Raw genomic sequence first — 116,398 nt, forward strand, 5'->3', positions numbered from 1 at the left:
CCCTATTTCCGCAGCTGTATAATCTATTATTTTGACAGACCTGTAGTCTGCTTAAATCTGCAAACAGACGGATGCCATGGCTCAACACCTTCATAGTGCTACTGCTTTGGCATTTTTTAAAAGAGGCCTTCCCCTTACAAGTAAAGTAAAGGTATACTGTGTGGAGGGATGGTTAAGTGAAATAGGACATGTTGGACAGTTAGGAGGCAATGGGCTAGTGAAGTACCGTACTCAACTCACATGAGTCTGAACACGTACGCAGCTGGCTGAGAGCCAATCAGGCTCAAGGACACGATGCCCTTGAGCGATTGGGAAAGTCCCTAAGGCGGGACGGTAGCTAAAAGAAGGAGGAACTAACTGAAAAGAGCGGGAAGTGTTAGCCAATCCTGAGCTTAGTTTTTGCAATATGTATGAGTTGATTATGTTCGAACTAGATAAAAGGCGACTGAGCTATCCATTAAAGTTGAAGTTCACTGTTCACTCATATTGAGCGTCTGTGTCTTCCTTCCGTCGACAACAATACTGTACCAAGCCACAGAACTACTGGGCTCCTGCAAATACTAGAAACTGAAATCACAGCTACGAAAAGTGATTCCTACAAAAAACAGGTCATGCAAAGATGAAAAGTTAATGTTACAGAATGGATTACCCACCATGTAATCACAAGCAAGAAAAGCCTGCAATATCTCAGGGACATCTCATACAGTCCAGATTTTCATCCTGCAAGGTATCATTTGGATTTTCTCTGTTGCTTTAGGCTTCCCCGTTTGTAATCTCATGATAGAGTTTGGTTTCCCAAACTTCCTTGGGAAGAGTTTTCTTCCCAAATACTAGGTCAAACTATTGCTTAAGAGATTTGTTTGTTTGCTTTCTGCTGTATTGGTAATTGACATGTTAATTGTTTGCTATATCTTTTTTTTTTTTTTTAAAAATTATAGCTTTGTTCTTACAGAGCTGCTAAAATAAACAGCATTGCCTAACTGCTATTCTGACGGTTTCTTCTGTGTGCCTGCAAGGTGTCCACTCAAATACAACAGTGATTACCTAAAATGCACAAGATTTTTCCTGATTTGCTTTCAGTTTTGTTGACCTCATTTTGCTGGGTGCCAACATAAATTCTTGTTGGCAATAGCAGTAGACGAGAGATTGCAAGAATTCTTTGTAGAAGGGCTCAGGTCAGCATGAAATCAGATACACAGGACTCCCAGAGAATTGATTGAGGGTCTTGACCCTTAACCATGGGTATTAAAGATAGATGAAAAAGAGAAAAACAGCTTGATTACTCCACTCAAGTCCTAGCCCCAGCAGAAGCAGCACGAAGGGGATCTTGCTGTGTGGGCATGGTGCCACTCTAGTATGAACTAATCATGTTCTCCAAGAATATGGAAATATAAATACCCATATACCACTAGACATACAATGCACCCACTTCAAGTATCAACTGCTGCATGGTACTATGAACCTCCTAAGTTGTTACCACACACAAGGACGTTAGTATGTAAGAAAAAGATGATGAGGTCCTTAAGGTACCTTTCTAAATAAAAGACAGTTTCATTCCAGTGCTTTAAGGTCAGCTGAACCCAGCATAATATACATATTTTCATGGTGCATTTCCAGAATTATCCAACTCACTAACCACAAAATTAACCAAATGACTCTTCATTTTCTTTTTTTTTCTTTTTCTTTTTTTTTTTTTAAATCTATATGTATCATTCTGAGTGATCACTTTCTTTGCCTTATACTGAATGAATGTTTAGCAAGGTGTAAATAAGAAAAAAAATCTGAGCTAGATTAATCCAGAAGCATGGAAATCCCGTTATATTAGCACTGGGACTGTTGTGCATACACCAGTTCTGTCCTTATTAACCACTAACACCAGTCTCCATACTAAACATTCTCCCCTAGTCGATTTTTTAAAAAAGAGATACTAGTTTCATTTTGAGGCTCAGATACCATGCCTTCCTTCTACAGGGATTTTAGACTATGAACAAACTGTTAATAATTCCACTTACACATCTCCAACACATTCCACAGTTGCCACTGCAGATTATATATATTTATACACAGTGTGCAAATGTGTCCCTATAAGTCTAGAAAGAAAAGTGGAAAGTGAAATGTAAAATCTTTGATAGTGTTCCATCAAATCACTGGAGATCAGAAAGGTTTTTGATTTAGCTAAATATACTGATAGCTTTACATGGCCCTCTCTAGTCATAATGCTATACCTTTTTAAACTACTATTTGTAGTTAAAAGCAATTCAAAACTACAAGAGGAGAAAGTTACTTTGCAGTCATGGAAAACTTGTAAACATTTTGCTAAAAGACAAAGTTTCATATAGCTTTTTTGGAAACTTTTTATTCTTCTTCTTCATTCCAGAAAGTCAGAATTGTTAAAAGCAATTTTATTTTATTTATGTATTTATTTTTGAATCAAGGCTTTTTTTGGAAACAACAAATAACCTTAAGATGACATGGCACTAATATCCACTTAGGGATAGTTAGATTCATAGTGACAGAAAAAAATGTGCAAATGAGAAAAGTAAAATAAATAAATAAATAAAAATAACTACTTAATAGTAACAGCAATTACAACAATAGCACAAAGAATTTTTGATGTCATTTCATAGTGCTAGTCCATCAAATTAGCCTCTAAAATTCGCTGAAAGCAAATCACTGATCAAGGACTCTTGAGACTGGTTGATATTGGTTCAGACAAAGGTATTGCAGAAAAAAATGGCACCAGGCCCTTTTCACTTTTCATTCTCTATGTAGTTATGATCAGGAATAAATAGATCAGGCCATAAAGTCATAGCCACTAGGTTTCTACTAGGAGCTATAAGGAATGCATAAAACAGGGCTTTCTGTCCCACATTTCCAGCATGAAGGTCCTCTACTGAACATGGAAATGTTCATATAAATGTTCATAAAATGGTCATATTGATCTATCATTCCTAAAGCCGTGTTAACATTTCAGAGAATAGTAACTTTTGACCTAATCTAAAAATTGAACATATGTGCTTTATAATTTTCCATGTTATTAAAAAAAAATACATTTTGTCTTCACTACAACAATGTTCTTGCATCCATCCAGGCAAATCTTAGTAGCAGCACGTTCAGTTTTACAAGAAAATTTAATTTCAAGGCCTAATGAACACGATGAAGTCTCAGGCAATAAAATATATCAGCTTGAATGTGGCATTCTTCTCTTTCAACATTTAAAAAGATGTTTGCTCCTCAGATATCAGAAACATGAATCCCCATGGGCTAGATGAACCAGTTACTGTCTTTAGCCATTTATCCTATTAAAGAAATTCTGAAATGTGGGAAAGAGTTTTTTTCAAAGTTAACAGCATGATGAAAGACCACATATTGGGAGAGTGGAATCAGTGTTGGGATGCTGGAGTTGAAAGACATAGCCAGGCTTGGGAAAAGTGTTAGATCCTTAAATGTTTTCTGTTTAGTATTAGAGGCAGAAATGGAACTTTTGATGTAGAAATCAGTACTTACCACCAAAGTAGGAAGCTATTATTATCTTGCTTTCCATTTTTAATTCAGTCCTTTTGACTGAGTATTCTTAAAGTAAAGTAACAACACATTATATCTGAACAACTAGTGAAAGACATGATTATCTGCTTTTGAGTTTAATTTCTGGTTAATGTTCATTAATTATTTTCACATTTAAAAGGATTTTTTTCTTCCCCATGTAATGCTAAAGCTTAATTCCCAGATAAACCGTAGCTCCCAAAAAAAGAAACTTGGCATATCAGTTTTGCTGTCTTAATGTTTATGCTTAATGTTGGTACATAGGAGAAACCCTCAGCTGGTGTACATTGATACAAACCAACTGATTATACAGAAGATGGGCAACTTGTACTGGAGGCCTGACACTTCATTATGAGAATCTGCAAAATCCTGTTGCAAGATTTCAGCCGAGTTTTTAGTTTGGAATGGAGTATTGGCTACTTCTAGATGCCTTGCTCCAGGGTGTATATTGATTACCAAACTAGTCATTCAAACTGCTTATTTCAAAATCAATCCTGCCTTTTGAGTCTTTTGTCTAACCTTGTATCAGTCTCAGCCTCCCACTGAGATTCTCACTGAAAGTGAGGCAGTGCTCAGAAATATCTCAGGAGGAAAAAAATAAATAAATAAATAATATACATACATGTATATATATATATATCTTTGACAGAAGTCTGCTCTATTTGGTTGCAACTGCTACATTTCACCTACAATAATCAAGCCACACAGCTCTTAACAGAGCTTATTAAGGGCATACTTTCTCACCATTCTCACATAATAATGCTATCTACCATTATTCATAATTTTAAGCACATGTAAAGTATCTCTTACATTCAACCGGTCTTTGAGTTGACCTGTGTTAGCATACAAAAACACCAGGAACAGCACTTTGAGATGGTAATCATCACTGAATTATGTCTATGTACCGCAAGGCTTCCTTGAGGTCTTATGCAAGACCTCTATTTGATCTTGTTCTAGCATGGAATTAGGAGATATGCTTTGTATGTCAACATCATATGTTTTCCAGTTTTCACTGTCTGCCCCTGAGGACTTATATATGCTCTGAATCATTTTCAAAAAAAACCACTGCAGTAGACTAAAACATACTGAGCATTTTCTTCTACCGTTGCTGTCACTTTATGCGCTTACACAGATCCAGTCACAGTGGCTGGGCTCTAACGTTACATTTCTGTTTCGGTTTTTAAACAAGTATCAAACAACCTATGCAGCAATATTGATGCTTTGTTAGTTTAAAATACAAAATATAGCTCAGAGATAAATTTTGCAACCTTCTTAACTCATGCTTTATTTTGATATTGTTTTCCACCATCTCATTAAATTTGGAACTTCCTGTAACATGCATTTAATTAAAAAACGTCTTAATTCACCCACTAGATTTTCACCTATTATCAGGTTACATAAAATGCACACTATCTATCTATATATATATATAGAGAGAGAGAGAGAGAGAAAGAAGAAAAAAAAGAAAAAAAAAAAAAAAGAATTGTGGAATAAATTAATAGTTGGTTGATTGCTGCTGGGGGGAGTTGTTTACAGTTTCAAATTAATTTATACAAACTACAAAATTTGGTTTACATTTGTTTAATAGTAAAAATCCTTTTATTAGTGTAATTAGATAATTCAGGCTGGAACTATGGGTTTCTTGTGCTAAGTGCTTCCAGTATTTTCTGCAAACTATTATCCCGGAAAGGATCTCTGGATATCCAGTAATCACTGGTAATAGCTCAATTTTTTTCTGAGATTCTTTTGTTCATTTCCTTACTAAGTTCAGGGTGTGGAAGTGGAGAAAATAATTATCCAAAGTTCTATATGTTGCATATTCACTTACATGAATAATATGGAACCTTAACAAATAACTCAATCATTTTACAGAGTATAAATAAAATTCTGTCTCTAATAACTTTTAGATAAATATATATATATTTATTTTTAATGATATTGTGAGGGTTTTTGTTGTTATTGTTGTTTTTAATGCTATATTTTTGTTTGAGCTCTGTTCTGTTTTTTTTTTGAAGTCAGTTCTTTCATACAAAGCTTTCTGAAGGAGACTGAATACATGCATGCATGTCTAGCTAGTGATAGCTAGGTACAAAATGCAATGGGCCTGCATGGTGAATAAAACTACAGCTGGAAGGAACTCCCCCAACATCACAGGTTTTGATCCTGATTATTAGAAAAGAGTGAGATCTCAGAACGACTGAGACTGCAAGAGCAGAAGGGGAAAATAGATACTGTTTTTAAAAGGGCAAGGAAGTACCTGAGAATCACAGATCACACAGTCTTATCTGACACCCAGGAAGATTCTAGGAGAGTTGCGGAGAGTAGTGATAACTAAGTAAAATAATCCCCTTCATGAAGTATGGATCTACCAAAACATCTTACTGTGGCAACCATTCTAGCTGGCTCAATGAACAAGGTTAAGCAACAGATATGACACACTTTGGCTCTAGTGAGGCGTTTGATACTATAATATAATAAATTGGAAGCATTTACAGAACCACAAGCAAAAATTCAAAAATTAATAATTTATCATTTAGCAGACTAAAGCATTTGAAGTGATATCTTCCAGAAGTCTGTCCTGAGATTGTTCATTGTTTTTTTGTTGGTGGTGGTTTTGTTTTTGTTTTTGTTTTTTCCCTTAAACTCTTTAAGTCATAATATCAATGCAAATTATTTGACTGGTGAAATAAACAGAAAAAGAGTGTATGGCATCACACTGTGAAAATTAACACGCATTTTTGAGGAGAAGAATAGAATTTGAAATGATTCTGCTAAGTGTGAGACATGGTATAAATTCAGTAAGATCAATTCATTTAAGACCAGTGCATAGCATTGTCCATAGGAAGGGGAAATAAATAGCATAAATAAAAGAAGGGAAACAAACAAACAGATTATGCCAGGAAACAGTCTGGTAGTCAAGATTAAACCTGAGTAAGAGTCACCCATACAGGACAATTATTCAGAACTGTACTAACAGGAATATTCTAAATCAGAAATAGAGCAAATTGATTTGCTTTGCATATTCCTGGTGAGAGCTCAGCCAGAACATTAACTGTAGGTTGGCCAGTCTGCTTAAAGCAGGCAAAAGCAAACTGCAGAGTCCTAAAGAGAACATTAAGAGTAATAATATTTTTTTAAAAGTCTAGAAAAGAGAAATCCTACAAGGTAACATGAGAACAGGTCTCTAATGTGAAAGTAGGTAAAAATGCTCTTGTGATAAACTATTCTCTGGTCTCACTGGAAGGGAAAAGGGAAACAAACTTTGGTTGACTCAGAGATTCCAGAGAGATATTGAGGAAAACAGAATTCTAATTCAGAGGTTTTCTATTTATTGTTAGTGACCAGGGAAGTTCTGTTATGGCACAGACAATGAAGAATAAACAGTAGTTATTAAACCTATCTCACTGAAAGAAGATGAACTAGATAAAGAGGTCTCTTTCTAATGTTACAATTCTAATATTTGTATGAAGTTTTATCTCTTTTAGGGAAAAAAAAAAATCTGAAAAATATTGGTATCTGTGGTTTTTCAGTCAACATATATTAAGCAGCTTTTTCTCCATCTAAAAAAAAAAAAAAAAAAAAAAAAAAAAAAACAGCAAAAAAGCAGAGATGGTCCTTGGAGTGCCTAAATCATATTCATCACCCCCTTTCTCCATGGAGTCTGTTTTTTTTTGCTTGTTTGTTTGTTGTTTTGTTTTGTTTTTTAACCCTTAACGGCAAACACCATACACATTCATGCAGCTTTACAGGAAAAAGATAGGTAACAGTAATAATTGACTGGGTAATGTATATGTCACTACTGAGCAGAAATTCTGCCCATTAGAAGCTTGATTGCCTTTTTGTCATTGTTATGTAGCTTTTTTCTTTGTCACTCTAAGAGTTTGAGTAACAGCTCAGCCAGCTGCTGCCATTTGAAACAAATAGTTTAAATCTGTGTGGTGTTTTGTAGGTGTTTTTTTTTTTTTGGTAGGTGAAAGAAAAAAACACAAAGTAGTCATGTTCCTTTGCAAAACCCTAATTAACAATGTATATTTATATTGTTTGTTTGAAACCCATGGAATCAAGTGCTGATGATTGTTTGTCCCTATTTAGTTATTTGTAGTATAACAAAAAAAAATTAAATGTTGATTTCTCATGGAAATGTTGATATTGTATAATTTGTTTATAATGATATTTGGGGAGAACAGTGCAATTTTCTCAATTAGTAAATGTGATTAATAAGACTATGTTATTCAAACCATCATGTCTGTAATTTAGCCTTGGCAGTGCTGTGGTCTATTACAAAGACAAATTTTCAAAATTTAGGATTGTTTTGCATTCTCACTGTCCCTCTAACTACTCACTTAGGATATGCAAATAACCACACAGACATACCTGACTTCTCCTTATCACATGATGAAGCTATTACAATAAAAGTCAGATGCCCTTCCTTCTTCCTCCACTGAAAACCATCCTCCAAGTCCCTTGATTTACTTAACTGCCCCAGTCTTTCTCAATTAGGACTCTTGCTCAAAGTTGTGGGAGAAGGAGAACACACCAGGAAATAAACAAACACACAAACAACAAACCTATTTCTGTTTTATTCATCTACTGTTGATAGCCCAGCTAGAAGGCTACAAGCTAGATTTGGAAGGTGAGTTCATGACATAAATCCAGTTTCTCTGAATATGGAAGTGAAGAAATGAAAGAGAGGAACAGAGGAAAAAGCTTTTATTCCAAATTGTCAGAAGTCTGGTAATTATTAAAGCAGCATTTTGATACAGGTGAATGAAATTCAAGTTCTTGTATTAATGCAGTTCTCAGTGGTTTTCATGGAGGTGACTATTTTCAATAGTCATTAGAATTGTGAACCTTTTTTCTCTTTCAATTTTTTAATTAATCTTTCAAATAGTGAAATGAATCTGCACTATCAAAATAAAAAACATATGTTTAGTCCATCATGAACTAAAAGAAATAGTTTTCCTGGGAAGACTTAGCCAAAGACCTTGAAAACTTACACAGTTGAAAGGACACCTCTTTGCAATGACAATGTAGGAGAGAAGAAGAAGGAGCAGCAAGTAACTATTTAGAATGGAAAAGAACTTTAGCATGACTCCTGGATGAATTACCACCTCATGATTTGATAGCAGGGATTGATCTTCTTTCTTCACTTCATCTCAGTCTATAATTCTCCCTAACTGGCACCAAAGTTTTCCATGGCATTCCCAGACCAATGGGAGACAGAACGAGGAGGGGTGCTAATTTTGCATTTGCCAACAGAGATACGAATGGAGTGCTGCAAAATGGCACTCATCATCCCTCTCACCTGGGTTCCACAACCAGTTGAGGCCAAGTTGTTTTGTTTTGTTTTGTTTTTAAATCTATTTGATTACGTTGGCCTACACCATCATATCTGTGTGCCATATTTACATACATTAAAAGTATCCTTAAAAATTGAGGCTTTCAATTGAGCATTCTTACTGATATACATATTTTGGACCTTAATTTCCCTTAGAAGCTCTAATCAAGAACTGTTGAAAAGCATTTCATCAAATAACAAGGAAATAAAGATTGTTCAAAAATTATTATTATTATTGTTCAAAATCATTAGATTTTGGGTTCCTCCATTTTTGCCTTGATTTCTTTGAAAGGATTTGTTCTGCAAAGCACTTGCAAATAAATTAACAACAACAACAACTTACAAAATGTAACTAACAAAACAATACAATGCAAAACCACTTATCACATTTGAAAAGTTGGGCTGTAGTACATTCCCAGCCGAGACTGCTTTTGAAATAGGCACCTAGATACAAATATATGAACTGCAGAATGTTGTCTGCCAAGATCAGCCCTGCCTGTTCTTATATTTCTTGGAAAAGATCATAACCATTCTAGCTCATAAACGGCTGCTGTGTCTACAAAACAAGTCAATTTTTCTACTATTGTCTTGCGTTCATTTCAAACACAGAACACCACATGCATGCCAAAGCACCAATACTATTAAAATATTTATTTTAAAGGAATGTACTGTCTACTTGTCTTCCTAGTAGAAGGGTAATAAGAAAATGAATTCACTGACATTTCAGTACTTGGGCCTTTAACAGTGACAGTGACACACCAACTGAGAAGGATTCTGTGCCTGTTCCAGCTTTAGCATATCTGAAACATTTTCAGTCATCTGTCTGCCAAGCCCTGAAAGGGGTTAAACTGAGAATGTCCAAACAAAAAAAAGAATGCAGCCTACCTGGCTTTATGTCTGTCAAAACTACTTTCATTATTTATTAATGAGTTCTTCTCACTTGTCAAATTTTGACAGAATACTGCAGCAAGTGGGGAGTGGGAGAGTGGGGGGGAAGAGGGACTTATCCCCATCTTATAAGACAAAAGATTCTAATTCTGTATATATTTATATATTATAAAAAAAAAAATGGCCAGCTGCAAGCGGTCTTGGATGCTATAGCCACTGAAAGATCTCCTATTTTACCACAAACAAGAGGGGAAAAGATTGATCTGTCAGCCTGGTTCAATAAAATTCTGTTTTAAAAGATATGGCAGCTAACCAAAGTACCGGGATTGCGCGAGCAGGACAATCCCAATTCAACGTGCATGAATAAATACTATACACAAATGTTTCTCAGAAGGAGGCTAAAGCATACCAGAAATACAGTAACAGAGATTTGAGAATAATTATCACTGTTGAATTATGCAAGTTGAACAAAACCAAGTAGCATGCTGATGCACATTAAAAGAGGAAGTGAAAGTAAAATGGATCAACTCTGGCAAGATCTCTTTCTTCATTCTATCTTTGTAGACTTTTAGCCTATCAGGAGTTTCCTGGTTCCAGCACTAAGCACCAAAAATAATGAACTAGGCTTAATAATTTGCACAGTGTCAGAGCTAAGTTAATATATACTCACTTGGTTCAGGGTTTATTAGTTTGACTCAGCACTGTACTCACTGGCTTCAGGTCTCTGAGCACAGGATGAATACATCCACATCTGCTTGCAGCATGAATATGCAGAGCAAAAGAGGTCACTTGTTTCCATGTGAATAAGACTGTTTAGTTTATATTCCTATTTTCATATTCTGTACATAAGGTGCAAAAGTTATATGAGCTGAACTTCAGGTGGAGTCAGTTCTTCAAAGCCCTTCTTTTTACATGTTTTAATAAGGTTCTCTCTTCTTTGTGCAGTGCCTACCTTATCACAAACTTGATGTACTATTTGCAAAATAATAAAATTCCCTCTCAGCAAAACAAATAATTGGCACTTAGCGTTTTGTATTAAATTATTTAGTGCTTGGCTAGAATTTGTTCCATCATTAACATATTGCTGTGGTGGACATCCACAGCTTGATGCTGTCCATCAAACCCTCCTTTGACTTCCATCTCCAGTCCACAGCCAAACACATTCTTCTGCAGGTTGTGGAAACTTTTTCCACAGCAAGGCACTGTTATAGTTTCTCCAGTATATTAAGTCCTTCTCTGCAGCACACAAAACACTTCAGGTCTGTGCTAGTTGAGTGCTGGTGTCCTGAATAGGGCTGAATTTTTATGTTTAAAAATTTCTTTTTACCTTATAGTTAAGAGCATTTTTTTGTTATTAACTTATTGGGGAGTTGTGACCATCACCTAATCTTAGAGCCCCATTTTTACATTATTTTTCCTTTCAAAAACATCTTTATTTGAAGCCTGAATGATACTGGAAGAATGTTTGTCAGCAGTAATATCTAAGGTAGAGCAGATACATTTTACAAGATCATTTCCATTGTTATCATTCTGGGGAAAAAAAAAAAAAAAAAAGATAAACAGATCCACTTATCTCTTGGTAAACTTAGTTTTTCATGAGTTACAAGCACTCCTAACATTTCACATATGATTGACTGGCTAGCAGCTGACAGTCGGATACCTAGACTTGCCCTTGTGAGTCATTTGTTCAAGGACAGCTCAGTTCAGGCTGATGGCTTATAGCAGTTAATGTAAGATGAGCTGTCTTACATTAATGGGATTCCCAGTAGAGAGCTATCTAATCCCCAATCAAAAAAACTCTGCAGATAAGTCAAAAACAGACTCAAATTCATCCTCCTAGCCTTAAAATCTACAGAAACAAGATGAACTGTATAGGAACATGCTGCTGAAAGCCCAGCTCTGCAGATAAAGAATCTCGCACTCTTCCATCCAACACCAATGCCCATCACCTTGTTCATTTTTTGTCTACTACATCACCGTGTTTTCTCTGCGTGTATAAGATTTTCACTATATTTTTTTCACTGACTCTACTTTTCATATGAACCTAACTCTCCACCAATGCAGTCAATGGGAATTTTAAAGTATACTTATATGGAAAAAATAGTGACTTTAGTCCTATTGCATTATGATTTCCAACAAATAACTTTAGAATGCTGTTTCTTTTACTTCATACAAAATAGAGTTTCAAGGAGTTTTAATAGAGTTTTAACATAATCATGTTTTAAGAAACATGTGTAAGTTAAAAAAGGTAACTAAACACAAGTCAGAGACCCAAAACTTCAAAAAGATTAATTTAGTGACATTCAAGCCAGTATTCAGACCTATGAAACAGTTTCATAACCAATGACATACTCTTATCAAGAAAATAAACGGTGTCTGACCAGGTAATAAAGGATTTTATATTTCTCATGATGATGAAAGATGGGGAATTAAAAACATCCTTAAACAGTTTAATTTAAAACACTATTAAAATCGAAGTCACATGTCCAACAGGAGTTTCTAAAACCTTTACTCAAGTTCATTAGGAATGAAACAAACAAACAGACGACAACAAAAGATCCCTCTTGCATTAAACTGTATTTTACTTGGTGTTGGGGGTGTTGCAAGAAGCCAAGAGGTTTGTGAGGATATGCATTTGAAAGTATTACAAATGGCTTCTTAGTGAATATCAATGCCATTTTATTGATAATGAGGGATTTGCTGACTATTTACAGCTGACATTTTGAGAATTTCTGTAATCCAAAATGATCTCCTACAGTACAGCATTCATTTTTAAGCTAGGATCCAGAGGGAAAAAAAGTAGGTATTCTGCACAAAATGACATTTTGATGTATTCTGAAGAGTTATTAGAGGACTTATCATCCAAAGTAGCAAGATAGATTAGAAAATACGTAAGGACATTTTCATTACAGATTGACTGTTCTCAAAAAGTTCAGAAGTTTTTGTATGAAGCACAAAACAGAGTTCAGACACTCCTCTGAAATTGTTTCAAGGAATTCAAGTCTTTGTGGTTCATCAGATTTATTCACAGAAAGCTCTTCTTGTGAGACTTTTCATTCTTTATGCCTTCTTGTATCAGGCATTTAACAAGTTGGAAAATGAAGATAAAAGCAGGCTTGCACAGATTCCCAGAAGTTTTAGGTCAGGCATATACTAGCCATGCATTCTTTCAGTACTCAGTTCAAAACTAGTAAGAACCAGAAACTTAGGAGAGCCTAAGGGGAGACCATAAGAGGAGGCACTTAGCTTCTGAGCTTTGCTTAAATATGAAGAATTCTGGTACTGTTGAGTATAAAAACAAAGACTTCAGTTTGCTTAAAATTGTTTGCCTTTGTTTAATTGAATTGTTTATTTGAGTGTTTGTCTTCCCTGCTTTTTCTACAATAAACAATTTTGAACTATTCTGGCACAGCTGTCAAAGGAATGCTTCAAGCACACTTTAATGGCATGCTCACAGGATACTGATCCCCCTGCAGCACTACAGGCTGGGGAAGAGTGGCTGAAAGCTGCCAGTCAGAAAGGGACCTGAGGGTGTTGATGGAGAGTCAGCTGAACAGGACCCAGCAGCATGCTCAGGTGGCCAAGAAGGCCAACAGCATCCTGGCTTGTGTCAGGAATTGTGAGAAAGACCTGGGAAGTGATTGTCCCTCTGTGCTCAGCCTGAGTGAGACCTCACCTGGAGCTCTGTGTTCAGCTCTGGGGTCCCCAGCACAAGGACAGGGATGCATAAGAATGAGTCCAGAGGAGGGCCACGAAGATGATTAAGGGATCAGAGCACCTCTCCCATTAAGACAGGCTGAGGGAGTTGGAGTTGTTCAGCCTGGGGAAGAGAAGGCTCCTGGGAGACCTTATAGCAGCTTTCCAGTACCTAAAGGGGGCCTACAGGAAAGCTGAGGAGGCACTCTGCATCACAGAGCATAGTGATAGGACTAGTGGTAATGGTTTAAACTGAAAGAAAGAAGATTTAGATTAGAGATTAGGAAGAAATTCTTTACTCAGACAGTGGTTAGGCACTGGCACAGGCTGCCCAGAGCAGCTGTGGATGCCCCATCCCTGGAAGTGTTCAAGGTCAGGCTGGATGGAGCCTTGAGCAACCTGGTCTGGTGTCCCTGCCCATGTCAGGGGGTTGGAACTGGATGAGTTAAGGCCCCTTCCAAACTAAACCATTCTGTCACTAAGGTGACTGCAACTTATTGGCAAATTGGCTCTCTAAGATGGGGGGTGAGGGGAGGAAAAAAAGGAAAAGCAAAAAATTGGGCAGAACTGCTGAACCAGTTTGTGGGCTGAGTTGTGCTATAATTGTCTGTTTATTCTCCCAGAAAATATGGCCCACTTGCTCCTTTTATAGCCTTAAAATTACTATTGATGAAGGGCTCTCATTGTGTGCGTCTAAACAAATTAACAAGAAACGTCACGGCTTTATGCAATTCAACACATTCTCCACATTTTCTCAGTCTTTGCAACTATATTGAATTATAATTTTTCCCAATGTGAAAGGCATCTTGTACATATTAAGTTATGTAGAGAATATCTGAGACTTTTCAGCTTAGCCACTTCTATTTTGGTGCCAAAATGTGAATTTTGAAGCCTAGCTCTGAACAAGCAAATGTGAAAATTAAGGCCATTTGCTTTTTTACAATCATAATATAGTGTAATAACTCTATTTGCATACTCCTTTAGGAAGTAAAAGAATAGAAGAAAAACCAATAAACAAGTAATGATTTCACACCACAAATTCACTGCCTGAAAGGAAAGATCTCCATCAAGGAAGTTAATAACATTGGTCTACTAACCTTCCTGAGACAGGACATCGTTCAGATGCTAATATAAATTCACTGTGTAGACGTTTATCTATTGCAATATTTATTCATTTTCCTGCTGTCAGCATTGACAAATTGTTTCCTTGCCTTCTTTGGTTAGAAATTGACTTTTTTTTTTTTTTTTAACATCCCTCCCAACACTCCAACACCTTTTCAGTCATATCTGCAGCTGCTACGGACCTCACAGCAACAGCACTTTATCAGACATGCAACAACAGCAATCACTATAAAATACCAAGCTTAAAGAAGAAACTCCAGTTTTCTGGGGTAATGCAAAGACTACAACAAATCCCCATAAAATAGTTAAAAGAAACAAAAAACTTTATAGCTCTATTACATACATTTTAAGAACTTTAATATTGCTGAAATAAAAGAAATCTCAGTTAGCTTCTGGTATATTTTGGCCTTTTTCAGTAGAACTTTTATCCATAACCACACATTGTAAGTTTCACCAACTCTGTGTATAACAACAACAAGTTACTTTAACGTAGGATTGAAAATAAATAAACAAATAAATAAATATAATAAATAAAAAGTATAGTAAAAACTTTACTCAAAACTTACGGAAACTGTACTGAAAACTACAAGGATGGATCTGCAGGTTGGATAAATAAATCAATCAACTACTTCCAGAGGGTGCATGGAAAAGGAGAAAAAAACATCCCAGATGCTGAAAGTTTAAACAAAACTGAGCAAACTCCACATAAGCCCGTCTAAAATTTCAGTATAAACATGACTTTCAAAGGCCCCATAGTAACCCAAATTATTCCGTGATTCTCAATTCTTTCATTCCGAGTTAAAACCAGCTTCCCTTCTTTACTGTCACAAGGTGGCTCTGACCCAGAGCTGTGCTGTGCAGGGCAACCCCTCCTTTCGTCATGTACAGCAGAAGAGAACAAGGGCAGGAGATTCCTGGTCTTTTACCTCCTGCTTCACATCAACTAAAATTACAATATCGTGCATCTACATTTTATTTTCTCTGTTGGACTCTTTGGTTTGCTAGAAATTAAATTACCATGGAAAATACACACAAAATATTAAGGCAAGCAGAAATATTCAATTTGAACTGTTTAAGATAATGTTGGGTTTATTTAGATTTTTGCTACCCTGTTCTTGTACAGTGAGAGGATGTTTATTGAGATAACTTCAGAAAAAGATATCAAAACAGAATAATTTCATTGTGAAAAAATAGATGATTGTATTTTTGGAAGCTATACACAGCATTCCTTATAATGCAAAACATTAATTAAGTTTCATTATTGAGCATTATTTCAGTATGTATTAAGTAGTCCCCACTTTTGAAAGTTTATGGACTGCATCAAAGCATATCAAATCAAACAGAACATACCAACAGGTTGCCACTCCACTTTCTCTACCACAATGTTATTTTTGACATTTATTATTTTGACATTTGTTAGTATTCAGCTTTCCCTCTCCTGTACCTGAAATCATGTGCTTAGTGTTGTATAGAGAAAGGTGTTGATGATAAGATGTAAATTAACAATTTCAGAGGCTGATACACTTTTTTTTTTTAATAGAAATTAAAATTGTTTTAATGAATATAAATTGTTTTATTGAATAGAAATTAAGAGAAACATGAGCTACCCTGCTAATATGTGCTCCAGCTGTGACGCTGAAGTTGAGAAGGCAGATTAGTCTTTCTTTGCATTCAAGGCTTGATCCAAAACCCACTGAAATCAATGAAATCCTCAATCAGATTTTGTAAGCATCCATGAGACTGAACTAATATTTGGCTTTCTTTCAGCAGTTAACAGGAATGGAAACACGTTGGATTTTTTTTTTCCCTTAGATTTTTTCTAGATCATACTTAAACTTTGGATTTAAATAGAAAAAATAAGCCAGCGATAGCCCCCCTCATTATCAAACATTGTGATTTTTCCTGTTGCAAGTACCAAACAATAGCATTCCTAAACACCAGCACCTTGGCAATTTTGGGATGCTAAGTAAAAAAAAAAATGTACCTTACCACCCAGTCCACCTCCACCAGGTGGGCGCTGCTGGAGAGCCGGCCCCTTCCTCTGCAGCGTGAGACAAAATGGCAGCACCTTTCCTTACAGTCCTCACATTTCTACCGTCCAGCTGCAAACGCCACAACTGAGCAAGTCCTCTTCAGCAGATGAAGATGCTTAAACCAGCATGGTTTGGTATGCCCTCACATATCTCCTCCAACCAGTTTTATTCTGTCAGCCTGTAGTTATCTAATACGTTCAGCCTGAGAGGAATCAGCCCAGGAAATATGTTTTTCTTAGGCTTAGTTTGGGCCCTGCTTCACAGGGAGGCTTTTACCAGATGAAAACAGGTACTGAAAGCTTCTTTCCAGCAAAGCTCCGAGGGTGCACCCTCACCCCTGGAGCCTTCTTTTGGAGCAGTGAAAAGCAAGGTACACCATGCTGGCTCCATCACCTGCAGCTGCTGCTCTTTGATACATAACTCATTTTTTCCTCTTGAGACTTTTTTTTTTTTTTTTTTTTCGAGAACGGCTAAGAAATATCAGACTCGAAGTGTGAGGTCTGAAAGCCTCATGGAGGAAAAAAAAAAAGACTGGCGGTGGTGCCCCTTGGTCCTTCCCTCTGCGCTCAACCTGAGGCGAGGTGTGCGTGGTGGGGCAGCGGGCTCGCACCACCGAGCTGCGCTGAGGGAGGGGTGTGAGGCGGGAGCCGTTGGGCTGAGGCGTGGCCACTCAGGTGCGGTGGGTGGCTGCCACCGCCAGAAGCCCAGCTGTGCTAAAAAGCACACTTCAAAACTACCGAGAGGGAGTTTCAGACTGTCATTGCTGTCCTTTGCTTTCAAAGCATTCACAGTAGTAAAAACACCACACGAAATGCCACAATTCAGCTCTTAGAGGAGCACAAAAAAGCCTTTCTACAAGGGAATAACATAGCACAATCACTTTGCTGTACAGATGGCTCCAAGACAATGTTGAGAGCTGCTGGAGCCTCTCAAGACCCATACGTTAGGCTGGCAGGATTTATGTACTGAGGGAAGACCTCTGTATGCCACAGGCTGCTGCAATGAGGCTGCAGTGGCTGATGCGATTCCTGTGGTGCTGAGGGACTGCCCAGCTGACTACAAGTCAGGTTCCTTCTGTTGCTTCAGAGAAGGGAACTCAGTCCTTGACCTTGTTGTACTTCCCAGTGCACAGTTAATTACTGCATCACCGTGGAGATTTTAAAACCAATTAAGATCCTCCTGTCCTTGACACCCCCCCAGTACTCCAGGAGTTAATGTACTCACAGCTACATCACTGTGGCATTTACATTCCTGATCATGGATCCAGCTATTAGTTTCAAAGCCTGCTTTTTTTATTTTACATTGTCTCTCACAGCACACAGCTACTATTAAACTAAGTTCACTAATGCATTTAATCTTTATTACATCTGATCGCAAGGATGCCACCATTGCACAGAAACAAAGTTATCAAGGAAAAAAAAATCTGAAAAACTATTATCCTGCTAGACTTTGAAAACTTCACTTGATATTGAAATGGGTAAAGCAACATTAATTCAGTCTCAAGTAGAGCGCTCTGTTCCATTAAAATTTCATTGATTTGCTGCTGATATAAAATGAACCACCAAAGACATTGATAAAAAAAGCTTTATAAAGGGATATGGCAAGTGATCATCAATTACTAAAGTGTAACTTGAAATGAATTTTAGCACCGTGGGGAGGTGCAGACACCATATTACAAACAGTGTATTAGCCAGCAGGCAGCTTTCTCATTGATTGTTGTGAATTTGGTTCATTATTAATAGGTATGTGGGACAAGGAGAGAGAAAAGAATTTTTAAAAAAAAAAAAAAAAAGCCCTGATGCCTCTTAATTTATCTGCAGACAGTGGCCCAACGTAAAAGCATCCAAACCTTTTCAAATCACCTTGAATGTCTTCTTGGCAGACAGAGTATTTTTAGTCCATTGGATTTTGAACAACTTCCGAGAACAGCCGGTTTAGCGCTTCACAATTATATGTGCGGTGCTATAGGACAGAATAAATAAAAAATGACTGAGCTGTGAAATCCTTATTCCCCATTTATTTCTCATTGACCTTAATGAATTGTGTAAATCTCTGCTCACCAATAGGAAAAAGATAGCTGCAACAGTTTCATAAAACCTCCTTTTATTCCCTTGAAAACTGACTCTCATCTAGGGCAGGTAGGGGGAAGAATTTGTTTTCAAATCATGGAAATATTTCATGGTTTCAAAATTATTCACACTCTCTGATAACCCAACATAACCTCAAATAACCAATGACAGAGGAGCCGATACCACACTACCTGGAACTTTGAATGAAATCAGTTTCTAGTCTAGCTTAAGGTGAACAATGGGAGTCAAAACCATTTCCCTACATGACAATGGCTGCTCTGCAGGACATACATGTGTATATGCTGTGTACATATATTAAAGTTACAGGCAGAATCACAGTCAAGAATAACTCATATACCCTGTATATAAAAAATCTCTCTGATTTAAATGGGTTTTGTTTGGTTGGTTTTGTTTTTAAATGTTTTTCATTTGCATGCAACTGGTTCATTGCAAATGTTTCATTTAGCATTTGAACATGGAGTCAGGACTTTCCATTTCTTAATCAGAGTCCTTCATCCAGAAGGAGATTGCTGTTGTGATTAGTCACAATGACAACTTAGAAAATTAGATCCTTTTCCTGCAAAAAGTTCATGAAAAGGCTTAGTCTTTTACATAACCATAGGGCAGATAGAATTAGCCTTTTTCAGAGAAACTGGAATAGCAGACTTAATTTCCAGTGTATTGTTTATTATTCCTTTTAAATTAATTGTTTTTCAGTACTCAGACTTCATAGTAGTAAAAAATGGAAATCACACTGAAGGGATCCAAGCATTTAATGCAAAATATTCAAAACTGTGATCAATATTCATTCTTTTTGCTGAATTTATCCACCTTGCTAGATTGATTTTTCAGGAGAAAATATTATCTATTAACCTTCATAAATATATTTCAGTTGTTAAATCAGACCATTTAATGGGGTTAAAATTTTGAATAGCTATTCCCTGGGTATTTCCATTTGCCTTAAAAAGAAATAGGGAGAAAATGGATACCTAATCAGATGTCAAAAACATGGAATATCTGTCTTGACTTTGCAGCCTAATACACCACATTTTTTTTCTTTTATAGACTAAAAAATATAAATTTTGTGATTTTTTTTGCATACTTTTCCTGTTTTCTGCAATTAGAAATGCCTGTAGATACTAAAGCTTTTTAATTCTAAACATTGCAACATTAAACAAAATTAAATGGAATTAAATTTTCATTAAATGGAACATTTTAAAGTAGCTTCATTTCTTTCCAGGAAAAGTGATTCTGACTGACAGTCCTTATAAATAATTCCCATATTTATCAACTAAGAATTGCTACACGAGTTCCAGTGGATGTGGGGGCTCAGTATTGGAACTGGGCACACAGTTTTGTCCCATAGAACAATTTGTTCACGTGTACAGTTCTCAACTGTTTTGTTATTTAAAAATATAGGTACATTCCAATGTAGCATACAGCATACTGAAATTCAAAATAGATGAACTAGCATGCTTTGAATGCAGCACTGAGGAGGTAACAAAACACTGTCTAGTAGTCAGACCAGAACTGTATGCATTTGGTCATTGCTCTTAATTTTTTATTTTTTATTTTTTTTCCAGGGATTCCCTGAGATAAAATGTTAATGCTAAAAATGATAATGAAACATATACCTTAATGCAACTTCCATAAAGTTGGATTTGAATGTATTTTACTGAAAAGATGTTTCTCATTAGTATCAGGCTTTCACTAGAAAGAGGTGTTTGAGAACAAAGAACAAATTTTTCAAGTGTATCTTACTAAGTGCAGCACATTGTTTAGTGTAGGTCTCTGAAATGTTTTGCTATAATATTTAAGTCCACTATTAAGTTTAAAATCCTAGATGAGAAGATATTTTCTTTTTTTATAACATTGACAGCATTCCCTACAGGAAAGGGGTATAACCTGGGATAGCTTTATTCCTTGTTGAATCTTAAGTGCTATAAAAATGACGCTAATAAGTTCACTATGCTTTATGTGGTGAGCAGTGTCTAGCTTTTACATTCTCATATCCCAACAGTTATGTATAACACATTTAAAAATTCTATGTTTCAAATACTGTATAGTAATGTATGATAACTCTTGTCTAAGAAAATTATTTCTGATTTTCCTTTCAGGCAATTCTATGATTTTTTTGAATAACAGGACTGTTAAGATTGCTCATATCTTCATATGGTTGACCATGAATCACAACTGTATGATTAAAAGAACTGACTTCTAGCAAACAAGAATATGTAAATACTCCTAGCTCTACACACTTACATAAAAAATGTCTTTACCATATTATGATTGAGATCTTCACTTATTTTTTCTATATCCTACTTCTCTACCACTCCTGGGGTAACATTACTCATTGAATTCAGTTTGGGCCATTTTCATATTCTGTATGAGCTCTTTTCTGTTTCCGTTGTATAAGGGAAAAGTAGGGACAGTAGGTCTCAGCCTAGATCCTCTGAACGCTAAGCAAGAAATACACTCTGTCTCAGGAAATAATAAATCAAAGACTTTGCCAGCTGTTGTATGTTAACCACTTTGAATAAAGACAGTCCTAGCTCCTTTCTTTCTTATTCTCCATTGTTCATGAGTGTATGATCTTCTCCCACATAAAATTCTCATTAAAATTGAGAATAGGGCAGAAATATCAGCAAAACTTTAAAGGAGACATAAAAACATGCTAAGTATTTTCTTTGCACACAGATCAAAAGGACACAATTAGGACCAAATTAAATGTCCAGTCTCTTTTGTGGTAATTTCTTCTCCATAAGAAAGATCAAGTATCAATGTTTAATAAAGATACTATAAAATTGTTATGTTAATTGAAAACTACTGAAAGAGTAGTCTCCAAGAGAGAAGAGACCAAATTCACTGAAGGCTCCAGCCTAGTAGAAAATGTGCATTAGCTACGGGTCATAATGTAAACATACAAGCTACAGGACTAATTGCTAGCAGTAAACAAATGTTTGAAGAGATTTCATGCAGCACTTGCATGGAAAGAAATTAGCTATAAAATTCAATTATGTATCATTATCATCAGACAGTATGTATCCAGAAGATTCATCTCAGGAAACACAAATCAAACATCTGGTCAAGTGCAAACACATCATTCTGCAATTGATAGCCCAGCCAGGGGACATGTTATTACTTCACAGAGGTCACTAACCCCATTCTCTTGGGAAAGGAAAAAGGAATCTTAAAGTAGAGGCATAATAGCCTCTAGGCTAGAAAGGAAAGTCAGTCCTTGAAAATCATTGAAAAATAGACTCCAACTTATAAATGATGGAAACAAATTCACTTATACAAAGGAAGAGAAAAATTTCTCCCATTGCAAACTGCCCCATTTCACTTGAGATCAAGTTTGTGTTGTGGCATTACGTAAAGAGAACAGTTTAGACTGCAGTGAAATGTGGTGTAACTCCATTAATGCTCTGTAGTCAGGTTTGTGGGGACTCAAGGGAAGAATGAGCAGACGCAGATCTCTATTTCTTACAAAACTGAATTGGTTTACTGTAACCAGCGTATTAACCTTGGTTCACCTCAGCAGAGAAATAGGTTTTATGGATTTGATTCAAAGTCATTGAAATCTACTGGAAATTCTCACTTTGAATTCATGGTCTTTGGAAGCAGTTTCTACTCAGTAAGTCTGAAAATAATCTCTCTTAAAACTAAAATTTTTAAGTAGATTTCTCTTGAGGCAGGAGCTATATTTTACTCAATACTTATTCAGCACAAGATGGTTTCCACACTTAATAGTTGGCTTGGATTATGCTGTTACATATCTAATAATATGTAAATACTCATACTAGATAGTTATTTCACTACAGTAATTGTAAGAGGTAATAGACTGGCATCTACATTCTTTATGGTGCCTTGAAAATCTCATCCAGGATTGCTGTCAGTTTCTTTGTTTGATTTTTGCTCTCCTTTACAGAAGACAGCAGTAGTAAATTGGAGATGTCTATGTATGCACATATAACAGATTAAAACAAAATTAGAAAGAACAGATGCATCTCTGGATCCAGGAAGAAGCAAGAATAAATTTTCAAGAGCTGCTTTTTCAAAGATACGTGCAAACAAGCTTTGGAACTTGCATGCCATATTTTACTGCTGTGAAACAGATATAAAGAAAAGTTCGATTCATTTAAGTGTTTAAAAGTTTTCCTTATTGCTGTAGCATTTTTCCCTATGAAACAGAATTACCATAATAGGTCTCTCATTGTATTCCCGGTGGTCTCATTGACAAGAAAAATTGACAGGAAATCTTACAATGAAAATCCATAACATCTACCTCTTATGACTTACTGCTAGAAAAATCTAGATCTGAAAGCAAGACTCAAAGGTCATTGTATAATAGAATAAAGCTGGCCATTTCAGACAATGAAATTGCAGCACTAAAAAGATTTGTATACAGAGATGAACAGCTTCAGATAACACTAAACGTAGACGCAGACAGCGTGAAGCAAACACGGTGTTCAAGGCTCCAACCAAGAGGTGGACAACTCTTGTAGACTAATAGTGTGAAATCTAGCTCCAATGTAGATGGAGCTCAAACTCATTTCATAGCTGAAATCTCTGAGGCCTACAGAGTAAAAGGGTAACCTTCAAAGGGGAAGTAGCAGTGTCTTTCTCCAAGGGCAGCAGAAATCCAAAATGCTTCTAAAACAACCAGATAAGCATATTTTTCCTGTTCTTTTTTCTTCGCTTTCCAGGTTTACTCCTTCACTGCTTTCCCTTCTTTTCTTCCTACTAAATGGCTACCTTTTCATAGTCCACTGAATTTCTGCAGGGCAAAAAGAAGTATTGTAGCTTAGAAATCATCTCCACAATCGTACTTCCCCCACAGCCCTTGCTGCACGTCTACCAAGAAAAGCTTCTGTTTTTCTTAATTTCTGCTTGCTATGATCTCCTTTTGTTTCCTTTGAAATTTATCTTCAGTTAAGCTGCACTGAATTTTATTGCTACTGCTTCTGGTTATATATTGTTGAGTTTTTCTTTGCTGATACTGTATGAATTGGATGACTCGTTTTTTTTTATTATTATTATTTCTGCGGGAGAAAAAAAAAAAAAAAGGCAATTCCTTTACTTGAGAATTCTGACATTTATTAGCATAATAAAACTCTCAGATGAAATTGCAGTTTTCCAGACAGTAATTTCATTTGCAGAGGAACTTGCATGGAATTTATTTTAAAGCCAGGTAAAGCCCAGCATAAAACCCAGCATAAGAAATAGATGGAATAGGTAGAAGAATTTACAAAATTAGAAGAAATGTAGTCTGAAATGAGAATGAAACTGCTGGTAGGTTGTTAATTACATCACAATAGGACGTGTAATATACAGAGCCATATTTCCAAGCCTTCTTATCCACTAAACAAAATGCAGGAAGTTGTTGAAAATTGTGTAACTAGAAATAAATAGTGGTATTATTAACAGTCTCTACAAATGTGAATTCCTTACTGAACAAGTTTTTCAATTTTCTGTATTTAAACATTCCCAAAATTGTGTACAACGGCTCAAGTAATCTTCAGAAAAACTCTGAAAATTGCATATATATTTTCCAGCATGCTGAGCAACTTCTCCTAAAAGAAGTCATTTTATGCCTTTAAAGAAACAGCAAACAAACAGTTCTTTAAGGCAATGTACCTGTCTGCAAAGATGTTTAGATGTCTAAATATTGTCTTAATTATTCAGTACTGTCTTCGGACTATCAGTCCTACAGTCAACTGCTGCTCTCTGGCCTCAGAGTCTTTGTATATTTACACTTAACTTTAAAATGTCCCTTTCCCTTCTCCTGTAAAGTAGGGGTCCAGTTCTTCTGTAATGAAACATGTGTAGCTGTAAATAACCTGAAGATGGGGAGATTCTTGAGATGCCTATATAAAGGGTGCAAAATGAGAGCTAGTTTTTTGAGAAAGAAGATAGTGGATATGGGGGCTCTTTGGAAGGGCACTTACTGAATGTTATATCAGGGAAAAAAAAAAAAAAAACACACACAACTTTCTGTGATAGTTTCTATACAGTCCGTATTTGAAAAGCACAGTGAATTGCCCTGTGCTGAGCTCCACCAGTGGGATTCATGTCTGTATATACCTTTACCAGGTGTATTGTGGACCCAGATCAGACATACCAGGCTTCTCATTTAACAGAGATTGTAGATCATAATAGAGGAATTCTACATCTACATTCAGAACTGCAAAGCTGTATTCCATTTTGGGGATCCACCCCTGCTGACCTGCAGAGGACCACACTTTAACAAAATTCCAAAACAACTTGGGTATCTTGCCCACTTATCTAGCTTCCAAGTCAATTTGTTCCTCAAGATATTAGCTGAAGCAATAGAATGTCCTACCACTGTAAAACTACTAGTTGCAAGAAGCCCAGCTGTCTTCTCGTTTGAGAAATGTAAAATAAGATCAACTGTTCCAGGTAATAAGCATTGCTTTTTTGCTGCACTTCTTGATTTGCTTTATTATGAGGTGTTAGAGTAACCACTTATAGCTCAGCTAAGGAAAGTATCTGGTACTATAGCAAAATAAAGCTAGGAATCTCCAGTGTGTTGTACATCACTACACAAAATATGACAAGGTCAGTGCGAGTTGTGGTTGCTGCTACAAATCAAACTGTGGTTACTAGAATAACTAATTTAGAAGAAACTAACCACTTTCTGTACAGAAGTAAAATTCCTTCCATGGCAGCTGGACTGCATGAAATCATAAATAAAATGTGAATTACCTTGTTCTGACTGTCTCTGCTGTGGTTAACTTTGTCAGCCTATATTCAAAAGCATGATGGCAAGTTTCCAGCTATACCTAAACATTTTAGCAATGACAAACTGCAAAAGGACATTTTAAGACTGCATCTCTTGTTATCAAAAGTGAATCACTGAGTGATGAGATTGTCAATAGAAACTGACAAACCTTGCTTTGGAAAAAGGAACCCATTCAACAATACTGGTACTCTATACAATACTTGATGAATAATTCCCACCCATATTTCTAGCTGTTACAGTATATGATTTTGCATTTTCAATCTTAAACATTAAGAAAATTAAGATAGAAACTTAGCTTTCAGTGCAATTGGCCACAACCTCTTAAAAATTTCTGGTAACAGTCTTCATTTGTAATCTGACAGTAAATTCTCATCTTCAGAATATTAGCAATATGAATAATAATGATAATTCAGATGTGAAACAGAAATATTTTAGGTCTTCTAATGAGGATATTTATTTTGGCCACAAAACTAGTGGCTTTGAAAGTTTTTTAATTACTTTTCAGTGTTTACTTTTGTAGCTATCTATTACTGTAGCTATCCAAAACACATTACTGTTAGTCCTGGTTACTCGAATAAAGGGCTGTAGTCTGGTGGATTCTTCTGCTGTCCACATGGTTCCAGTAGTAGCTCCCCACCTGAGGATGTGATGATTTCTTCCTAAAAAGATACAACCAATTAGAATATCATTCACAGATGTCCAAGCCTTTCCCTGTCTTTCAAGAAAATAAACCAATACCAATAAAAAAATAATAATAATAAAAAACCACACTCCACTGTAATTGGTAATTGATTACAAGCAATACTTGATAAAATAAGTAAAGACAGAAAAGGGATCCTATCAAGTACTCATTTTCTTCATGCTTTGTTTATTTTGTATTCATGCTGGTAGTAACTTGGGCTAGTATCAAATAGTGAAATCAAATAGTTGTTATACAAAAAAAGGTTGTGATTTGACTTACCTGTAAGTTGCTATATTAAGAAAAAATCTATAGATGCCTGTAAAGGGTGTTCTCAGTGGTTAATTTAACACACATGCCAGTCCTACTATGCTACTTCCATAGTGGGTGGGATAAAAGAAGCTTCCCCAGGTGGACTGAGGAAGAGCTCTATATTGAGCGCTCACACACAACAGTAACAGCTTTTTGGCTGATTACAGAAAGTTGAAAGATATTAGCCTTGCTAAGGTAAATGGTTTTTTTTACAATGTTTTTACATTTTGTTTTTTACAAATGCTTTTTACAAATAGCATCTCTTCTCATAAATTAAATACCCCCAAAAAAAAATCTTACTAGAAAACTAGAGAACTTGGTCTTTGCGCTACTTCTAGAGTAACAACAATTCTGTTTGTTGTTGTTGTTTTGTGTGGTCTTTGTTTGTTCTTTTTATATAGAAGTTTGAGATCTACAGATGCACCAAAATGAGTCAGAATTCAGAATATTATTGACTACAATAGCATAAAGTTTGATCCAAATTTTGGGCCTAAAACTTTCAAAAGGCATCTAGTTTCCATTAAAAAATGCAATGGATATTCAGTGCCTGATTTCCTCAGGACACATGCAGTTGTCATTCTTTCACTCACCAGGCTAACTTCAGAAAGTTATTATTCAAATTAAATACTTTTGTGAAAATTATGAGGAAGTAAATACAAAGATTTAGCAATTATGTTGGATGTGTTATTCCTGCCTTCTCAAAAGTACTTAAATGCAAATAGAAAACGAGCATTCACACTCACTTCTGTAAGAATTTTGTTCTTCCAGCTAATGGTTACCATCCCTTATATGTGTCAGCTGAATGACCTATTCTAATTCTTTATTTTTTTTTAACTGAAATGAAGCAGTAGTAGATGAATAAATATAAGCACCTGAAAATAAATAAATAAATAAATAAAAGTAGTTATGTCAGCCCTGCTTATTTTGCTTGAAAGTGAAAAGGAACCCTCAGTTCAGATATCTTATGGTTTGGGGAGCTATACTCTTGCCAAAAACAGCAATGAGTAAGTAGCATTTTTTCCAAACAGCATAGCAATAGCTGCATGAGAGAGTGTGTCCATTATGCAATCATTTACATCAAGTGGTGGAGTCACCATCCCTGGAAGTCTTTAAAAGATGTTTAGATGTAGAGCTTAGGGATATGGTTTAGTGGGGACTGTTAGTGTTAGCTCGGAGGTTGGACTCAATGATCTTGAGGTCTCTTCCAACCTAGAAATTCTGTGATTCTGTGAAGATTGCGTAGCTGATTACCAGAAAAAACACCTGAGTGAGGGAATAAGATGCCTACTGAAATAGTCAAAGAGACGAATTTTAATGTAACTATTAAGTTAAACAGTTAAAAGAGAACTGTGTGGAGACATTAAACACAAAGCAGTTCCTCTGATAACTGTTAACTATTATCAGGGGATACCTAAGAAACTTTTTTTTTTTTTTTAAACATCATAATCTAAAAGCTGTTCAGCTTCTGTCAAGTCTGTAAATAGATAGGTTTCTGGTACAGTGATTGCCTAGGATGAGAAAAGCTGTGATGAAAACAGGACAAACTAATCTTTTTCAGCCAACCTGAATGAGTTTGGGATTTTCTGCCCTTGATTCATTTATCTTTTGATTTGGTCACCTAAAAATCCTATTTAAGTAGTGACTATGTATGTTTTTATGAAGGATGTCATGTCATAATCCTTTTTCCTTTATGAAATGTAAATTCTGAGAAAGTCAGCTTCATTTTGTTAAATAAAATTACAAAAAAGTTGACTTACAGTATTATACTGCTAATAACAATTGCAGTATAAGGATTACAGCTGGAAGAAATGTTGCAAACTAGCTGGAATAACAGAAAGATTTAGAAAAGAATGGAAATTAGAAGAAATATAATCTCTGCTTAGTGTCTGAAAGACTGAATATTGGAAAAAATAAATGCTGTGAAGAAAAGGCAGGGGAAAAAAAAAAAAGAAGAAAAAAATAATTAGTTTGAAATGAGAGTGACAAAAGGGTGAAAAAAAATGAAATGCAGAGAAATCTTGAAAAAAAAAGATCAAGAGAAATTGTAAGGGTGGCTAAGGGAGAAAAGCAACATGAAGACAACCTATACCATCAGAAACAGTGCTCCTATTTAGTCTCCATCTGGTAAACAGGAAACAAAGAGGCAAAGTAATTCAAGCACATCTAAACTCACCAGAGACTTCAAGCAAATTACTCTCATAAGATTGTTTTGGATACTAAGGAACAACCCTTTGCACATCCCAACAAGAGAAAACCTGCATATTCCCTTCTTTCCCATAGTGCCCTGCTCCTATGATTTTGCACATTACAGCCTTCACATCAAAGGCTGAAGAATGTTGAAATTTCATTAAAAGACCTTTCCTGTGGTATCGCCAATCCAATTTTATAAAGCAAAGAGGCTCAAAAAGTGTTAGCTCTGTCAGCCCTTATTAATTCATTTTTATCCCATGAAAGCATACATCGCATAAGAATCTGCTTAGAAGGGAACACAAATAAATACTGAAGCTTTTGAAAGAAAGGGAGAAGCCTTCTGATTCACTGCAACAGAAGACAGACACAAACTATAAATGTTACAGCTAGGCTTACTCTAGAATACATACGTATATTCTTTTCCCCACTATCGTTACTTCTACTTTCCAGTGTGGTTTCAAATTACACAGTTCATCTTTAAATTATTAATCCCTTCCACTCAGCTATTGATCTCTACCTAGCAAGTGTTACCTTGTGAAAATCAATAAGATCTGTCAGTGTTGCATGTCGGTTTGGATCTACCCCCAAGAAGCTGTAGAAATCCCCTGAAGCATCAACCAAGAAATGTTTGAACCCACTTTGCTGGCGATAAGACAACGCATAGCCCCAGATTTTCTCACTGACTCGCACCAGGAATGTTCCTTCAGATTTATTCATCAACAACTCTTCTGCCTCCTGGCGGCTGATAATACCTGGCAATGAATAAAATGTATAGTTATGAAGACAACAACTCCAGCAGAGCTTAGTAGATCAAATGAAACAAATTCAGAGCACAAGTGAAACTGAAATTGTCTAACTTCTTAATATTAAAATGTTTATAGGAGGAGTTACAGCTCTGAAGACTACATAATTGTTACCTGCTTTTGAAGGGTAGCTATATGAGTTGTGATGATGCCCTTTGGGATACGCATTTTAATTATCTGATTAAAAATTTCTTTTTCCTACCTTACCACCTTTTCAAAGGAAACGCGTTAAACACAACTGGCATATCAGACAGGTGAATTCTGTACAAGGGACCCCTTAGCAGTAGTAGCATAGTTTTACATTGCAATTTGAACTCACAATACCTTGCTGATATTTGCAATTGTACTGCACTACTTCTGACTGTGTTGCTTTCCACCTGTTTTATCAGGTCCTAAGGAAGGAACGTGACACCAGTGCCAGAAGAAAATGTATTTTTCTGGTTTTGTACATAAATACACACAAACATCCATAAATGCACATAGATAAATTGGAGCACAAAGAAATCAAATGCTGCAGCTAACAGAGCTGTTAACAGAGGTTAATATGTTAGATTATCTATTCACAGGCTTGCATCTCTAGGAAATACTGTTACAGAGGTAAAGAAGAAACAAAGATCGCAGTCCTTCCTTTCTGGGACATTTCAGGCTTAATTTCAGAGTAATAATTCTTCTCTAGTTAATGTAATTGTAGCCACTGACCAAAGAGGAGTACCCATTTTGTGTGGAGTACCAACACTAAGGACTGGAAGTTGTATTTGTTAACCAGAGTTGAGCTAGTCTTCAAAGTTCATAATGAATAATAATGAGTTATGCACCTCGCTCTAGGACAAGATAAGACAATTCTGTGGGTTTTCTTATGGTACACAGCTGTCATCCTGCTGTTGATGCTGTTTTTTCTATAAGCCAACTTACCTTTCTAAGACAGCCTATTAGGTAACAAAGTCTTTCCTCATATCCTTGTCACCAAGTAGTTTATGTCCTCCCCCAAATTCATTCCTTTGCTATCTGATAAACTTACTTGTCAGGGCAAAAGAAGGATTATAAATTCCGATTTTTAGAGTAAAGCAAGGAATAAAGTTTAACAGAAGCAGAGCTTTCAAGAAAAAATTTCATTGCTTTTTTTTTTTTTCTTCCCTTTCTTATCCTAGGATATAACACTGAAGTTGCTGTTACTTCTGCCTGCATACAGGGTACAAGATATAAACCTTGAAGAACAATGCAAAAAGTGTGATCAGAATTGCACCCAGCACTGAACCATGCCTTACCATCCACCTAGAGAGCTTGGTTCCAATTTGTCTGTTAGGCCTAGAAGATGATAAGCTCATGTCTCATAATTATCTGTAAAATATCAGATGCTCATTTTAATCAGGAACAGATGTTGAATTAGGCTATCCTGGATGTAAACATGGCACAAATGTCAATAAATTATATATGTACATGTTCCAAAGTTATTTTCTGTGAGGCTAAACTTTCTCGAAGCTATACATGTAATATTTAAGGGAACTGTTTGTCATCATAGAATTCTACGCACATCCCAGTGAGCGTTCCATGGAGTCCCAGTACCGAAAGCCACATTGTTTTAGTGTAATAGTAACCATATCTCAGGAATTGCCAATTAGTACAAAGGAGGGCCTACCTGAAAAAAAACAAACTGCAGGATGCTCAAATTAAGCCCACACAGAAAATTTTGCCTCTGAGAGATGTACGAAGGAACTAAGGAGATCTGGATCCTAAAAGCAAGCTCTGTGACATTAAGATAGAAAAGATCTTCCTCATTCAGTTTTTATCTACTTTGAGGCAATGAATTTCTTTTACAGTTTTACTTGGTAAAACGATAAACATGACAAGGGCTAAATCCCAGTGGGACTCAGAGGTTCCTACTGAAGTATCATCAGTACCAAGAAGAAACATAGAAACATACGCTCTGCTAAATGAGGTACTGTTCTACTTTCTGGAGGATATTACATCATATTTGCACCAGACATGCAAAACAGGCAGTAAACATGCAAACATATGCATTTGTTTAGAAACAGCATGCAATTGCTCAGTCATCAGTGTCAATTACTGCACTTTGCAAAACTAAAAACAGATTTATTGGAAGAATTCCAAGATGAATTGTTAAAAATAACTCAAACTCTGTTCAAATGAAAAGACAGTACTAGTTTGAATCCATATGATACAGCACATTATGCAAAGCTGTAGACCAAGTGCCACATGCCAAGAAATGAAACTATTTGTTAAGACAAATATCCATTTTTCTGTCAATTTGACCTAATTTGAACATACATTGGAAACTTTTTATTGTGATAACGATGACTACTTCCTTGAAACATCTCTTCTAGAAACACACTTGAATGAGCAACACCGTAACAAGCTCACAGCACTCAATGGTCCAGGAAAGAATAAACAGTTCCATCAGCAGCAAATGGTATATTAATTGCAGTAGTCAATATTTATACTGTAATTCTAGACTAAAAATATGCTGATAACTTTTGGTGTAGGAACTAGATGCTGTTACAACTACCCCTTCTCTAAGACTTAGCAGTGGCAGAATGGTTATGCAGCACTGAAAAGGAATGAGTTGGCCTAGACAATTTGGCAGCTATAAGAATCAGGTTTTGTAAAGACAAAACAAAACAAAAACTAGTTTGTATTATACAGTGAACATTATTCTCAGGGCATTTCTAGAGTTTGAATGACCATCACTATCAGGCATATTCATTTAGCATTGGTTAGTTTAATACTAAACAATCTGTTCACCTGCTCTCAACTCCCACCAGTAGAGCTAAAACACTGCAGGCTTCCACATGATGTTATCTTCTTTTCCAGAATGTATTTTTGTTCTGGGCACTTTATGTCATTGAGTAGGTGAGAAATGTTACGTTGCTCACAGACAAGTTCTTTTTTCTTTTATTCTCTTTTTTCCTAAAGATGGTGTAATAAATTATCAGCCAGATGCTTTTTTCCCTTTTTCTCTCCTGGCTCTGTTAACAGCTCATGAGAAACCATTTCCTTCTCCCTGCTCCTCTCTTTATCTCCCCATTATTTTATTATCCGGTTCAATTCTACAGTGGGTGGGGATTGCAGCACTGAGTCTCACTCCACCCTTTCAAAAACATTATACTATTCTCAAGACAACTGAAAAAAGAGTGGCAGTGTGCTGACTCCTGAGAGGGCTGTAGAGAAATAAACAACATCTGTGAAACCCCTACATGAACACTTAAAATTGTTTGAACTGAAGTCAAGAAACTTTGGTTTCCCAAGGCTCTGGTAAGAGGTTTAGAATCACCAGCCCCCTTATTTGTGTTAGTTAGGATATTAATTGGAAGTATTATCTGGAAAAAGAAACCACTGGTGCTTTGAAAGCTTTTTTTTTTTTTTTTTTTTCCTCTCTAATTCTTGCTAATCTCTTTTAAAAAAGGGAAAAAAGGCAACTTTTTCAGCTGGTGTAAAGCAGAAGTGCTCTATTTATTTTAAACTATTGCAAATAACATTAAGAATTCCATTTATTTATGCCAGTTGATTTGGCACACAATATCAAAAATAGTACTCCTTTCAACTTTGCAAAACAGTCATTTAAAAATATACTTCATGATCAATCAATCTATCTGTATCACCATTTTAACTTTTTATGTGGCCAAATACATAACAGTGTACTTGAACAGAAGTTAGCTACCCCACTGAAACTCACTTCAGTACCTCCCTTACATGTTCTACCTGTCACGCCAAATAATTTCTCTCAGAAAATGCACGCTGGCGTTGTCTATAGGAAATTGCAGACGAGCAGTAGGATTTTGACCGGGAGAGGATTAAAGGTGTAACTAACTCCTCTCAGAAACAGTGAAATCCTAGCAGCTGCCTTTATTTTTAGCTCCCTACCCCCAGATTCACTGCATGTGTCCATCATATCACACGTGTCTACATGTCCGCTTTAAACGTTCTGGTGTTGTAGTTCTTTGAAACAAACATTTGGTGTCCTTAATGAGAGAACAATATTTCTAAAGACAGCTATTTCAAATCATAAGACAGATAGTTATTCATCATTAATTGATCTGTTCCTAATTAACAACTTGTTTTTTAAATACAGCACCTATAAGGACAATTTGTAGATGATAGGCAAATCTTAACATTTTTGCTGTAATCATGTTCTTTTAAATGCCACCAGTTTCTATTTAAAAAAAAAAAAAAAAAGAGGAAAAAGAGGAAAAAGAACATCCTAATATTTAGAGTATAGGAGTATACAAGCATACTAAGCTCACATGACAACTGCAGAGTCCATTATGAGTTTGGTGGGCACAGCTGAGGAATTTTGATGTTCCCTTCAAGTTTATAGAAGTCTCAATAGCAAGAAAATACTATTCTGAAATATTATGGAGTGACACTTCAGCTTCCCACTCCTCTCAGTATTATCCTACATATATCCTTGAGTGAAATTCAGGACATGAAATACATAAATATTTTTTCAGATAATGCCATAACAAACACAAATCCAAATGAAAAAAAGCTGATAAACTTTTCCAAGAAGGCAAGACTATATACTACAAATCTAAAATTGTTTTTTGAATATACTGATAAGTCACATCATGTCCACTCTTGTGACCTTCCGGTGACCTTATGTACCCTGTGTTATAACAATGTCAATATATAAACATAGTTAGTTTGGTCTTAATGATCAATACATTTTAAATATGCATATATGCATTTATACAAACCGAGAGGTTGACTGAGATTAGAGAGACAGCAGGTACAAACACAGCTCAGAAGCGTTCATTTACTCCCCTGCAATAGAAATTATGTGTTTAGCTGATGTTTTCCCTCCTTTTGAATATTTTTTCATTAGCTTGATCTCAAACACTCTAGTGTGTGAGATTTTACTCAGAGCAAAAGCATCACAAATGTAGGCATAAATAAATATTAATGAGATCATTCATGCCAAAAGCGCTTTCATGATCATTATGAAAAGCCTTCTATTTCATACAAAATTGATTTGTTGAACAATTATGAATATTCACAGGTAATCAATGAATAGGAAAGAGACTCATCCTGTTTACACAACTTAAGACATCTAACCAGGGAAGTGTGTGATTTAGGTCACCACTCAAAATTAGGAGGAAGATCCAAAACACAGAGAAGCTAATACTAATATTTCTTTTGTCATCAGTGGGATTAGATCAAAGTCTATATGAATATAAATATTCATGGCAATCATTACATGAATAATTCACATACTAAACTTCACACAGACACATTACATCTTGAGCAAGTGTACACAATAAATAAATGAGTAAACACAAGGAAATATGAAGAATTAGCAGATAACTCCCAAATAATGTAAAGGGCTATATTTGTCCAATTATGCAGGCAGGTCTAAATTGTAACTTGAGAGAAAGTAATTGAATGACATAAGGGCAAGAAGTATCAGTTTGCTAAGCACTTGCCAATTTTTTTTTTTCTTTTCTGTAACTGAAAAACAGAGCTGGACAAACATACCAGTAGAACTATACCAGTGGAATAAAATAGTAACGAGCCAACCTACTTGGGACTTTATGAATAAAGGCAACTATTCTTGAAAGAAATCCTGAGAAAAATAAACAGAAGTTCAGAAGGATGAATCCTACTGCAGCTAGTATGGTTTTAGATGAGCCTACACAGGTTCACTTGTTCATACTGTTTAGTAAAAAATATAGCATAGTAAATAAAAATCAAAATACAAGTTTGAAAGGTAGTTCTACTAGAATAAAAAAAAAAAAAAAAAAAAAAAGAATTTTGAGCTCTTATATTCCTTGTAAATTTACATCTTTACATCTTTATTGGCAATACTTTTATATCAGTTCCACATGGTTTTATATGTTCTTCCTTACTTGGTTTTGTTCTGTTACTAACCTGCATTTTATACAACATACATTGACAAACCCATCCTAAAAAGATGTTTTCAAGGATGGACTCATTCAGATATTGAACACAAGGAAAAAAGAATTTTATGTCACAAAGCCTGACAGACTATAATTACAAAGAAAATACAGAGAAAAAGAACATAAATATTGACAAATAATTTGTAGGAATTAATTTGCATTTCTTCATTCCAAATTTCAACTTATCTTACACAGCTTATCAGAAGGATTTCAACAGGTGCTTTCCAGATTCATCTGAGAGTCCCAGGCTATTTTAGCAAGTACCTGTGATAGGTACTTTCTATGATCCATGATGGCATCCATAAAGGCATCCCTTTAGCAAGCAAGATCTGACAAAAAATGGGAAGTCTCTCATGTTAATAAAAAAGTAGACCCATCCATTTCATAGAAGTATAAATTATAGAGAAGCAATTTTTATTTTTAAATTACATTACTTAAAATTGAGAATATAATAAAAATCACAATCGTGCTTCAAAATGCAACAGTAAAAGGAAAATATCCATCCAGTACTTGAGACAACAGTCTGTATTAAAAAGTAGTACAAAATAATGAAGTACACTGTGATTGTACCTATGTTAAAGTGCTAGAATCTGTATTTGCAGCAAAGCAGCAGTAGCACCAGAAAGTGTAGAGATTTTAAAAAGGATATAGCCTTAGCAATGTAAACTTCCTTCTGTCAGTGGTAGGAAAAGTTCAGTTTGTGTACTCAGTGTATAGTTAGGGCTAAAAAAGAAACCTGAGGCATTCTACAACCCCAAGTGTTACAACCACTCCCTCTTTTTTTCATTTGGAACCCGTGTTGCAGCAGTGCCACAAGCTCTCCAGAAGAATCTCTTGTTCTCTCCCCATAAGACTCCTGGCTGAGTAGAGCTGTCCGACAGGCTGCGGAAGCATGGCAGGATTTGCATAAACCACTATCAGAAAGTGCAAGAACAGCTTGCAAGCATACAAGTCTATGAACCTAATGGAAGGGGGTCACGGATTCAAAGGCAGATACACACCAGTAACAACCACTAGCTAAGATGGAAACTGAAACTGGGGAACTAAAGTCTAGAATATATATATATGTCTAGAATATAAAGTGAAAATATGAGTATATAAGTATATATTTCCCCTAAATTCCCTAATAAGGTGGGAAACAAAAGGCCTGAAACTAATGTTTGGATTCATGACACTAACTACCAGGGGTCTGGCCTAGGAGAAGTTGAAAAATCCAGCTCCTTCAGTCACTCAGAAATACCAAAAGAATAAAAGCAGGGAAGGTGAAGTGATTACTTCCCTGCAGTGCAAGAACTAGAGCAGCTATAGTTTATGCTCTCAAAAAAAAGCAATTTCTATATCACTCAAAGCAATAGTTTCCACATGTTGACTTTTTCAATTCTCTCCCACGGGTGTAAGTCCATAGTAGAACTCTTAAGTTAACTGAACATACTTATTGGGGTGCACTGAGAAGGGCACAATTCATCAACAAACTATGATGTTTAGAATTAATTCCTTATTTTATCCTTGAGACTACCAGTGTCACATAAAATTTAAGAACTTTGTTATCGGTTATGATGGCTTACGGACTGATCTGCAACTGAAATAGCCAGAGGATAATATACATATATAGGTCACACCTTCTCATTTCTCAAGCATTTACGTCAGAAATAGCATGCATAATTAAATATACGCACAAATATTTGCAGCGATAGGATCTTACAGTGTGTCAGCTTATTAAAAAGGCTTATTCTCTCCTTCTTCCTTTTAAAGTCTCAGTGCTTTTTTGGATGGTGCAAGAAAGCAAATAGTGAAAGAAGAGATCAATAGTATTGTGTGAAAAAGCTATGGCTGAGAGATAACAATAGTTCTGACTTTTCTGTTCCAGAATAGAAGCAATAACGTCTGAAAAGCAAAGCAGGGGAGTAAATCAAAGACTGATGGTAACAGAAACAAAGCTGTTGAAGTTATTCACCATCTGCTGTTAATGCAGGATAAACTCACATGGGACTAGGTCTTCAAAAGTGTTCTGTTCCCATTTAGGCATCAAAATAAATGTCCAGGTTTAAAATAATAATAATAAATAAACAAAATAAAAAGCACAGAAGCAATGGTTGTTTTTTTTTTTTTTTTTTGTCTGTTTTTTGTTTTTTCAAAACCTGGACACAATCGTTACAAGAAGAGCCCAAAAGTCAAGGGGTACAGAGTTCCTATGAAATGGTTTTCTGTCTTACAGTTGGTGAGAATGCAAAGATTATTTGCTGTGCTGCATGTTTGTAATCTGAATTTAAGTACCAGTAAATGGAATAGTGTCCATAAGTGTCCCAAGTATGACTCTCTGTACTGATAATAGAGAAAAGGTGGGCAATAGGTCACAAAAAGTAAAAGCTAAAATATGCAATAAATAAATAGCAAAACTTTCCTGTTTATAGAGAAAAGCAACATATGTGGCAAATGCTGCCCATAGGATTCCACTGTCCAGCCAGGAGGGTTTGTATTTGTCTGAAAAGGGGGAAAGCTATGGTTGGTTTTTCGCAAGAGATCCCTTCAGGCAAGGATGAGGAATATTGATAATGTACCACGCTCTAAACAAGTTCTTCTTGAAGACATACGCAATGAATAGCATTATCTTGAGCCTCTACATACAGGAAGTCAATGAGAAACAGTATCAAATGTAAAAACATATAGGCCTGATGTTTTGTTTTAATAATATGGACTCATCTCTCTGTTCTGTCAGAATGAAGCAGTTCTCAGAATAGGGAAAACTCAGATCTCAGAAGCTTTCCTAATGCCCTAAGGCTAAGATTCCTTAAAGCAATTAAAAAGATACTGAAATTCAGAACGAAATGGGTGTCCTCCTCCCCTGGGGATCTTGAAAATCCTGTCTAAAAGAGTAATGCAGTTATAATGGGTATTTTCCTTCAGGTTTACAGAAAATCAAATGTGCTACAACCATTGTTACCAGTGTGTCTGTCTCACAGTTAATTCCCTATGCACTTTGCTGAAAACATACCCATTAACTGTCTCCTTTAAAGTTCATTCTATATCCAAACTCTCAAATACTGTAAAAGCCCTTATACTCACTGTCAAAATATTTACACCATATTCACTTACAATCAGTGCAGCACATAAAAAATAGGCATTTGCTTTACTTGCCTGAATACACCACTGGTATAATAGAGCTATAAATTTGTCTATTAATCTCTCCTCAAAGCATAGTGTTGGCGTCTTTCTTGCCTTCCTTTCAGATCAGCATATAGACTGCATTAGCCAGGAGAAAAACAAAGATTTCAAACCATCTCTTTTCTTTGTCCATTGTTACATGTTGTCTGTCAGAGGAGAACAGAGCACAATAAAGATATTTAACCTTTTACACCTCTAAGTTTATCTCATATATATATATATTTTGATTTTTTTCTTTAGAGATGGGCTATTATGATCTCAAATTCCTGCATTAAATCTCTGCTATTACTGCTTAACTTTTCTTATCTAAGCAGTTTCTGAAAAGTAGCTCATTTTAAAACTGGAACTGTTACCTATTCCATTTTCAACAGCTTCTCAAACCACATTTTGTGTGTGTGTGTGTGAATGTGTAGTTTTACACTCTGGTAGAGTCAATGGAAGATCAGTAATGAAGAGGTTCAAAGCACCTAAGTAGGATGCCTTATATAAACAGTGCAAATATTCTTGCTAATGGTGTTTTTCTCTTTTCTGGTAGGATGGCTGGAAAATAAAAAATGAAAGTTAAAAATAAAACAAAACAAAAATCTGTAAATGCATCCAGGCCTTTATAAGCATCCTAGATGCTGTTGTAGATACTTGACATTTCCTGCAAATAGTATGGTAAGTAAGTATATTCATGAAGATGTCTGCAAACTCCAAATAAGAAACAAACATTATCTGAGAAAATATCGGTGCACTAATCTAAATAGGGAAATTTGTTATAAATATTACTCCTGTAGGATATGCTCACCTCTTTACCATATATATGAGAGTATATTTTTATTTCTATTATATGTGAAAAAGCCAACTATACAGACTATCAATAAACTTTTGTGATAGGTGCATGATGTTACTAATGAAAAGTAAACCTTAAAACCTCACTGTATCTTTTGAAATATTAAGATTTGTATAATCAGTAAAGTGCACACAGAAATAGCTCACTAGAGCAGCCTGACAAGGTTGGATATGGTACAGTGTTGTAATAGAAAAACAAAGTGGAGCAAAGTAGCTGATTTGAGCTATGACCCTGGCTCAGCAATCAAAGAGAAACTGAGCTGTTCTGGTACAACAGTCAGTGATATTATGTTGTGTGTGAAAATTGAAATGTTTATAAGTTTTTTAGAAAGTTAGTGGCCAATATTCACCATCCTTTCTAGAGGAAGACAACATACGTGCATTCATTTAGTTTTTGTCATGCAATCAACAAAGGAAAAAAAGAAATTCTAGCTTGTGGGCATAATTTGCAAGCACATCTTCTTAATCATGTCACTTATTTATATTACTCATCTTGAAACTTCTTATTTAAATCCTCATATTTTTGTTTGCTGAATTCAAATTGCTGAATTTGAAAATGAGAGAGGAGATCTTCCAGTATGCAAATGAAATCTAAATCAAGGGAAAAGATGAGAAAGCTAATTTGTGAAAGGAGAGGATAAGAGATCAAAAGCCCTCCTGGGATCTCATGTGCTCACGACTCCAGCTATCATAAGTCCTCCATCCTCCTGCATACTTCTGAGGGCAGCATGGACATGGGAAAATATGGGAGACTGGGCTTTTATCGAACCAATCGTACATAGCAAAACAAACTCTGCAGTGTGATTTTGTTTGCTTTAGATTTCAGCAAAAAGACAAAGTAGAAGAATTAGCTAAAGGTAGCCCCTTTGTAGTTCCTTCCTAGCATTGTACAACCAATTCTGACACAATACTGCCAGAATGTTGCACACTCCAGGGCGGCCTTGTGGACAAAAAACAAGAACGGTGTACAGAACAGAACTAGTATGAAACAGCCTTGGCCAGGATGGCATTCCTGCAGAGATGTTTTCATTGAATTCATTACTGACTGGTGCGTAGCTGATGAAGGAAAGTTTGGAGATACAGTTCTGAACACACACAACATTCAGAACAGTGTGTGAGGCTTGTGGGAATTTGTTCTTGAATTAAAAGTTCATTTAAAAATTAACTTAAATATTAAAGTGGAAACCATTTGCAGTTCCATATTATCCAACACTGGACTCATTAAACATTGAAACCATTACAATCAGACTTTTGTGCAAGTTCTCCAAAGCAGCATGCACTCTGCATTTTGAACTTAGAACTCGAGATGCCTGCTCCCCCTGTGTATGTACCTTACCTTTTCATATTTTCTGCAGGTTGAAAACAGTGAGTCTGAAAAATCACAAGCATGAAAACTATATGAAAACTATACTCTCAGTCTTAGAGAATGCTTTTGAAAAACAGCCTCCTAATTCAAATATTGAAAAAGTGTCTATAAGTTTTTCTGAAAGCATGCTTTAGCCTTATTTCCATGATTTATAGCAGAGTGTTTATAAAAGACAACAGGCTTACTAGTGAAGAAGCCAGATGTTTAGTGTAAGTTCTTTTAGAATGGTATTTCAAAAGTTACAGTTATTAGAACAAAAACAATTGGGCATCCCATCACCCGACAGATGGGGAATTTCATTGGTTTTACCCCAACAAAAATTGAAATAAACCATTAGCCTTGGGGAAAAAGAAATCTAATTGATGATCCATATAGATGGATCATCATGATGGATCTAGTCAGTGGAAATACATTATTTTTATAATATTTAAAAATATCGATGCATATTCATTTTAAGCCTTGTGAAATTATAAATTAACTGAAATTTCAAAGCAAACATTTCCCATTGAGAATGAAAGTTTTTGTTTAGAAACTGACAGTATTCATTCAAATACTTTATAGTATTTCCAGAAAAAGAGATTCATCACAAAATAAAAATCACTAACACAATTTTAAAATGACAATTCTAATGTCAACAAATATTTTGGTGTTCCACAAGAAAATCTGCAGATAAATTTAAAAATCATCTAACCCAGAAAAGAGATTTGCTCAATACTGACATGAATAAATTTTTATCACATAACTATGTAGATACATCATCGACTACAATGGGCCTTAGTGTGGAAATTAGTAAGTAGGAGATGAAATAACAAGACAATAGCAGAAGAGGGCATAGGACTTAGTTGTTCACAACAAGCACTAAAGTTCCTAACTAGCCTGAGTGCACAATGCCCAGACAGAAATTTACTTTAGGGCTTATATCACAATGAATTCACAGAATTCACAGAAAGGGTCTTAACTGGATAAATTGCTTCTGAGAATGACTCTCAATATATTCCTTTATACCCCTAAGTTTTGTACTCCCAAGAACCACCTTTCTCTTTGAGTACAACACTGGAATTATTGTGCTCAAAGCCATCATAATAGTAATGTTTATAACATTTCTAAACTATCATATCCACAGGCAAGAAAATACTACATCAAAAGTTGTCCAGTTGCACTTGGTAACTACCATACATTTCAGCTCTTGCTGAAATATATATGCAACATGTCACTTCTAAAAGCACTTTGCAGTTTGGTTCAATCACCTGCTAAAGTGACACAAAATGAGTGATACTACTTTTCCTCTCTGTAGCACAAGAAGAAGAATCAAGAAGATTAAGAAAGACACAATACTAATGTTACTGAATGACTGCATCATATCACAGTATAGTCACTCAGGACATTTCTGTAAGACACAATACCATGGAAGAAACAAATCATATGTAAATATAAATAACAATAATTATATTTAATTTGCTGCCTTTTGAAACAAGTACCCATACCACAACTATATTCACTAATGCCTTTGAAATACTTTATATTCATATACACAGAGTCAAGCAGGCGTGTCACTGTTTTATGGATAACACACTATCAGAGTATTTAGGTTTTCAAGTTTTAGTTAAATACAACTTTTGCTCATTTGTTAGGTGACATATGATGTACCTAGTCAATACTAACAGTGTCTGTCAATGTTTTACATTTTGTTTTATGCTCTTTGAATGGAAAAAATGGTGAACAGTTTTATCTTCATAAAGAGGATCGGGTACCTGGCAGCCTGAAGGACTGAAGGTAAGACTATAAAAGGTTTTCTGAATACTTTGAACTGATGATATAGTACCTTGCTGAATATCAGAACAACAGATGTTTAATAGGGAAGTGAGTGTGCTCATACAGATAATATAAATTTGAAATACATTATGAAAACAAGAGGAGTTTGGAAAGGCACATGATGGCCTCTCCAGCACATACAGCTGGGACAGAAACAGTGCTGGTGCTACCTACACATGAGTTGTTGAGTTGTTCTTGCTAAGTGGAAAAAGACATCAAGTACCATTGTGGCACTGGAGAAGAAGAAAGAAAAAAAAAAGGTTTAAGAGAAATAGTAAAACAAACAAAAAAAACCTTGCACTGACTGTAAATCCAGGACATCCTATATCATAACTATATCATTCTCTATAACTAATTTAGGGGATTGAATGCTCCACAAAAGAGTGGAGCATTGATATGTTAAGAGCAATGTGTAAAGCAAACCACCAAAGTTGGGCTTCATTTCACAGATATTTTTTTTAAGTGTGAAAACAATTGTTAACCTAAAACATCTGTGCCCTACTGTTAGCAGTATGTTATTATCTCAGTAAAGACAACATCTTTCCCTCATTATGCTTTGCATGAAGATGTCAGAAAATATCTCCAGAGTAATTAAGAAGCACAATAGAACTTCCGTCATTTTATTTTATTGTTTCAGTTTTCTTCAGATGACTTCTCTCAATTTTGGCACAAGCAGGATTTTATCAGTTTGCCTATTCTCCCTTCATTCAACTATAAATGTACATTTAACCAGCAAGCTTTTCTTTGAAAACCAGTGCCAGAAGAAATACTTGTAACTTGCAAATATACAGGGGTTTAATTTCAACAAGAAACGCAAGTCAAGGGCAGAACTTCTGTCTAGAAGGATAAACTATGCAGTCCTTTAAAACAGTACACATATTTCACTAGCTCCAAAATAAGCATTAGTATTATTAGTGTGGAATATTTTACATCACATGTAATTTGATAATCCCTAGTTAAAAAAATAAATGCAAAAATATATACAATATATTTCCCAATTTTAGCACCATGTTCTGCTTCTAACACTACACATTTGTGTTGATATTTCTTAAGGAGTAAGGTGCTACAGGACTAAACGATATAATAAATCAACATAAACTCTGGCAGAGTGGGTAGGGCCTGATTTACTTTTGCCTTGCATGTTATGCATTCATTATTCTGGGGTGGTTTTATGATCCATTATATCCATTTTTTCCATGATGCAATTGATTACAGAAAATGCAGAAGAAAGAAAAATACAGATACTTGTCCACAGACTGGACTGAGACAACCAGTTTGACCTCAAGCAATCTGCCAAAAAGCTTTCTAATAATAACAGTAATAAATTACTAAGAATTGTAATATGCTATGATTTCATATCCGAAGGAAAAGGCACCAACATTAAGTCCTTGTGCAGATTTCCTGTGCCACTACTACTAGAGGTGTAAATACCTATGAAATGTAGCCACTAGATTTACTAAATGAAGAAGAGAAACAAATTACTTAAATAATAAGAAGCTACTGGCAAATTTCATCAAGCCAAGTGAGACAAGCTAAATGAACAAGATACTTTAATCATGAGTTAATTGCACTGGAGGCTGTATGGTGCAGAGATTGACTATAAAAAGACAATGGAAAACCAAAGCAGCCCTAGCTACATTACCACATTTTATGGGGTACTCCTGCTTTTATCAATATGTCTCCAAGAACTATAGGAGTAACCCAGAAGGGAAAAACAGTCTATTCAGTCATGAGCTCAATTATAAAAAGTGCAATTTTAATAGTTAAAACTCAAAGGCCCAGAAGTACTGGTTCTGAAGCTCACCCTCAAAAAAAAAAAAAAAAAAAAAAAAAAAAAAAAGTCATTCTTGCTTTCTTTCCCTCTCCATACTGCTACAATTCTCATCAATGTGAGTCTCATATAAATGCAGTATCTTTCCTTTATTATGAAACCAAAGTATGTTTGAAAACAACTACAATATGTGCATAGGTTGCTCCCAGTTTTGGTGGTGAATTAAGATAAAGCCCAACACTTCAAATTTGAACTTAGAAACTGAATTCTGTCTTTTTTAGAGGACTGACATATTTTATTCCAGTGCAACAAAGTAAACAAAATATAGATTACAGCTTCAAGCAAACAGGAAATAGATCCTAAACCTATTTTGAATAAAAATGAAAAACAAACAAAAAGAAAATAAGATGTAGTAAACAAAAGCACATGTTAAAAACATACAAGGAAAACTGATCTTGCTAGTGGTAAACAGGAAGAAGACTGGATTGGTTTTAGATTAGTAGATGTCACTGATGGTTCTATGGGTCCAAACAGATTGCTCCAGCAATAATATTTACTAGACACCTACGTAAAGTACTTTCCATAATGGCAATTAATTTGTAGTCCTACCTAAAACAAACATTAATCCTCACAATCACTATGGTGCAGAATGGTACAACTTTGACATGAGTAAGAACTATTAGACATTCAAAATGCGTTTGTAAGTAAAACGAAAAGCAAATATATCTGTACACCTCCATACTTAAATTTTATGCAAATGGGAACATCCTGTGTAATACAAAATGAACAGTTGCATGGGAAAGGCTTTGTAATTCTACTGATTAACACTTGTAGAGGTTATATCTGGGTTGATCATGATTAGAGCTTTCTTAGGAAGTCTTCCTGGTACATTGCTAATTTTACTGGCTTTATTTTATGCTAGTATTGATCTGTCATTCAGCACACTGGGAATGCAGTATGAATACAATTTCATTAATTCAGTAGTCTCACTGTAAGAGCATTTGCCCAATGAATAGACATTGAAACATCTAGAAGTTAATTGAGTAACATAGTAGTAAATAAAATATCACATTACTGCCTCTGACAAGCTGCTAATTTGCTAGAGTTGCTACTATTTTCCACTGGCCTTTTAATACTTGTATTGATTTGCACTGATGTACCTATCCATTTTAATTCTAATTTGCTTTTTATCTGAGCATATGAAAGTTAGATTTTGATTCTTCATAGCATCCAACAAGACTCATTGAACTTATAGTTTGACCTCCAGCTCTATAAGCAACTTTTTGATTTTGTGTCTGGCCTACACCAGCCCTGGGAAGACAGCCCAGGGCTCGCTCAGGGACCGAAATGGCATTGTCAGGGACCGAAATGGCAGGGTGCACTAAGCTCCAGCTTCTCCTTTCCCATGGTACATTTCCTTGTTCCTTATGACAAGGGCAACCGTTGCTCTATGTTCCCATCATGAAACTTAAATTCAGGAAGAACCTAGATGGTTGGCTGTAAATTGTGGAACAGATTTGTAACAATCAGACACACTATCATGAGTACACTGACATATCAGCTGCTAATGGAAATTATATAGCTCAACTGGCTCTGCAATCACCAAAACTATTGTACAGTATAAGGTGAATAAAACTTTTCAGGAGCTGTTTATGATAATGCTCTTCATTGTGAATTAGACATAGAAGAAAAGCAATTGAACACGTTCTGAATTTGTTTTCAAATATGAAAAAAAATACACACTCAAAAATAACCATTTGGCCTATCACCTTTTTATAAGGAAATTAATGGATTCAAAGAGTAGGAAAATTTTACATATATACACATGGGTGTGTGCCCATTACCTGATAGTTATTAGCAAACAAATACGCCCATGATCATCTTCAAAAACACATATTTCACAGTTTTCGTTGAACATAATCTCATAGATGTTGAAGAAGCTTTCAAGATACATTTTTATGTAAACCTCATTGATTATTGTAAACCACAATGACAGAAAAGCTCACTCAATGTAAGGAGAAAAATAAAAGTCACAGTTAACACGGATCCCTAGAATTCAAAGTTTACAACTTGTCTCATAACAGATAACTAAGCAGAAAATATACTTTGTTCTTTGTTTTCAAAGCTTTTTCATAAATGCAGGAAAATCCTTTTGCCTATTCACTTTACGTAAGCTTTAAGGATGCATGTTTGTTTTATTTACAGTCAAATCTGAAATCTATGTACATTTGTGAGAATCTTCCAGATCACATCGCTATGCTTAGGAGAAATCTTCCTACTTTTTTTTTTTTTTTTTAACTAAAAAATCATTAAAACTTTTATTGCTAAAAGGGATACAAATTTAAATCATGCTATACTTATTTTCCCAATTCAAATTAAAATAACAGTTCCAGCTAGATTTCTGCAAAGCAGTTTAATTGTGGTATTTCTGGTAAGTACTGAAGAAACTATACTTCTTTTTCCAGCTCAAAGAAAATTAAGTCAGCAATAATATTGATAACTATTTTTTCTTCTCACACACTTGAGTAGATTTGAGAACTTTAAGCTAACATTGTTAATTACAGTGCATTCTAGCTGCTTGCAACATTCTTGACTATCGATTTAGTGTACTGTTCCTCAGGGGAAAAAGTTACCTTTAATCACTCAAAGTGAACCAGACACTGAAGCATTATTGAAAGTCAAACGAGAATAACATTTGGATAGTAAAAACTTTACACCCAATGAATGTCAATATAATAACCATGTGCTGCTCTTGCAGTGATCCAGTTCTGGACATCCTCTGGGGTTTGCCCCAGTTCTGAGTCAAGCCACTGAAAAATGGCCACTAAATAGCCTCATTTCCTACATCCTGAATTAAGGTAAATGAGCAAGCAGCTAGGCTCATACTCACAGCAAGATGATCTCAGTTAGGCATTTGAAGCCACTGTGTTTGAAGTCACTGTGCTAACCTGTATAGCTGATTTTACCTCCTAAAGATTCACACATTTGTGATTTGTCAGTCCCTTTCACTGAAAGACATGGAGAAAAAAGAAGAATTGACCTTTCTGAAACTGGAGAGGGAAGAGAGGGAGGTGTCTTTCCCTTAACTTTTGCAGGGGAAGAGCAAATTTATATTCCCTGCTCTTCACCTGGTTCTGCCTCCATGCCAGCATCACATTGAGAAAGTGCACATATAGGTTAGTTGCCAACAGACTCACATAAATCTCTTTGCTTCATTTTCATATCATCTCCTACTGTTTATTTCCTGTGGTGAGAGCACTTTAAGTGTCACAGTCTGCTCCTAACTGGATGATCTAGAGTTAAGACTAACCAGCAACATAATTTTGTGCAGGTGCATGCTTTCCCCCCTTACATGCCTACACACTATACCTGCTGATAAACTGTTTGAGAGAGCTGAGTTTGCTTAGCAGGAAAATAGCATTCCTTCAAAAGAGCTGTTGATCTAATAACTTGTAATCCTTTGCCTTGAGGCTGGATCAATAGGACTGTGGTTTCAGTACTCTGTGTAGTAAGACAGAAGGACCAGTAAGAAGGCCATCTGCTGGGAAACCAGTAAAAATTTCTGACCTTTAGTCTGCAACTATTTGCTGTACTTTAAACAGAAAATACTGAATATAAAATAATATATACAGCTTGGTCAGGCATAAGCTGAAGAAGGTAAGTGGAGGCCTATAAAATTGAAAGTATTTAGTTTTAACTCTGCAGGCAAAGTAACAAGGGCTTGCAGGCACAGCTGATAAACAGTTAGATATAGACTAATAATAAGCAGGATACCAGCAATTCTTCCAAGACTAACGAGGACAGGACACCTGTGCTGTGCTCGAAGAGGTGATGTGCCAGATCCAACATTTAAAGATATGGAGTATGAGCTGAGCATCTTGGGCTGGTAACAACTGACATCTATGTGCACTTTGTGTGGGGATAAAATAACTAACCAATTAAAACAGACAGGACTGACACTGAAAAGAGAAAACATGATCCAGTGTCTAAGAAACAGACTACAGTGTACGCCAAAGGGAAGCACAGCTCAGATTCAGGGTGTTGGACAGATAAACAAGTCCTTCTGCATTCACTTTTGTCACCATAAATGGTCACTATAATTTCTTCCAGTCGTGTAGCATAAACCTTTGTAGACAGGAGGGCTTTTTACTTGAATCTAACCTTCCTCACGTTCTTAAAAATGCATGAGTTTTAGCCTTTATATATGTTTGTGTTTTTTTTTTTTCTCCCCAATAACTTTTTTTTTTTTTTTTAATTTTTAATAAGTGATTCTTCATTTCCAAGCACAAACAGCAGAACCTTCAGCTCAAAAATACCTCTCCTTTTTGCTTTATGTAATGAGATAAAGAAAGCCTGATTGAAGGAGCTATAGTAATAGAGAAAATGTACCCACTCATAGTCCAGTCCTATAAGGGGACACGAGACAGAACAGTAATGAAAAATACAGGTAAATACACTAAGTTACCACTGTGGCCTACTAAATGAAATCATAATCGCTCACTGTATCATGTTCTAATAGAAGCACGTGGAGAAGAAAATCTTTAAAAGTATTTTAAGTAAAGGTAGCAACAAGTCTCTGAATTGTAAACCAATTTGATTTTTAATAGCAAAATATGTTTTCCTTAAGAGATCAGTATTTTCACCCTGAAGCAAGCTCTATGAAAAAGCTGCAGGATATTTTTCACAAATACAAAGAATTCTCTGGCACAAGACTGAACTTTAAAGGACACACATTCTTTTTTTTTTTTCTTTTTTCTTTATATACATATATATATATATATATATATATACACACACATGTATATATTAATCTTTGACTACCAGTGCACCAAGTAGGCACTGCACCTGACCAGTTTGCATCAATGAAACCATTAACACTTCAAATGTATTTGCACTCTTGTGGTCACTTATGCTTTATAACCTCTCGTTTTTAGCATCTTTCTCTGTTTGGAGAAATTGCCTTCTTCTGTCTCATCTACATCTTTAGAATATGGCTTCCAGTTAACAAGTAGTCAAGAAGGACAATGTATTGTAAAAGAAAAAGAAAACTCATTTCACATTAGCAATTAGCCTATTTACATTATTCATTTGCCTCATTCTACAATTTCCCTGCTGTTCTTTTGTGCTTCCTTTCTCCTTGCTGCATGCTACAGCTCACATTACCTCACTTTAATACTTTGCTCCCTTCCAAGGGGAGCCATGAGTCTAAAACATTTATTCTGTTTGCTAATAACCAGCTTATGTAGACACTTTGGAACTGTAATGGCACTAGAAAAACAATTCCAAAGCCTTCAAAAGAACTGACAGACTAAAACTATCATTATGAGCTAAGTGTAGTGAATGGAGTATATGAAGACTCATCTTATTTCTCAGAAAACAGCAAAACATTTCTTATTTCTTAAGGAAGAAGCTGAGTACCGAATTGGATCCGATTAAGTAATTGAGTTTTGTCATACATTATGAGTGGACTTGAGTTGAGACATCAATAATCAAATACAGGAACCTGCCATAGGACCTAAACGCTTAACTCCAAATACTCTTCTGTCTTTGAAAAACACTACAAGAAGGTCCAGTAGATGATTGATAGGGATCTGTTCAGCTACACCAATAGGCACTCTGTTGCTGCTGCTGCTTAAAGGCTCAAAATTAATAGATTTTTGGAAATACTAAGTTTTAAAGCCTTTATTGAGAGCATCTGATTTGCAGAACATTGTCACTATTTAAGCCTGACAGAGTTTCCTCTTGATAACAAATTTCCTCTTTTAGCTATGAAAAACTAAACCTTGATTCATAAAGATTTGCAACATGATACTCTTATACTGAAAATGGCCTTCCCTGGCTCCCCTGACCTCAGGGCTCACTCAGCTTCTGCTTCTCGCAGAATTTTTCAGTCTTTCCTTCAACTTGCTCTGATCAGCTTCTTCACAGTTTGCTTCTCCCTTAGCTAGTAACTCCACTGCCAACCTGACTTCTTTTGAGAAAATAGTTCACCACAATATGAACTGCAATTACATTTTAAAGGTATGACCTTTAGGGCAGCTACCTCATGTTTCTAGATCTGCGACATCAGCCTCTGAACTTTCCTTTCAACCTCAAGGCAAGCAGAGGTCAGATAGTCCTACAGTAGATGCTCAGCACACATGCACAAAGCCACCTCACAGGCAACATATAAATTCCTCATTTTGTCATCTTGAATTATATTTACTATACATCTGAGAGATCCCACTCATGTTGTGAATAAATAACAACAGCAATCATAGAAAATTAGCTTCAAATAAAGCTGGGGAAATATTTAGAGATCAGCCCTTCCCCAGGCAAAAAGGAACAGTCTCCTATGTTCCGAATGGAAAATAACCAAATGCAGAATAGAATACATTACAGCAACATGTCTAACATACCTGAAGTTTCAAAAATAACAGCTGGCATAACAGTGGGAATGGGAAAAAATAACATGCTTAAACAAATTTCAAGCAGAAGAGCAAAGTTAAAGGACAAGGGAAAGACAGAGCAAACAAATCACAGAATCAGAGACTATCCCAAGTTGGAAAGGACCCACAAGGATCACTGAGCTCCACACAGGACCACCATAAAAAACAAACCATATACCTGAGAGCATTGTCTAAACACTTCTTGAACTCTGACAGGCTCAGTGCCATGACCCCTGCCCTGGGGAGCCTATCCCACGCCTTCTTGGTGCAGAACCTTTTCTTAACACCCAGCCTGACCTTCCCCTGTCCCAGCCCCATGCCATTCCCTCAGGTCCTGTGACTGGTCATCAGAGTTCAGAGATCAGTACCTTGTAATATTATTAATATAACTGGAAATATTATTACCTGTTTCAGATACCAACATCTCTTTTTTATATCACAGAATGGTTGAAGACTTATGGGAGAAAGACATCTGTAGGTTTTTTTGCCAAAAGGAATAGAAATCAAAGTGTCTAATGGCTACATTAAACTGAAAACTCCAGTTGTTTGCTAATGTGATAAGAGTATGGCAAAACATATGGGGAAGGGTAGTAATTTTGACTTTACTTGGCAGGAGCTGCACAGAGGTTTAAAAAGAAAATTCTAGTTCAAAGCTAAACCTGTTTGAAACAATGAGGCTGTCTCCCTTAATAGCCCTTTTAAAAGTCAGACCTCCCATCCTAAACCCCATATCATTTCCCTATTTTTAAAATGTACCAGCAATAGCAAAGCATGCTCTGAATTTGTATTTTTAAAGTTTCATTATCTTAATAAAACATGAGGATCCACTTGTAAGTTAGAATTCATCTGCCCATGTTTGTCAATTAATAGGTAAGATAGCAGAACATGATTATTAATTTCCTTATTATTACAATGATCAAAATTTAGACCAATTTTCTTGTTTTCATAGTGAAACACTTGAAGGCATGCTTCTTTTCACCCAAAAACGTAGGCATCTATTAAATAATACAAAAGAAAGAGCTGGGTTTTGTACCAAAGATATAGGCACCAGTTACGTCGTATCTCAGTGATGCCTGAACTGCTTGCTCTGATTCTTTTTTATTCTAGGAGCTGGAGATATAAATGGTACTGTGGTCACTGAGTGACTGCAAGCCACTTAAAGAAAATTTGTTGCTTGCCAATCCAACTGAAGTAAACATCATCTAATTTTATGATTTTTGAAGAGATTAAAAATGGTTTTGAGTTGTAAATCAAATTTATAATTAGATTTAAAAAGAACATCAAATTTTCATTACAAAATTTTTAAAAAAGTATTCTGTATTCCCACCAGAGCTGCAGAAGGCACAGCTAAAACAGCTAACCCAATAAACAGATACCAAAGCGTTACTTGTGAAGATCTCTGCAAAGAAAACTACTGAGCTTTGTACTCGAGATCTATCTTAATTATCTTTGTCAGCCTTCTTGAGTGGGAGGGGGACAAATGAGATACTTTGCTCACTTTTATAAATGTCAGTGGATAGTCACTGTATCTAAGATATGAACTAAAGGGACTAAAGAAAGATTATGAATTCCTCCATTGTTGTAGTGATTCAGAGATTACCCCAAAAATCACTTAAATTGGTAAAAAGACTTCACAGGCGTTAGCTTAAGACCAGATGCCTTCTTAATTAAAGGCATAAATATATTCATAACTATTCATTTTGGTTTATATGGATGTGAGTTCCCACAAGCAGGGAAAATATTTACCATTGGGTCACACAGAAAGATCATAGAGAAGGTGGTAGAAAATCCTTCTGAATAATGTCCACAGATGAAATTTTAATCAGCTTATCTCTCAGAAGGAAGCCACAGCAAATATCTTTTGTAAGACAGCAAAAAAGCAAACAAACAAAACAACAACAAAACCACCACCTGTCTGCATCATTGTTCATAAGCAATGGAAGAATGTTCCATTTGCAGGGGAGGTGTGACTGAGGTCAGTATTTTTGACTAACTAGGCCCATTAAAATTGCAGTCTTCTAAGACATAAGGACTGGTACATCATAAAATGAAATCTGAAATCCACTGAAGACTAAACTTGTTCAGAAACCTTTCCTGCCTGGTTAAGTTCAGAAATTCCACACGTCTTGATCGTATGCTCACAGAATCATGAAAATAGAATTGAGGTCAGTTTAGTTATTTGAACCATAAAATAACAGATTCATTAAAAGCAGTTGTGATTTAACACTGGGATTTAGCTTTAAAGTCCTTTCAGTCCCTCAATTATGTCAGTCTTTCAATCATTCCAGCTTAACAGCCAGAATTATTATTTTTTTCATATTTAAGTATAACAAATATAAAATGCCTATGAAAACAAGAATGTCTTACCTGTGAATTTGACACAAAAGATTCAGCTGCATAGCAAATGCTATACAGACCAAAAACTCCAGAGAATCTAGGAACTCCAGCAGATATGATGCCAGCTTATTGATTTGAGCAGGAATTCTTTTCCCCATTTTATGAAAACTGCCTAAAATATAAACTTCCAATCCATTCATCCATTCTAAGAAAAATTAAGACCTTTCAATGCTTTTTGTTTGCAAAATAAATATTTTTTTTAAAAAAAAAGCTACCTTGGTTTACAAAGTACAACAAGGATTAGACATGAGTTTGAGACATTCTTGCAAATCAGATAAAGCAAAAAAGTATCAGTCATCCACCCAAAATATAACTCTTTGTATATATAACTGGTATTTGCCAGTTTACCATTTTTAGAGTCCTTCCCACCCTATAATGGTCTCATTCCTTTTTCTTGGCTTGTTATATTACAGCAAGTATATTTTTATCAAAATATTCCTGTAAAACGTGTTATTTGAGCCATAAATTAATCTACTTAACCAGGAAAAGAAAACAGGAAATCATATGCTAATAATAGGAATGAGGCAAAAATGTTTAACAGGCACCAGGCTTCACAATGTCAATAGACATTCCTTTCTGTGATGAAAGCTGGCAAGCTTTACATCCTGAATGTATGCTCATAGCTCTGTTATTTGAGAAAGTAAGGATCAGCATATTACCATGAAACCATTGAGCAATCCTGTTGGTGTTCCTCTCAAAGCCAGCACGTCGAGGGACCTGCTCTTCTTTGAACCAACGAATAATGACTTCTCGAGAAAAGGGTCTAGATGGGCGCTCCCAGATGTTACTACATATAAAGACAAATAAGTAAACAGCCATATAAAGAATTAATAGTGTAAAAAAGCAAGGGACAACATAAATATAAATGTATTTTACGTGTATTTTTAAATACACATATAAAAACACAGGATGTTCAGTATAATTGATGTTCAGTATAGCTCACTCAACAATTTTAACCTTTTTTGATTTGTTAAAATTATTTTGAGTTTTCAGGGAAATCAGAATATTTTGCAATGGAAATGTAAACCTTTTCTTAAGCAAATAACTGTAAGTGAAAAACAATTCACCAGAAACCATCCAATGAACATTTCAGCCAGCTTTCCTATTCAACCTTATTTTTATTCTAATTTACATATCAACAAGGAGGTTTTTTTTGTTTTGTTTTGTTTGTGTTTTGTTGTTGTTGTTGTTTTGTTTTGTTTTTTCTGCTTAAAATACACTCCTTTGTGCTGGCAAGAATTTCTAAATCAGAAACATCTGTAATAGGTTCTGTATCTAAAACATTAAGCCTGATAGAGGGAATGTTTGGTTTAAGCTCTTATGTCATCTTTGCATTCTCTTTGCCAGCCTCCCTTACTACTTTCTAAGCACTTTATATTATATTAGGTAGTAAAAGGCAAGTCAGGTAAAATATGAGTAAAATGCATCCTGCTACCTCAAATAAAGGCTAAGAGCACATCTATAATATCAAATTGAAATGTGACTACATCCCAATTAAACATAGTCTCATGGCAACAGTAATAAACAGTAATAAAAGGGAGGTTTTACAATGGACTTCTGTAAAGTTTGAAATCCCATATAGGTTTCTGGTGCTCATACTCTTACCACAAATTACCAAATCTTCATCGCTGTTTTTAAGGCAAAGGTATGGCTAGAGTGGGTATGTCTACTTGTACGATAATTTCACTTTCATTCGACAAGACAGACATAGTTTTCACAGGAACCAGTACAGTAGCTGGATACATACTTCTTGCTTCCTACTCCACTTGCCACAGAGCTGCCACATGATGTTGGTATTTCCAGACAATGTAATGAAGAACTAGTACTAAAATCAGGATGTCAGCTCAAAAGGCATTGAACAGCATTAAACTAATTTGTGAGATAATCAAGAACCCTCAAAAACAATCAAAGTTCATCAATTCTTGACAGCAAAATTCCCTTAAGAATGGATTAAAGCAAAAAGATGCCTGCTTGATGATCTGAAACCAAGGCCTTTCAGCTTGTCTTACTAAAAGCAATGATCAAGTTTGTTGAAATCCGTTGATGAAGCCCGCAGTGAAAGTAACACTTATTGCTAAATTACACAAACATGGAAATAGATCTGACCAGTATTCACTATAGAATTTGAAGATACAAACATATGAATAACGGGAGAAAGTGAAGATTCAGCTATAGATATGCACTTACACAAACAAAAACCCTACATATGCTTCTCATTTCTGCATTTTAATATCTTTCTTCTAAAAAGATACACAAACCCCTTTGAATTTCAGGGCCCTACAATCCATTTCCATTCCTCAACTCATTTCTCTATGTCCTGGTTTCAGTTAGCACAGAATTAATTTTCTTCCTAGTAGCTGGTGGAATGCTGTGTTTTGGCTTAGAATGAGAAGAGTGCTGATAACACCCCGATGCTTTAATTGTTGCAGAGCAGTGCTTACACTAAGTCAAGGACATCTCAGCCTTTGCTCTGTCCTGCCAACGGGCAGGCTGGGGGGTGCAGTAAGAGCTGGGAGGGGACAGACCCAGGACAGGTGACCCAAACTAGCCAAAGGGGTATTCCATACCATCTGACGTCATGCTAAACAATATATAGGGGTGGCTAGCCGGGGGGAGGAGGCCGGACTGCTCGAGGTTAGGCTGGGCATCGGTCAGCGGGTGGTGAGCAATTGCATTGTGCATCACTTGTTTGTACATACTATTATTACTTTTGTATTATCACCATTGTATCATCATCATTATTATTATTATTATTATTTTCCTGTCTTATTAAACTGTCTTTATCTCAACTCACGGGCTTCACTTTCCATTTCTCTCCCCCGTCCCAGAGAGGGAGGGGGGAGGGTGAGCGAACGGCTGCGTGGTGTTTAGCTGCCAGCCGGGTTAAACCACGACAGTCTTTTTGGCGCCCAACGTGGGGCACGAAAGGTTGAGATAACGGCAGATCTGACCAGAGTGTGTTAAACTAAAATTGGTATAAGTATTAGACCTGCTTAATAGTCACTTGTCATAATGCTGATTGCTTTAATCTCAACTGTGCTGCGCCTGTTTTCCAAATTGAGTATTATAGCACGTTATTTTCCGTATGTGCTCTCTGTCATGTTGTTTATCCTCTCCGGGCCCTGGTTTCAGACCATTATGGTACTGTGTGTTGTATCAGTGGCTTATGAGATGATGAAATATCTGGCCATGACTCTAACCTGGTATTTGTACTCAGTAACATCTTCGATTCTATACTTTGGAAACTGTATTTTGGAAACTATTAGCAATTGTATCTGTTGCCTTTTTTCATTAGGGAGTCAATCTGTGGAGGGGAAAGGGGAAGATAATTTTTCTTACTTGATCACTCTCCCTTTCTCCTTCACCACCCCTGTACCCTCCTTGATCACTCTCCCTTCCTCCTTCACCACCCTCTTATCCTCCGAGTTTATTACAATAGCTCTCCAAGATATTGAATATCCTTGGGATACTCAGACCAGCATAGTCCTGTTGTTCTGCCTCCTGAATGCACTTCAGGTTCTGCTTAAAGTTAAACAACTACTTAGGAAGCTCATCCGGAGATCTGCCCGGAGGCAGTATAGTTGTGGGTGGCAGGGAGTATGGGAGGATATGGGCAGGCATCTAGACCAGTTGGCACCCCCAGTGTTTTGGAAATTCACCCCTGAACAAGTGCAAAATCCTCAAAAACTGGCAGAATGCTTGAATAAAAGGTGTCGCGATTCGGGAAGTTCCAAAGTAACACAAATCATTGTAACATGCTGGGGCCTGGCTTACGCCTATCGAGCTGCCATGGATACTGCTATCAACATAGTGACAGACCCTGCGGCCACTCCAAGTCCCGTGACAGATCCAACGGCCACTGTGACCCCTACGGTGGACTCTGCAGCCGCTCCAGTCCCAGCTTCTGCAGATGCTCCAGTCCCAGCTTCTGCAGATGCTCCAGTCCCAGCTCCTGCAGCCACTCCAGTTCCAGCTCCTGAAGCCGCTCCAGCTCCAGCTCCTGCAGCTGCTCCAGTCCCAGTTCCTGCAGTCGCTCCAGTTCCAGCTCCGGCCGCTACTCCAGTCCCAGTTCCTGCAACTGCTCCAGTCCCAGCTCCTGAAGTCGCTCCAGCTCCAGCTCCTGAAGCCGCTCCAGCTCCAGCTCCTACTGCTGCTCCAGTCCCAGCTCCTGCAACTGCTCCAGCTCCAACTCCAGCTCCTGTAGCCGCTACAGCTCCGGTTCCTGCAACTGCTCCAGCTCCTGTAGCCGCTCCAGCTCCTGTGGCCGTGTCAGAGAAACGAGCTGTAGCAGTGCAAGTTGACCCTGCAGAGGGCATTCCAACCCCTGTGGCAGACCCTGTAACAAAGTCAGAGAAACGAGCAGTAGCAGTGCAAGCTGCCCCTGTAGAGAAGGTGAAAATATGGTATAGAAATTCAAGTCGTTTAGAACGCAGAGAGTCTTCTGCCAATCCAGGTAAGGCTTCTGCCAAAACTAAGTATAGAGATGACGAAGATGATGACGACGCTGGGCCGTCAAGGATTCAGGAGGAGGAAGATGAGGATGCCGAAAGAGCAACAGTAACTACCCGAAGCCTAAACGAGCGCGAGCTACGAGATGTGCGAAAAGATTTTGGTCGCTGTATAGGTGAGCAGCTTGTCACCTGGCTGCTCCAGTGCTGGGACTCTGGAGCCAATTGTGTGGAATTAGACGGCAGGGAAGCCAAGCGGCTGGGATCCCTTGCTCGAGACGCCGGCATTGACAAAGCAATTGCAGATGGAGCACGACCCACCAGCCTCTGGAGGCGTCTCCTCTCAGCTGTGAGGGAAAGGTATCCCTTCAAGGAAGATATTTTATGTCTACCAGGCAAGTGGACCACTATGGAGAAGGGAATCCAGTACCTGAGGGAATTAGCCGTACGGGAAGTGATTTATGAGGATCCAGACCTCAAACAAACATCCACAGATCCAGATGAAGTCAAGTGTACACGACCCATGTGGCGGAAGTTTGTACGGAGTGCACCATCATCATATGCCAGCTCATTGGCAATAATGGCCTGGAAAGAGGATGAGGAACCCACAGTGGGTGAAGCGGCTAAACAACTCCGGCAGTACGAAGAAAGTCTCTCCTCTTCCTTACAGGCCTGCGTCTCAGCTGTGGAGAAACTTTCTGAAAAGGTTCACCAACTTGAAGAGAATCTATTGTCCTCCCCACCTGAACCAACCAGTGCCCACCGACCAAAGGAGAACACTTGGGAGAAACTTTCTGAAAAGGTTCACCAACTTGAAGAGAGATTATTCTCCTTCGCACCTGTACAAAGCAGTGTCTCAGCTGTCAGGGGTAGGCGTTCACCCACACAAGGAAGACGATATGGTGGGTACTCACCCTGTGCCACCCTGTGGTTTTACTTACGAGACCATGGAGAGGACATGAGAAAGTGGGATGGAAAATCTACCGCGACCCTAGAGGCACGGGTACGTGAGTTGCAAAAGAAAACAATCAGGAAAAAGGGATTCTCCGAAAAGTTTGCTGCTCCAACTTCCAGCAGACAGTCCTTCAAACACAGAAACGAGGAAGATTCTGACCAGGATTAGGGGGGCCCTGCCTCCAGCCAGGGGGAGGAAAGGGACAATCGAGTTTATTGGACTGTGTGGATTCGATGGCCTGGCACATCACGCGCACAGAAGTATAAGGCTTTAGTAGACACCGGTGCACAATGTACTATAATGCCATCGAGCTATAAAGGACCAGAGCCCATCTATATTTGTGGAGTGACAGGGGGATCTCAGCAGTTGACTGTATTGGAGGCTGAAGTGAGTCTGACTGGGAATGAGTGGGAAAAGCACCGCATTGTGACTGGTCCGGATGCTCCATGTATACTTGGCATAGACTATCTTAGAAGAGGATACTGCAAGGACCCAAAAGGGTTCCGGTGGGCTTTTGGTATTGCTGCCTTAGAGACAGAGGGCATTAAACAATTATCTACCTTGCCTGGTCTCTCAGAGGACCCTTCTGTTGTGGGGTTGCTGAGGGTCGAAGAACAGCAAGTGCCAATTGCTACCACAACTGTGCACCGGCGGCAATATCGCACCAACCGAGACTCCCTGATTCCCATCCATAAGCTAATTCGTCAATTGGAGAGCCAAGGAGCGATCAGCAAGACTCATTCACCTTTCAATAGTCCCATATGGCCAGTGCGAAAGTCTAATGGCGAGTGGAGACTAACAGTGGACTATCGCGGCCTGAACGAAGTCACGCCACCACTGAGTGCTGCAGTGCCGGACATGCTGGAACTTCAGTATGAACTTGAATCGAAGGCAGCCAAGTGGTACGCCACAATTGATATCGCTAATGCATTTTTCTCCATCCCTCTAGCAGCAGAGTGCAGGCCACAATTTGCCTTCACTTGGAGGGGAGTCCAATATACCTGGAATAGGCTGCCCCAGGGGTGGAAACACAGCCCTACCATTTGCCATGGGCTGATCCAGTCTGCACTAGAGCAGGGGGAAGCTCCTGAACACCTGCAGTACATCGATGACATTATTGTGTGGGGTGACACAGCAGAGGAAGTTTTTGAGAAAGGGAAGAAAATAGTCCAAATCCTTCTGAAAGCCGGTTTTGCCATAAAACAAAATAAAGTCAAAGGACCTGCACGGGAGATCCAGTTTTTAGGAATAAAATGGCAAGATGGACGTCGTCAAATCCCAATGGATGTGATCAACAAAATAACAGCTATGTCTCCACCAACTAACAAAAAAGAAACACAGACTTTCCTAGGTGTTGTGGGGTTTTGGAGAATGCACATCCCAAATTACAGTCTGATTGTAAACCCACTCTACCAAGTAACTCGTAAGAAGAATGAGTTTGAATGGGGCCCTGAACAACGACAAGCCTTTGAACAAATCAAGCAGGAAATAGTCCATGCAGTAGCCCTTGGGCCAGTTCGAACAGGACCAGATGTAAAGAATGTGCTCTACACTGCAGCCGGGGAGAACGGCCCCACCTGGAGCCTCTGGCAGAAAGAACCTGGGGAAACTCGAGGTCGGCCTCTGGGGTTTTGGAGTCGGGGATACAGAGGATCTGAGGCCCGCTATACTCCAACTGAAAAGGAGATATTGGCAGCATATGAAGGAGTTCGATCTGCTTCGGAGGTGGTCGGTACTGAAGCGCAGCTCCTCCTAGCACCCCGATTACCGGTACTAGGCTGGATGTTCAAGGGAAGGGTCCCCTCTACGCATCATGCAACTGATGCTACATGGAGCAAGTGGGTTGCACTGATTACTCAGCGGGCTCGAATAGGAAACCCCAGTCGCCCAGGAATACTGGAAGTGATCATGGACTGGCCAGAAGGCAAATACTTTGGGATATCATCAGAGGAGGAGGTGGGTCGTGCTGAAGAAGCCCCACTGTACAACCAGTTGCCAGAGAATGAAAAGAAATATGCCCTGTTCACTGATGGGTCCTGTCGTATTGTAGGGAAGCATCGGAGATGGAAGGCTGCTGTATGGAGTCCTACGCGACGAGTTGCAGAAGCTGCTGAGGGAGAAGGTGAATCGAGTCAGTTTGCAGAAGTGAAAGCCATTCAGCTGGCTTTAGACATTGCTGAACGAGAAAAATGGCCAGTTCTCTATCTCTACACCGATTCATGGATGGTAGCAAATGCCCTGTGGGGATGGTTACAGCAATGGAAGCAAAACAACTGGCAGCGTAGGGGCAAACCTATCTGGGCTGCTGCATTGTGGCAAGATATTGCTGCTCGGGTAGAGAACCTGGCTGTGAAAGTACGCCACGTAGATGCTCATGTGCCCAAGAATCGGGCTACTGAAGAACATCAAAACAACCAGCAGGTGGATCAGGCTGCTAAGATTGAAGTAGCTCAGGTGGACCTGGATTGGCAGCATAAAGGTGAATTATTTATAGCCCGATGGGCCCATGACACCTCAGGCCATCAAGGTAGAGATGCAACATACAGATGGGCTCGTGATCGAGGGGTGGACTTGACCATGGACGCTATAGCACAGGTTATTCATGACTGTGAAACATGTGCTGCAATCAAGCAAGCCAAACGGTCAAAGCCTCTTTGGTATGGAGGACGATGGCTGAAATATAAATATGGAGAGGCCTGGCAGATTGATTACATCACACTCCCTCAAACTCGCAATGGCAAGCGCCACGTACTTACAATGGTGGAAGCAACCACCGGATGGCTGGAAACATATCCTGTGCCTCATGCTACCGCCCGGAACACCATCCTGGGCCTTGAAAAGCAAGTCCTATGGCGACATGGCACCCCAGAAAGAATAGAATCAGACAATGGGACTCACTTCCGAAACAACCTTATAGACACTTGGGCCAAAGAACATGGTATTGAATGGGTATATCACATCCCCTATCATGCACCAGCCTCCGGGAAAGTTGAACGATACAATGGCCTGTTAAAGACTACCTTGAAAGCAATGGGCGCTGGGACGTTCAAAAACTGGGATACGCATTTGGCAAAGGCCACCTGGTTAGTCAATACTAGGGGATCTACCAACCGAGCTGGACCTGCCCAATCAAACCTGTTACGTACTGTAGATGGGGATAAAGTTCCTGTAGTGCATGTAAAAAATATGCTGGGTAAAACAGTCTGGGCTACTCCTGCCTCAGGAAAAGGCAAACCTATTCGTGGAATTGTTTTCGCTCAGGGACCTGGATATACTTGGTGGGTAATGCAAAAGAACGGAGAGGTCCGGTGTGTACCTCAAGGAGATTTAATACTGGGTGAGAATAGCCCATGAACTGAATTGCACCATGTTAAATAGTATATTATACTGTATATTATCACTACCATGATTACTATAGGTGACTAATTAGAATGTATGGAAAAGAGTGTAACCTGAGCATGACATAAATGGTATGGAATAAGGGGTGGATAGATGTCCTGGTTTCAGTTAGCACAGAATTAATTTTCTTCCTAGTAGCTGGTGGAATGCTGTGTTTTGGCTTAGAATGAGAAGAGTGCTGATAACACCCCGATGCTTTAATTGTTGCAGAGCAGTGCTTACACTAAGCCAAGGACATCTCAGCCTTTGCTCTGTCCTGCCAACGGGCAGGCTGGGGGGTGCAGTAAGAGCTGGGAGGGGACAGACCCAGGACAGGTGACCCAAACTAGCCAAAGGGGTATTCCATACCATCTGACGTCATGCTAAACAATATATAGGGGTGGCTAGCCGGGGGGAGGAGGCCGGACTGCTCGAGGTTAGGCTGGGCATCGGTCAGCGGGTGGTGAGCAATTGCATTGTGCATCACTTGTTTGTACATACTATTATTACTTTCGTATTATCACCATTGTATCATCATTATTATTATTATTATTATTATTTTCCTGTCTTATTAAACTGTCTTTATCTCAACTCACGGGCTTCACTTTCCATTTCTCTCCCCCGTCCCAGAGAGGGAGGGGGGAGGGTGAGCGAACGGCTGCGTGGTGTTTAGCTGCCAGCCGGGTTAAACCACGACACTCTATTATTCTGTTTAATTTGGAAAGACCTATCAAACTGATCATTTTTTCTGCCCTAGACCAAATATCAAAATTATCATCCATCATTTTCTATGCTGCTGCTGTGGTCAAGCACGTCCAGTCAGACAAGAAGAGAGAAATACAGCCACAAAACTAAACTAAACTAAACTAAAATGAAAAATATATCTATATAAATAAATAAATAAATAATGATTTTTAAAAAGTGAGTGAGCAGGCCAAATAGAGAACCATTGTGAAGAGAACACTCAAAAGAACAAGAGAGAGTAGGAAGAAATTGAATGAAATATTTCTGAACTACATAAAAAAATCACAAGAAATTGAGAACTCAAGCAAAAATAAAATAATATTATTTTGAAGTGACTTTTAAAAGAAAATGCAGGACAAGGTAAAAATTACAGGAACTATGCTTCACACTGAAAAACTAGAGATATAGCCCTGAACCTGCATTCCCTAGAGGCTAAATGTCTGCCTCACACCAGTGGTAAATAGCAACATCTCCTCCTTGACTTCCCAGGCTACTGGCAAAGGAAAATTTTAGATACCCACTTTCTCTTAGAATAAAATCATAGAATCATCTAGGTTGGAAGTTATCTTCAAGATCATCAAGTCCAACCATCAACCTGAACTCCAGAGTCCCAACAGCCAATATTTGCAAATGTAGCATATTTACGCTCACATTGAAAACATTTACATATTGGAATTGTTTGATATAGGCTTCATCACACTTGCAATAGGTGTGAGAACGTGAATTATATGAATTTATTTGTATGCAGTATCACAGCACATGTTTAAAGCATAGGTTATAATAGATAAACAATATTGAACACGAACTGGATAATGATCAGAACATTCTCCAGATTTTTTTTTTCAAACCCATTTTCAAAAATTCTATTGTAAGTAACCTCACTTCAGAAGCTCTGCACTTCTGGTTAAAAGATAGACTTAAAAAAAAAATCCCATTTTACTAGTGTTTATATTACTCCATTTCAAAGAAAACTTTTATTTAAGTAGTTTGGAAAAATAACTAGAGCATTCCTTTGACAAGTTGATTTGATGGTAATATTAGATATCCTGTTCTCTTTCAGACAGTGAAATTTTGATTCCTTCTCAAACTGGGAGTTTTGGCTGCTATTATCGGAAATTCTGTGTTTCAACACAATACAGCAAAGAACTTATTTGTCAGAACAGAACAGATTTCCAAATGAGAAGGGATTCATTCTCTCTGGTGGTAACTGGTAAAGAAAAACTTGATTTAATGTCACTCTTTCCTTTATGAGTTTGGATATTTGTTGTTGGGATTATTTTAGCATTTAATGCTAAAACATCCTGACAGTGTTCACATTGTCGTTATCACCACATGAAGCCAAATTAATGGTATAAGTTATAACCAGGAAAACAGTGACTTTCTAGCACCCATCTGCCAGTTTGTGTCTTTTTCCTCTTCCACAATTCATGGCATTTCACAAATAGCCAGATGAAACATTAATAAACAGAAAAGAAAATATAGACACTTGATTTTGCCTAAAGAAAACTTAAATCCCCTGAAACTTGGGAGCATGACAGCTCTTTGTAAAATGTTCCAAAGATCCATGAAGTGGCGGGCAGTTTTAGGCCTGAGGTTTAAGACTTGCCTAAGAATTTGTCCATTTGCCTTTCTCCACATCGCAACCTTGCATACCGATCTAATACTAACTTCTGAAGGACCCATTGCTGTCTGTGTGGACTCTTAAAAAAAAAAATTGTCTGAAAAAGAAATGGCATTTAGTTTACATTAAGTGTGCAGTCTGTTTCCACTTTTTTACAAAATATTCTTGTTGTGGTCTTTGTGAAACAGCAAGACTGTGAGAATATCTAAAAACTGAAGAGCTCGTTGAAATGGTGGGGATTGAAGAGGGAGCAGTTTAACAGAAACTGTATTTCAAAATCACTCTTGTACAAACTAACCTGGATGCTGCAGAGAGAGACAGCAAAGGACTTGCACTGTTGCAGTTCAGGTTTGTCTCCTGTTCATTATTCAGGCTTGTTCCCTGGAACAAATTACTCAGACCAGCCACTATTCCCTTCTGGATGGATCGCAAGGATTGCCGTCGGTATTCATCCCGTGCCCTGCGTGCTTTGTGGCTCCTTTCCTCATCTGCGGCTTTGGAGCGACGCACTGGGTGGAATGAATGGGAAGGGTTGGAAGGAGAGACTTTAGAAATACTAACAGCCATATACCCTTTTCCTTATTAAACAACCTACTACATTTATTCTTCACACTCCCTGGTTTTAAGAACATTCCAATTATAATGCAGTATCAAAGAGATAATGGAATAACCTTCCTGATGCTTCAAATACAGGCCCACCACTAGAAGAAGGATGCCAGACTTGAGCTACCAATGACCTGATCACTGCAGGCAACAACTGAGCCTCCACGTTACGATTACATCTGACACTTGCGTTGGGTGCAATAAGAGAAATTTTGCTGCAGGACATCTTTTCGACTGGTGGTACATCAAGTTTTACATTTCAACAGAGAATATTACCTATTACTTGATTTTTAAGTCTGTGCTTAACAGAATTCATTGCAGCTATGCACATAACTTGAATTGCAGGAGGTTCTTCAAAAACACACAATTACCTAACATTTAGGTTGCACTTTTTGTTGTTAATGCTGCTTTCTTTCTGAAGGCAGATGCTATCTGCATTAAATTATTTAAAATCATAGAAGTCTCCGTCTTGAAAACTCCAGTCTAAAAATGGCTGCAGTAACAACAGAGAAATAAATAGCCACTGTAAAGGGCACGCTGATGCTAAGGATGGGATTGTCTCCCACTTCAGTCTCTGAGATTGGATATAAAAAAACAGAATCTGTTCTGGCAGATTTAATACACACCTGTCAATGGCACCGACCAGGGATACATAAGTAAATCAAACTAATTTCCATAAAGTGAAATGATGGAACTGCAACTCTGGCCATTGCAGGTCAGACATCTATCACTAATGCTTCTTTATTTTAAAAATAGTGTACTAACAATCCTGTTGTCAAAATGGTGTGACTTAAATGTACCAAGAATCATACTGCAAATATTTGTCATCTATCAGCTCTTTCCTGGTGCCTCAAGCTCCATTTTGATGATTTTTTGAGACACAAATAACTTCAGGCAGGCAAATTATTCCAGTGCAAAACAAATCTTTAACATGCAGTGAAGCAAATATTAAAGTAGCAAGCTATTGCCTCCAGTAGCAATTATCAATCCTGCCATGACTATCCTGGCTTAGATCATACCCAATTCATAAAGTGCACATGCTATTTCTTACTTTACTGTGATTGTACCTGTGACCAGGAATACATGATATAATACCAGACAGATGCATTTCATTAGGTTGTCTGCACGCCTCTGGTTTACATTCCTGAATTAAAGCAAGCACAAGTACAAATGGATCTGTCTGAATTATGAAAAGGTTTAATGGAATCAAGAAATAAAAGTGCTTAATAGAAAATAAAACAAAATAAAACCCTCTGGGTATATGAAGGATTAAGAGGAGACCTTAAAGTTTAGCTATATAATCTTATTATAAGTAGAAAGTTATACAGGGCTAAAAACTAATCAAGAGAGCATAATAAATGAGTCATAGACGTTTTCTATGTACACAACTGGCAGAATTTCAGTTTCACTTAACTACACACCCTGCACTTTTAGCCAAATGTAGTAACAAACAGCCATACTGTACAGAAATCTGAGTAATAGGTTTCACTATTTATCTTCCAGGTCATTATTTTTAAGGGTACATAATCTTATCTAAATATGCTACTTCAATAGGTCAAGCGTACTAGGTACAACATTTCTGTGATTTATCCTTTGTAGAGCCACTGAGTAATGACTGCTTTAAACATGGACTTTGTGTCTGCAATAATGTGAGAGACAGCAAGGAAGATGAGTACAATGCTGCATGGTGAGACATTTAGAAACCAGTCATTGTTTGTTACAATTGCAGTATACAGATCGAGGGCAGACTGCCTGGAACTTTTGGGGATTCTTTTCTACTGATGTACAGGCTGATTAGTAAGGAAAAAGGCATGGTGTCTTCATGCCCCAGTTTCCTCAGCAATAGATACTTTTTTCAGTAGACATTTCTTCTGTCTTTTCACTGCCTAAAGAATCTAAACCATCAGAAGCCTGTAACCTGGAGTAAATTTTCCCAACCAGTAACAAATTTTAATATTTCTTATCTCAAAATAATGGGAAGAGCTAACAGTTTGCAACTGTTAAATACTAACATCCAGAAAAAATTTTGAAAGGATATCTGACATGCGATGTTCTCTATCCCTACACATATAGATGTCTGCATATTTTTATGTATGTATGTAAATGTATATGCATATGTACCTATACATATATATATATATACAGGGATAGAGAAAGCTGCACATCAGATATCTATGTATAAACGTATTCTTATACACACACATATATATGTATACATGCATACATAATGTAAGCATCTCTTTCACATGAGGAAGAATTTTTACTAACGTTTTCCAGCTGAAGTGTCGGAACATCGTGGTCCATAGGGATGCATAGGGTCTCTTAATCCATTTTTAAAATTATTGACTGGCTGTCAGAAGACACTTTTACAGTAAATTTATTTTTGGCATGACCCCTGTGCAAAGCACCAAAGTCAATAATCATTTTTATCCGTGAGGAGACTGGATATTTGAATATCTCCTGTTCTCAAAAATCTCTGAATCACTGCTATAGGTCCATCTATCTAGCATCAAGAATTACTACAAATATACACACACACACACAATTTATATTATATTCCTCTTCTTTTTATATTACAGAATAATGCCAAGACAGTCAAGTCTGGGAAATTAGGAATTTGATTTGTCAAGCTTGCACAAGAAATCCATAGGTCAGCCAGGTCCCCTGAGTCCATCTCCACTACCAGTTTTCTTTTTGGAAGTTGGTCATACCAAGAAGAGGTACATCCTCCTTCAGCTCAGGTACAATTCAGCCCATTTCTTGTGTGATGGCACTATCTTGTGTAGAAATGCTGACCTGTTTATATCTGCTAGATACCGATATGATCATAGTTGCAGTAGGCTAAAAAATGTGTTAATGAACCCTCCCAGAAAACTGATAAAAAGACAGAGACCTCTGGCATGATTACATTGTTATCATTACTAGAAATAACTAGCTTAGAGCTGGTTTGGATGCTTCTACATGATCTGCAGTGTGAACATACTCTAACAACACGGAAGAAACCGCAAGGCTTGTGCATGCAATAGCTCTCATGATCTTACAGGTCTTAATTTGAGTTTGCTTGAGCACTTTATGAAAACCTATAATTTCTCTGTGCTAATCTAAATGATCTTTCGAGTGAAAATGCAACACCTTTTATATTTTCAGTTAGGATTTGGAAATCCCTATTTAAAATCCTGGCAAGGTTCTAATACCAAATCATTTGATAGAGATGAAGATTAATTTCTCCTGTGCTGGGGCTGAACTTGAATCACATCGTTAGTGAAAGACTAGGCACTCTCCATTTTCTCTAATATTTTGTGATTTTGAAGGGGTGTGAATTACAGTCAGAGCTATGCAAAAGGAAAAAAAATGGCCATGAATGTGTATCCTTTTTTAAAACATTTGGTTTAATTTTACCTTCATTAATAATTCTTGAAAGCTTTTTTATGAGTAATTAGAAATGACTACTTAAAAATAAAATTCAACTTTCAGATTTTCTGAGTGCACATACAAATCACATGGTATTTTTCTGCTTCTTAATTGAAAAAAAATTCCCACAAATATTCTCTAATGTGGTTCCAGTTCAGCAATCTTTATCTAAAAGCATGTGAATAATTCCATCCCTATTCAACAATGCACTCTGAGACCTACTGAAGTTCAAAGAGCAAATACTTAAGGTTGAGTACTTGCTTACTTAACTGTACAGCTGAACAGTGAACTATTCACTTTAAAATTCAGTATTGCATCAAATGCTCCTGCCAGTAAACTCACTAGAATTTCTGTGGAAGGCAAGTACCAAAAGAACATAAATTCCTTTAAAACTCAGACCAAAAAAAGTTCATAAGAATAGTTTGTAGAAAAACGTAATGATGGCCATAAAAGGTCAGACTGGTATCCTGTTTCCAAGACCAAAAATGGGTGCTTCAGAAAAGGTATAAGAATAGAGCAAGTCACTCAATCATGTTTGCATTTTTACTGGCATAATGTCTGTCTGGAAGTGAGCGCAGCTGGTCAGACAGTATCCGAGCAATTCATTGCTTGTTACAGTTTGCAGGAGGTTGGGAGTATACTAACAGTATGCCTTTTGAACTATTCAATCAGATGAATACTTATGCTACAAGTTTTCCTATAATGTTTTATAAATCCCTTTTCTACTGTCACGCAGTCATACAATAGAGAGTCACACTCAGAGACTCTGGCTTCAGGTATTATTTATTGAATACTCTAGAAACACACAAAATGGAACAGCCTGAGAAAGGTTCAAAACTAAATCAGAATATATACATGACTCCATCCAAGTTTAGCCTTAGTTCTCACTTCTCAGTTTCACAGAATAGGAGCTTTGAACAGAGGATTTTTTGAATCAGCCTTTTCTACTATTCATCTCCTCATTTGTCAACCTATATACTTCCTCCATATATTAACTTGCAACTGCCCTCTAAAACACCCCAACATATATCTACTTCATGAAATCAGTGTGTAATTGTTCCTACGCCACCATTATTTCCTTGTAGCACTTTCTCAAGTTATTCCACGCTTGTCATTTAGTATATTAAAAAGCACTGAAATTATGTATTTCAATTAACACAGTAGTTCTATGGGCTTTTATTGTTATTTGGCACAATCAGGCAAACTGCAGAAGCAAACTGAACAGAACAACAGAAACTAATATTAGCAACACTTTGCTTATTGCCTTGGCAATAAACAGCTGAAGGATAATGTGATGAGGAGAGATGAATCCTCATCACATTCTAAATTGCATCTACTAAATAAATTAGTAGTGTCATCAATATCATTGCAACATTTGCTCTCCACAATAGCTTCTCTAGCATGGCTGCTCCTCTTCAGTACTGACCCCAGCACTGTTGAATATGAAGGGCTGACTTCAAGGAGATAAGACTCAAAGGAGCCTGGCCTTGTTCCTAATGGGCAATATGGTCTATCGCAGGTGTTTAGGAGACAAAAGATGTTAATATTACATCCGCTTAGACCTCTCTTATGTATTCCTGCATTTATTTATTGCTTAGAAAAGATGACAAATGGACAGCTTTGCCTATCTCGACTAAATTGCCTCTCAGTGTCTCAAAGGAATTTATGAAGACAAAATGAAAGGATTGACACAGAAAGGGGAAAAATATCCCTGGAACTGAATTTAAAAGTGAAAAGTGTGGTGAACCTGAGATACTAGCTCATTCCTCAGCAGTTTAAGATGTTTATATTTGTTGTTACCTGTCTGCTGGAGGTTCTGTTTTTTAAGCAAAGTTAGAGAAACAAAAGATGCGAACATTCCTCAGGAAGCTCAGTGCAGACTGATGGCAGACTCTAAACCAGTGCAGGAACTGGTTTCAGCTAAGGCACTAAATACTGCATCTTCATATCTTAAACTGTCACAGCCATCTGCTAATGGAAGGCAGTTCTAAGCCCTCAAACCAACTGGGATAAACTGAGACACTGAGATAAGCATAAGAGGATAAACAAGGACATGATACACACTAGTCATTAGTCTGCAGTTAGTTTAATGCTAAATCAATTCTTGATAACAGCATAAACTCTGACAGCGCAGAATTTATAGTAGGCTGCAAGACTCAACCAGCTAGATGGTGCGGACCTTTTGTTTCGCCACAGCAGCACTATTATTGTTGACCACGCTAGGTATCAAAAGTGCATGAGCTGCAATCAGTCATCCTTTTGACCACAACCACACATCAATATAAGTAGTGAAGTATAGAGACTGAGGGTGACAAAGGATGGACCAATAATTTAGAAGTCCTTCAAAGCATAGAGAATGCTCCAAACAAAGCTTACACATGAAAAAATACTGGTTGTAGATATCGGTCAGCATACGATGCAGTTGAAAGTGTTCTAACTGACACAGACTGCCATTACAGAAATCATGCTCAAAGCATTTCATAGCTTGTTCCTTTTCTCTCTGCCTCTTCCTAAAATTTCTCTGTTGTATTTCTGGTGTCTGTCCTTCCACAACCTGCATTCCTTGACTAAACCGAAACAACAGTTTCAAAACCTGAGTTACCTCTTTAAAAGTAAAATAATTACACTAGTAAGAAAATTATATCTATTTTTAGTGAAGTTTATAGTATTTTATTTTGTTGCCAATGTCAGTATAAAAATCGGCTGGATTTTTTCTTTATAACATAGTTGTAAATGTATTTTCTTTCCTTATCTACCATCAAAGAAGTCCTAAAGTACACAATACCATCCTGTATGCTAGGTTGCCAGCTGATGCTAATTTGACAAGACCTCAAAGACTATTTTTGACCTAACTTACGCTGCTGTTAAATGCTCAAAATATAAAAAGCATCACTTTTCCTTTCAGAATAAGCACATACACCTGGATTTAGATAATTCTTCAGAGAACAATTACATTTTCCTTATTGACAGTGGTACCATACAGAGGTTTAATTGATCAAAAATGGGCATACCATGCTACCACCTTGGGAAATGGCACCAGTACATCTTATATAAATTTAATTAATTTTGTACAGAATGATTAGTTGCTACATCAATCCCAGGTAATAGGATTTCAGAAACTATTCTTTGGGAACTCCTGAAGTGAGCAGTAAAACCATTAAATAAACTCATCACATATTTTGAAACATTTCTTTTACTTCTGTCAGGAAATAAGTTACACTACAGCAATATTTTTCCTACTTCATGAGGTATTTCATGCAACACACATACTGTCAGCTTTCTAAAGCTCTGTTTTCAGTATTAGTTGATTAAACTCTAATATCCCCTAAATAAAGCTAAAACTTTCCAAACATCACATTTTCTTTTTCTGCAAAGTAATCAAATCACTTTAGCTGTGGGAAACAAAAATATTCTCCCCCTAACAAAAATACTCAATTATACAATAGACTTTAGATAATTATTAAGTATGCCTTATTACCAGGATGTGGACTTTTCCTTATTTGCAGTCTGTATACAAACAGAGTCATATAGTTGTTCTGTTCCTTACAGGTTTTTAAAAAAACACTAATATATTTTTAAATAGATCATGATGATGATATCAATAAAGAATTTCAGGGTGACTAAAAAGAAACAGAATCTCCATATACTGAGAACATCATCATAAGGATTTGTTCCAGGGCAACAATCTGTGTTATTTACTGTAATCCTTCAAAATGAAGTGAGTTTGAGTGCTGAAATCATAGCTTGACCCCATCACCATATGGAAGGAATTAAAATACAGATGAAGACAGATTTTACCTCTTCAGAGATAGTTGAGGACAAGCTGTTCAAATAAGTGTGTCCAGAATTATTATTACTAAGCCAAAATTACATTAGACAAAAAATAATGATCTCAGTCACTGTTATGGGTACGTTACACTTTTTTCCAAGGCATTGACATAGATTCTTATTCAGAAAGAAATGTGAAATTGGTAAACTCATAGCAACTGTCATTTGTAAGTGCGTGTTGGTGATCTCCTGCAAAATAATACAGCATTTTGCATTGCTCTAGGTATAAGAGATCTGTCACAACACTTCTTTCCACTCTAAAAGCAAACAGAAGCAGACTTTTAGAAATACACAAATCCTGTGAAGGTTATTTTACTCACACTGTTCTTCCCACTCCTGGTCATCGTCACTGTGTTGACTGTGCTGCTGAGCTTGCTTGAGGCTCAGATACAGCTCTTTTGCTCGGATTTCCTCCTGCTGCCTTATTTGTTCTTCACCCTTTTGTCTTTCCTCTTCTTCTCTTTTCTAAGCAAAATGAAGTAAAACAGAGGTGGCTAAAGAGGAAGAATGTGCCAAAAGTTAGGACACTGATTCAGTTGTTTCCTACCAAATTAGCTATGTTACCTTGACAAATCCTTATTTCTTTTGACTTAGGGTTTCTCACCTGTCACAAATAGGCATAATAGAAACTTTTTACCTCTTACGGAATTTCTGAGAAAAACATGTGTCACAACATCCTTATGTTGTGAGATGCACAAATATCACAGCAATAAGGAACATCTAAGTACCGAAGACCTGAAATGTATAAGGAAAACATGTTTCATTACGTGGCATCAGAGCCTGTGTTCTCCTACAATTCGTAAGTAGTGCTTGTTCTCAGTCCACATGTACTCCCACTGTAGGCATCACTCTCACTGTAGAGCTATGTACATCTTCTACAGGATCTGTACAATTCAGAAGCTGATTTACTGATGTTCTCCGTTTAGCAATTGTCACCGCGTGTCATCAATACTAACACAGAGAGTAACGTTCTCCAAATATCAAGACCATTACATTCTGGAAGAAAATCCAGATCCTTCAGAACACACCAATCAACTAAAAGTAACATACACGTAATTTCCCTTGCAAAAAGATCTTAAAGGAGATGGAAATGTGACAGAGTACCTCTACAGCTGCCCTTCCAGATACATCAATAACTCAACTGCTTAGTTAGTGCAGGAATAGGAATCCACATCTGTGTTTTTTTCTTTGTTTGTTTTTATCAATTTTCCCAATTTCATTGTTCAACTGATCTCTAAAGACAACAAAATTGAACTTCATGCTGTGCACAAAATTATTTCAATAAGAATGGGGCTCTTTAAATTTATAATGGGAACACTACCTTTTGGGTAACAAACTTATGAATAAGTTAAAAAAATATATGTCTTCCTTAAACAACATTTGTTTGTTAAAGGACAGAAGTGGAACTTCATAAGATCTTTGCATTTTCCTAATTTTGTTTCTTTTGGGTGGGATTTTAATGCTTTATTGCAATAGGACCCAATAGGACTAGCAATAATTCAACACAAAGAATGGGGGAAAAAAAAAAAAAAAAAAAAAAAAAAGGATTACTTTAAATTGGAAAACAACTTTCTCAAATCCACCAACTTTCATTGATGTATTTCAGCTAACAGTTCTTAAGTACAGACTCTGCACCAGTAATTTCTTTTTTATTAAGGCATCGTGTGATGTAAACTCTGAAAATTGTGTTCAGATGAGATTGTTCCTTCTTTCAAAGGGGAATCGGACACATTTAGCTTCCTTCACTTGTGCCCAGCAAACTTTTTGGAAGGGCATACTTTCTAATTTTGTAAATAAATGTGGTATGTTGGATATCTTCATAGTTTTCATCACAGCATGACCCTAACAATCCATTGCCTATTTTAACAAGTACTACAACTATGAGTGGAGAGACTTTTAATAGGGAACTTAAAACTGACTTCTAGTATGCTCTGAACTCACACTCTGTGCGTTCAGAAGATGCACAACTGAGCTTTCATGATGTTGCCAATAATGCTGCGAAAAGTGTCCTTGACACCTATTTTCCACATGTGGGTTCTTTCTGTTCAATGTTTGAAGATGCTACTTACCTGAAAGTTCAAACTTTGTGAATTGTAACAAAAAATTCAGCTTCATTTTAGGCTGACAGGGCCTGAACTACTCCAAAAGCTATATTAATTCAGTAAAGGTATATATGGATTAACACTTTACTCCAGTAAATACATTTTGTTTTATAATATATTGGAAAAGTACTCCTTTGAAGTTGGTCTGTCCTATTTTAACTCCTGCAGTAGACAATTAGGAAAAGTGATCTCAATATAGTAATATTCATGTCCAAACAATGTTGGTGTTTAACACCTATAAGAGTGACAAGCGTACATGTTTTTCCAGTGGTGAAACTGATGTCTGGAATACCTCCCTGGGAAACAAGAAATTTTATACCCACCATTGTGAAATAAAAGGTTTTGTGCTTTTTTTAACCCCTAATTCTCTCCAGCTCTGCAAAAGTTATATGTTGCTGTCAACCGGGAACCTGGAGTTAATCGAAGACAATTTTATTTTTTTCAGAAGACCGCTTTTCAAAGCAAACAATATTGTTTATATCTGTGACCCCTGGAAGCTCAATGATAGCCTGATACAACGGATGGAATCAAGACTGTTTGGCTGTTCTGGTCAGGAATCACAATGGCATGTTTAAGGAAGAATGACACATTATATTTGCATGAATATGGAAGTAACAACATAAATCTAACTGTGAATAAACAAGGACAGGTGCCTTGAGTTTCACAGGGGTGGTTTACTTCTGAATAGTCAGCCAGCTGACACAGCTCTAAATGCGTTTGTCCATTGACAATTCAAAAAGACTGAAAAGTAGCAAGCAATTAAGCAGTGACAATCAAACATCATCTTCAGAGTGGGAAAATGGAACAAATACAAATCTACACCCTTCTACGCCCTAGAATTCAATGATTTTTCAATTTCCTTAAGTAACATAAATCAACATTTCTCCATTAGGCTCCGCTGAATGCCACCAGTATATGCCAGAGGATGTCTCTTTGATTCTACTAAAGCAAATCAAAAGACCTGAAATATTGAGTATTAGTAGTGATGTACCTGTGTAGTCAATAATAGCTTTATAACACATATGATATGTTATAGGCTGCTGTTATTATTTCTGCAAAAGAAAAGCCTGAAATTGTTCTTCAGTTCATTTTTCATATTTTAATGCTAGAATCTTTGATTGTTTCTAACATTATCCTCCCATTGTTATCTCCTGAGTCCTAAAAAGATTAGTTGAGTGGACAATTCATTATTTTTAAATTGCCAATGCTTCTAGGAAGCACTGATTTCAAAGCCCAGAAGCTTCTTCAGAATAAAAATAAATAAACTCTCTTTGTATATACCTCATAGAATTAAGGTTTTCATATTTCAGTTGCTAGTAAATGTTCTCAATCCCTTCTTGGAAAAAGCAATCAATTCTTTATTCTTATGAGGAAAATATTTATTCACCAAGCTTCAGTGCTTAAAAAAAAAAAAAAAAAAAGATCCAGTACATATAGGCCGTCCTTTCAGGAAGGCAGACCAAAAGAGGTAATTCTGGGTTATCAGAATGTTTTCTATTCAACATCTCACACCAGATGTACCAGAAAGTACCAGAAAGTAAACTAAATATGAAAACAAAACAAAATAAATAAGAACAAAACCAAAATAAACAAACCATCCTACAGCATTTTCCCTGAATCACACAAGATTTGTCACAAGTTGTTGTTTTTTTTTTTAAATGCAGCTGCTGTTGAATAATTTGTAATATAAAGATGAGAATACCTAAAAAAACAGAATTCATTCTGTTTGAGTTCTTGACAAAAAGCAATAGCGCCTAAGAAAGCTGTACTTCTTTCTTTTTTTTTAGTGAGAATAAGGATCTTCAAGTCAAAGAAACAGCAATAATAATAATAATAATAATAATAATAATAATAATAAAATCAACACTGCCACTTGACTCTGAATTCATGAAAGTTTTTGTATCATTTTCCTTTTTATAGGGATCTAAATTGTAAATAATATTTATTCGCATTAGCTCATGAATGCGTGTGTAAGTATGTTTTGCAACCCCTAATGGTGAGGAGAAATGATACTTCTTAGCATGACATAGGAAAGAAAACTAATCCTTTGGATAAGTAGGAATAACAAGTGTACATTATTATTTAAAATGATCAATAATTGAACTTTCCACATATACTCCACTGGAAAAACAACAGCACCCAGTTTATCTGCTTTTCCCTGTGAACCCTATCCTGCCCATCAGAGCTGAAAGAAAAGAGCTAGAATAATCTACAAACATCACCTCCTGCCTGACAGTTGAGAGTGACTATTATACTGTGGGCCCTGACCCTCCCAGCTCTTCCAGAATAATTAGGAAGGTGACAATTCAGTACATGGTTGAAAATTGCCAAGAAATACCAGCCTGCTGCAACAAATTATACTGGCAATTCAATAGGCTAAAGTAATCCTCCCCAGCTTTAACTCCACTGGAGGATTTGAACATGCTAAATGATCTTATCTAGCCTCTGGCATTTGAGCATTTACCACAAACTTGTTACTTATTACTGTAAATGTGTGTCTCTCAGTGTTTGATAGCTCTACTACAGCCAACTCTAAATAATATTTAATCTTAGCCATGGTTAGCTTCTAATGTTTCAGTCCAATGCAGATGAGAGATTAGGTCAGTATTCAGTTTCTGCTGCAGGAAGATTTTTAAATGCCTTGGGGAAAAGACAGAACGCATCACTTCATTGTTTTCCGATGGAAAACTGAGCTTCTGGTTGCTCAGGCTCTCAGGGCATCTCTGGGGAGCCCTTCAGGATGCAGGGCAGCTGAACGACTGCCACCCAGCTCAGGGCAGAGCCTACCCAATGTGTTTTTTACAGCAGCCCTCTCCAAAACAAAGGATGCCTGGGATTCCCTCTATGCTTCAGACTGTCAAGAAGCATCCCTGGCTCTTCTGAGAGCTGAAGCCACTCTGCTGCATCTGAGCTGCTGTGAATGTCCTGCAACCCTTCAGCAGTAGGCCTTGAGCCAGGGTGGGCATTCAAGCCACCTGCCACGGAGCAGAGAGCACAGCTTGCCTTCAAACCTGAGTCCTTAGGACTCCCAGCTCTGAATAAGGGAATCTGAAAAACCCAGGGCCCTGGCTCCAGGACAGCCTGCTGTCAGCAAGACGGACACAGCAGGACCGAATTCAGAGATCAGCATTCTCCACAAACCCACCTGGCAGTTTCCAGCAGAGCTGTGAGCGAATACCAGCAGAAATATGTCCAACTGCCTGACAGCCTTTTTCTGAGAAAATTCTCTCACTTGCCTCAGAAAGAAAAGTGTTTGCAAAAACTTATTTTCTCTACTACCACTGTCTCAAAACAAACACAGAGTTTGCATCACTTCACCGGTCCATGCATGAATTTGCATGGAGATAAATGTCAGCAATGCAGCCATGCTTTATGTAAAGTCATGTTTCAGACACCAATATGCCCCAGGACACACTATTCACATATAGCGCATATGAGCTGGTGCCAACATTGTACTCTGGTTCGCAAAGGCCCTCATTTACCTGAGATACAAAACAAAGGTAAGAACTGTTGCTGATCAGGAGACATCTGAGATTTATTAAATGTGCTGGAGCACATTTAATAAATCTCAGATGGGTAACTTGCCATAGATCCAGTGACAATCCCCTAGGAGTTTATCCCTGCATCTTAGGGAGTGTTCACAGCTTGAATTCTTGATACGTAAACTATCCTCATTAGTGGCTCAGATGTTCCCATTTGCCCATGGGAAATGTCATAGCTTTGCTGGTTTTTACTAGAGATCCAGAAAAAGAACAGTGGCTTCAGCAGCACAATCATTATTGATGTCACTGGGGAAAAGATTTTTCTTTAAAGTTAATATCACAGTTCCTCACATGTAGGATAGGAAAACCTTAAGATCTGATTCCCAGCAGAAACTAAACAGCATTATTAAAGAGGCAACTACAAAGAAAGAAAATAATTTCTGAACCATCGTCTCACAAAAGAGGACGAAACGAAGCATTACAGAATTATTGCAATTGGGACTGAATGGACCCATTGGATTTTTGGAATGAGTTGGGTGCAAAATGCCAGCAAGAAGCTGTTGTCATATTCTTGGATTCTAAATATGCTGTCCTTGGGAGAGAGTTCAGTGTTTTCTTGGCACAGCAAAGCACAGAGACAAAATTACAGCTTATTTTCACTTAAAGATAACAACAGGCCCACTCAGGTGCTTGATATTTACTTGGAAACTAGTGGTTTGGTTCTGTTTTCAGATCAGGACAGAATGCTCATTGCTATGTCGTAAGTCCACAGTACTGTAAATTTTGATGGTGACATTCTACTGTATTCCTAATCCCTACACCTGGCAGCAGCTATCTGAAGAATCAGATCCACAGTACTTTTGGGCACAGGAAAGAACTCAGGCATGTGTTGAAATCTCATTCAAGTCAATGGGACAAAGTGTGTTCTTTCTATTAAGTACAACCTATCCTTATTAGAGATGCTTTCCTGACCTGGAGCCCTAATTACTCTTTTTCTTCTCTGAAGGTTGTTTCTAAGCCTGTCTTCTTTCATGAGAATGAAGACAGCAAGGACATAGAAACTCTTGGATTCACACCTTTAAAAAGCTCACTTCACTCACCACAATCCCAACAGGAATTAAAGGTCACAAACTTCTTCAATCCAAAAAAAAAAAGGAAAAAAATGTGGCAGGAAATTATCACACACTATTACTCTCTTGTTGCCTATCAAAAGAATAAGGATTATTTCTCTATAAGCACCACCGTCATTACAACTCCCACTAAATATTTTATTTTTTTTGCATGAAGAAACACAATGCCATTAAAATTGATATGCCACTTTTGATTAACACACATGGAATTTTTAAGAAGCAATCTAGCTTTATTGTCAACTGTGCTTATATAATCATATTTGACAGGTATCTGATGTTGTCATAAAGATAGTTCTTCACTATTAATATTTTCTTGCTTTATGAAGACCACAAAGAACTGAGAGAATCTCTCTTATTTCTAAAGGTAGCTGAAGGATACCATTCTCCCCTGGCTGGCTGAGGCTCATACCTTTAATTTGCTCTGCACATTGTTCAGGACTTTTAATGACAGCAGCTGATAGAAGTAGGAAATGGTGCTTATGATCTCATAGCCTTTGTGAATTTGCAAAAAGATTAATGACAGTAATTGGCTCTCCTATTTGTCCTTTGCAATAGGTGCATAAAACAATAGCTGTCCTCAAACTGCAAAAATAGAGCAGTCAACATTTATATTCTAGCATCATAAATTAAAGGCGTTTCTGCTTGAGAAACACCAAGGAATGCAATATTTTTCCAATAGCATTGGAAAAGGAAACAGGAGTCATCTTTCACTCTGATATGTGAGATATCATTTATCTAGTGCAGACAGCTTTAAAGTCTCGTGATAGGTCAAGAGGCATAAAAGTGTTTTAAAAACAAGATTTTGCAATACAATGTAGTTAGAAATTAAACGCATCAGCAGAACAGACAGAGTTTCAATCTCACAAGTCATAATGCTTCAAAAGGATAAAGCATTAGCAGACAGTTTTTCATTCCCCAGTTTTGGAGACTACTTTAACTGCAGTCTGGTCATCATCACAGGATGACTACCAGTGCATTAAATATTTTAAACCTGTTAAAGTGGGCTTGCTAACTGATCTGCATCTCATTCCACACCCTGAATCATTTATGAAAGGTACATTTCTTCATGATTTCAATGATTGCAATCATACACGAGTAGACTGATTAATTCCTCTTCTTCCCAACATCTCTAGTTCCATTTTTGCAGTTGGAGGTAGATGCCAGCAGTATAACCTTCCTGTCTGGGTACCTTTCCTCTTATTCATGGAATAAGAGCTTGTAAATATTTCATGTACTTCGTCCACTGCACTTTTATAAAAGGAGTAAAAGAGGAAGGACAAGGAAAGCCAAGTGAAATTAAATAAACCAGTGGGCAGAGATGCTACTGTGACATTACCTTTCCATCAATATGACTATGAGCAGAATTCGGTGGCATTCTTTTAGAATTGTAGAAGATCGGTATTCCTTAATAGAAAAAAAAATATGGCTGTTGATCTCTAAGAGTTTCATAATTTGCTCATCCAGCTTTTCGAAAAAATCTCTTTAAAACAGAAGAACAACAGTGAGCTTGTGGACATTTGCCCCATCAAGCGCACTGTAAATCAACCACAGAGATACAAGTGAACAACTCTGTATCGGTCTTTGTTCAAGAGGCCTTTGCTATCTGCAAAGCAGAGGAAGGAGCATTTAATTAGTTGCTCTGCTCATTATTCATACATTAATAAAGCCACTTGAAAGGTATAGTTTCATTACTCATTGACATCAAATTTCAAAGGCCCTGTTCTCTCCTATGAATTCAAATTAATTGTGCAAAGGTAAATCAGCAACTTTGCGCCGAGGAAGCTACAGGAACTGTCCTTGCTTTGTGCTACGCAGCCACCCTCAAATCCCAGTCCCACAGTGTGCAAAATAACAAGTAACTTGCTGACTCTACCTGGTAATCAAACCACATAAACAAACACTGAGTTTTTCGGCATTTGTCCCGTTACAGAAGGATGAGGAGGGGGATTCCATCCACAGTTTCCTCACCTTTAATCACCATCCCAGGAAGAGAAAGACATTGGCAAACTGGCAGCAGGGGACAGAGAGAAGCATGCAGACGAAGTCACTGCATGCAGGCCTCCTAGGAGTCACGCTTTGCTGCAGACTTTCTCCATAGAAACCCAGCAGCACCAGTCTTGTGCTGTATACATCACAGCACACATCCCAGACTCAGGAGACTGTGGTTATTTCTCTGCACACTAAGACAATTCTACTTTATCATCTTTAAGCAAGTTTTTATCATGACAAGTTTTTATCATGACAAAATAATAAGCAAGTTTTTATCATGACAAAATAATATGAAAGTTAAGACACATAGGCCTTCATTTCCTGTTTTGTTTTCAAAGGGTTATTTTCAATAAGAGAATCTGGAAAAATATTATTCCAAACTACTGTTAATGCACTATAACTGAGTTCATGGAAAATTCATGATGGAGTCAATAAAAATCAGGTAAAGGAACTTCTTGCAACTAAGCCAACTGGGCTGTTCCCACATGTTGAGTAGGAGAAAGATCAACCCCTCATTTCCTTAATGAAAATAGTGACAATTTTTAAATTAAATATGTGAGCAACCTACATAAAATACACTAGCTTAAAAAGATATATGTCACGATCATACATTTTTCCTCCAGTGTGATTCACTCAGTACAGCTGACTGAACAATTCTGTTAATGTGTGAGCTGAATAACCCATTTGATTGTCCTGACACTTTTGAATGAGATATGTAATTTTTTCACATCACTCACCCAGCTGTTCTGATGAACACCATGTAGCTATTTGCATATTCCAGGATGAAAAATTACAACTCTGGTTCTTAAAGCTTATTAATAAACATACACTGAAGGTGACAAGAACTTTGAATCTCTATAAAAACACTATTAAAAAAGCTAAATGTGATTCTATGCAAACCTTCAACTCCTCCTGAATTTTTTCCTCCTCCAATTTGGCAGCTTTCCGATCTTCTATTTCTATTTTCCATTTTTCTGCCACTATTCTGGCTTTTTCTTGAGCCATAGCATCCCGGAATTTCTTTGTAATTTCAGCTTCTTTTTGTCTCCTTCAAAAAATAATTTGAAAATAAAAACAATTTAAGACACTGTTCTTTTTTTCTAAATTGAGGATCAAATTTTAGTCAGTAACTGGTTGCAACATATAATTAGCATAAGACATCATGGAAATATACAAGGAAAAAATCAAGCTGTATTTAACAGGAGACTGGATTTGAGAAAACCATCCAGAAAGGAGAAATTTCAAATTTTTCATAAGTGACCAATTAATAAAGCATCTTCCAAATTAGAGAAATACTTCTTGGATGTTTTGTATTCATACCCTATGTTTTTGGTTCCCTGGCTGAAAACATAGATTTTCCTGTCAGTCTAGCAAACCATGATCAGGAATTTATTGTCTCTCAAATATCAATGATAACGCCTGCCAAATTTTAACACTGGAGTGTTTATTAGTACTGACAATCTAAAAAGAACACAGAGCACAGGCTGAAGCCTTTAATCTCTGCTTAAGTATGCAATCACTATAAGCAAGAAGAATCTGATATGAAAAGGAATAATACAGAATAATCTGGTATTTAAAGTGTCACTTTTGAGCACTGTACTGCAAAAGGAAGTGCAAGAGGCAGGTGGCCTACTTCCCAGCAGCATCAAGCTTCAAAACAATTTTGAATTGCTCCCAAAGCTGGAAGAAGCCTTGCTTGAAACACCAGCATGTCACTTTTTGTAATCAGTTTCTGAACTGCTGGGATAAGAACTAATACAAACAATATGCACTTGAAAACAATTGCAAAAACAATTCTATGTACAAAATCTTCATTGTGGGCACAGATGTGTGCTGCAACAAATATTTCTAATTTAATCATCTCAAAACCAGATTGTTTCATTTTTATTTATTGACATACTGGCCAATGGTTTAGGAAAATTCCCCTAAAGAAAAACATTTGATTCCTTTTTTTTTTTTTATGTGAAAGAAGATTTCTGTTTTTCAATACTCAATAAAAATACAATTCAATTTTTCACTTGCTTAAAAATTGTCATAACAAGTGAAAGAAATGCTCAGAAGTCATACATACAAGGTTTTACCCACCATTACCTGACACCTTCCTACAAGGTCATATCTCCCATTATGCCAAGTGAACCCTGTATTCAGATTCTTAAATCCTCACCATAGCTCCTCTGCCTCCTTCTGTGCTTGTTGCCTGGCTCGTTCTGCTATTAGCTCCTCTGATATCTGGTCATATGGCCTGTCGCCCGGGGCTTCTCCCATAACCCAGACCCAGACCTCACCATCTTTCCCACATAGCCACTGCACGTGCTTGCCATCACCTGCAACAGCCAACAGAAGAAAAGAAGAAAAAAAAAGACATAAGTACTAGCTCAAACTCTTTCATAAATATAGATGAACAGACAGGAAATCTGTAATTTAGAAACATTAAGCTTGTAATTTACAATTCAGAGCAAAACATCACCAAAAGGTTGGATGAAATCTTCAGATTTGCCCAACCCACCAGAAAGGGTAGGTACACTTCAGACCATAAAATGTTTAAAGACTCATTGTTCCACAAAAATATATTTATATATTAATTTTCAAACATATTCCCTGGAATTTAGATATTATGATCCATTTTTCATTGCTGAAAGTGCACTTTTTTCTTGCTTAATTCAGCAAGGATGAACAAAGGGAATGGAAAAGAGATGGAAAGAAAAATATTAAAAAATTTTAAATTTTAAAACACCAAAAAAACTTGTGTGTTCCTTACAAAATAGATGTTTGGTGAGCCTTCATGTCCAAGAGTCAGCTGAAGGCTTCCAGCTGACTACAAGTGGCGCTAAATCAGATCCCATACGAATACATTTAAAGTCATTTAAAAAAATAAATAAAATAAATAAAGTCAATTTTGTTTTATTTCTTGCTAATAGATTGAAACTGTTCTTCACAAAAGGATATTCCACCATAAAGACTATTGCCAAGATAGGCAACAAATTTATTTCAGAGAGCACAGACTGAAAGGCCACAAGGTATCAGCAGTTCATCTCACTCCCTCTGTATTGCATTCCACAAGGTTTCACCCTCTTGCCCTCGTATTTGAGATCAGTAAATTCTGCGTGGCCATGTATTATCATCCAAAAGGCCTTCTGTCTCAACTGAAAACACAAAGAAATGGACAGTCCACCATTCTCCTAGCTAATTTTCCTACGATCATTCCAGTAGGATGAAAAGAAAAGAAACCTAGTCCTAACCTGATGGCTAGTCTGCACCTCCAGTCTTTTTACATAGAATCATACAGGTTGGAAAAGACCTCTAAGATCCAACCTTTAACCTAGTACTGACAAGTCCACCACTAAACCATGCTACTAAGTTCTACATCTACAGGTTTCTTGAAGACCTCCAGTGATGGTAACTCAACCGCTTCCCAGGGCAGCCTGTTCCAATGCCACAGAACCCCTTCAGCAAAGAAATTTCTCCTAATATCCAACCTAAACCTCTACTGGCACAACTTGAGGCCATTTCCCCTCATTTTATCACTTGGTGCTTGTAAGGAGAGCCCAATTCCCATCTTGCTACAACCTCCTTTAAGGTAGTTGCCAAGTACAATAAGGGCTCCCCTGAGCCTTCTTTTCTCCAAGCTAAACAACCCCAGTTCCTTCAGCCACTCCTCCTAAGACTTGTTCTGGAAGGGTCTGGAGAACCTTCACTAGCTTCATTGCCTTTCTTTGGACACATCTTTCTCTTCTCACATCAAATTAGCTATTCTCACTACCTTAGCTACCTGCCGTTATGCAACAGGACAATATCCTCTTAACCAGATTAAGTTACCTGATGTGCAATCAATAAGGTGTTTTTGACATCCCAGACAGAAGAGAGAAAACTGCAGAAAGGAACGAAGCAGGACTGTTGACAGCAGGCACCGCCAGCACCAACCCGCACTCACAAGTGTTGACAATACAAACCAAAGGCAATGAACATATCAGATCTCTCAATGAAAGCTGATATTCTACATCAAATTTGAAAATATGATCTGTAAGAATTCCCTCTGTTGGCATAATGGTACTGACTTCAAGGGTGGAAAAATTTAAGCTAATAATGTTTTCCTTCAATAACTCTCAAAAGCATTTGCTCTTTCACAGTCTATCAGATTACGTCTCAGGATATAAATGTGAATGCATTTTATTGTGGTTCCTATGCTGTACATTTCTGTGTTCCAGTGTTAGTACTACATTTATGTTGTATTTTTTCTGATACAGCATTTGAAAACAGTCTACCAAGAACGGATTGAACGTATCAGTTTGTGCTCCCAAGGCTGTCACCTACTGCCTTTCATGGTGAAGCATCCTGAGAAGTATGGAACAATTCCCCAGGGGTATTGATCCCATGTGACAATTGACAGGTGTTGCATTAAAAGTGGCTGATGACCTCCTTCCTGGAAGAACCCTGAATATCCTACTCATTTCCCCTTTATTTAATGCTTTAAAGAAAACATCCCAAACATTTTACCTGTATCATAACATGCAGATACCAAATATTGCTACCGTTTCAAGACACCACTTTTCCTCATTAATGACCTTATCAGATGAAAAGAGGGAAAAAAATATCTCAGGTGAGTAGACATATTTCATCTTTGCTTTTTTTTTTTTTTTTCCAGTTTTTCTGTGCCAAAGCATTATTAATATGTTTCTTGGAGACACTACTTATCCATTACTACCCAGCCTCTTAAAACAAATAGTTGATTGCAGACATGTCTTGAGAAATTGTTCTGATTCTTACTTTTAAAGCAACGGATCTCTCTTCTAAAGCTATAGACAGTAGAAAACTATTTTGAAAACTTTAGTATAAAATTTTTAGTTCAGCACTAACTACTGTATGCTACAGTAGAGACTACTGCTGTATATACATCCATAGTTGAAATTGAAAGATAAAAACACTATCAATCTGGCACATTAAAGCTTCAGTATTAAACAGACAGACCTCTGCATGTAAAATTAAAAACAAACAAACAAAAAAAACAGCTTGAGCATATATATCTTTATTTACATTTTTCTTTAGAACAACAGAAATTTTTCCATGTCCAACCACCCATTCTACTTCAAGGAATGACTCCCATGTAAATCTTTCCTTAAACCTATACCAGCTACACTCCCCATAAAGCTGAACATGCACTTATGTGCAAAACCTGAGCATAAAGCTTAGTAGCTCCTTAGCACAAAGTAACATCTAAAGATCAAAGAGAGCACAGAGAATTATTTTCCTTAATACTTTTAGGAAACTAGTGTTGTCTGCTTTGCAACCGTGGAATTACCACTATCGAGGGCTAATTATAATAAAACAATTTCTGCTTTAAGATACCTTTCAAGCATAACATTTTTTTCTGAAAAAAAATAAGATATCCTGTTTATATATATTTCCAAATGAAACAACTTTGAAATATAAAAATTCAAATAAATATAAAGAAAAATACATGTCCTGACTAAATACATCTGAAATCTAGGTGAGAAAGAGGCAAGGGAATCTCATTTTTCCTGTTCAGAAGCAGGCTTCTGAGCCAGGAACAAACCTAATTCAGAATCAGGAAATAAATTCACATCTCGAGTCCCAGTCTGGTGCCTTGACCACAAAAGTACTTCTCTTTTTCCTGAAGAGACTGTGGCAGGCTGTGAATAATTGCCATTAGGAAGTAGTAGACGTCAAAATTAGTCTGGGTGGGAGAGGTGAAATAAAAGTGTTATAGAAACAAAAACTGCTTTATCAGGAAAATGTACTTAATAATTTACCAAGTTGTTTTTCCAGCTGTACTGTTCAGGCAAGCTATTTATTAGGTATAATGTTTTACCATGTTTTTGTTTAAACTCTGTAGCACCACAAGAAGGCAACATTACTTCTTGCCATTCTCTTCACTCCTCTGTGAATGAGCACCTCTCACAGAGCCCCCCCAAAGCTACATCTACACAGCTTCAAGATCAGTAGATAGGTTTCTGTATGTTGCTTCTTACACCAGACAAATGAAAAATCAAGTATCCTAAATATGCAGCACAAAGGAATCACAATGAAAACTTTCTTGGAGACCTACAACCTGCAGCGACAGTAACACAAAATTGCATATATAAACACAGATGCATACACACAGTCAAAAATAATAGCAAACCATGTTTTCTGCTTATTTGTATTTATACAAAGACCTCTGTAAAAGCAATGTAAGTATAAAATAAGGCCCTGGGGAGCAATAGTAAACTCAAGGGTCTCACCTGTAAGGGTTACTAATCTCTACCAGCAGTACTGCCAGCCTTGTGCATGCGCACACACACACACGGAGCTGGGGTGTGAGCATGGGCTGTGCTGTAGGGCACCAGGGGCTGTCCTCGGCCTTTGGGCTACCCTTAGGGAATCCCAGGTGTAAGGCAGAGCATGGCTGAGTGCTGCCAGAAAATACGATGGAGAGAAAAAAACACCCCATGAAGGTGCCTGGGAGGGGGATTCCGCTGCAGGCATTACTTACACTAAATCAGGCTTCAGTTCGCATCAGCTCAGGCATCCATGCTGTGACCAAGGCTTAAAACAAATGGAAGTACATAAAAGGAGAGCTACGCCTTTTCGTGCTCTGCTAATTGGGACAGAGGAGCAGAACCATGGTTTGGGTTTGTCTGCTTTTTCTTTTTTTTTCTTTTTAATTTTTTTTTTTTTAGTGAGGGCTTTATCTGGCTTTATTTTTCACACATGCTTCTAATTAAAAGTGCTTTAAAAATAGCAGTAATCAGAGCAAACGAAATACTGCTGGAGTTGGCTTCCTTCCTCTGAGCTCATTCGTCATGGCTTAATAGCTACAGCAGCATCCCCGGCAATTCCTGTTTGTGATCCATCTCCAGGGCTTTCAAGGGAATGGCTCCAAGCACCATTAGAGGCCTGATTTGGTGTCAAGCCTCCCAGCTGTGCTGTTACTTAGCCACAGGCTGCCGGCTCAGCCCAGCAAAATGCTGAGTGCCAGCAATCCCCCTTGCCTTTGCAGCGCAGGGATTGCTACAGGCCATGTCAAGTGCAAATTCAGAAAACCGTAAAATCACCAATTTATAATTTCAGGTACATGGAATGGCATTCAAAGTCTGCTTAAACTTTCTCAAAATGACACGGAGCTGCATCGGGGAGGTTCAGGCTGGGTGTTAGGAAAAGGTTCTTCACCCAGAGGGTGGTCAGGCTCTGGGACAGGCTCCCCAGAGCAGTGGTCACAGCACTGAGCCTGCCAGAGTGCAAGAAGCGTTTGGACAATGCTGCCAGACACAGGGTCTGATTTTTGGGTGGTCTTGTGTGGAGCGAGGAGTTGGACTCAATCCCTGTGGGTCCCTTCCAACTCAAGATATTGTATGATTCGATAAAAAAAGTCTGTTATTTCCATTAACTCTCTTGATTCTCTGAGGTTTGGCTTCCTAGCATCATTCACCCCCTTGGAAGCTACAGATCTCTGTGATAGCAATTGACTCTCCTTCCTCACTAGCTGGAAAGCTTTGTAGTCACATAAATATCCTCTGACCCAGTCTTTAGAAAGCCTTCCTTTTCTTTTCTCACCCTGCACTAGAAGAAACCTCCTGAAACTTATTCTGCATTTGAAATAGGCTGCATGAGCATTCACTGCTGACATCAAGCTGATCAGCCTGATCTGCCTTTGTCATTCAGAGATAAATGCAGCTTGTGGGGTACTTTTGTTGTTGTTGTTCTTTGGAAATATAGATGTGGTATACTTTGGTCTTAGCACAATGTGTTTTACATGAAATTTTACTCTTGGCTTTCTGAATAAACAATTTTTATGTCTTCTTTAAGACAGAAGCTTGAATTTTCATAGTCAGCAGGGTAGATGAGGTTCCATTCAGAGTTTCAGGAGCTACAGGACATGTACTAGGAAAACACTGACTGAGATGAAAATGAAGATGTTGTGAGCTTTAGGCTGTTCTCAGTTCCTTGAGCCTACCCCCTACATGCATTTTTTTTATATTTTTTTTTAATAGAAACACACCAATATGCACACAATTTCAATTCTTTCTATGGAAAACCCAGGAACTATTACTGCAAATGTTTCTGAGATTGTTCAAAGGACAAAATGCACTTTTCCAAGCACTAACTGCTACAAATCCATTAAAATACATATAGAATAATTAGGTGGTAATGATGAAAGCAATGAAAGCAACATAATCCCACAATAAACTGATGACCTACTATAATTAACTCTGCAGTCTGCCCTTGCTAATAGTCACAGGACCATGAACCCATCTCTTCCAAGAATACATTCCAAAAAATCACTCACTTCAAATTAATCCTCAAGGCAACAACAAAATGGGGAAAAATTCTAAACTTCTTAAGCAGCCCCCCAACATTTCAGTTTACACACTCTCCAATTTAAACACCATGTTGTGTGCCTTTCTGTATAAAGGAGGATTTGCAAGGGGAGAAAAAAATCAGCTGATTTACATTAATATATCAACAAGGATTGCTGGATCTCAGCATTGCTGAAAAATCAGCCTTCATGGCTCTCCAGCTGCTTCCTGATCATATAACAAAATCTTATGTTTATGGAATTACAGCCTGTTACCATGGAAATAATTACGCTGCAATATACCCCTGCAGGATCAAATAAAGGAAGAGTGACTGCAAGAGAGCAAACATTAAGCAAGGAAACAGTTATTCAAATAAGACTATGGTAATTAACAAATGTGGCAAAGATACCTATTCATAACACTCAAAGGTAAGTGGTTCTGCAATATCAGATGGTGCATTTTCAAGGTTTGCATAGTGCAAACAAAATAACAACAACAACAAAGGAAAAAAAATACACTAGTATTTGTTTGGTCTCTATCTAGTATGCCCCAAACATCTTATTGACTCCCTGGCCAAGGAGCACTGTACCACCTATTAATCTTATAATTTGCCCCCTATCAACCAGGAGATAACATCCAGAACTTACTCTTTTTAAAAAGACACTGATGTAACTCTATGAACTACAATCTAGTTCATAATCTGCATAAGAGATCAAAGTGGAACATTGTGAATTCATTTGCATCAGTAGGATTCATTTGATTTATTTTTTATTCATTAAAAAAAAAAAAAAAAAAAAAGCTATAACGTAACACTATAGCTTCTGATTCCCAAACTCAATTACCTTTTGTAAACAGTAAAGCTATACGCAGGATTTTTCACTCGCACAGAGCTATTACAAGGCATCCAGATTTACCCACCACTGGAGAATCAACAAAAACAAGTCTGCATGACTACTTCAAGGATGGATGGAAAGTCAGAGCAGAAGGGTTCCCTGCTACAGAATGAACTGGTACCCGTGGATCACTTGCTGCACCAGACTCCCCTACGTAATGCAGTGTGGCAGGTCTGCACTGACTCCTTTTATCAGGCACACAGGACCACCAAAGCAGGGAGAGCTGTACCACTACAGTGAGATCTTCCAGCACAACAGCAGAGGAGTGGATTTGAAGGTTAATGAACCATCATGAGTGTCTGACTAAACCCACTGCTTAGTTGAATGCATCAAATTTTCCTAAGTCTTCCAAATCCTGCTATCAAAACCCAATGCCTCTGCTTAAAACTGGCAAAATCAGGAAGGAAATACTGAATTAGCTTGGGTAAATCCCTCTCACCTTGGCTGCAGTGCTGCTCTCTTTCCATATCAAGTATTCATGAGCTTGCAACCAGTCACAACCTCATATCATTACCAGAGCACAAGTACGTACAAGAAAGCCTGACTGCCACCACTCTGTCCTGACAGGCTCAGAAACACCATGAAAGAAACACAGAATTGTCTCCATGCCAGTTACTCAATTAACCCAGTAGCCTCTCTCATAACGCAGCTGATGCAGATGCTTCAGACAGTGCTGAGGACTGCACACATGCAAGAGAAACCTTGGGTGAAATAAGGGCCAGGTAGTCAGCAGTATTCTGTGCTTTTTCTGCAAAACAGGGAAGTCAGCTGCAGGGCAAAGGATGAGACTAAAAAGCATAGACTTATGGCTAATCCTAGGAGGCCCAAGAAGTCCCTCTGGATTTGTTCCATCTGGTGCATATTTAGGTCATATGGCAGTTGGGGGTCTCTTTCTGGCCCCAGCTCCAGATAAGTGAGCAGTTTAGAAGCTGCTGTTCAAGCATACCTCACTACACAGCCATACTCAGCACAAGCTCCAAGCAGCTGAGTTCTGGCCCCAAGGTATCTACTACTAACAAAACCGCATCATATCACAAGCTGCTATACATGATGTGAATGCTACATTAAAGCTTTTCCAATTATTTCAAATTAGTTGGCTCAGTCCCCTAATTACAATTATTCTAATGTTCCCTTGTTACATTTTCAGTCATCTCTGAATTGAAAAGAAAAGATGGGACTTTACAGGTTTCAAGACTGCGTATGACCAAAAATTTCAGAAATACCCCAGTCTGATGTTTTTGGTGAGAACTGTACCCAACAATGCAGGGAAAGAGACAATAAACAGTGCCAGGAGCATACCTCTGTACTCTTAGCCAAGTCTTGGCTAAGCATTTCCAGGGCATTGAGAAGACAGTATAAATGAGGAATACATTTCTGAGTTCAGAAATGTAGAAAAATGTCACAGTACACCCACTCACCCTTACATGCACACTCTAAAACACATACATGTGCCTTCATGCATGACAGTGATGTATCCTCCAACTATCCCGTTGTGATATCTGAAATACTTGCTTTCAAATCACTTCATCTATTCTCCAATAATTTTCTAACACAAATGTCATTTAGATAAAGAAATTATTTTTTAGCCATGCTGCGATAAGCCTACCTAATTTTCTCCCAGCTATACTTGTTGAGGACGGGTAAATAACAGCATTTACAAATAGCTCCTGTCTGAACATCACGAACTGCAGTTCACAACGAGTAAATGTCAGAATATGTAGCAGCAGTCTAGCACTGTCTTCCCTATCACATGGCTGTCCTTCAGCTATCTGGCGCTCAATAGGTTTTGAAATCTCATTTTGGGTATTCTGACAGCTCTGGATGGTGCACGAGAGTCAAAACCCAACCTGGCAGCGTCCTTCACTTGGTCTCAGCTCAGCTATCCTGGTTAAAGGACTTCTGCCTAACCACATCAAGGTATTTCTTTGCAAATTGCAAAGCTGCCTGCCAGTCAGCTGAACAAATCCCAAAGGGATCTTGAACTTTTGAGGAGGCTTCTCTTAGTGATATTAGCACAACAAGAAAAGGCAATCTGTTTTATCACAATGAAGATATGTCCCTGAAAGATCTGCCCAGCAGTAATTTTTAAACAAAGTGAAGACCAACCCCTCAATTCCAAGAACCCTATTGGCTTTTGAAGCTCTTTCAGTTCAAGCCAGGAGTCATACTAAAAGCTAAAAAATAGTTTTTGTTTTTCATAATTTCGAATAAATTCACTAAATACTGTCGTTTCAGGAGAACCCAAACAATGCTGAAATTCTACTAACATCTTTTAGAAAAAGTACAAATGTAGGTTAGGTACAAACAGCAAAAATGTCAGAACAGTTCACTATTTACTAAAGGAAATATTTCATTCTGAAATGATGTTTTATTTGTTTTTAAAAAGGGAATGAAATTTAAACTGTTAAACAACCTGGAAGCATTTAATTCACCCCCAAAATGAAATGATTTCTTTAATATTGGCACAATCTGATACAAATCTTAGTTTTGACCTTTAATCAAGACACATAAACCAAGCAATCCAAATGTAAAAGCAGGCACAATTTGCAGTTACTGAGGAAGGCTAATATGATTTTCTTTAGACATGAAGATTAAGACTAATCACACATTACACAATTTGGCTTGCTAAACACTCTCAACAACTTACATCATTTTAGTTCATGTTTGGAGCTTATTTTTGTTTTAAAAAACAAAACTAAAACCAAAGACAAACTAAAAAACAAGTGTCTTAGTATTTAATAGGACATTTACAGACAATCTCCATTCAGTTGGCACTTCTATAAAATCGCTGTAGATTCTGGGTCTTTGCTAATCAGTTTCCAAACAGTTAAAAAGTTATCACGCTGAGCAGCATTCCCTAAACATGTGGATGGTTTTTAAATCTATAGCAAAGCCTTTTTTTTTTTTTTTTTATTTAGTCTGTGAATGCCACGGTTTTTTTTTCTTTCCAAACTCTGCATTGTGATTTCGGAAGAACAACACATTTAAGCCTTGCACATGGTAAGTTACTTACACGATGCAGCTTTCTTTGTTTCAGATCAGAAGGACTTCCATGACACAAATGACATGGAAGTACTCCATCCTGAAGAAGTACACAGAGGCATGCTGGAACGGGGTGGCCCTGACAGTCTGCAGAAGCCAAGGCATCTCCAGCTGTGAGCACTTAACCAACCAGCTCCAAATCCCACTCTTAGAGACAGTGCCAGGAGTCCTCTCAGGTATGTGTAACCACTCCTCACCTCAGGTGAACCCCAGTATTTTCAGGGATTTACCTCAACTGAAATTCCAAATGATCTGGACATGGGTTTCACAGAAACTTCTTGAAAAGCTTATGTGAGTTTGGAGCCTTCATCCTCAAGACACTGCAGAAATCAGAATTGGATTCACCAACACCACAGTATTTTGAAAAATCCACCTCTGTTTATTTGCTGCTGGGTTTGCACATAGAATAGCAGGTAAGCTCTTGAACTGATGAAGAATTGTATCAATTGGGGTACGTGGACTCCAGATCAAGCCCCAGAACTTTTTGGAGCATTTTTAGTTAGAGAAGTGCCCATTATTACCACTTCCTTTTGCTCTATCTCACCCCTATCACATCCCGAAGAGGTAAGGTAGAGTTTCATATCTAGCTATTCTGACTATGAGGAAAATGGAAGGATTTCAAATAGTCCTTCAGAGGCAATTCAGAGTAAATTACTAAAAAATAATCATTTTATGGAAATGTTATTTCATATTCACAAACATACACATTTTCCTGTAAACTAGAAAATCACATATTCAGCTAGCAGATTGCTATGCTTGAGTAATCCTGAGATTCAGCACAGCATTAGGGCTAGATATTAAAAACTCACTTCTGTTTTCTACTATGTGTCAGGCTACAAAGACTTTAATCTGTGCTCCATAAACACTTCTATAAAGCCAGTGTAATTTCCTGACTTCAGCAAGTAATACCAGCACAAAACCTATGTCACGCAGTGTCAAAAACAACATCTTGAAGGTGAAACTGTTCAAATCCCCCAGTCTCAAAGGGATAAAGAACATATAATTGTGGTAACTTCCAAATTTCCTGGTAGACGCTAATTTTGAACAGGAAAAAATACTCCATATTCTGTGTTGTGTAGCTGGGGGAGAATGTTTAGATACTTGCTTATACACCAATGGAAAGAAAAAACTGTGAAAAGGTTAAATTTCCAAAAAGAGTTGATGCTTAATGTATTTTAGAAAAAAAAATAATCACATATTTTAACATAGGAAAGGATTGTTACAGCCATCTGCTCTGACCATTTGAGTTATATAGGCAATGGAATTACATAGTAATTCCTGCATTATACCCTCAATTTCTGGTTGACTTACAGCACATTTTCTTTATAAGAATGTAGCTCCATTGTGAGACCATTTACCGTTATATTATGGAACTGTATAACAGAAATCAGTCACACATCTCTGTACAGTTATGCCTGGATAGATGGAAGTTATCTTTTTTAACTCGCCCACATCAGATTGTGGAAGTCAAAATACATTTTCAGAGGAAGCAAATGCCTGACTTTAATCCTCAAACTGTAATTCCAATAGATCTGTCTCAAGAACTTCTGTAAAATCAGTTCCTTAGTATGTTTCTGAAGGAAGTGGAATGTTTTCATCTTGGGTAAAAGTCAAATCTAAAGAGTAACTCAAACTGGCAATTTAAGAAGGTGAAATGTAAAATGAAAACGTTCTGTTGTGAAATTTTACTCTATGCAAATACCCGAATACTTTCATCAGAGCAAATATAATCTACAGGTTAGTCTGCTGCTCTTCTCCTCGTTCTCTTATTCTTTATAAATCAGAAAATTAATTACCCAGAAAATGGCCTCCTGTAGTAGGAAGCTGAACAGGTTTAATGCATAGCTTGTATATGGAAATTTAGATGTCAACACTATGAGAAATCATCACATAAATATTTTTGCAGTTAGATTTTTCTGCATCTGTCTTCCTAAAAGAATGAGAATAATACAGATTATCTCAATGATATAGTGGTGTTTTGGCTTAAGGATCTGAACTGCATTTTCATTTTTTTTCTCAGCAACAAATCAATCAAAATGAACAAGGTTATTGTGCTATATGAGAGAAGCTATCTTGATGCCATCCTTCTTAGAGGAGAGCTATTCACAGTAAGAACATTAAAATGAAGAAAAAAGAAATTAAACAGAATTAAGTTTCCCAACTTCCACCTTGTCATCTCTAAGGGGCCATTTTAAACTCATTCTACTGCTTATTAGGCCATTCTGAATGTTCCTCCCTTACTTTAAGGCTACCATTGTTACTTACTCTAGAAACATTTGATAAAGGCCTTTGCTTCAAGTGAGTCTTGAAAACTAGTTTTGCTTTGAAACACATTTCTTTAGTCAGTCTTTGAATTGTCAAGTATCTAATTGGATATACTTGGCACTTTGTAAGGTTCAGCAGCTTTAATAAGTCTGAAAATTGAATCCAATAATGCATCTGTATTGAGGTGCTCAAAGCAAAGACTTCTACCATAGGTGTATGTTAACATAAGCAACTCTTTATATAGTGAATATAGCTGTGAGATAGCTATTAAGGCACTTTCACATAATCAGCTAATCACATTATTAGTGATTTTGAAAATTCAGATTTGAATTGATTTTAAGACTGGATAAGGCCTTTGGCATTTCACAGGAAAAGGGATGTTTGACAGATCTCTGCAACATCTCCATGTTGAGTGAGGATCCACTGCAATTACATTTCCATGAGGAAACTTTCTATCCTACATCAGCCTGACAACTTCATTCTATTAATGGGCAACGAGATGGAATCCACTTGTTCACAGGGGACAGCAAGGAAATAAATATTCCTACTTATTCTAAACCACTTGAACCCCAGATCAAACACTTGGTAATGACACTTCAAGAACCTTTAACTTTTTTTTCATAAGTTTGCTTATTTGCTTTTTAAACCAACACACGCATTTAGCATCCATAACAGCCTGGGGATGGAGCCCCATAGCTTAACTACATATTGCATGAAAACACATTTCATTGTTTTCACATGCTTGCTCTGCTCTTATCCTAGGGGACAGTTGGCACTCTTCCTTGTAATCTCTTCCAGACATGCTGTACCATAGCCAGTTGCATGCCCATCTCCCCCAGCTCCTGAGCAAGCACAAAGCTTACTTTGGTCACAAAGCTTACTTTGTTTGCGCCTCGCTGTCCTTCTCAACACAGCCTCCTCCATTTGTGCTTTTTCTTCCCTCTCCTTCCAGCGCCTCAGCTGCTCTTCTCTCATTTTGTAGAACAAGATCTGCTTTTGCTCTTCATTCAGCTCTGCCAGGAGCTCGGGGTCAATATACATATCATGCAAAATTTGCTGCAGCATGATGACTCCAAGAAAAAAGAGAGACAAACCTGCTCCCAATTATCCTCACTACAGTGACAAAACCCCACGTACGGCACTCCAGACAGCAACCTGCAGCAAAGGAGCTCTCCCACGCCTGCCTGCCCAGCAAAGGCTCGATTCTTCTTGTTCTGTTCCTCTTCTTGCGGGCATATTCTGCTACTCTTCTATTACAGTGCAGGGTTCTCTGCTTATCTCATCCACCAAAGGCAGTGACAGGTGTCAAGTGAAAGAGGGGGGAGGAACAGGGAAGGATAAGGAAAAAAAAATGAAAGTTCAGGAGAAATAATGATAAGTTCCTTTAGTAGTCCTGACTGCATTCAAGTAAAAATACAGGATTCTTGACTGAACCCATCATTTTTGCTCCCTTGAGTAGAAAGAAATTCAACATAAAGAAAGTCTCACACTTTCAGCTGAAGTGGTAATACACTCCCAAGGGTCTAAGTGTTGCCCTGGGGGTTTAAAGTGATGTCATGGTTAAAGGTATCACCTACACCAACAATATCTATGTCACTTTGGCAACTGATCTCTTCTGATAAGAGAGGAGAAATGAGCTTGCATGTTATTTCCCAACCTAACCTGTTAACTGGTCTCAAAAGGGTATCAGAGCTCATATTTACCCGGTGCTGACAAATACAGTCATGCAAACTGATTAAAATGCCTTTAAAATTAAAAGCATCTGTAATAAAAGCCACAAGAAGCTTGTTATCACTTTATAAATAGTAAATTAATATTAATTAAACAACAGTTAGTTCTCAGCAGTTCATGCGGACTATGAAAGTCCTGTTGTTAATTCATTTTCCACTTTGCAACTGGAGAGACAGAACGCTGCTCTTCAAGCATATCGTGACCTTTCACTGTTCAACAAAGTTTGTACAAAACTCAGTAAATGCTATTTTACAGCAGCAGGGCCAACAGTCAATTAAGTACATGGAAAAAAAAAAAACATTGAATTTCAGATCCAGCTTTGCACAGGGCAGGTGCCCGGATCCTCCAGGGAGCAGTGGCACTTTGTGGGAAGGGGGCCACCTTCTGAGGAGACAACAGATGTGGCCCTTCTGAGCTATAAAAAAAGGAAAACCACACGAGAATGCATGCTGACTGGCATCCCACTGCATGATGTTCACACAAGATACCTCCTCTAATCTCATTTCTGCCTCTAGAAGGTGGGCTTGGTTGTAGGGGGAAAAAGTATACTGTGTTGTTAGAAGGATCGGAGCATCACTCCCAGGCCCTTCCTTTCAGGCAAAAGGAACAGTAATGGAGCAGAATCGCAGAGCAGTCATCCTCCTTTTCTATTCCTTGTAGTTAACAATTTTCAGAAGTAAGATATCTAACCCGAGGTAATTGTGGTGGCACAAGATTCTCCGTAGGGAAGGGGAACACAGATGATCCATCCACCATTCACCTATATCATTTTTCAAATAAAATATTCTAGCTTATTACAAATATACGTATCCCCATCCTTCATCAGCAACATTTCCTTGCTAATGTGCACAACAGGTGACAGGAAGATGCCTGCTCACTTAATTACCTAATATTATATTCCTCATACATTACTGTTTCTTCCTGCTTCTTGCCAACACTGAGACCAGAAATGAAAAGTTCTAAAGCTTCACTTGTACTCAAGCTATCCTACAAAGACAGCGTTCAGGAAGATGATACATAAAACAAAGCGATGCATTTCTTCTGCAGAGAGAGATCAACCAAGGCACGTAATATGTAGGTGCCCCCCTAGAGTCTGTGTCCTGGCCTCACCTGAGTTCCTGAGCAGAGGAGGACACAAATCTGGGGCACATTTCCCCCTTCCTCACTCCTTGGGATTCTTATTTGTTTTCCTTCATTGGGGAAAGGAAATGGAAAGAGAAGAGGGCAAGGGCACACAGACTTCCCAGTCCTAACTCAGTCTAATAACTACACACATTCAGTCAGACACAGGCCTCTTTCTCTGCTAGTGAACATTGGAAGTTCCCAGGTACAATGGCAGCAGTCTGTTGCAAAGTGGCATAGCAGGTGTCTGGGCATGACTGCATATTTACCGTTATGGCCACAAAGTTAAAAAGAAAATCTAAGAAATTCTGAGAGTGTACTTAGAAAAAATAAAAGATTGTGTACCAGCTCCTCTACGTGCCTGTAACAACACTATCCTTTAACTGCATGATTACATACCATTTTTCCTCACAAAAAATCCTGCTTTATAGATATGTATGTCTTAAACTCTTATCTGACTTGTATGATGCTCAAAATCAAAACCTTATACTATTATTCTCTATTCATGTAACACATTTTTGAAGAGAGCAAAACATTATAATAATATAAGAAGAAAATGCCTTTGATCTAAACTAAATTTCAAGAAAGACACCATCATATGGAAGCACAAATCCAAAGACTCTACTTGAACGATGCCCTCAGCCAAAGCGCAATTTTGGATCCCATTGTGTTTGTGCTGTACAGGGTGGAGTTCACGCACAGGCTGCTTTGCAGTTCAGGATCTCTCTTTTATGCACAGGTTTTGTCTCATAAAACAAAATGCTTTAACCTTGTTTTGTTTGTTTGTTGTTTTCTTTAAAGAAATAGAGTTTGGCAAGAAAATACGTTTCTTGGAAGAAAGACTTTTCTCCTCCTTGCTTATTCTATTTTTCTTGGTCAGGTATAGAAGGGGGAGAGCCTGGGGGACTTGGCCTTTCTTCCTCTGCTTTTATTCAATTATACTAGAGCTGTAGCTTCACATTTTGGCACTAATTGAAAAAGACTCGCCTTTGTAAAGGCTTCAGGGCAAGCAGTTGTGCTGTTCTATCCATTTGTCATCTTTCTTATTTTATTTTACTTGACTTCACAGAACAGAAATCAAATCGTGATCACAAGCTATCACAGTGCAAAGAACAAACTCTTCATCAAGGATTATGTGCATTTAAGCATGATAAGAAGCAGGAACCATTTCTGAACAGCATTTAACTGCAGAAGTAGCTCAGGATGGTGATCCAAGATGCAAGACAGTATACAAACAAATTTTCAGGCAACTGCTGGTAATGTTCAATGAGCAATCACACAACAAAAATAGCAAAAGCAGGGAGATGAAATGAATACTTCATGAACAACCCACTGCCTGAAGATTATTTACCCAAAATATCTGAGAACAGTAACCAAATGATTAAGTGGAATTAATTTGTGGGGAAAACATTTATTTATTTATTTTTCTAAAAGGTCACATTTGGAAGTGATATAATCTAATAGCAGCAATGAATCCAATAACTTCCTCTGTTATAGCCTTTCTTCTTTGCATTGTATCCTCATTCACAGAGGAAGGAGTCTAGCCTCTCTCACTGAGAGGTGAACAGGGAGCGAAGCTGCATCACTGTCCGTGTCTTGCTGGTCATCCTGACCCTGCCATGTGCTAGGGGAGCACACTGGAAGAAAACACAATTATGCAAATATTATTTCCTACTGTTCTCTTTCTACACAGCCTCCCACAGGATGCCTCTTCCTGTGGGAGGCATCATTTTAGACATTAATGCCCTCTTCACATTTGGCCTTTGGTGATCTTTAAAAGTAGACTGTTTTCACAGTTTACTCCCCTTAACAACAACATATAAAAGAGATGTCTGACTCTATTAAAGTGATAAAAGGGCTGCTTCTCCCTTGGCTACCTCAGTGAACCTGTTGTCTGGACACAAAATGTTCCTAGCGGCATCCTATGCAAATCCATGACTGAATTTTTAACCTAGTACACGTGGATTCTTGCTTTATAGTTCAACTATTCTGAAATAATCCAAACAAATAAACCAAGTCCAAATTACCGTGAGAAAAACAGCATGAATTCTCCTAGTTTCTGAGAAAATTTGGAAAACCCACAAGGTCTTAAACTCAAAAGGCAACCTTGAAAAGACAACAAATCAAGTTTTAAAAACTTTCTTCCCCTAGAATTTTTTCACATTTTGTAATGGCTGGGCTTAGCAGCTCCAGCCAACCCAGAGTCAGAAAGCTGAGGAACAGGAGATCGGTTCAGACAAAACATGAATTAAAACTTTCTATTGCAACATAAAAATTCTCTCTCTTTCCTTCCTTTCCCAGATTATGACATGGATAAATAATGACTCCCAAGAGCAGAGAAATTTGGAGTAAGGGTGCCTGACTGGGGGCGTTTTTCATCTTCCCAGCCTGTCTAGGAAATATTTTGAATTGTTTATAAGGACAATGACCTCTCCATTGCTTTTTCATCTTGATTACCCCTATTTCAATGCTCCAAACTAAGCTAAAATCATTACAGAAAAAGATTATATCTCAAGAGCTTATGTGCAAAATAGAAGATTACCACCAATACAATTTTGTCCTGGCAGTTGTTATCCTATTATAACTGCCACACAACTTGATGTTCTAATTAGCAGTAGTCTCAGCAAGGAGCTCAGAGCTGTTTGAAATTTAAGACTGGAGTTTCCTTTAATCTTTAACAGTATTTTCTGAGACTAGACACACACTGTCCCAGTCTCTGGTATAGCATCTTTCTGGATAAGCAATCCTCAGCACTGCCACTAGAATTCATCTGCTGGGAAGGGGAGGTGAAGAAGAGGCATCTGTGGTTTAGTTCCATTTTTTAGTTCAAGTGTTTTAATTCCACTTTCAAGAAAAGTGGAAAATGTTTAATTGGCCCAGGCTTGCTCATCTCCTCATCCATTTTTTTCCAAGCACGCACATCCTCTATTCCCTGGACTGAACAGCTCACTGGCAATGCTGCTGAATGCTGAACCAGCAGAAAGCATTTTCATTCGGATTTTGTAACACAGCCACATAACCTACTTTAGCCATGTCATTTACATAAAAATATTCTGCTATAACCTACATACTACAGGGAAGGAGGGGAATAATACACCTCTTTCCATAAAGAAGGGTAAAAAATTAAGGAAGAATAAACAGAAAATGTGGAAACAAAAATGTGACTGAAGTCTGCAGCCTTAATATTTATCTTTTTTTAATACCTTTTTTATTTTTTTTTTATTCAGGAGGTAGCAGTGTATAATATGTGTAATTTTTCAAGTCCTGCTGTGTCAGCATCAAAACGAGAACAGTGGAAACTGGAACTGAATGGTGTGGGAGGGGAAGGTAAATTAATGTATTTATGAGGCCTTCTAAACACAAACAAATCTGTCACTAAAAAAGTAAATACATTAGAGGACTCACCTCAAGAAACCAGTCTTGTGCCTGATTTGCACATTGCTGTCAATTAAAAAGTAGAAATAAACAATTGAAAATCATCCCTTCCCCACCTCCTCCGTCAGAGATAGGATGTAACAGAACCTGCCTTTTTCCTCCAGTTCCATAGTTAAGTCTGTGGCTCCCTCTAAGGGCTAAAATGAGCTGGGACTCAGGACAAGCTCACAAAGCTGGCTGAAATTCGACAGCATAATCTGCAGAGGGTTCAGAATGATTAGCAGATCATTTCCCTGGAGCTGCTATTCCATTACAAAGCATCACATAGAGCAAGGATAAGGGTATGTTTTCCAGACCTTCCTTTTCCATACTGAGCTCGTATCAGCAAATCAGACTGTCTAGTGCTTTCAGAGTATGGACTGACTTTGCATGTTTATCATCTTCCCTTTACTTGTTCAAGACTAGCATTTCTATGAGGCACCACCATAAACCAAACAGGAGGGGAAAAAAAAAAAAAAAAAAAAAAAAAAGGAAACGAGGTCTCTATAGCAAAATAGGAATGAAATAGATTAAAACTTTGTCTTAAAGAAATGAAAAGCAGAACTGCAAATCAGTAAATGAGAAAATCTATCTTATCATGCTGTCATTCACATAGCTGTATGTGAAGCGACGGTAACTTAGGATTTTAATGCTGCAGTGAAGATTTACACTGGCAGGAGTCTCATCAGATAGCTGTGTTTGGTTTATTGTGTTGTGTTTTGTTTGTTTGTTTGTTTTTCTCCCCAAGATTCAAATCTCTTACACCTCAGCCTCCTGAAAAAATTAGACAATCCCAAAGATAGATAGCACTGACAACAGGGAAACTAAATATATGAGAACTAACCCTGAGAAAATAGTATTTGAAGTCCGGAGATGCAGACTATAGAGTGATCTGTATTATTCTACTCTCCTAAGGTTAATTCTCTCTCTGTACTCTGCACCACCATTTGCCCTTCAGAAGTCACATCAGTGATTTTTGCCTAGCAGCATGGCAATCCTCCCCAGCAAGATTACACTAGGTCTATCCCTTTGTGTTCGGTGCTACAGCTGTTGTACACATGATTACACTGGAGCCTGTAATGCCTCCATGGTTCAGCACAATTTATCAGAGATTTGAGAAGCTGAGTAGAAAGGGCAGCACTCCAATTTTTCTTCAAGTTTATAGCAGATATTTGGAATTCTAACCTATATTACCAAGGTCTGAGGTTAACACAAATTTGTCAACTTTACATTTAGACTTGTTTTAATTTTAATGCTTTTATAGCAGTAGACATGGATACAACCCAAACTAGAACATTACATACGTAATGTTTATTGTTATCAATGCATTCACAATAGCAAGATACAAAGAGTTGGCAAGTTCCATCATAGTTTTTCAAAAGCAGAATGAAACATCTACCATAAAAATAGATAATCAAAGAGGGAAAGCTAATAAAGTAAACCAAACAGATAAAAAATTCAAGGTTCCTTGAGAAGGTTACCTTGAGAAAACATGGTACATAAGTCTGGAAGCAGCAGTAAGGGTTCTAGAAGTCACCAGAGAAGCACTAGAGAAGTGTAATTCACAGGGAGCGGGCTGAGAGTGAAGGAATGCACACTCACACTGCAGTGAACCCAGAGCTCTCAGTGCTCTACTGTCCTCTCGCTTGGATTGTCCTGGTGTCTTTGGAGTTGTATCTTGTTTACAAACCAGTAATCAAGCTTTTCAGGTCAGACCCTCCACTATGAGAGGGGTGTACTTGGTTGGCAGACAGCAGGCTCTGCTTAATAAGCAATTATAGCTTGCTAAGTGTCTGTGGGGATCTGCTCTGGCCTTAACATAGCCAAAAAGGCCCAGTGGCAACAACCTCCATGGAACTTTAGTTAAAAATGTATGCAGAATACAGTGCCCCTTGCTCTCCTATTTACACTCCCTTGCTCACATCAGATCCTGATGTTAAACTGCTTTGTATTAAATGCAGCATGTGTTTATCCTGCATGCTGCAGTTCAGCTTTGTGCTACTTAACTACAAAATGCATCAGTCCATCTGTTTCTCAGCAGAAGTCTGCGTAGCTGAGGGAGGCCATCCATGACTCTTCAAAGTGGAATTGGTTGCCTTTCAACTCCTGATTGATAGGCTCTTCTCAAGACTCCGCACACCTTTCCTTTTTATTGATTTACTTATCCACCCTCTCTATCTGATCTTTGTAACAAACTGTTAACCCAGGGTGAGACTTGAAGTACAGGCAGCTACATAAAGAATACTGGTACAGTCTGCTCTTCTCTTCCCTACCCCTCAGCGCACACCTGCCTGCATAACCACAGGCTACGTACCTTTAAGAAGGAATTTAATATTATCCTTTACATGAATTATTCACTTTGTGTATATGCAAAGCCCAGGAGACCTTTGGTTCCATGACCTAATTGCTACACAAAATTATTCCAGAGTTTGGTACATTTTCAATGAAATACATTACAATGAGCTACCCAAGAGATATCACATTCTAAATTATGAGAGTTTCTTCTCTCAGATATATATTAACTTATGAAGATGCTCACTAAGTTCACCTTTTTCCATCTAACTGCAAGTGCATCAAAATGTATCATATGAGACCTAATTTTCTTTAATATACTCCCTGGTACAATTTATCTGCATTATGCATAATGCTGCAGTCATATCATATCAACTTCACATCATATTAGACACTGCATCATGGCAGCTAAATTGATTACTGGTGTAATTGAAGGCTACCGATAGGAAAATTTTTAATTGTTTAAATGACTCATCAGCTTTATATACAAAATTTCTTGCTTTAGTGGCATCATGCAAGTGATTTTCTTTCAGGGCATAGCATTTTGCCTATTTAAGCCACTTCTTATTCTTGTCATCTTTGTTGGCAGTAAAATCCCACAGACTTCATGGGATTTCTTTTGACTGCTGAACTCTTGTTTGCAGGATTTGATCAATAATTCAGCTGGCAAGAGCTAACTGCCATTTTTGTTTATTTTTGTTTGTTTGTTTGTTTTGTCTTGTTTTTAATACATATTTCAATATAAAAAGCCAGACTGTTTCTCATTTTCAAGAGTCAGGCAGAGAGCAAATATTTTCACAAACATTTTTTCCATTATATTGTTCTTTAAAGCACCTTTGAAATTTTCAACTTCACTTGCTGCCCACCCCTTGAGGTGGTAAATCCTCTACCACAAGACCCTTAACTTCCTGCAGCAAGCCACATTCAGTACTTTCTGTGTCTTGACACCGAGATGCTACTCAAAAGGTTTAAGGACCAATACCTAACATATTCTCAAAATCCTTTCTTTTTACCCCATAGCCTTTCTAAGACCTTCTCCATTCCTGTCATAGACTGCGGGACAAAGAACAGCTCAAGACATTGTTGAGACTTTTTTTTTTTCCTGACTCTAATCATCTTCACAGTTTCAAGCCACAAAGCCTGGATTAAGCCTGCTGACTCATTTTCACAATACAAGCCTTAGCAGCTCTGGCATTTCCATCTGTATTCCATTCAGCTGACAGAGAAAATACACACTTCAAAGCTCTTTGCAAAATCAAGACAGATCCAAGTTTCACAATAGGGATGTGCCCCATCACACCCGTATGATGGGCATATGAGGGAACAAGAGCTCTATTTCCCCTCATCCCGTCTTCTCTTACCATGTCCTCAGTCATAACAGGTACCTCCTCACCTTTTTCAGCAATGCCATTCAATGTAGTTCTTCATACCCTTGTTTATTTTTTCCTTTCTTCTAAGCTTCTGCATTGAGGTTTCCACTGCTGCTTCCTGTGCTAAGCCTCTATCCTCTTTTGACAGCTACCTTCTGAGAAAGAGGACCAGTTCGAGTAAATTCACCCTCACTTCTCTCACTGCAAGAGAGAACTGTGCTATCCCTGTGGTACCTTTCCTCTCTCCCAACAGGCAGATGAGCCTCCTCTACATTCCCTATGGCTCAAACACGCAAAGGGAACACATCATGTTATATTAAATACACTATACAATATGGCCACAAAATGACTAAGCTACTCATGTGATTGAATAATTTCTCAGTACAGAAACTCTTGTTCTGGAAAAATTACCACTGTATTAACCAAGTTTCTGTAAAAAGACACACACCATATGCTGGCCAAATTTTCTAGCTATTCTTGAGTAACAACAGATTCAAGTAGGTTATGGCTGTTGGTCCAGGTCCCCTCTCTCCTTTTACTAAGTGATCTTAAGCCACCTATGCACACTCAAGAGGATATTCGGTGATTACCCAAAATAAGATTATCTGCAATTGCCAAACAAGATTATTTTCATGCGTTCACCTTAAAATTCTTTAAGCACCTCTTTAGCTTACCATAGGGCAGTAAGTCTGCCAACCAGATGAGAGTCAATGTACTTCTACTGTTTCATGTTTCTCTTCTCTCAATGCTTCATGTATGGCTCATCAGCAGATCAGATCTCTGAATGACACAAGCTGCTGTCTGCCATCCTCAGAAATCTAGAGGATTGGCTGCTGCAATTCAGGCATCAGAATTTGCTCCTATCATGGCCATATTCATGTTCTTCAGGGCAGTCTTATGTCTGTAATGACTACAGCCTCCAGTTCAAAGTCACAGTTGCCTTCAGGTATATTTTTATTATAGCTAGAATGACTGGAGCTCCATGAAATTTGTTTGCATGTCACTGGTTCACCTCCAGTAACATTTTCAGGAATCTGATGTCTCATACCAAGGCTTATTTACCATACTGCATACCAGTAGCTACCATCGTATTTGTTCTTGTCTTCTCTTCCATAGATCACCTGCCCTAACTGCACAACTGAGTTGCTCAGGTATCCCCTCACATCCACACTGCCATGAACTCCAGAAGCCTTAACTAACTGTTCTGCTCTAAACTAAAAAAACAACCACACACAAAAAAAGCCCACCTCATTGTTTTTCCCTTAGCCTTCTTTTAGTCCTTTTTCTCACAACTTCAATAGTCAGGCCAGGCTGGCACAAATCATTCTCTGTGCAGCAAGGCCCAGCTCTCCGTGCTATCCACTACACTGGCCCATCCTTAGAAGCCGGACTTAGGCTGCCCTTGCTACCTCCCACCCAAACCTATTAGGTGGAAGAGCTCATTTATTCCCTGTGAGACCAAGCAAGTAGATCAGATTAGTTTATGGAAGTAAAGGTGGGGCATCGGGATTTAGTCATTCCTAAATTCTCAAAATAGTTCACATAAGCCACCATCTGGCTTTCTGACCTGGTCCCTCTAATTTGATGAAATGTGATCTATTTACTAGAGGAAGGGATTTTAACATTAATACTGTTGAGTTTCAACTGAGACACACAGTAAGCTGCGTCTTATGGATACAGGCAGTTCCTTTGATTAAATTATCCTGATGATCGTTAGTCACCTAGTGAGATTACTCATGCACTAACATAAAGCTGAAGGCCCAAGTTATCAGTAAATTTTTCATTTTTCTCTATTGACACCACCACCAGTTCTTTGCAAACCAAATTAAGCATGATTTCCGAATGTTAGAGTGCTCCAGTAATTCCTGTGAAGTTGCTTCATTTTCTCCTATGGAATTCAGAAAGGTCATAGAACTATTATTTCCAGCCTTAGGAACAAATGTTACATGGATAACTGGGTGAATTTTTAATGGCCTGTGATGATCAAGATGATCTAATAGTGCCTTCTGGCTTATTTACTATGAATCTATAAACTCACCCAACAGTCAGACAGACTGTTCCCAAATGGAGTTGTCACTGAATAGCACAAAGGAGTTAGTACTTAAACATGATAACTGCCAGAAGGCACCAGAGTAATGCACTACTTGGGCTGATAATTTTATTTAGTCTTTACTTTGATCATATAAAGTAATAATCCTTATAACCATAACTATTATAGAAATGAAAACAAAGCAGTTTTCTATCCCTCTCTAGGATTTATTGGATTTGCTTGCAGCTTTGTCACCAGCAGAGAGTCCCTCCTTTGTTGGACCAGCTGTTAATGAAAATACAGACTGAAGCAAGCACTTAACTTTATGCAATAAAGGCAACTCTACTAAAAATCAATGGGATTAGCTAGAGTGTGTAATATTAAACAGCTTTGTAGGTCACTGAAGAATTGGGATCAGACGCTACATCTTTCATGGAAAAAAAAAGCCTGGTAAGTAGAAGCATACGTGTGGGAGTATTATGTGATATGGAGGTGAAGAGGGAAATGCAGGCCAAATTGTTATCCCCAGTACAGCTCCTCAGAAGCCACAGGGAGCACAGAACCAGCTTAGCTAGTTCCCAGAGGACTCCTGTCCCATGGGTCGTGTTGCTCTGTAGTATGTACAGCAGCTCACAAAAACAAGAAAACAGATCAGCTGAAGCCTGAGCTAGAAGGCATTGGCAGGATGCTATAAAACAGGATGCTTATTTGGAGAAAAAAAATGCATATATCCCTTTGGGACAAGAAAAGCAGGTAGAGCACTAGAACAACCTTGAGGCTACACTCTGGGCTACACAGGTATTTGAACTGCCCCAGCTTCACTCCAGGCCCTTCCTACAAAACCCAAGGCTATACACAGAGTTCAGCTATAAAATGAAGACTCTAGGTCCTACATATTGTCATTTATACTTTTTTTCTACTTTATTTACTTCAACTTCTTTTCATATTGATTCCCACAGACATGTTCTCAGACCATATTTCTTTAAGTTTTATCACTGTTACAAAAATGCTGAGTTAAACCTTTTTATTTTCTGGGAATAAAATCCGTCATAGAGCAAGATGGACAATATTTGCATTCTCTAGGAGTGATACTACAGACACTCATTATGTAGAACAGGGACTAAATAGCCTATTTAAAAAAAAAAAAAAAAAAAAAAAAAAAAAGCTGCAGAAAGATGCAGATGGTTGATGTAAGAAGTCATCTTAAAGTTACATCTGCATTAAAAAATGGAAGGGGAAAGGAAGAGCTAACAGTGTTAAGAACTGAAAATAAAATTAATGAAACAGAATATATCCTGGTTTAATAAGGTGAAATCTCATATTTTACCATAAAAATAGCAATCTGGAATTGAAATAGAGAAAATTCTGCTACAGTGGATCCCTTTGTGACTTAAGGATGTCAAGTACAGAATAGGTAGAAATTCTGAAACCGGAACTGCAACCAAGATCCAGACTTGAATGAAGATGGCCTCCCAGAAACTCACAAAATCTTTCAGACTTCTTATGGCCTATTCTCCTTTTGAATAAGCTCACTTTCATTTCAGCAGTGGGTTGAATATGAAGGCAGTTCTCATTTACTGATATATCCCTGTAACTTGCAGCTGTTGTATTTCAACAAAATAGCTCACACTATTAATACCTGATCTTGTGAGCAAAGACATTTTGTGGTCTTTGGTAAATGTTCAATAAGAAATCATATACCAGAGTATATTTCTGTCTTTATACACTCCTTTATCATACAAGCCTTGTAAATATATAAAGCAACACCACACTAAAAAGTCTCATAACTTTTTACATGTAAAGGTATATTGTTATCACTGAAGTGGAACAAGATGAACGAAGTCCACAACAATCTCAGAAGAATGCAGGCAGTTATGAGCATCATAAACACAAAAAGAAAATTCAGAGAGGATAGGTGCACATTCATGTGCACACCAGCAGGAAGGAAAAAAAAAAAAAAAAAAAAAAAAAAAAAAAAAAAAAAACACTTTCTTGTGGATTCACAGAACATTTTATAGGCTATTTTGTGCCCTGCAAAGTCAGAGGTTCAGGTAGCTTCAATTGTCCTGCATGTCTTTTTTAAAAATTTCAGTGAATCCTAATGTAAATTTTTATTTTTCAAGCAGGTTTATAACACCATAAGCATAATACTTTCTTCATAATAATTTCTTCAAACAAAGCAGCTACTGGATTGTTTTATTACTCAAATACTTATTTAAGAATAGACAATTTATCTCTCAAAAGATTTAGAAGAGTATTTAATCAAGACTCTGGAAAGTATGGCAAGAGACAAGCGCAGCTGGGTTCTTTGCATCTTCCAGGCTTCTACCAGGTCAGTTGGAATATCCCCTCCAGTATCCCTAACAAGGACTATAACTTTCCAGATGGCTGAGCTGTAGAATCTGTCTGCTTCCTTCCCTTGATGTTAGAATACTCACAGCCTCATGAGACAGGGAGCTGGGAACAAGCACCTCAAATCTGAATTGCTCAGTTGGTGCTCAATCTGTTTCTTGAGACTCAACTCTTGGAACTGAAGGGGAAATGATCTAAATAAACAGTGATTAATGAAAATTAAAGGAAGGAAAACTTTAAATTCTCAGAAGACCTGAGAAAAGAAGTGATGTTAAAAAATAGTCTTAGCAGTGAAGTCCTTCTAATTGCCACTGTAAAATGAAAACCAACAGGATTTGGATGATTTTAGGTAATTAAAAGTGACTTGGGAAACATTGAATATTTCATTAATATTACTTTCTGCAGTCTTGCTCAAATTCTGAACTACATGGTTTCCCTGAGCATGACACTGATGAATTACCCTAAGTGTTAAACATACTAATTGTAGAAAGCAGGATCAGTCTGTACTTCTGTGCTGTACATGCTGTCACACAGATGGACATAATTAGAGCTGATTGGAACAGTTCCTACTAAATGAAGTTCTGTGAATGCCTAAATATTTCAGATTTATCAACAAATGTTGTAAAAAAGGGTTAGTTGGGGCTAGGTCTAGGTATAAACATAGACATTCCTTGAACTGGCCCTATTACTGAAGTCTTTGACATACCTGGATGAATTTGCATTTAAAACCTACTCCCAACAAATAGCAGTCAGAACAATTTGCCATTTCCCAGCCAGATTTACCAGCATAGGTGGATATGTATACATAGTCTTCTAATTGAAATCCCAGAGTTTCCATTCCAGAGATGTCAGAGTATAATTCTATTTTTGTGGAAAAAAAATACAACCCAAATCTTCCCAACGTAGAAGAAAAATGTCAAAAACAAAAAATCTGAAACCACTGTGGTGGTGTGTAGCCAGCTGCTACTGTAATGTGTTATGAGGCAAATTATCTTTCTACTGAAACAGACAGGAAGAATGAAAAATCTATAGCTAATTTTAAATCTGCCTGGTACACAAAACATGTAGAAAAATTTACAAATGTACAGTGGCAGAACAGCTCACCTAAATAAGGGATTTGCTTAGTAATTCCGCAGAACACTGATACGCCTTTAACCATTCCTTATTTTGTGAAATGGGACTCAGAATTTTCTTAGATTTCTCTCAGAAAATTTCCTGACCAACGTCCTAAGGAAAAAAATGATTTAAAAGTCAGTTATATGGAAGGACATGACATCTCAGCCTCAGGGAAAAAAAAAAGAAAAAAAGAAGAAAAAAAAAAAAAAAAGCTAGGAAACCCATGGAAAGTTAATTTTGTCTCTTTTTTTGTATGAATAAATGATCACAGTAAGGCTATGACAACTTAAGTTATCACCTATGCTACATATTACAGAATGAAAATCTGACCTATAGACATGATAATAAAGGATTCCTAGGCAAAGAAGCTTGCTCAAGTCATTGAGTGCACTAGTCCTTTGGTCACACAGATCCACAGCTCTTGCACCACCGAGCAGAGCTCAGGACCTTACACGTTAGGATTGCGTGGGTTTTACTACCTTAATGCAATTCACAATTAGATTTCCAATTCACTATAACCCTGTTAATTTCCTGCTTACTCAGTTACGTCTCAATATTTCAGGGAACAAACAAAACGTTAACATTTCTTTAATGATGAGCAGACCAAAGGCTGAGCAGAACTGCATCTTTTCACACAGCAAGTCAGAAGCAGCTCTGAATGTGCAAGTCTATATATCAGCCTTTCAAGCAACCTGAGGACTTCAACCAGCAGCCCCTGTACAAATTCACCAGAAGAGCAACCTATACTATCACAGTAAAAGTGTGCGCTGGTCAACTGTGACCAAAACACAAAACTGTCAAAGTTGGAGTGAAATTCCCATTTTTAGTGTGAATGACCTTCTGGATTGAAACCACAGCAAGAGTTTTGTCCTAGTACTGAACCTTAAAATGTAACGGGAGTGAAGAACAATAAATCCAGATCCTGTATAAATGGAATAGAACTAATTTTACCACACGCTAATTTGGCCTTCATCCTGAGACTTAACAGTATTTATGACTTTGATAGAGTCGATCTGACTTTTTTCACGACACGGCTACTCCACCATCAAACAAGGCTAGGATTTGTGTTTTGACAGCTCTGAGAAATGTTAGCATGTGGGCCTTGTAAAGTGGTTCACATAGAATAAGGAAACAGAGCAATTTGAATCTTTATACACAAGTTTTCTAACTAAAGTTAAATTTAACCAGGATCACGAACTATCACATCTATTCCTGTCAGTCACTTCTTTGCCTTCCAGAAGCATCTCTTAAAAATGAGAAGTGATGCAATTACTTTTTTCCATCTGCCCTCTCCCCCCCCCCCTTTTTTTTTTTTTTTTTTTTTTTTTTAATATGTGAGTCTTTTTCTGCTCTCCAAAAGCACAGGCTTCAGTTCCACCAGGTCTCTGCCACAGAAAATCCCCAGACAATTTTCTTTGAAGTGAATCAAGGGGTAAGGATGATAATGGTGTTTTGTTGTTGTTTTTTTTTTTTTTTTTTCCCTCAGCTGAAGATACTCAGGCTAACTGCAGGCATATGCTGCTTTTCCATTTTCATTTGCTATTTTTATTCTGTACCAAAGAGAATAAGAATCTGTGGGTGTATGTACATATATTTTTATTGCATCAGCATCACACTAAACAGGAAGCAAAAAAAATGGTATATAGAAATTAGAAAGACAGACAAAACTATTCAAAAACAAACTTGAAGGATCCACGCGCTTCATCAATGTATAGGAAAGGACAATACCCTAACACTGCAATTACTGATTCTATTCTAGTGGTAAAGATGAAACGGGAAAAAAAAAAAAAAAAAAAAAAAAAAAAAAAGTGGTAAATTCAGCTTTTCACACTTAGCACATTAATTCCCTAAAAGATATCATCCTTTTCTACATCTTAGTTTTAATCTTTTTGGTCAACACTTTTCCTTGTAGAGTTCCCTGATTATTCATTGTCAAAACATGAACATTGAAATGATTAGAGAAGAGTTCATAACATCGGGCCCTACTCTTCTCAGCAGGTATTCATAAGCAGACTTTCAAAAGTAATTTGATCTTCATCAGAGATGTTCTCAAGAGGTATTCTCTAAGGTCTCAGGCAGTTAATGGTAGGCGTGGACACCACCTTCTTCAAGTACATGATTACTGACATGTTAAAAACTGCATGGCATTAAATGAATTGTAGATCTGTGATGCTTTTTGCAAAAAGTAGTTTTACAACACAAGAAGATAAAGCCGTAATAGTACAAATTTATGGCTTCCATATTTTCATATGATGGGAGGATCCTATTCCAGAGAAGGATAAAACTTAGTGTTGGCATTTGCCAGAGTTAAAGAGAAAAACTTGAAAACACTCACCAAAAGTTTAATCACTCAAAGTTTAAACAGCTTATCTCCACAATGAGTAGGACACAATTACACAGAGAAAGTTGGTGGTGGTTTGTTTTGGTTTGTTTTGTTGTGTTTTTTTTTTGTTTGTTTGTTTGTTTGTTTTTGGTTTTTTTTGCAGCCAAGGAAAAGAAAATCCAAAGAAATGCCTTGGCCAGCTGAATTTCTTTACAATGAACCATTGCTCCAGCTTATTGCAATGCATTTTCAATGAATTTATTTAAAATACTGTCTCTACTAAAAGTGTAAGAGTTACTGCATTTGTCTTGGATTAAATGAATTTTCATGACAGGTAAACTAACCTAGAGTAAATCTGAAAGTGAAATGAAAGTATTCAGTTGGCCCACTGCTTCAATTTCATAATTCACAACTAACGAGGCATTTTAATAGATAGACAAGCTTTTGGTGGCCAAATTCTTCACATAATACAATATTGAAGGTGTATTGGTATAAACTGCTTGAAAAGAAATACTAGTGGCAGCAGCAATTCATATACTTCTTCACTGATAATTCTTCTCTTGCCATCAAGAAATAATGCCCTGAATTTGAGAACTTGACCATCAGGTATATCCCAATACAACACTGAACAAATTGCCAGAACTCCAGACAAGACCCCTAAATACATGCAAATCCAGTTTATATTTTATTACCAGAGTACTGCAGACAAATAATGGCAATTTTCCCTGGATTTGGGGATATCTGTAGCCCAGACAGAGCTGTAGTTACAAGAGAGTTGTAAGCATCAAGAAATCCCTGACAACAGCACTGTCAAGTCACATCCAACACATGCATGGGAGCATGCACGGTAAGTCCAGAGTGCAGTAGATTTGTGTGCTCCTTTCCGGGAAATCTCGGGCAGAACTCTGATATATATCAAGTGATTGCTTGTTGTTTTACCAACAAGAAGAAATAATAATTTTCATAAGTCAAAAGTGTATCTCTAAGCCTAGTATTTGCTCATATGACTTCCCCATCAAAGTACTCCAGAGTCAAGTAAGAATTTCAGAGTAATAAATCCTTTCAGTAGCCTACGCACAGCTAGAGAAGCCCAGCAGCACTCTGGGAGGACTGCAGCCACCTCTCCCACAGCACTGCATGAAGTTGTGTACTACTCCCTGCCTGACAACATGCTCTCTACCACTCTGAGTCCTACAAAGTCAGGATCTTGCTCCTGACCACAAAGAACGAGAGGCTTGCCTTGGGTCTTAATGGGATGTTCTAGATCACGTTATTTCTAATTCCTTCCAAAAACAGTTTGCTGAAGCACGACCATGGGCTAGTTCTACCCTCTGACGTTCTTGTCCTCTGCTCCAACTCCTCCACTTTCCCTTCTGTTCCCTTAGGTTTATTTTCATCATAGTTACAGGAATTTCATGCTAAGCAAGTAAGCCGATGATAGTTCAGCTCCTCTTCTAAAAAATCTTTGATTTTCCCAAAATAACTGCATTCACTAGACCTGTGAACCAGACTAAAATATCACTTCATAAGTATTCTAAGGCAAAGAAGAAAAATGATACCATACATGGAAACACCGTAGATTCCCTGTGTAAAGAGTCTTTAGCAGTTATTTTCTGACATTTTACTGTGCTGATCAATACATGTATCCACTGTCCACTTTTTTCCTGAAGAAGCCAGTTTTCCTGAAGCTACAATAAACATTTCCACTTTTCAAAAAATTAAAACAATAAATTAATCTTCAGATGACAGAGAAATCCCAGTGCAAATTATTAGGTTAACTACTTAAAGCAATCCGTCCATCAGGAAAGAAAAAAATCTCCATTTATTCTAGATCGTTTCTTTTACTTCTGCTGAAAATAAATTCTCATAAGCACCTGCAGAGAAGATAGCTGCTCCATCTCTTTCATTCCAGTGATATGCCTAGAAGAGGAAGCATGAACACACCTTTGCTCCCCCAGCAGCAGTCCCTGCTTCATTTCAGAAGCTGCACAGAGGTGCAGACCCAGGCCAGCATGCTGGCCCTCTCAGCCCTTCTGGCTACACCTAATGCCTCTCCAGAGCTGGGGGCTGCCTCCTCCAAGGAGCACCGCCAAGTTTCCCAGTTGCCTCTGCCACTGGCTCTATCTCAGGTTACCGGCAAGGTGTTTTTTGATTTTTCAGTTTGGTTGTAAACATTTCTGAAGCAAAAACTGTTCTCACTGTGCATTTGAACAGCACCTAGTGTAGCTGGCACCTGATGGTGGTAAAGACTACTAAGTGTTGCTATACAACAGGTTTACAGGACTATACACAAACAGAAGGAGCATTTTAGCTTGACAGTGCTGTTCTACAAATTTGGATTCCCATCCTGTCTTATTTTGCCATAATCTTTGTAGCTGATTAGTTTGCATATAAAATCACAGTTCATTTGGCACAGAATTTCCATACCTGGCTGCTTGTCAGTGTTTTTTGCAGTATCTTGCAGTATCTTGTGTTTTCCCATTAGTATTCACTGAGGCGTGATGATGAACGACACTGAAGATGAGTTTATCTGATGTGATTTCTTACTTGTCTTCACCAATTTACTGTACACCTCATTTTGTTTCCTTCAGGCTTTTACAAAGGACGGGCACTTTTTTTTTCCATTATTACCTTTTTATACACATTCATGAGTCTGATCCAGTGTTACTTGAAATCTTTGAAAAGCTCGCATTGACTTCAAAAGGCACTGGAAGTGGCCCCTATACAGGCTGTATGCTTCTGGCTTACCTAATGCCACAGTACCACCTACTCCTCCCCACCATGCTTTGTATTACATCTCTTTAAAGGCTTCACCCTTTACCATGTTTGCCCATAACATGCCATCATTTACCCTTCTCCCTTGCATTTCAGAAATGTCGCCACCTCTGCCCATGCTGACAGCTTGTGGCAATCCCACCGAAGAATTGTCAGTACCCTAAACTCCACGGCCATACATTTGATACCCAATAGTGGTCAAGAGACAATTAATCTTGTAAATCCCTCAGCTGGCAGGAGAGTGTCACTGTTTTGTGACAAGCAACTTAATCCATGACTGATATCAGTCCCTTTTAAACGGTCAAACACATATCATATTTCTCCAGCATCTGTATAATACTTTTTCCAAATGTAGTATTGCAAACAAATGATACACAAATAAGTAGTTTTCCCCATTATGATATGTAATGGAGCAATCCTTACCTTAGGACTTTATTTTCCAATTTACATGAAACTGCAAAACATGCCAATATGACTGGGGAAAAAAAAAATGCATTCAGTTTACCCTCCCTCTCCATAAACACAGCCAAGGGGACCAGCTTTTTAATTATCTAGGAAGAGTCAGTAAAAA

At 37.5% G+C, this 116,398-nt stretch overlaps 1 protein-coding gene across 1 annotated transcript; it reads right to left on the reverse strand.

Moving 5' to 3' along the window:
* Positions 1-25,954: 25,954 nt before the first annotated feature.
* Positions 25,955-96,368, reverse strand: SH2D4B (SH2 domain containing 4B). The gene is made up of 8 exons (XM_032191420.1): positions 96,185-96,368; positions 82,974-83,133; positions 81,710-81,857; positions 72,427-72,571; positions 64,563-64,773; positions 53,778-53,905; positions 29,165-29,385; positions 25,955-26,111 (listed from the first exon to the last, which is right to left on the reverse strand). The coding sequence occupies exons 1-8, from the start codon at positions 96,366-96,368 to the stop codon at positions 26,019-26,021; spliced, it is 1,290 nt and encodes a 429-aa protein (XP_032047311.1). The 3' UTR covers positions 25,955-26,018.
* Between the last annotated feature and the right edge of the window lie 20,030 nt (positions 96,369-116,398).

Source organism: Aythya fuligula, chromosome 7, assembly GCF_009819795.1.
Source record: "Aythya fuligula isolate bAytFul2 chromosome 7, bAytFul2.pri, whole genome shotgun sequence".
NCBI classification, from domain to species: Eukaryota; Metazoa; Chordata; class Aves; order Anseriformes; family Anatidae; genus Aythya; species Aythya fuligula.

Excerpts from the sequence above, each read along its gene's own strand:
- SH2D4B (XM_032191420.1), bottom strand. The coding sequence starts at position 96,368 with ATGCTGCAGCAAATTTTGCATGATATGTATATTGACCCCGAGCTCCTG. Across the intron at positions 64,774-72,426 it reads CCAGGAGTGGGAAGAACAGT|TGCGTCGCTCCAAAGCCGCA; the intron begins GTGAGTAAAATA and ends CATTCCACCCAG. Across the intron at positions 53,906-64,562 it reads TCTCTCTCTGCAGCATCCAG|TAACATCTGGGAGCGCCCAT; the intron begins GTTAGTTTGTAC and ends CTTTATATGTAG.